Source organism: Salvelinus alpinus, chromosome 20 (assembly GCF_045679555.1).
Source record: "Salvelinus alpinus chromosome 20, SLU_Salpinus.1, whole genome shotgun sequence".
Lineage (NCBI taxonomy): Eukaryota > Metazoa > Chordata > Actinopteri > Salmoniformes > Salmonidae > Salvelinus > Salvelinus alpinus.
The window spans coordinates 23986470-24130648 of NC_092105.1; the positions used below are offsets into that span (position 1 = coordinate 23986470).

A 144179-nucleotide genomic window follows, 5' to 3' on the forward strand; every position below is an offset into this window, starting at 1 on the left:
ATTTCAACATTCTGAATGAGTGAAGATAATCTGGAGGCGATTCAAACTGCTGTACTGTCTGTTTAGACTCTGACTAGACTATGGTGACAGCTCTGCCCACTGACTGTCTCAATAACTCTGATGGGTAACACCTTGGGTAGAATAGAGTCTGTTTCTCCACCATGCAGTGATTATAGACTTATTTTGTTTATCCAGACCTTCTTTCAGTGTAGTTTCTCTATTGAGCATGTTTCTTTAGGCCATGAGTAGGCCTAGGGTTAATCTGCGTCTGGGAAACTGTAAGCCTCTGTCTGTCTGTATGGAGTTGAGTGGAGTGAGTCTACATGTGGGTGGGCCTATGTATGAACCCTGGCCTAGTCCCTGACCCCTCCACATTCTACACTCTCTCTATTACGGCACAGTTTGCAGGGCTGCCCCTGGCCTTGCTACTCGTGTGTGTGTGTGTGTGTGTGTGTGTGTGTGCGTGTGTGTGTGCGTGCGCAAATGTGTGAATATGTTTGGATGGCACTGGACGACGCATCAGCGGTGTCAGAGCAAGTGTCCGTATGCATCGCCTATGGATGTACAGCCTACTGCTAAATCTGACGGGACTTCAAACACCGACAGGGGAGCAGGCTATCCAGTAACACGTCTAGCGGGGCCGTAACTCAGGGCTGCGATAGTGATGAAACAAACCCTCTTTCCCTGACCCCTGCTGCCATTTCTGCAGACACATAGCAGACACCCACAGGACAGCTGGCTAACATACCACTACAGCCACCGGATAGAGCATAATATCAGATGGTGTATGTACTATGGGCGAACACCAGTAAAGTCAAAGAAAACATCTGTGAGAGGAGTTAATGGAGAGGAAAAGAGGGAGCAGACAATAGAGGCTCAGCAGGTGAAGGAGAACTAGAGGTAAAATAGAGAGAACAGGTGAAAGAGGGTTACAGATTAGAGGAAGAGAAGGGGATGATGAGAGAATAAAGAAGATAGGTATTGAGTGTTGGGTTTGCCAGAGATGAGTGGAGGGTGAGTAGGAAAAGAGAGGAAGGGAGGAGTGTGGAGGGGGGTTGATGGGGGAGTGGAGAAAGATGGGGGAGGGAGGTGAGGGGTTGATTGGGGAGGGGGGGGGGGTTGATGGGGAAGAGGGGGGTTAATGGGGGAGAGGGGAGGGGGGGTTGAAGGGGTGAGGGTGGATAGAGAGAGGGGTTGATGGGGAGAGGGGGTGGTGGGTTGATGGGGAGAGGTGGTTGATGGGGTGAGGAGGAGAGGGGGTTGAGGGGTTGTGGGGGTAAGGGGGGTAATGGAAGAGAGGGGGTTGATGGGAAAGAGGGGGCTGATGGGTTGATGGGGGTGAGGGGAGAGAGGAGGGGAGAGGGGGTGGGGGGTTGATGGGAAAGAAGGGGTGAGGGGTTGATGGGTAAGAGGGGGGTTGAGGGGTTGATGGGTAGGAGGGGGTGATGGGTGAGAAAGGGGCATGAGGAGGTTCATGAGGGTGAGTGGGACGACAGGTTGATGGAGAGAGGGGGGTTGATGGGAAGGAAGAAAGCCTAAATGAATCCAGGCCAGATGTCCAGCTGATAGTGTGGCCTGGCAGTCAAGAGTTAACACACATTCCAATGCCAGGATTCCCCACCCCACACACACTCAACATGCATACGCACTCGCGAATACATACACTATCGCATGTACGCACACACATGCATCAAAAACACAGGTGCATGTAGAGTGAGGTCCTGTTGGTCTTCCCTTCCATATGCATACCATGGTGGGGTAGAGTGGCCTGCAGTCTGGACATTCCACACATACCCCCTGCTGGTGTCCATCCAGACTGGACAGGCCGCTGACCACTCTCCCTGAGTCTGGCTGGCTGATCACCACACCCATAGTAAAGACAGAACAACATGCACATGGTATACATGGCAGTATATGCTGCTCTCATGCTTTCCCCCTGTACAAACATGGAGAATGTTTTAGCTGCAATAGCCTTCATCAAGTTGTACTGTTTTATAGTGTGCAGGCTTTTCTTGTTTTTAATGATCAGTCTTTTTAAGGCCCAGCACCGCTGGAGAAATTTGGGAAATGCATTTGATCACCCACACACTCTTTCTGGTGCACCAAACCTAGCACACTCAGGACAGGTGGCCAGGGGGCGGGGGAGGACCCTACTGTTTAAAACAGACTGCGACCCTTATGACCTCCAGCTACAGACCCCTGACCTCAGAGGCACCTGCACAAGCTGGCTGTGAAATGTGGTCAACCTGTTGCCATGGACTGCTGTCCGCTGACTTTTAGGTCACCACTCAGGCAGCTCTGGACACCAGAGCTCTCTGGGATGACCTCCAGAGGCCGTGTCACTGAGCCGTCCTTTACACCCTCAACACATACACAGTCAGTGCACCTGCAGTACTGGAGCAGTGCTTTCACATGGACTATGTGTAACAGTATAAGTCAAATTGAGGTAGAATTTGCCAAAGCAGCAGGTACTCTTCCTGGGGTCCAGCGAAATTAAGGTAGGACTTGTGCCTTGTGGCGGGCCGTGTGCCTTCAAGCTGACTTCAGGTGCCTTCAAGCTGACTTCGGTCGCCAGCTGGATGGTGTTTCCTCTGATACATTGGTGCGGCTGGCTTCCGGGTTAAGCGACCAGTGTGCCAAGAAGTAGTGCGGCTTGGTGGGGTCGTGTTTCGGAGGAAGCATTGCTCTCGACCTTCGCCTCTCCTGAGTCCGTACGGGAGTTGCAGCGATGGAACAAGACTGTAACTACCAATTGGATATCATGAAATTGGGGAGAAAAAGGGGGCTTAAACAACTATTTGAATTTGATGAGACATAAAACGGAATACTGCTGAAGAGTCAATATAAAAATGGTTAAAACCTTCAGTCTTTCTCTTTGTTTCAGCACCAGTCTAAAGCCATTCATTTCAATATCAGGTTCCACATATCAAATGAATAAATCCAAACAGAGAGAGGCCAATTCCATGCACCAAAAATGGGCCTTGAGTTTGGTAAGGCCAAGAGACTCCCCGCTGTCTTTCTCATCCTGACTCATTTGGATGTGTGACTGGGAACGAATCAAAGAGAATTACTTTTTACTCAACCAACAGGCATCTCAAAATACAAACACACACACGCACACGCACATTCACACCCACACGTAGGCACACACACACATGTATATGTGGTATATCACTAGCTAATTTCTAGGCTGTAAGTTGAGCCTACATTTCTCCAGCAGCATTCAGATCCCCTGCTGATAGACAGTGTGTTTACCTGGATGGCCTGCTGTCAGAGGTGGAGGTCAGACTCTCACGCTGAGCTGTAGAGAGCTACAGTTTCTAATTCACTTCTTCTCCTCATTCTTCCAACCAGTCCTCCCTCCATCTCTTTGATGTCGGGGGGAAGCCCATGCACAGCTACCATTGCTCACACTTTTACTAAATTGTCTGTAAATTGTCTGTACTCACATCTGTGGTATGTTACAGCTAGAGAGGCAGGCAGATGTGCTCATGCATACTCTCTCAGACTCTCTCATGAGGAAGAGGCGGCTTGTATGAAGTCAAATGAAGAAATATAGCAAACACGCAAAGATCAAATGTTTTGAAGACCATGCTCCTCAAAATGACTACCATTCCAGAACCTTGTGACTCAACTTCATATTTTCCCTAGCCATTAAAACTGTTACCCAACGTCACCCTCTCATCTCAGACCTTACCCAATGACTGACAGAGTGTAACCAGCCGTAGCAACTATGCAGCGTGCCTCTCGGACAGAGGGCGTGATTTTCCGCCCTTTTTCCTGAGATGGATTACAAACCATGCATTTTCTAGAGACTTTTGTCTCCCAAGTGTGTTCCTGCCGATGAAACAGCTCTGGTAGCTACGCCATAGGGTCCCACTTCCCTCCAATAGTGACTCAGGGAATTCTTAAATGCTCCCCCCGCATCTCCAGGTGTCACAGCCAAGTCCACATGCTCAGACAGGATACACGCTAGCTCTGAGGACACTGCCATGTGCTCATGCTTTCTTTTTGGTGTCATGCTGATGTCCCCCACTCAACACTAGGATGATCAGGCTCTCTCTCATTGCCAGACGTTACTGCTTTTTCCTGCTATTCCCAAACACTACTTCATGCAGCCACAAGCAGGGAACGGCAAAACGTCCTTGATGGAGATGAAGTCAATGTCCCGTATCAATAATATAGACGAGGTTTGAGGATCTTCAGTCAATGAGCCCAACTCACGCCCTGTTACAAGCTCATTACAGCCATGGCTGAGTGCTGTTGGCTAATTGAATGAATTGTCTACCAGTGGACAGTGGTCTGATCAGCTCAGCTCTGCGCTCCCCTGGATGTTGTAGTTCAACATTCAGCTTGTTATCTAGCCCTCAGTGGCAACATAACGATCTATATGTCTGACAGGTGTGTCCAGATTAGGGAAAGCTTTTCCCTCGTTCGTCCTGCATACCCCCCATCCCTCGTATCGTAAACACCCCCACCAGCCTGCCTGTGCCTGGCTATTCTCGGGAAAGAAAGAGAGCATGTTTGACATAATTAATTGTCTCTATAAAGCGAGTCAAGGAGATGAGAAGGGTTATCAGGCTGAAATAATGAACTTGGTCTGAATTCACTGACAGTTGGCTCCTCTCAGATAATTCACTTTTTTATTTTCTTAATTTATGCACTTCTAGAATGAATGGCATAGGCCCAATACTGGTGAAATGAGAGCAATTTAATCAAATATGGCTAAAAAGGAATTTCCTTAATTTGAACCTAAGGAGAAGATCTTCGCACTTATACATTTTCTTTTATAGATTATTGCCTTTCATTATGAGACTAATGTAGGATGGATTTTATTCCAATTAATTCCAAATGAAAGAGGAAATGAAGAATTTTAATAATAGTGTGGGTGGTTACACACATCTCCTCAATTACCATCCATATTATCCCCTACTGATATCTCCTCAATTACCATCCATATCAACCCCTACTGATATCTCCTCATCAGATGAATGAAAGTGTTGTAAAGGGCTATTATGCCAGTCAGTGAAAGACCTAGGTATCCCTGCACAGAGAGGGATGAGTCATTCAAAATGAGAATGAAAGGAGATAAGTCAGGTTGCTGATTTTAATCATTAGCTCCATTTTGTAATACACAGAATGATGTGTACAACTAAAGTTATTTTACCAAAATATACATTGAAAGACTTTCCAAGTATTTCTTTGTCCATCATCAGTTTGTTGAGTTCCATCAGTTTGTTGGGTGGACAATGGAGGTGTAATGGAAGCCATCAGTTTGTTGGGTGGACAATGGAGGTGTAATGGAAGCCATCAGTTTGTTGATGGACAATGGAGGGGTAATGGAAGCCATCAGTTTGTTGGGTGGACAATGGAGGTGTAATGGAAGCCATCAGTTTGTTGATGGATAATGGAGGGGTAATGGAAGCCATCAGTTTGTTGGGTGGACAATGGAGGTGTAATGGAAGCCATCAGTTTGTTGATGGACAATGGAGGGGTAATGGAAGCCATCAGTTTGTTGATGGATAATGGAGGTGTAATGGAAGCCATCAGTTTGTTGATGGATAATGGAGGGGTAATGGAATCCATCAGTTTGTTGATGGATAATGGAGGTGTAATGGAAGCCATCAGTTTGTTGATGGATAATGGAGGGGTAATGGAATCCATCCGTTTGTTGATGGACAATGGAGGGGTAATGGAATCCATCAGTTTGTTGATGGACAATGGAGGGGTAATGGAAGTCATCAGTTTGTTGATGGATAATGGAGGTGTAATGGAATCCATCAGTTTGTTGATGGACAATGGAGGGGTAATGGAAGCCATCAGTTTGTTGATGGATAATGGAGGGGTAATGGAATCCATCAGTTTGTTGATGGACAATGGAGGGGTAATGGAAGCCATCAGTTTGTTGATGGATAATGGAGGGGTAATGGAATCCATCAGTTTGTTGATGGATAATGGAGGGGTAATGGAAGCCATCAGCACATTCAATGCTTGAAGCCTCTAACACAACCAGGCTGTATGGTGCAGTAGTGAAAGGTTTTGGATTGGATTTGGATTCATTTATAAGTCTGAAATACACATAAATTATCTCACTAACAATGTCTGCATCATGAAAATAAACCTATTGATCTAAAGATTGTAATGAATAATCAATGAATGGTGTTGTATGCCTGATGCACTTGGTTTTTCCTTTGTTTATAAGTGGAAGACTGAGCAGGTCTCTTTTGTAGAGATTTAACCCCAGTATGTAACTGTGACTCCATGGTGAGACTCAGTACTCTCTAGGGGCCCTGGGGAGGCTCTGGACCAGTCAACCAGGACCCCATGGAGAAAACATCCCAACACCCCTTCACTCCCTGAGGACCACACCTAGAAGTTCTATTCAATGCTCACTAAAGAGTTCAGAGCTTGTTAAAGAGTGTCAATAATTAAGACGTATTGGCCATTACAGGTCAGCAGACAGGGCACCTAAAATAGTTGGTCCCTCAGTTTCTCTCATAGATAACTCCCCTAATGGTGACTCGGTCTACCATGACTCCCTATTGTCTTCTTGATGTGTCATTAACATTTATTAGACTGTGAAGATACAGGGTTGACATACACACTCACACACAATCAATCAATGGGTATGGACTATGAGCAGTGGGGTATGGTATGGTGGTCTCTGATACTGTATGTCTCTGTGATTTATTCATCCTGTGTGTTTTCCACAGACCAGCCCAGAGAACCCCAGGAGACCCCTGAGAGTGTGTGTGTTGGTGGTCTGCTGCTCTTCACAGTTCTAAATCACATTCTTTCTGCTTCCTCAACAAATTAGACGCAGAGCTTTGTCTTAGGATCTGCAGAGAGAGGGAGGGAGAGACAGAGAGAGAGAGCAAGAGAGAAAGAGAACAGAAAGAGAGAGATAAAGATAGAGATGAGGAGGAGGAGGAGGAGGAGAGGAGAGGAGGAGAGGAGGAGGAGGAGGAGGAGAGGGAGAGGGAGAGATATAAATGGAGAGAGAGAGATATAAATGGAGAGAGAGAGAGAGAGATATAAATGGAGAGAGAGAGAGATATATATATATAAATGGAGAGAGAGAGATATATATATAAATGGAGAGAGAGAGAGAGATATATATATATATAAATGGAGAGAGAGAGAGATATATAAATGGAGAGAGAGAGATATATATAAATGGAGAGATATATATAAATGGAGAGAGATATATATATATATATAAATGGAGAGAGAGAGAGAGATATATATATATATATATATATAAATGGAGAGAGAGAGAGAGCTGATGTTACAGTAGTAACAGAGGACTGATAGGCTGCTGAAGAGCACGTTCTAGTGGCGTAACAGAGGACTAACATGTTGGACCAGGGCCAATAGATCTCCAACAAATCTCCAATCCAATCTTTGTGTCTTCTCACATGGCTTGTCTCTTCAGAGGCATCAGTCACCTCAACAGGGTCATTCACAACTGTATAGCCCTATCACCCTAACTGCAATCCATCCAAGAACATTACTTTTATTGAGTAGAAGTACTGAGTAGAAGTCCTAAGAGCTTACAGTATATATTCCCTGTTCTGTTTACACTGGTCCATTCTGTATAAATAGGTTATTGGATGTGATGTCCTATTCCAAACCATGTAAGGAAAGTAACAACATAAATCCAGATTAATAATGCATTAGTCTGCGGCTCACAATGGAGCCAGTGACTATAGCTCTGTTCTCTAGAAGGGGTGACTGCTGAGAAAATATAAATTATCCATTGCTCTGTGCAAATGTGTATTATCATGGTGAGGGGCTGCATAGCGCGTCAGCTATGTCATCCTCGGACCCTGTGGTGTGAAATCTGAAGTTTGGAGCGCTAACATGGTTGCCAACATTGCTGCTAAATAATATGCCCGAAGCAGTGTTGGTGTAACCAATGTCCTGATGTCCACTGACTGGCTGGACATCAGGAGTTTTTACAACACAGAGAACCCATAGAACTCAAAATGAACAGTTCAAAACATACCTCTCTCATTTCTACACAGATACACTATTGTAAAGAATAAAATGCAACTAAATAAAATAAAAACAAGTAAATTAAGACTAAGATTATTCATTCACAAGAATGAATAATGAATTAAGCACAAAATAATTGTGGATTTAATTTACAAATTTAGAAAATAACTGTAATTCCAGCTCTAACGCAGAAATGTAGAAAGTCCCAGCTATACTTGTCCTTGCAAATCAAGACTTGTACTACTGTTCCACTGAGACAGGCATTTTCCTTGGGTTCAGTTGTCCCCAGGAGGAAGACCTCCCAACACAGAGGTAGAGATTTTCAGCTGCTGTGAGCGACGCTGTGCCAAGCCTATAAACAGTACACATCTGCTGATTACACAGAATGCTTCTGTTCACCAGCTCTCTGATTAATATATCACGCCATAAAAGTGCTTACAAGGAGCAACAAATCAATCAAGGGATACAAGTATTATTTTGACAGAGAAAACCATTTTTTTTAAGGAAAATGTATCAAATGTATTCTAGAAAATGATAAATCACTTTCTTCCTTTAAGGTTCTAATAATGTGCTTGTGTCCTATAGGTATGCAGAGAATACATTTAGAAATGAGACTAGAATGCATCAGTCATATACAGTAGCTACACTGTTTGTGTTACATGTCATATTAATGAAAGATGGATAGTTTGAGGGATTTTTAACCATGCATTGTGAAATTATAATTGAACTAAATTCATATGGTTGGAGAGCATTTCATTTTCACCAACAAACAGTCTCATCTTTCCATTTTTCTGCAATGGAAAAAGAAAAAGAAATGACTGACGTTTGTTTAAATCCTAATTTGTGGGTTTGTCACATTTGAATAGACAGACCGCAGATTGAAGGAAGACACATTGTTCATTAGGAAGAGAGAGAGATTTCTCAACATCTTTATGGGTTGTTTTGGTTGATGAATAACGCTAATTATCTGTCAGAAGCTCTTGTATGAGAGTTAGATATTGTCTCCATTACGTCAGTAAAGCCTTATTCATGTAGCACCATCAGGGAAAAATAATTCTCACTACACACAAAGATGAATTAAGCTTCATTTACTCAATAAAATACACATTAAAACATAGCTGTCTTAGAGCTGCTATTTGGTAGATTTCTCTTGTTTAGTAAATCTCTCCAATGCAAATAATGCAGCATGTCAGGTTCAGTAAAAATGTTTCCTGGAAATACTGAAAAGATGAAATGAAAGACGTAATTGAATAGTGAACGAGACTGAGAAGGTTTGAAATGGATACACTTCTGTGTTTCTATTTTGCTGTGTTTTATTTTCCTCTAGAATAGAACATGTGAAGTTTCAGGTACATCAGACAGAGGCTGGAGCACGTTCTACAGCAGAGGCAAGCTGTGTACAGAAAACGTTATACTTGTAGGGTTGGCGTCTGTCTGGTTCTAGATCGCCAATTAACCCTCCTTATAGCCACTCCTGTAGATCTGGGATAATTAAGTAGGTGGAAGCAACATTGTGACATTTCTACCAAGCCAAGCAGAAGATAAAACGAAGCTATTACCATAATGTTTATATCTATGCACCCCTTTCAGATCTAAAGTAGTGCCTATGGGAGAAAGGGCTTGGGGTCGGTTTGGAATTTAGCGCTAGGCATCTACGACATGGCAGTGTCTTTTCTTCATATTATTATAAAAATATGTGATTAGAGTAATTACATTGATGCACTAGCAGACTGACTGTCATACGTCTATGTATTATAAGTCAGTACATTTACAACACATCTTCAGATATGCTCCATCGTGTATGTATGGCACTCAGTTATGTACTCTTATTTCTAAACAAGGAAGCCCTGGAAATGAAGTAACACGGTTTGCCTGTCAGCCTGTACATTGTTCTTCCTAAAGTAGTCATGTAAACAACCTCCACCACTGGCCCTGTAACAAGAGAGCTGTGTTTCCACCTCACAGCACCGCACGCACGCACGCACGCACGCACGCACGCACGCACGCACGCACGCACGCACGCACGCACGCACGCACGCACGCACGCACGCACGCACGCACGCACGCACGCACGCACGCACACACGCACACACACACACACACACACACACACACACACACACACACACACACACACACACACACACACACTGTTCCAGTTAGAGATGCATTCTCTCCACGCAGGTTTGCCTTCTAATCGAGGTGTCAGAAAAAGTGAGAGCATCTCAAAGGAGACGCAGGGTTCTGTTCACGGCTTTAACTCTATATATGAGTGTCAAAGAGACGAGCTACCTGTCAGTCTGGAGGCTCTCGCCGGTGTAAGGCTTACATGGTAAGCTGGCTGTACTGGAGGACAGAAAGACAAAGTACTCTGAGATCATTTACACACTCCAGTGAGAGAGACTGGTACATCTGCAGCTGGAACAGATTGCTCTGTGTTTTCTGAAGGGAAGTAATGATTTGCTGTAGGAAAAAGCTATTACCCACGCAGTAGCAGTAGTCGTAGCAGTAGTAGCAGTAGCAGCAGCAGCAGTAGCAGCAGTAGTAGTAGCAGCAGTAGTAGTAATAGCAGTAGCAGTAGCTTTTTGAGGATCTGAGGGCAAATGCTAAATCTTTTCAGCCACCTGAGGGGGAAGAGGTGTTGTCGTGCCCTCTTCATGGCTGTGTTGGTGTGTTTGGACCATAATGGATCCTTAGTGATGTGGACACTGAAGAACTTGATGCTAACGACCCGCTCCGCTACAGCCCGTCGATGTGAATGAATTTTTGCTCAGCCCTCTGGTTCATGTAGTCCACGATCATCTCCTTTCCCGCACGTTAGTTTAGTAGAGGAGTGTGTTTCCTCCGTTAGTCAGTGATCAGGCCTACCACCATCATGATGTCGGCAAACTTAAGGATGGTGTTGGTGTCGTGCATGGCTACGCAGTCATGGGTGAACAAGGAGTACAGGAAGGGACCAAGCACTCACCCCCAAGGGGCCTGTGCGTTGAGGGTCTGCGTGGTGGATGTGTTGTTGCCTATCTTCACCACCTGGGGGCAGCCTGTCAGGAAGTCCAGGATCCAGTTGCAGTGGGAGGTGTTCAGTCCCAGGGACATTAGCTTAGTGATGAGATTCGAGCTGCAGTCAATGAACAGCATTCTCACGTAGATGTTCCTTTTGTCCAGGTGGGAGAGGGCAGTGTGGAGTGCAATAGAGATTGTCTCATCTGTGGATCTTTTTAAGAATTGGAGTGGATCCAAGGTATCTGGGATGATGTTGATGTGAGCCATTACTAGCCTTTAAAAGCTTTTCATGGCTACAGATGTGCGTGCTATGGGGCGATAGTCATTTAGACAGGTTACCTTGTTGTTTTTGGGCACAGGGACTATGGTGATCTTTTTAAAACATGTAGGTATTACAGACTGGGTCAGAGAGAGGTTGAAAATGTCAGTGAAGACACTTGCCAGCTGGTCAGCGCAAACTCTGAGTACGCATCCTGGTAATCCACCTTGTGAATGTTAACCTGTTTAAAGGTCTTACTCATCGGCTATGGACAGCGTGATCACACAGTCTTCTGGAACAGCTGGTGCTCTCACGCATGGTTCAGTGTCGCTTGCCTCGAAGCGAGCATAGAAGGCATTTAGATCACCTGGTAGGTTTGTGTCACTGGGCAGCTCGTGGCTAGGTTTCCCTTTGTAATCTGTGATAGTTTGCAAGCCCTGTCACATCCGACGAGCGTCAGAGCCGGTGTAGTAGAATTCGATCTTAGTCCTGTAAACTACATTATGTTGTTGTTCAAAACAACAAGCGCATCAAAGCTCTTGAGTCATCGGCCATATTGAACAAATAATCTGATCTCATGCCTAGTTATTGGCAACATCTGTTGAAGGGTGTATGTCTTAGGTATGATCAAGCACCAAGATTAGCTGATTTGTTTCAAAATTAGGCATTGCAATCATCTGTACATTCTGTGAGTCAAGGTACAGATCAAGCCTAGTTAGCAGACAGAGATCATCTTCGGGACAGGTCTGTCCGTCCATCCATCCATCCATCCATCCATCCATCCATCCATCCATCCATCCACACTTATCTGGAGAAAATGATTGACAGGTTGGGTCTTTATTTCCCTGGGGATTAGTACCCCCCTCCAAGCCCCCTCTTACCCCCCAATTCTTCTCTCCACTGTCTCATCCCACGTCTCCCTCTCATTACAACCTTATCTTTGAGCCCTGCTCAAAAGGTTTATCTTTTTAATTATGTCAACGCTAACCGGCTGAAGAGGCCTGCTTAGTGCCTATCAGCCTATCAATGGCCTGGTCTCTGGATGTTAGAGACCTCTCTGTCTGGTTGCACCCCCAGCCCCCTGGCGCTGCTGTCTTCACACATAAAGAGCAGCACCTTTGTGTTGGAGATCTATTGACTGCAGATGATAACCTGTCTCTGTCATAACCTCAATTATACTCTCTCTCCTATCTCAACAAACATTCTTAATTGTTCATTTCTCAGAGGGGTGTAGATAGCATTTCAACCAACGAGGTGCAGTCAAGGTGGAGCCAAAAATCACAAGAACATCAATAAAGATCGTCATGACTCCCTCCAGGGCTGTAAATTAAAAAATGTAATTGGTAGCACTGGTGCGCCCAAATTAAAAAAGTTAGGAGCACCACATGAAATTTCGGAGCACCAGAAAATACGATTTTTTAATTGATTGAGATACAACCTATATTGGGCCTATATGAATTCCAGTGCTTTTGAAGAACATGGTGTGCCCTAGAAACAAATATGTAATACTTTATGTGCCCCCAAATGTATACACGGGTAAAGTTACCAGGTAGTTAGTTAGCTAGCTAGCCAATGAGATAACATGACTGGTAGAGATACTCTTAATGATCGGCTATGAAAAGCCAACTGACATTTACTCCTGAGGTGCTGACTTGCTGCACCCTCGACAACTACTGTGATTATTATTATTTGAACATGCTGGTAATTTATGAACATTTGAACATCTTGGCCATGTTCTGTTATAATCTCCACCCGGCACAGCCAGAAGAGGACTGGCCACCCCTCATAGCCTGGTTCCTCTTTAGGTTTCTTCCTAGGTTTTGGCCTTTCTAGGGAGTTTTTCCTAGCCACCATGCTTCTACACCTGCATTGCTTGCTGTTTGGGGTTTTAGGCTGGGTTTCTGTACAGCACTTTGAGATATCAGCTGATGTAAGAAGGGCTATATAAATACATTTTATTTTATTTGACTGAACAAAGTGTAAACAAATGGTTAAGTACGCGTGAGTAGTTTTAGAACGGCCGATGCCATGGTTTATGAATGTAAAATGCGGTTTCGGCGATCCGCTATAGGAAGATAAAAATATTGCTCCCGTAATATGGGTCAGATTTATTTTACCTGGTTGGGTTAGAAGCAAGCCATTTTTGCTGTAGTAATAGTGCATCCGTGACGCTAACGAATCTGCACTCTCTTGTTTCTCCAGGACACTCGGAAACAACGGTATAGCGAAGCCTTATCATTACAACAATTATTATCTGGGAGATTTTTTTCATAGTAGCACAGTGCTCCCAAACTAAAACTAACAAATTGTTCACATTTTAGAGCCCTGACACCCGAGCTCACAATTAGAAGCTGTGGATTTTATTACACATTTTATTACACAACTGTGTGCTACTTGTGTTGGGGGTTTCACAGCCCACAGCTCATAGTTCAACGTCAGTCAATCTTTTCCCTTCAGATACCTCACATTTATGTGGACAAGTTGTGGCTGCGGTGGCACCTGGTTGGTGTGAGGAGGATCTAGAGCAGGCGCGGCAGCAGCACCAGAGGATTAGGAACGCTGACTCAGACTCGGCAAATGTGAGTCGCCCCACACCTCACACACATACAGAACATACGTTACCATAACAAACGCACCCACACAACAAGTAATTCCTGGAAAATGTGACCTATTTTGACCCTGTGATAATTTCACTCTCCACCTGATGATTTGTGGGACCTGCAAAAAGGTGTTCGGACGCCAAGTGAGAGTTAAGGCCAAACTGCTGGCCCATATGTTTAGATTCAAGGCCTTCTGCGCTAACAGTTTTATTGCCCTCTAAGTCTCAGCCTCCTTGAAATATTCCAGCACTGAAAACAGTGCGACATGACATCACTGTTGAACCGGTGCTCTCAGGGCAGCCAGGGTCAAGTGCCTTAGCTGCAAAAGGAACATCTAAACCCCTTGGGCCCCTGGGACAAGACCAGTGGATCTCCTGAGGGTACAGAGGCACCTATGGGGCTTAATGTTCTGAGAAACAATACTGGGACTGCATGGAGCTTGCAGGAGTACACAAATCACCACCTACTCTATAGCCCTATCTGTCAATGAGTTACTTAAATACTCTTTGGACAACATCAATAGATTATATACAAATAATAATGATAATGGATATAAACTCAGCAAAAAATGAAACGTCTTCTCACTGTCAACTGCGTTTATTTTCAGCAAACATGTGTAAATATTTGTATGAACATAACAACTGAGACATAAACTGAACAAGTTCCACAGACATGTGACTAACAGAAATTGAATAATGTGTCCCTGAACAACGGGGGGGGGGGGGTAAAAATAAAAAGTAACAGTCAGTATATGGTGTGGCCACCAGCTGCATTAAGTACTGCAGTGCATCTCCTCCTCGTGGACTGCACCAGATTTGCCAGTTCTTGTTGTGAGATGTTACCCCACTCTTCCACCAAGGCACCTGCAAGTTCCCGGACATTTCTGGGGGGAATGGCCCTAGCCCTCACCCTCCGATCCAACAGGTTCCAGATGTGCTCAATGGGATTGAGATCCGGGCTCTTCACTGGCCATGGCAGAACACTGACATTCCTGTCTTGCAGGAAATCACGCACAGATGAGCAGTATGGCTGGTGGCATTGTCATGCTGGAGGGTCATGTCAGGATGAGCCTGCAGGAATGGTACCACATGAGGGAGGAGGATGTCTTCCCTGTAACGCACAGCGTTGAGATTGCCTGACATGACAACAAGCTCAGTCCGATGATGCTGTGACACACCGCCCCAGACCATGATGGACCCTCCACCTCCAAATTGATCCCGCTCCAGAGTACAGGACTCGGTGTAACGCTCATTTCTTTGACGATAAATGCGAATCTGACCATTACTCCTGGTGAGACAAAACCGCGACTTGTCAGTGAAGAGCACTTTTTGCCAGTCCTGTCTGGTGGGTTTGTGCCCATAGGTGACGTTGTTGCCGGTGATGTCTGGTGAGGACCTGCCTTACAACAGGCCTACAAGCCCTCAGTCCAGCCTCTCTCAGCCTATTGCAGACAGTCTGAGCACTGATGGAGGGATTATTATGCATTCCTGGTGTAACTCGGGCAGTTGTTGTTGACATCCTGTACCTGTCCCGCAGGTGTGATGTTTGGATGTACCGATCCTGTGCAGGTGTTGTTACACATGGTCTGCCACTGCGAGGACGATCAGCTGTCCGTTCCGTCTCCCTGTAGCGCTGTCTTAAGCGTCTCACAGTACGGACATTGCAATTCATTGCCCTGGCCACATCTGCAGTCCTCATGCCTCCTTGCAGCATGCCTAAGGCACGTTCACGCAGATGAGCAGGGATCCTGGGCATCTTTCTTTTGGTGTTTTTCAGAGTCAGTAGAAAGGCCTCTTTAGTGTCCTAAGTTTTCATAACTGTGACCTTAATTGCCTACCGTCTGTAAGCTGTTAGTGTCTTAACGACCGTTCCACATGTGCACGACCGTTCCACATGTGCATGTTCATTAATTGTTTATGGTTCATTGAACAAGCATGGGAAACGGTGTTAAAACCCTTTACAATGAAGATCTGTGAAGTTATTTGGATTTTTACGAATTATCTTCGAAAGACAGGGTCCTGAAAAAGGGACATTTCTTTTTTTGCTGAGTTTATATACAGCATAGTGCACCATATGTGTAGTCGACAGCACAGTGCACCATATCTTTAGTCGACAGCACAGTGCACCATATCTTTAGTCGACAGCACAGTGCACCATATCTTTAGTCGACAGCACAGTGCACCATATCTTTAGTCGACAGCACAGTGCACCATATCTTTAGTCGACAGCACAGTGCACCATATCTTTAGTCGACAGCACAGTGCACCATATCTTTAGTCGACAGCACAGTGCACCATATCTTTAGTCGACAGCACAGTGCACCATATCTTTAGTCGACAGCACAGTGCACCATATCTTTAGTCGACAGCACAGTGCACCATATGTGTAGTCGACAGCACAGTGCACCATATCTTTAGTCGACAGCACAGTGCACCATATCTTAGTCGACGGCACAGTGCACCATATCTTTAGTCGACGGCACAGTGCACCATATCTTTAGTCGACGGCACAGTGCACCATATCTTAGTCGACGGCACAGTGCACCATATCTTAGTCGACGGCACAGTGCACCATATCTTAGTCGACGGCACAGTGCACCATATCTTAGTCGACGGCACAGTGCACCATATCTTTAGTCGACGGCACAGTGCACCATATCTTTAGTCGACGGCACAGTGCACCATATCTTTAGTCGACGGCACAGTGCACCATATCTTTAGTCGACGGCACAGTGCACCATATCTTTAGTCGACAGCACAGTGCACCATATCTTTAGTCGACAGCACAGTGCACCATATCTTTAGTCGACAGCACAGTGCACCATATGTGTAGTCGACAGCACAGTGCACCATATGTGTAGTCGACAGCACAGTGCACCATATGTGTAGTCGAAGGCACAGTGCACCATATCTTTAGTCGACAGCACAGTGCACCATATCTTAGTCGACGGCACAGTGCACCATATCTTAGTCGACGGCACAGTGCACCATATCTTTAGTCGACAGCACAGTGCACCATATCTTTAGTCGACAGCACAGTGCACCATATGTGTAGTCGACAGCACAGTGCACCATATCTTTAGTCGACAGCACAGTGCACCATATCTTAGTCGACGGCACAGTGCACCATATCTTAGTCGACGGCACAGTGCACCATATCTTTAGTCGACAGCACAGTGCACCATATCTTAGTCGACAGCACAGTGCACCATATCTTAGTCGACGGCACAGTGCACCATATCTTAGTCGACGGCACAGTGCACCATATCTTAGTCGACGGCACAGTGCACCATATCTTTAGTCGACGGCACAGTGCACCATATCTTAGTCGACGGCACAGTGCACCATATCTTAGTCGACGGCACAGTGCACCATATCTTAGTCGACGGCACAGTGCACCAAATCTTTAGTCGACGGCACAGTGCACCAAATCTTTAGTCGACGGCACAGTGCACCATATCTTTAGTCGACGGCACAGTGCACCATATCTTTAGTCGACGGCACAGTGCACCATATCTTAGTCGACGGCACAGTGCACCATATCTTAGTCGACGGCACAGTGCACCATATCTTAGTCGACGGCACAGTGCACCAAATCTTTAGTCGACGGCACAGTGCACCAAATCTTTAGTCGACGGCACAGTGCACCATATCTTAGTCGACGGCACAGTGCACCATATCTTAGTCGACGGCACAGTGCACCATATCTTTAGTCGACGGCACAGTGCACCAAATCTTAGTCGACGGCACAGTGCACCATATCTTAGTCGACGGCACAGTGCACCATATCTTAGTCGACGGCACAGTGCACCATATCTTAGTCGATGGCACAGTGCACCATATCTTAGTCGATGGCACAGTGCACCAAATCTTTAGTCGACGGCACAGTGCCACATATCTTTAGTCGACAGCACAGTGCACTATAGTTGCACCATAAAATCAGAGGTGAATGTGAAAAATTATTTATTTGACTTTGGCAGCGAGAGATACCCCAGAGGTTTGAAGCTGAACAGGAGGAGCAGCCATGGGATATGTAATAATTTGGTATCCATGACACCACAGACAAAAACCCCTCTTAATAACCCTAATCTCCATTATCAGAGGGACTGTGTGTGCGTGCCTGTGCGCGTGCACATGAATGCATGCACGTGTGTGTGGATACAGAAAGGCAAGGTAAAGCAGCTCTTTTATGGAAGCTAAATTGTTTTTTTCTGGAGGATTATGGGAGATTACTCCTTTAAATGCTCACGAATACCATGATACTCATGAATGCAGGACATACATGTACATATCCACACACAGATAAACATGTACATGCACACAGACACACGTTCACAGTTGTATTTGAGATACGTCTTGGGACGTATTTAAAACATCACTATAAATGGTGTAAAAAATGATGCTAGTTGTTGTGAGGGTGAGCCACACACTTTAGTAGCTCTTAATAATATAACTCCATCTGATTGGAATGTATGAATGGAATAAAGGGTAATTACTAGTTTATTAAAATGTAATAATAGAATGGTCTTGTATGGCTCAGTTGGTAGAGCATGGCACTTGCAATGCCAGGGTTGTGGGTTCGATTCCCACGGCCACCCGTACGTACAAATGTATACATGCATGACTAAGTTGCTTTTGATAAATGCTTCTGCTAAATGGCATATAATAACATGATCACAGTAAGTAATAAATAAGACTACTACTGCAATAGTAACATTGTCCATTGTTTTTCATTTAGAGCTTTTAGGAAAATATAACCATGAATTTCTTATCAGTGTTGCACTGTAAGTTGCAGGCCTCTGACCACAAAATCAGCAGACCTAAGCAAATGTACATGAGCTCAACTACTACTGTGGACCGACTGCTCCTCTCTGCTGTGGGTTAGCTCATCCCATGACCCATGGCCCACACCACCGCTCATGTATGGCTGCTTTAGTACCTCTGCTAGGCTGTGTTATGTGGGACCACACACACAGTCTCACACACAGTTAAGTGGATTACACACTGATGATTTGTGTTTGACCAAAAGCATTTAGTCACGGAGCGCACAGCAATTCAAACTCGTGATTAGGATTCTAGCATGTCATCCGTTTGGTCAGCAACCATGGCTAATGGTGGGGGTGATTTAGCATGTCATATGTGTCTGTCAGCATGTAAACTAACAGGGTGGATAGATAGAGACTGTGTACTGTCTACTGTATGAGAGAGAGACCAACTGGAGAAATATGAACTGAATCTGAAGGGAGGTTGAGTTAAAATGCTCTGGTCTGGTTTGGTCTTCAGTTCAACATTGGTATCGCTAACTGTCTTCGATATAGCCTACTATCAGTAGCCGGTATGAGTTTTGCATATTGACTCTGTCTACGAGCCACATCATTACATATGGTGTATATGTAATGATGTGGCTCGTAGACAGAGTCAATATGCAAAACTCATACCGGCTACTGATAGTAGGCTATATCGAAGACAGTTAGCGATACTGATTCATGATGAAAGCCTATACTTGAAGCCGATGCTAATTACGAACCGAAGAAAAGTCAAAGATAGAATGAAAGCAACAATATAGCGTCAAGATGAAGTTAGACATATTAAACTATTTACAGGATATATACTGTAAGTGTCTGGGCTGTAAAAAAAAGTATAATTTGAAATGGTGTTGTAATTCTAGTTTGTCATGTGTGGTTCGGTTCCAATATCCCTCCGCTCATCTCAACCTATTGGGTTTTAAGACTAAACTAGCCACTACCCCACATGCCTTTCCTACAATGGAGAGCTCCATTTTCCTTTTAAATGTCTTTTGGATCTTTCCTGAGGGGGATGCTGTATCACCAAGGGGACCATGACAGTGCTTTGAATCTTCAGACCCTTCTTCAGAAAATTCAATTTGACCCTGTGACAGAATCAATGTATAGTCAGTGTCAAAGCAGGAAATCACTGTATGATGACAACGCCATATGTGATTACACAAAAACTCACTGTCTCTGAGCCACAGAATACAGCCTTAGTCCTCAGACTGTAACATTATTTACTGTTATCATGGCTGGTATGTGTCTTTTATTAATACATTTAAATAATAGTAGAAATAATGATTTACATGTTCCTGGTTACAGAGTAAGTGTGAGTGTCTGGATTGTGAATTTCCCAAGGAGTACAACTGGTTTCCATTCTTCAATAAATTCTATTTAAAAAAAATCTGAGACTGTTAACCTTGGTCTTAATCTTAGTCGAAGTGTTGGCCTACAGTGACTGGGTTCCCGTGGAGATTCACATCCAGCACAATACACAGCCCCTCATGTGTGACTCCACCATTGCTCCTCTCACATAAAATGCTCACTTTGATGTGCGATCCTCTCTGCTCAGTGCCCCTCTCAAAACCAACTGGGCTCGCCATGCTACGCTGAGACCATGCTGAACTTAAGATAATTCAATCGATTTTAAAGGGCTGCTTCTCTGTGAAATGTTAGGGTGCATAAAAAAAACACACACCAAAAGAGCTACTCAACTTGGATCATCTATGTTGATTTGTGTTGGGCAAAAACATTAAATTAATTCAAAGGCCTCTGATTGGTTTCAGGTACAGGGGTGGGGTAGCTAGGGCCCCTTCCCCCCTACATCGTTCCAGATGCTACCCTGTTGCCATGACAACATGTTGGCACATACAGAAAACCTTTGATTGACATACATGCTCCCTGCCGACGGCTTAGAGGCCACAAAACAATACAGGGAGGAAGTCAGCCATTAGTCTGGTTACAAGTCTAACCTTGTCTTGATCCCTCTGGGGATGCAATGTTTAGGTCTAGCTGTGTGTGTGTGTGTGTGTGTGTGTGTGTGTGTGTGTGTGTGTGTGTGTGTGTGTCAAGAGCAAAACAGACTTTTTGGTAAGCTATATTATTTGACAGCAGCCCAAATACCAGAGTGGTAGTGTAATTCATTGATAATGATGATAACAGTGAGGGGAAGGAGTGAGAGGATGACTATATATTTCAATACACACACCATTGGAAATTGTTATTCATATACGTTCTCAATATATGTTTTGTTAAATAATATATTTTCCCGAAAAATATGTTAAAGGTGCAATAGGATAGTTGGTCGATCTAAGCTTTTTATTTTATTTTTTACCAAAATAGAAATTGTGTAGCGCTGAACAATTTTTAGTGCTATTTAAAAATAAATTACATTTAACATGTTTATACATATATGCTGTACCAGTCAAAAGTTTGGACACACCTACTCATTCAAGGGTTTTTCTTTATTTTTTACTATTTTCTACATTCTAGAATAATAGTGAATACATCAAAACTAAGAAATAACACGAATCATGTAGTAACCAAAAAAAGTGTTAAAACAAATATTTTATATTCTTCAAAGTAGCCACCCTTTGCCTTGATGACAGCTTTGCACACTCTTGGCATTCTCTCAACCAGCTTCACCTGGAATGCTTGTCCAACAGTCTTGAAGGAGTTCCCACATATGCTGAGCACTTGTTGGCTGCTTTTCATTCACTTTGTGGTCCAAACCATCTCAATGGGGTTGAGGTCGGGTGATTGTGGAGGCCAGGTCATCTGATGCAGCACTCAATCACTCTCCTTCTTGGTCAAATAGCCCTTACACAGCCTGGAGGTGTGTGGGGTCATTGTCCTGTTGAAAAACAAATGATAGTCCCAACAAGCGCAAACCAGATGGGATGGCGTATCGTTGCAGAATGCTGTGGTAGCCATGCTGATTAAGTGTGCCTTGAATTCTAAATTAATCACTGACAGTGTCACCAGCAAAGCACCCCCACACCATCACACCTCCTCCTCCATGCTTCACGGTGGGAACTACACATGCGGAGATCATCTGTTAGTCTGCGTCACAAAGACATGGCGTTTGGAACCAAAAACTCATCAGACCAAAGGACAGATTTCCACCGGTCTAATGTCCATTGCTCGTGTTTCTTGGCCCAAGCAAGTCTCTTCTTCTTATTGGTGTCCTTTAGTAGTGGTTTCTTTGCAGCAATTCGACCATGAAGGCCTGATTCACACAGTCTTCTCTGAACAGTTGATGTTGAGATGTGTCTGTTACTTGAACTCTGTGAAGTATTTATTTGGGCTGCAATTTCTGAGGCTGGTAACTCTAATGGACTAATCCATTAGTAACTCTGCGTCTTCCTTTCCTGTGGCGGTCCTCATGAGATCCAGTTTCATCATAGCACTTGATGGTTTTCGCAAATGCACTTGAAGAAACTAAAAGTTCTTGAAATTTTCCAGGTTGACTGACCTTCATGTCTTAAAGTAATGACGGACTGTCATTTTTCTTTGCTTATTTGAGCTGTTCTTGCCATAACGTGGACTTGGTCTTTTACCAAATAGGGCTTCTGTATACCACCCCTACCGTGTCACAACTTATTTGCTCAAACGCATTAAGAAAGAAATTCCACAAATTAACATGGCACATCTACTAATTGAAATGCATTCCAGGTAACTACCTCATGAAGCTGGTTGAGAGAATGCCAAGCGTGTTTAAAGCTGTCATCAAGGCAAAGGGTGGCTACTGAAGAATCTCAAATATAAAATATATTTTGATTTGTTTAACACTTTTTTGGTTACTACATGATTTCATATGTGTTATTTCATAGTTTATGTCTTCACTATTATTCTACAATGTAGAAAACAGTAAAAATAAAGAAACCATGGAATGAGTAGGTTGACTGGTACTGTACATCTATAATAAAAAAACGATATCTACAGGGAAACAATAATACATTTAGGAACTCCATTCACAGAGCAATTGAGTTTTACACAGATCAAGGTTGGTGTAACAGTCCTGTAGTTTTGTGCCCCCTTCTGGTCATCCAGGTCCCATTCACAACACATGGGTTCGTTTAGACAGGCAGCCCAATTCTGATCTTTTTTCCTATAATTGGTATTTTGTCCAATCACATCAGATCTTTTCACATCAGCTGTTTTACCAGAGCTGACCTGATTGGTCTAATGACCAATTAGTGAAAAAATACTAGAATTGGGCTGCCTGTCTGTTTAAACGCAGCCTTTGTGATAGCAAAATATATCACTATAGTACTAATGGAAGGCCCTAAAATATATCAAGCGATGTAGAATATTGTAAGAAAATCATCCTAACAATGTGTTAATTTGTCCATTCTGTGCTCAGATTATTTAGCAGTTGACTTGATGGCACCCTTGCATCTGCAGGGTAATGAAACCAAAATAATTAGCTGTATTCAGCACCAAACATCCACCTATAATGTCCCACTTGACACAAGGCCGGTTTTCATCATCTCATGATTCTCATGATTCTTTCACTGACTTTTCTGTTACCTTGTCAAAGAGATGCTGACTTGGCAAAGCCATTTTATTCCTTAGCTGTAAATATGATCCTGGAATGTGTTAGGCTACAAAACTCCATTATTACCTGTGCTGTTCATGCTACAGAGCTGGTAGGGAGGAGGAAAGAGCAGATCGAGACACTGGTGGAATAGGAGTGTGATTGTGATTGATGTGCTCCCATTAGCTAGTGTGTTATCGCTGTGGGTGGAGAGAACCATACAGCCACTGGGTTGTAACACAACACATTACCTGCTGCAGTCTCGAGCAGCCTCAGACGTTCAAATAAAATATAGACCCTCTCACTGAGATCCTCATTCCCTGCTCCAGACACTCCGACTAGCTGCTTTCACGTCAGCGCTGATTTGCTGAGCATTCCCACTCAATAAACACATCTTAGTATTCATATTATCTAGCTGGAGTTTGTTCTCTGCAGGAGCTCTCAGCCATGTACTGTAGCACTCTGCTCAACCCTCTGTCATGGATAATATCTGGTGATCCCTGTCAAAGTGATAGATTGTGATGGATGCATGGGTTGTCCTGCATTACCCCAATAAATGATCCTCAATGGGAGACCTTGGCCACAGAGAAATCAATATCTCACCATTAAAATCTATTAGAGTTAGATCACGCGCTGTCAGAGGCACCACTCTCAGGCGGCCACAGCATTAAACCTGACACTGGCCGTACATGAGTAATCAATATATAGTGGTCCACAGGTCATTTGTGGTCAACTTCTTAGCCCTGATGGATGTCTGTGCAGCCGGTGATTCATGTTGACACCGTTTAACAGGATTTTGCGCCGATTTAGATGGTCATTCCTCAGAGACTTACAGGAAACGTGGCAGTGGAGCATCCATTTCATTGTATGAAGACCCACCCCCATTTCAATTTCACTGAGACTTTATGGATTTTGTGCCCTGCCGTGTGTGAAAACACCTCAGTGGGCAAGGTCAAACTCCTACCATTGTTTTCATGTGATGAGCAAATGCAGTGACCAGACTTGCTTTGAGGTGTGTTGGACACAACTGTACGTTACCGTTCAGTGCAATAGGGTACTACTGGGTTCAATACCAGCTACCTGCTACACTGGTGTCAGAAGTGGGGATAGCTAACACCACTCAAGGTGAACGTTTCAAAGGAACGTGTTATCCACGACCATGCTAAGGAGCCTGTGGAATGGTTGGCTGGTTGGGAAAAGAACCCATCTCAGTTTTTCCTTGCAGTGTATCTGAGTGCTCTCAACCTTGCCTCTGGACCCTCAGTCTCTAAGAAGAGATAATTACTTGTCAGGAATAAATAGAGAGATTAATGAATTCATTAGCAGAAGGGAGTTTAGCTCTTCACAGCACCACTTTCTGCTATGACACATCACGCCTATTGTTTTAGCTAGTTAGTCTTGAACAATAACATTCACACAGTAAATTGCCTCATACAGGACTGTAAAACCAAAGAAAAAAAAGCATCCACATATCCTGGAATTTAGCAACCACGCAAACAAAGGAGTCAACTTCAGATTATTCATCTTAATTATGTGTCTATAGAAGCCTGTTATTGTGGGAGGCAGGTGAAGACAGGCGACATCAATCCACATTAGTAGAATACACCAGTTAGATAGGCCAAACCTGCCATAACAGGCACTGCACATTTGGACTGCAGCACTGGTATATTCATGCCAAAACACATTCATTTAACCATGTAGAGTAGCCTAAGCATCATGACAAAGTGGCTCTCTATATAACAAAATGTACAATGTCTAGAACAAAAAAAATGCTTTCCCAAACTTTCCCTAAAATCTTTCAGAGCCGTGTGCGTGATCAAGGAGAAACATAAACCTGTCGTCAACAAAAGGCATGTTCTTTATTTAACCAAAGAGATTGCACAAGTTCCAGATTTTCTGTTTGGTGAGAGGATGAAAATGTCCCAGTTCAACTAGTTAAATCCTCTACTTCCTGGAGATGGATGAAATAAAACTAGTTCATCTTATTTCTAGAAAAATTCACCATAGCTATAACGCTGACATGCTAGGATATCCAAGTTAGTCATTTTAATATTGATTGTTGGTTCTTAATTTTCTTTCCTCTGTAGTCATTGGCAGTTTGTTTGCCTTATCATGCACAGTGAAATTACAAACAATATTTTACAAAAACACTGTTGAGACACTAACACATTTTCAGCATCCTCTAATTCAATCAGTCATGTTAAATTTGTTAAGTTTTTCGAAAGAAAAAAAATAACATTTGAATAAAATTCCTTCACTTAGCAGTCTCGCAGCATTTTCTAGATAGAGACCAAGAAAAAGGGATGGCTTTCTATATTTCCAATAAGACCATCTTTACGATGAGAAGTGAGGTTCCTAAATCAAGTCTAACTGCATCCAGGAATGTAACACTGTATTATATCAAATTTTTCTATAAAAAAAAAATGCAGATCTGGCATTAGATGCCTGACCCAAGAACCCACTGATGATGTGGATACTTGCGTGCACCTGGAGGTTGGACAATGAAATGGGAAGCCTGGTCTCTGATTGGATCTCATCAGGGTTTGGTTTAATTCAGTTTTGAATTTAGGAAATTAACCAAAATTAAGTTAATGAGGTGAAATTTGCCCATAAACTTCTATGAGCGTTTTATTACAAAATGAAATGAATGAAAAGCAGGGTCTGGTAAGGCTGGATGAAATACCAAACTGGACCCAGGATGCTGGTTGCCTTGATATAACGCTGGGATGGCACAAATAAGTGCAATACTGAACACTTCACCCCTTCGTGACTGCCAGCAAACACAGACATTATCGGCATAAGAAAAATAACTATGTGTATATAATTGTACATTGTAAAAGCATGGAATAAATGTCTCTACATATATGGGCTATATACACTGCAGCTTCTACCAGTATATAAAGGATAGAAAGAATGGATGAAGAAAGAAAATAATTCAGATGATCCTGTTTGGCACGATGGAGCCAAAGGTTTCACACCACTGGTGCCGAAAGTGCCCTGAACAACAGCAGAGCTACACTAATATTGGTGCCCGTTGAGTTGCAATCACAGATTGCGTTGTAGATGGGGCCTACCTACCACACACACACACAACATCACATCGGCAGTCGTGTCTGCTAAATGACTTAAATGTAAATGTAATGTAAATGTTATTCCTCTCCTTAGACATCCATTGAATGCTTATAATAAAGCGAGCTGGTGTCTGTCCCCCTAGGCCCAGAAAGGGCACATAAGAACAAACCAAAACACTATTTTCCACAGTAAAGCACTCATCAGCAAAGCAGAAGCACATAATTTGTTGCCTGTGGATGACTGCTCCGCCTCCAAGGTTGACCAATCTCCATCAACGCTGCATACAGATGTCCTTTACCATCCCCTTTTGGCTTTTTGTTGCTACGAAAATTTAATTTTGTGCAAAAGTTTGATATAGCCAGAATTTCTCTCAGTCTTGATGAGTCTTTTCTGACATAAGTTTGCATTCATACTGGAAAAGAGAACCCGGGAGACAAGGGATAATGTAATGTGGCAGTTGAACATTCAGTAAAAAGCTCTGGTTGGAATGAATGAATACATGCATGTAGGACATTTATAAACCTATGACACTTTAATTCAGCATAATAAAGTTTCCTCACCAGGGCTAGCTGTCGTCCTATGTTCCCCATGGTTATCACACCAGCGAAGAAGATGCAAGGTAACCAGGAGCGAATGTACAGAAAATCTGGAGAGGTATACCTGAAACAAAACAATAGAACAGGTATTAAACGTAGGACGATCCCCAAATGAGCATGAAAATCCACAGAAATCCCTCCTGTATCTTGAAAAATATTATAAACTGGGTGTTTCGAGCTCTGAATGCTGATTGGGTCAAAGCGGTTGTATATTTAAGCAATAAGGCCCGAGGGGGTGTGGTATATGGCCAATATACCACGGCTACAGATGTTCTTAGGCATGACGTAATGTAATATGAGCAGTAAAAATAAAATGTTTTGTCATACCTGTGGTATACGGTCTGACATACCACAGCTGTCAGCCAATTAGCATTCAGGGCTCAAACCACCCAGTATACAATAGAACGTATACCACGGTTATGACAAAACATGTATCTTTACTGCTCTAATTAGGTTGTAACCAGTTTATAATAGCAATAAGGCATCTTGGGTGCTTGTGGTATATAGCCAATATACCACAGCTAAGGACTGTTTCCAGGTACTCCCCTTTGCCTCGTGCACAAGAACAGCCCGTAGCCATGGTATATTGGCCATATACCACACCCCCTCGCGCCTTATTGCTTAATTATTATACACGTATGTCCTGTAAACTGTATTGTATTAGTACTCACTGAAAGACTCCGTTGTAGACCAGGAGCTGAGTGGATAGAGTGGCCAGCAGGGCGATGACCACCCCCAGGCCAAAGCCGGAGCGGGACCGGTCAAATGTCCACCAGAGGCCGATGGACAGGGCCGCCAGCGTCAGGGACAGCTGCACGTTGTTCGCAAAGTCCACTTTCTGAGAGGGGTTAAGGACAGCTGATCATGTAGTAGGATAGTCCACACAGGAACCATGGGTTCTACTCAGTAAGGTTCTTTCTTGTAAACAGGCTCTTTTAATCACATTTAAAAGCCCATCGTTTTAGCTGGGCCTTTAGTCACTGATCTTATTGTTTTACACATTACATTTGAGTCTTTCAGCAGATGCTCTTATAAAGAGCAACTTAGAGGCAATTAGGGTAAAGTGCCTTGCCCATGGGCACATCGACAGATTAATTTTGTTTTACTGTAAAGTGTGTTGTGATTATAAATACAATTTAAATCAAGTTTGATTTGCAAGTAAAAATGTCAACAAGGAATGCTTTTGCCCCATGGTTTACAGGTTTTTACACATCTTTTTATTATTCACATCAAATTCAGTGAGTGTGAGACAGGCAGGTAGGAATAGAGTAGGATACTCAACTCTTACCCTACGTGGTGTGGAGCCTGCTGGGTTTCTGTTCTACCTGACAATTAATTGCATACACCTGGTGTCCCAGGTCTAAATCAGTCCCTGATTATAGAGGGGAATAATGAAAAAATGCAGTAGAACTGGCTTCCAGGTCCAGAGTTGAGTTTGAGGGGCATAGAGGATACAGCACTGGCATGGTTGATGCCCACGAACACGGCCACACAGCGCATCACACTGGACCACTCCCGCTTGAACTTGTGGGGCTCGCCGAGCCGACAGTCAATGCACGGATACAACAGACCGATTATTGCTGAGAGAGAGAGGTAGACGGGATAAAGGTAAGGGATTGAGGGTGCAGAAATAGGGAGAGGGGATCATAGATCAACAATCAGCTTTATTGCTGCAGTAGCACGGCCTGTGCCGTACATTCCTGTTAGTATGTTTGTGGAGAGAAATGCTGCCATGCCAGCCCACCACATAGCATCAACGCTATTCTGATGACACACCAAACATTTTTTTTTAACACTGTTGTTGAGGTTGGCCTCCTTTTAAAGCGATTGTTTAAATATTACACAATAACTATATAGATTGCTGTGCAAATTTAGGTAACTATGTACAGTAAACTGCTCTGGTCTTGACTAGTAAATAAAACCCGATAGCTACTGCATGATGCAAACAGCCCAGTGCGCAGTAACAGTGGAAACCAGCATCTCCCCCAGGCTGAGCAGTCGAGCACGGCAGTCTCAGTCTCAGGGGGATACAGGCCTGCGGCTGTTGTGCTTTTCTACTGGTCCACTAGGAATCAGCAGCTACATCTACTCTCTGTGCTGTAGACCCAGGGGACAACAATTCAATAATGATAGTAGTCAAGTCTGGCAGCAAAAACCTGTGTGTGTGTCCCTTTTAGCGCTGACTTTGCTGATAGCTACTTTGAGGAAAAGTGTACTTACTATGCCTGTGATGTGGTTGTCCCACCTAGCTATCTTAAGATGAATGCACTAAATGTAAGTTACACTGGATAAGAGCGTCTGCTAAATGACTAAAATGTAAATGTGTGTGTCCTACCTGAGGCGGTCCCACAGCAGGGCGGCACCCACCAGGCTGATGAGAAGATGCTACTAATGACATCAGGCGGGAACAGAGTGACGTTCCTCTGTACCTGCAGTGAGAGAAAACAAATATTAGCTACTTTAGTACTCTTAGTCATATCTTCCCCTTAAATGTTTCCCCATTCAAGAGATGTATCATTAAAATACAAACATAGCTCACCTGCAGCAGGTTGAGCACCAGAGCCAGGAAAACTCCTATAGAGAACAGCATGAACCCACGGATCACCAGGGTGGTGCTTCTGTTGGTGATCACTGCAATGTATGGTCCTCTGGAAGGAGCGGTCTGACCAGACCCAGACTGCTGCTGGTCGCTGACTACTGTGGAGTCGGCCATGGCTGGGGCAATCGTGGACACCAGGGGAAACGCTAACTCTATCCTCCAGTGATCGCGCTGTCCACTGACATCACCAATACCCTAAAACACAGGAACATGTTTAGGTATTCAGATGTGGCTACATGATCATCCAACAAAACAACCACAGCCCAGAGGTGTGAAGTCAGTGGACAAACATAGATGTGTGTCTAGTTCAGGGATGGGCAACTTCAGTCCTCTGGGGCCTGATTGGTGTCACACTTTTGCCCCAGCCCCAGCTAACACACCTGACTCAAACAATCAACTAATCATGATCTTCAGCTGTGTTTGCTAGGGATGGGCAAAAAGTGTGACACCACTCCAGACCCTGAGTCTAGTTAGTCAATGTTCATGTCTCAGCTTACAAACACAAGTGAAATAATTAAGAGTAGCTAGCTATGCCTAATGTGGATTTCTTTGTCTCAAGAAGAGACAATAACTCTTCAGTCATTTGATCAAACCAAGTTATGTTCAGCCTCAGCAAATGAATACATCACATTTGCCAGATGGCTCGCTACTTTTGACCTAGTTAGTTACCTACAGTGACGTTTCATCTACTTCGAGATTGGAAGCTGATATAACAGTAACCTGTGGCAGTATTGGCACTGCCTGAGCAACGTAACGTTATCTAACTAGCTAGCGAAGGTCATTGAAACCAGCTAAACTAGCTAACGTTAGAAGATAGCCAGCTAGCATAATATCTAGCTAGCATAATAGCTAACATTAATACTTTGAATACACTGTTGGATACAAACAATAAATACCAAACGTTAGCTAACTATATAGTGTAGTGTTAAATAAAACGAATTTGATAGTTTTTGTATATATGCTAGCAACAGTTGATTGCTGATAATCAGCAAACACATCTTGTTTATTAGCCTAGCTAACGTTAGCTAGCACACTTCGTCAGCTGATATTTACAGTCACACGCTATTTGCCTTGAATTAAATAATAAATATTACCTTCAATGTTTATAAAGTATTTTTTTTAAATGGTAAAAGACACATTTTGCTTCTTGTTTTAGGTAGTAGCAGGAGTTTGAGAACTAGCTTCGAGGGGGGGAAAAAACTCGCCTTCTCGCTAATTTCGGATGAACTGGTTTGGCACTGGCTACGTGGCCAACCAATCGGCTCCTAAAACCCTGACGTAATCTCATTGCACAAAGCCCACGTTTTGCCCAGGTAGAATAAATGCAAAGTTGTCTTAGATATAAAACTTTAGAAAATGCACAGAAGTGGTTCAAATTAAAATACATTAATTTATAAACATAATGATAAAATGGCTGAGTTGTTTGGCAATTGGTTGTCAACAGGTATAATTGGATGTGCATATCAAAGCAATGATGATTATAAAAAATATAAAAAATGTAACCTTTATTTAACTAGTCAAGTCAGTTAAGAACACATTCTTATTTACAATGACGGCCTAGGAACAATGGGTTAACTGCCTTGTTCAGTAGCAGAACAACAGATTTTTACTTTGTCAGCTCGGGGATTCAATCTAAAAACCTTTCGGTTACTAGTCCAACACTCTAACCACTAGGCTACCTGCCACCCCATTATATAAGAATGTCTTTAATGTGGATCACATCTGTCATTAGTGTAGGCCTATTGTAATTTTTGGTCTATCCATTGGATGAAATCCAGAGTTGCTGTAAACATAACAATAAATCCTAATAGGCTGAGAGAGTGTGAATGGTCTGTAAGACTGAGAAGGCAAAAGTCTGAATACTGAATACCAAATCAGGTGGAAATGGGAATGGGGATTATCTGTGATCTACTCCACACTGTGACTGCCTCACCTACATAGCATAAGCCTAGTAGACCACATGCTTGAGCAAAAGGAATGTCTTGACTGAACAGTGGTAAGAGACTTTAAGGGAAGCCATTCAGCCATCATGAATGAAAGATGACAGGAGAGAGAATGGGATTACATTTTTGTTTGAGTATACAGTGAGAAGCAGGACAGGGATATTGGGCAGCTGTACTTTTGAGGGACACAAAAGCCTTTTGAATTATTTGGCACAGAGATAGTTGAACTATTAAGGGATATTTCCATTTCTTCTGACATACAGTAGGATGAACTGTCACTAAACTACTTCCCAACACACCAGTGAAAACACCTTAGTATCCATTTACACTGGATGGCTAGGACGTAAAATCACATAGAAGAGGAGAAGAAGAATAGTGGTGGTGAATTCATTTAGAACTGTTATCACCTTGGGTTTTCTGGATTCAATTGGGACACTGCAAATCCCATCCACTACAGCAGTACCAACAATCCCTGGGGAGATGTCCTTAACCCTAATAATCAGAGTGATAGAGGGAGCCTGCTAGGTACAGGCAGGATACAGAAGGGGTTTCAATTAGTTGTCAAGGGCTATTTGGAGGCCCCCTGGCACTAAGAGAAAATGGTCAGGGACCCAATTCATCATCCTGACTGGCTCAATGTTAAGGGCCTTTTCATTACCAGCCCCGTGTGTCCCAGTCAGACACAACCCTGGTATAAATGTGACTGATGGGGAAGGTACAGGGTGAGGTGTGCTCTAGTTAAAGTCAACTCCTATTGGCCTGTTACAGGTCTCAGCTCACACATAATAGGTCCCCTGACCTTTCTGTTGTCTCTAATTAACCCCTAAACCCCTCCCCTCCCTGACTCGCCCACCAATCCCCAGACAGGGATAATAGATGCGTTTTGCAGTGCCACTGGAACTCTCAGCCTCTCAGAGGTGTTATTTAAAACTAAAAACCACTGAGGGCAACAAAGGAAAATGGCTGAGTATGTGTTTCACTGGGGCTGCCTGTACATCATGACCAATAAATACCTGTAACATTTTTTATGCCGTTGCGTGTCATTTCTGTTGCGGACAACAGTGGTAGTCTTCAATCACTTATAAAGCTGTTGTCTAAATGCCATATAGAATTAAGAATAGTTTTCTAACATAAACTCATAATATTAATGAAATGTCTTATTTGAAATTCCACTAACGCACATCTGTTTGCACGTTCTAGCGTGCCCCCTGGTCCGCAGGGCTCACATGGTGTATCAGCAGGGCTTGACATATTTATTGTCTCTCTCTGCCTGACTGACATGCTGTGAATCTGCATGAACATCTGTAATGTGTTGTGTTTACAGCAGCAGAGGATGGCCAATCAGAAGATAAGCCAATAATTAATAAAGAACCATGCAAGTACCTCCCTCAGAAAGTATATTGGCATTTAATGCAACAATAAAATACCAACCGTCATATTCATGGTATTGCTCAATGAGTAATAATGGAAAGTCAAATGGTCCATAATTGCATGATTAGACATTCCATGTGAAATTTAAGGAGCACAGCATTCAGGCACATAGGGACACATACTTATGTCTATAATTCAAAATAAATGAGAAAGAAACACAGTACGGAAAATAATATATATGCTGGAGCTTTAGAAACAGAGGGTAGTCTACTAGTTCATCATTGTCTATGAAAATTCTTAAGAGTATGAGGTAAAATGCTAATGTAATTTAGCTGGCCACACGGAAGCACCAATACCAGCATGTGTGTGATATGATGATAATGACAAAGCACGCCATATCCCTTGTGAGCAAGTCTGTGGAACGCTGATTACAGATTGGCCAGTGTGTCCTCACCCCCAAGAGGACCAGGATTCTAATGCTAATCACTGTTGGCTCCCATTGAAATGTATTTTCCCATGTAGCTCTAAAGCAGGGAAATAAAATGGAATACACCAGTTACACCATTGTACAGAGCGCTGCGTGTTTTGCCATTTTTAGCCCAACTGCATTTTATACCCCACTTGCTCACTGTCAATCTTAACCTATTGCACCATCTACTGGCACCATCATAGAACTGGCCTGGTCAGCCTATCAAGTCAAATGCACAAACTCAGATGTGCTTAACGGAACCCATTGTTTCTAATGGGAGGAAAGAGAAGACAATATATGAGGAGTGCTATATGAGGATGTTTATTCACCCCTACAGTATATTTATCAGTCATCATACAGGTATAATCAGTGCACTCTCAATTTGAAATGGTCTACATGGGATTCATCATCAATTACAAACCGAGAAACACTCATCAAAAAATATCAGTCAGCAGACACTTTATTTTCATTCAGGAAAGAGAAATACGTCAGAGCCGAGCCCAGTGAAGCTCAGTTACACATCCAATATAGGTGAATTGAAAGGAGGGAGATTCAGTGCATATGTTCTCATTGGCTGCTCCTCTGTAGCACAAACTGTTAGTGTTAATGAGCAGCCATCTCTTACTGCGGCCACGGCTATCAGTGAGGTGAGACCATTGCTATTCAGGACCAAACAGATGACAAATCATTTGTACATAATTAGTGCTCAGCAAGGTTACAACTGACACAAATTTCCATCTTAATTAGGAGGGAAATTTGTTCCATTAATTTAATTTGGTGCGCATGAGCAGGTTATCACCTAACTACGTTAATCTTACAACTGTCAGTGCGGAGAGGGCCTTGGATCACGGGCAAACAGGAAAGACTTCTATGAAACAGGCTTTATATCATATGTAGTACACCATTGTGAATGTCTTCTGTTTTCATTACAGTTAAGGTAATAGTATACCAAACTCAGCAAAATAAGAAACATACCTTTTCAGGACCCTGTCTTTCAAAGATCATTCGTAAAAATCCAAATAACTTCACAGATCTTCATTATAAAGGGTTTAAACTCTGTTTTCCATGCTTGTTCAATGACCCATAAAGAATGAATGAACATGTACCTGTGGAACGGTCGTTAAGACACTAACAGCTTACAGACAGTAGGCAATTAAGGTGACAGTTATGAAAACTTATAACACTAAAGAGGCTGTTCTACTGACTCTGAAAAACACCAAAAGAAAGATGCCCAGGGTCCCTGCTCATCTGCGTGAACGTGCCTTAGGCATGCTGCAAGGAGGCATGAGGACTGCAGACGTGGCCAGGGAAATAAATTACAATGTCCGTACTGTGAGACGCCTAAGACAGTGCTACAGGGAGACAGGACGGACATCTGATCGTCCTCGCAGTGGCAGACCCCGTGTAACAACACCTGCACAGGAACGGTACATTCGAACATCACACCTGCTGGACAGGTACAGGATGGCAACAACAACTGCCCGAGTTACACCAGGAACGCACAATCCCTCCATCAGTGCTCAGACTGTCCACGATAGGCTGAGAGAGGCTGGACTGAGGGCTTGTATGCCTGTTGTAAGGCAGGTCCTCACCAGACATCACCGGCAACAACGTCGCCTATGGGCACAAACACACCATCGCTAGACCAGACAGGACTGGCAAAAAGTGCTCTTCACTGACGAGTTGCGGTTTTGTCTCACTAGGGGTGATGGTCGGATTCGCATTCATCGTCGACTGAATGAGCGTTACACAGAGGCCTGCACTCTGGAGCAGGATCGATTTGGAGGTGGAGGGTCCGTCATGGTCTGGGGCATTGTGTCACAGCACAATCGGACTGAGCTTGTTGTTATTGCAGGCAATCTCAACGCTGTGCGTTACAGGGAAGACATCCTCCTCCCTCATGTGGTACCCTTCCTGCAGGCTCATCCTGACATGACCCTCCAGCATGACAATTCCACCAGCCATACTGCTCGTTCTGTGCGTGATTTCCTGCAAGACAGGAATGTCAGTGTTCTGCCATGGCCAGCGAAGAGCCCAGATCTCAATCCCATTGAGCACGTCTGGGACCTGTTGGATCGGAGGGTGAGGGCTAGGGCCAGGGCCATTCCCCCCAGAAATGTCTGGGAACTTGCATGTGCCTTGGTGGAAGAGTGGGGTAAAATCTCACAACAAGAACTGGCAAATCTGGTGCAGCCCATGAGGAGGAGATGCACTGCAGTACTTAATGCAGCTGGTGGCCACACCAGATACTGACTGTTACTTTTGATTTTGTCCCCCCGTTGTTCAGGGACACATTTCCATTTCTGTTAGTCACATGTCTGTGGAACTTGTTCAGTTTATGTCTCAGTTGTTGAATCTTGTTATGTTCGCTGAAAATAAACGCAGTTGACAGTGAGAGGACGTTTCTTTTTTTGCTGAGTTTATAAACATATACAGTTGAAGTCAGAAGTTTACATACACCTTAGCCAAATACATTTAAACTCAGTTTTTTACAATTCCTGACATTTAATCCTAGTAAACATTCCCTGTCTTAGGTCAGTTAGGATCACCACTTTATTTTAAGAATGTGAAATGTCAGAATAATAGTAGAGAGAATGATTTATTTCAGCTTTTATTTCATTCATTACAATCCCAGTGTGTCAGAAGTTTACATACACTCAATTAGTATTTGGTAGCATTGCCTTTAAATTGCTTAACTTAGGTCAAACGTTTCAGGTAGCCTTCCACAAGCTTCCCACAATAAGTTGGGTGAATTATGGCCCATTCCTCCTGACAGAGCTGGTGTAACTGAGTCAGGTTTGTAGGCCTCCTTGCTCGCACACGCTTTTTCAGTTCTGCCCACAAATTTTCTATAGGATTGAGGTCAGGGCTTTGTGATGGCCATTCCAATACCTTGACTTTGTTGTCCTTAAGCCATTTTGCCACAACTTTGGAAGTATGCTTGGGGTCATTGTCCATTTGGAAGACCCATTTGCGACCTAGCTTTAACTTCTTGACTGATGTCTTGAGATGTTGCTTCAATATATCCACATACTTTTCCTGCCTCATGATGCCATCTATTTTGTGAAGTGCACCAGTCCCTCCTGCAGCAAAGCACCCCCACAACATGATGCTGCACCCCCGTGCTTTACATTTGGGATGGTGTTCTTCGGCTTGCAAGCATCCCCTTTTTCCTCCAAACATACCGATGGTCATTATGGCCAAACAGTTCTATTTTTGTTTCATCAGACCAGAGGACATTTCTCCAAAAAGTTCATTCTTTGTCCCCATGTGCAGTTGCAAACCGTAGTCAGGCTTTTTTAATGGCGGTTTCGGAGCAGTGGCTTCTTCCTTTCCTTTCCTGAGCGACCTGTCAGGTTATGACGATATAGGACTAGTTTAACTGTGGATATAGATACATTTGTACCCGTTTCCTCCAGCATCTTCACAAGGTCCTTTGCTGTTGTTCTGGGATTGATTTGCACTTTTTGCACCAAAGTACATTCATCTCTAGGAGACAGAACGCGTCTCTTTCCTGAGCGGTATGACGGCTGCGTGGTCCCATGGTGTTTATACTTGCGTACTGTTGTTTGTACAGATGAACGTGGTACCTTCAAGCATTTGGAAATTGCTCCCAAGGATGAACCAGACTTGTGGAGGTCTACAATCTTTTTTCTGAGGTCTTGGCTGATTTCTTTTGATTTTCCCATGATGTCAAGCAAAGAGGCACTGAGTTTGAAGGTAGGCCTTGAAATACATCCACAGGTACACCTCCAATTGAATCAAATGATGTCAATTTGCCTATCAGAAGCTTCTAAAGCCATTACATAATTTTCTGGAATTTTCCAAACTGTTTAAAGGCACAGTCAACTTGGTGTATGTAAACTTCTGACCCACTGGAATTGTGATACAGTGAATTATAAGTGAAATAATCTGTCTGTAAGCAATTGTTGGAAAATGTACTTGTGTCATGCACAAAGTAGATGTCCTAACCGACTTGCCAAAACTATAGTTTGTTAACAAGAAATTTGTGGAGTGGTTGAAAAACAAGTTTTAAAACTTCTTAGGGCTAGGCGTCCTGCTAGCGGGACAACTTCCGGTGAAACTGGAGGGCGCACAATTCAAATAAATAATTATTATAATTATGGATATTAAACATTTAGGTAAATGTAAATGTCTTATATCGGTTGAAAGCTTAAATTCTTGTTCATCTAACTGCACTGTCCGATTTACAGTAGCTATTACAGCGAAAGCATGCTATTGTTTGATTGTTTGAGGACGGCACCCCACATCAAAATATTTTTCCACCAGCACAGGTTAGATAAATTCACAAATAGCGATTAAATATTCACTTACTTTTTGAAAATCTTCCTCTGATTTGTCATCCAAAGTGTCCCAGCTATAAAATGTAGTGTCGTTTTGTTAGATAAAATCCTTCTTTATATCCCAAAAAGTCTGTTTAGTTGGCGCCATCAATTTGAGTAATCCACTCTTACAACATGCAGGGAAAGGAATCCAAAAATCTACCCCTAAACTTTGTTTCATCAAGTCAAAATAAGTTTCTATTTACTCCTCAGATACCATAAAATGTAATAAAACTAGAATATTTCTTATGGAAAGAAGTATGTTCAATAGGAAACTGATTTTAGCAGGTGCGTTCCTTCTTCATGGCGCGCCAAACACGAATTTCCAAGACTGTGTCCCTGTACTAAAACTGATATTTCTTCTTCGTTTTTAAAGTTACAAGCCTGAAACCTTGAACATAGACTGCTGACACCCCGTGGAAGCCATAGGAATTGCATCCAGGGAGCTAATTTCCAGTATTTCCTTATACTTTCCTTTGTAAGAGCATGGTCTCTCTCAAAAAAAGAAGTCTGGTTGGTTTTTCTTTGGATTTTCTCCTACCATATCTATTGTGTTATATTCTCCTACATTATTTTAACATTTCTACAAACCTGCATATCCTGGCTTCATGGCCTGAACAACAGGCAGTTTACTTTGGGCACGTCATTCAGGCGGAAATTGAGAAAAAAGGGGCCTAGCCCCTGACTCCAACATTAGTGTATGTAAACTTCCAACTTAAACTGTATATATATATATGATACAATAGTGGTCACAGTAAGCTATAATATTGCAATAATAATATTGTAATCACCCTAAGAAAAACCTTTAGCCTATTCTGTTATAAATAACTTGCAATATGGCTTCAACATATAACAAAAACCTATAGCCCAAAACCCTGTTTTGACATGGCTTCAGTCTATACACCTGTTGTCAGGTGATGTTCTGTTGTAAGCCTCTTATGCTTGAGTGAGAGCCACTGTGTAATGGTTTCAGCTGGGTGGGCATTGATATGTCCAAGGACTAGGTCTCTTTTCATTGTTGAGGAGGCCGAGGAGTAGAGAGTTTATGAAGCTGTAGTAATTACCTGAAAGAGGCAGTTCAATACACACTCAGAGAGAGAGAGATAGGGGAGAGAGGGAGACAGAGAGAGAGAGAGTGAGAGAGAATTACTGATTTAGGAACTGTGAGTCTCTAATGGAATCCTCCACTGCCTCCTGGGTGCTCAACCTGACTACTTTTACCTGCACTGATGCATATTCCATTATGGGATCCTCCACTTTAATAGTGTCCATCAAATCAAATCAAATCAAATGTTATTGGTCACATACACATGGTTAGCAGATGTTAATGCGAGTGTAGTGAAATGCTTGTGCTTCTAGTTCCGACCGTGCAGTAATATCTAACAAGTAATCTAACAATTTCACAACAACTACATTATACACACAAGTGTAAAGGAATGAATAAGAATATGTACATATAAATATATGGATGAGTGATGGCCGTGCGGCATAGTCAAGATGCAGTAGATGGTATAGAGTACAGTATATACATATGAGATGAGTAATGTACGGTATGTAAACATTATATAAAGTGGCATTGTTTAAAGTGACTAGTGACACATTTATTACATCCAATTTTTTATTATTAAAGTGGCTAGAGATTTGAGTCAGTATGTTGGCAGCAGCCACTCAATGTTAGTGATGGCTGTTTAACAGTCTGATGGCCTTGAGATAGAAGCTGTTTTTCAGTCTCTCGGTCCCAGCTGTGATGCAAATGTACTGACCTCGCCTTCTGGATGATAGCGGGGTGAACAGGCAGTGGCTCTGGTGGTTGTTGTCCTTGATGATCTTTTTGGCCTTCTTGTGACATCGGGTGGTGTAGGTGTCCTGGAGGGCAGGTAGTTTGCCCCCGGTGATGCGTTGTACAGACCTCACTACCCTCTGAAGAGCCTTACGGTTGTGGGCGGGGTAGTTGCCGTACCAGGCGGTGATACAGCCCGACAGGATGCTCTCGACTGCGCTTCTGTAAAAGTTTGTGAGTGTTTTCGGTGACAAGCCACATTTCTTCAGCCTCCTGAGGTTGAAGAAGCGCTGTTGCGCCTTCTTCACCATGCTGTCTGTGTGGGTGGACCATTTCAGTTTGTCCGTGATGTGTACGCCGAGGAACTTAAAACTTTCCACCTTCTCCACTACTGTCTCGTCGATGTGGATAGGCGGGTGCTCCCTCTGCTGTTTCCTGAAGTCCACGGTCATCTCCTTTGTTTTGTTGACATTGAGTGTGAGGTTATTTTCTTGACACCACACTCCGTGGCCCTCACCTCCTCCCTGCAGGCCGTCTCGTTGTTGTTGGTAATCAAGCCTACCACTGTAGTGTCATCTGCAAACTTGATGATTGAGTTAGAGGCGTGCATGGCCACGCAGTCATGGGTGAACAGGGAGTACAGGAGAGGGCTGAGAACGCACCCTTGTGGGAACCCTTTGTTGATGATCAGTGAAGTGGAGAGGTTGTTACCTACCCTCACCACCTGGGGGCGGCCTGTCAGAAAGTCCAGGACCCAGTTGCACAGGGCGGGGTCGAGATCCAGGGTCTCGAGCTTAATGACGGGTTTGGAGGGTACTATGGTGTTAAATGCTGAGCTGTAGTCGATGAACAGCATTCTTACATAGGTATTCCTCTTGTCCAGATGGGTTAGGGCAGTGTGCAGTGTGCAGTGTGATTGCGATTGCGTCGTCTGTGGACCTATTGTGGCGGTAAGCAAATTGGAGTGGGTCTAGGGTGTCAGGTAGGGTGGAGGTGATATGATCCTTGACTAGTCTCTCAAAGCACTTCATGATGACGGAAGTGAGTGCTATGGGGCGATAGTCATTTAGCTCAGTTATCTTAGCTTTCTTCATGTGAAATACAGAGACATCAGGTGCCTGCCAAAGCACTCACACCTATGTGAAGGTCTAACCCGCTCTGTAATGGCTGTTCTTTTATACAATGGCGCAGTATTATTTATAAATATGGTAAATCTATTCTTTGTAACAAAAAGCATACTGAAGACAAAGGCAGAAGTAATTCAAAAACTCAAGTTGTTAAATGGGAGCGTTCTAGTGTCTCTCTCTCTTTCTCTCTCTCTCGCTTTCTCTCTCTCTCTCTCTCTCGCTTTCTCTCTCTCTCTCTCTCTCTCTCTCTCTCTCTCTCTCTCTCTCTCTCTCTCTCTCTCTCTCTCTCTCTCTCTCTCTCTCTCTCTCTCTCTCACTCTCTCTCTCTCTCTCTCTCTCACACACACACACACTCCTCTAGCATGCCATCAGGTAAATTATGATTTAAATCCAAAAAAATAATAATCCTAAATCCTAAATACATCTAGCTAGTTGTGCTAGACATTTTATGGATAAAAAGATACGTAGCATATTGTTTTTAAATATGTGCATGCTTTTCACCTCTGAGAAAATATATGTTTCAAAGGGTTTGTTGCGGATTTTAAGACTCTTCCATGTAGGATACACTGGAGCATCCTCTGCCAGAAGAAGGCAGTCGAGGAAAGGAGCAAACTACTCTCTGTTCACCTATCAACTAATTGATGCTCTCCTACATTTGGCAACCACTTATCGGTTTTCGGGGTCACGTTGGAAAGGAGGGCAGATGAGTCGAGGAGAGGACACACTTTTGCCCTATTGAGAATATCTCCCCATGACAGATGAACACTGGATCTGAGAGCAGCTTATGGTTGATGACACACACACACACACACACACACACACACACACACACACACACACACACACACACACACACACACACACACACACACACACACACACACACACACAGCAAATAGATTTTACGTTTTGTGTGACAAACTGATGGTTTGCATTATAGGCCTATGGCAGGATCATTGGACAGGATGTGTACTTGATGGTCCTGCTTCCTTACATGACTTCAACAACTGAGGATCATTAATCACAACGTGCATGATTTATTTGTCTCTAGGAATACTGACAACCCTGTTGAAATGAAAGATGCAATGATGTTGGAAAGGCTTCAGACCTAGAGAGCTTCATCATGTCAGCCTTTCCATATAATCTGTAGTGGCATTAGAGCTCTCTCCAGTGGACAAAAGTGGAATTGCAACGTTTAGAACCGCTGCAGCGATTCACATGCAACATTGTTCCCTTTTGTTTTTCTAAATGTTAACTCAATAATCACTTTATCGACTCCCATCACTCGACAGTGGCCGTGTTGCAGTCGACATCTAAGTGAGGTTAGCTTACTTTTTGTATAAAGATTACAGCTACATCCTGAACGCACAATTTTTCAAGAATTAAGACCAAAGTCATATGCTTTCGTCATGTAACTACACACCACAGTCCAACATGGCGGCCACGTCTGTTTTCCACAGAGCGAGAACAGGTTCGAAAATAGGAGCTCAATATGATCAAGAGGGCAATCTTATTCAGGTAACATCATTTTTAGTCTGTCATTTTTCCTAATATGGTGCGGTTTCTGTCATAATATAACAACACAACATTGCAATGTAAACATTTCTGGGTTTGCCACTTGGCTAGATACCTACTGGAGCTAAGTTAGCTAATTCGCAGTTTGCTAAATAAAGCAACTGATGTTAGCAACTGTGGCTTGCAGGTTGAAACAAGGGAGGACGAGGAGCAGAGTGTCAGGCTAGCAGAAATCCTGGAACTTCTGCTTGCTGCTGGATATTTCAGAGCCCGAATAAAAGGACTGGGACCTTTTGACAAGGTGAGAACCGACTTACATTACAAACCTCCTGAAGCTCTGCAGGCTTTTGATTCCTAGTTTACCATCTCTATTTGCTACCCTTTCTAATTCCTTTCCCTGAACCATGTATTTTTATATGTGGTTGGAGGGATGACATGGTGCATCACAACATGTAACTTTGACATTGATGTGGATCTGCTGTTCCAGGAGAATTCAACTATTGGACAGAAAATGTAAGTAGCTAACATATAGCATTATTTTGTTTACTGTTAGTGATGTTGCTGGACCAGTGTAACTGATGTTGGATGAACTTGTGTATCTCTTTGCAGAGCTCTCACAGAGAAGATTGTGTCTGTTCTGCCCAAAATGAAGTGCCCTCATCGCCTGGAGCCCCATCAGATCCAAGGGCTGGATTTCATCCATATATTTCCAGTGATACAGGTGTGTATTCCTAGACATTAGAGTTTTGTAATAGAGTATCACACTTGGTTTGTGACCTCATGTCTGATTCATTGCCTGTGTTGTATGGTATTCAGTGGCTGGTGAAGAGGGCCATAGAGACGAGGGAGGAGATGGGAGACTATGTGAGGGCCTACTCTGTCTCTCAGTTCCAGAAGACACACAGCTTTCCTGAGGTGAGTGCTGTTATTGTAGGGTGGCTCCATGGCAGGGATATTCAACTCCAGCTCTACTCATTACATTTGTGCTGCAATGTTCTGAACTTTTCATTGAATAAACCCCTGTCTTATGCACCCTGTATTGTCCCTCCATCCTAGGATGAAGACTTCCTCCAGAGGAAGGAAAAGGTTGTGAAAGCAGTCCTAGATGTATTGGTGAGTGACTCCCTGACATGAAGCTGACATGCCATGTCTGGGTCAAATTATTCCATGAGCCTTTACAATATAGATGGCATAAAGATGGTGCTGCAGTGGATAGCAGTCGTTTTACAGGCTTCTGACCAATTCTGCTTATATATACATATCTACCGCAATTACCTCATCGATTCGACTCGATACGGTTTGTCTCCAGGTCTGTATCACAACCGGCCGTGATTGGGAGTCCCATAGGACGGGGCACAATTGGTCCAGCGTCGTCCGGGTTTGGCCGGTGTAGGCCGTCATTGTAAATAAAAATTTGTTCTTAACTGACTTGCCTAGTTAAATAAAGGTTAAATAAAAATAGTCTACACCTGTTGTTTACGTAGCATGTGACAAATGAAATTTGATTTGATTTAAAGGCCGCCCTTGTAATAGTATAGAAACTTTAAAACCACACAGCATGTTGTTTTTCTCCTCTGGTATTGACAGGAAGTGTATAAACCTCATAGGAAATACAAGAGACAGGTTGAAGCAGGAGCGCTGCTGGACGAGGAGTCCAGGGTTCACTCCACTCTATTGGAGTACGGAAGGTAGGCCGCCTGTCTCTCTCCATCTCTCCATATCCAACTTTCTCCACAGTCCATGTTACATGTTCACATTTTTTTTAAAATATGTTTTTACCTTTATTTAACTAGGTGGGTCAGTTAAGAATAAATTCTTATTTACAATGACGGCCTAGGAACAGTGGGTTAATTGCCTTGTTCAGGGGCAGAACGATAGATCTTTACCTTGTCATTGAGAATCAGAACCAATGTGATCTCATCCCATTTGACAATTGTGTTCCTTTCATTTTCCTATTCTTTTCCTGTGTCTCATCCATCCTTATATTAGAATGTCAGATTACCTTCTGTAAGTATGTAAATGGTCTCATTCACTGCAAGGAGTGTTTCACATGAATGCTTGTGTGTGTGTGTTTCAATACAGAAGAGGGTACAAAACTTCAAAAAAGCATGGAGTGGGTTAGTGTGTGCATACATGTGTTATGTGTTCCTTTCATGTACCAGTATCCTTACAGCTGTTGAGGGGAGGACGGCTCATAATAATGGCTGAAACGGAGCAAATGGAATGGCATCAAACACATGGAAACCATGTGTTTGATGTTGTTGATACCTTTCCACTATAACGCTCTAGCCATTTTCACGTGCCCGTCTTCCCCAATTAAGGTGCCACCAACCTCCTGTGCCTAACAGTGATTTAAGTACTTATTACGCCTGTGTTTTAGACGGTATGGATTCAGCAAGCAGACAAAACAGGACCAGGTGAGATTTATTGAAATTACTGTCATATTTGTCAAGTTAATTGTAGCATTATATGAATTCAAAGCCTATAACTACAGAATGATGAAGACAGGGACAGGAGGTCGATCATTACAACCAATATTACAGGGTGGATCATAGGTGTTCTGTGAACTGTAGCTATAGTAGAAAGTGAAACCACGATGAAAGATGGTATCCCCCTGTTCCCTACAGGCAGAGGAACGGAAAGCCTTGTTGATGCCAGGCTCTCAGGCCACACCCCCAGGGATTACAGAGGGGTCGCAGGAGGAGGAGGACCTGCAGGCAGCGGAGGAGGTGAGGTCACATCACTAAACCTAACCGTAGCCCCATGTCCAATACTACAGAAATGCATCCCTCTTTGTGATGATGTCCCTGACTCTCTGTGATATATCCTCTCAGCTGTGCATCAAAACACTGATGACCAGCATGGCTGCCATGGCGACTGAGGAGGTAGGCATGGCTTTAGTTCTTCTCTTTGCCAGTGCCTTTACTGTGTGGTTGATTACTGTGTAAAGTTATTTGATTTAATATGTAACATCAATACAGGGGAGGCTAACGGCTAGCACAGTGGGACAGATAGTTGGGCTGCAGTCTGAGGAGATTAAACAGATAGCATCTGAGTATGCTGGGAAGGTGAGCAACTCCCACAGCAGGGTTAAATGGTTAACTGCAATCATAAAATATTTGTCATATTTTAAAGAATAAATCAATGCCACAGTGTGTAGTTAAATGTGTTTCCACATACACATTTCCATCAGTTGGAGAGGTCTGCAGAGGACCGTCCAGAGCGGTACGGGCCAGTCCAGCAGCACCGTAGGATAGTGACCTCTCTTAACAAACAGATCCAACAGAAGACCAAGCAGTTGGAGGAGGTGACGACTGGACTTTATGAATTTCATAGAACATTGTGTAAAATAGCCATGCATTTCTTAAATGGAAGGATATGATGCACTTTATCTTCCTGTCAGAAGTAATTAAAAGTATGTGTATTTGGTGTGTTTTCAGCTACAAGCCAAACACTTGGAGGTAAAATCAGCGTGTGTGGAAGCTAAGAGCAAACTGATGGAGGCCACAGAGCAGACAGAGAGACTGGAGAAAGAGCTGAGTGCCCTGGAAGAGGCTGAGGGCCAGGCTGATACTGGGTGAGTGCTGCACATACAGACCAAATCATTAGGGCATTCTTTCTTTCTGAAATTATACAGGTGTTTTGGACTTTTCTCATCCTCCCTGTGTGTGCCACAGACTGTTGGAGAAGCTGAGGGCTCTGGTAGGCATGAATGAGAACCTGAAGCACCAAGAGCAGGAGTTCCGGACACATTGTAGAGTGAGTCTGCATACTTTCAAATCAAATGTTATTTGTCACATGCACCGAATACAACAGGTGTAGACCTTACAGTGAAACGCTTAGTTACAAGCCCTTAAACTTCTTGAAGCATTGTTGGTTAAGAAAAATAAGTGTTAAGTAAAAAAAAAAAAAGTTGAAAATAAAAGTAACAAATAATGAAACAGCAGCAGTAAAATAACAATAGCGAGGCTATATACAGGGGGTACCGGTACATAGTCAAGGTGCAAGGGCACCGGTTAGTCAAGTTAATTGAGGTAATATGTACATGTAGGTAGAGTTAAAGTGACTATGCATAGATAACCAGAGAGTAGCAGCAGCGTAAAAGAGGGGTCTCAGTAGCCCTTTGATTAGCTGTTCAGGAGTCTTATGGCTTGGGGTAGAAGGTGTTAAGAAGCCTTTTGGACCTAGACTTGGCGCTCTGGTACCGTGCGGTAGCAGAGAGAACAGTCTATGATTAGGGTGGCTGGAGTCTTTGACAATTTTTAGGGCCTTCCTCTGATACCACCGGGTATAGAGGTCCTAGATGGCAGGAACCTTGGCCCCGGTGATGTACTCGGCCGTACGCACTACCCCCTGTAGTGCCTTGTGGTCAGTTGCCGAGCAGTTGCCCTACCAGGCAGTGATGCAACCAGTCAGGATGCTCTCGATGGTGTAGCTGTATAACCTTTTGAGGATCTGAGGACCCATGACAAATCTTTTCAGTCTCCTGAGTATAGGTTTTGTCGTGCCCTCTTCACAACTGTCTTAGTGTGTTTGGACCATGATAGTTTGTTTAGTGATGTGGACACCAAGGAACTTGGAACTCTAAACCTGCTCCACTACAGCCCTGGCGATGAGAATGGGGGCGTGCTCGGTCCTCCTTTTCCTGTAGTTCACAATCATCTCTTTTGTCTTGATCACGTTGAGGGAGAGGTTGTTGTCCTGGCACCAGACGGCCAGGTCTCTGATGACCACTCCATAGGCTGTGTCATTGTTGTCAGTGATCAGGCCTACTGCTGTTGTGTCATCAGCAAACTTGATGATGGTGTTGGAGTTGTGCCTGGCCATGCAGTCATGGGTGAACAGGGAGTACAGGAGGTGACTGAGCATGCACCCCTGAGGGGCCCCCGTGTTGAGGATCAGTGTGGTGGATGTGTTGTTACCTACTCTTACCACCTGGGGGTGGCCCGTCAGGAAGTCCAGGATCCAGTTGCAGACGGAGGTGTTTAGTCCCAGGGTCCTTAGCTTGGTGATGAGTGCAATAGAGATTTCATTATCTTGTGGATCCGTTGGGGTGGTATGCAAATTGGAGTGGGGCTAGGGTTTCTGGGATAATGGTGTTGATGTGAGCCATGACCAGCCTTTCAAAGCACTTCATGGCTACAGACGTGAGTGCTACAGGTCGGTAGTCATTTAGGCAGGTTACCTTAGTGTTCTTGGGCACATTGACTATGGTGGTCTGCTTGAAACATGTTGGTATTACAGACTCACTCAGGGACAGGTTGAAAATGTCAGTGAAGACACTTGCCATTTGGTCAGCGCATTACGTCCTGGTAATGCGTCTGGCCCTGCGGCCTTGACCTGTTTTAAAGGTCTTACTCACATCAGCTACGGAGAGCATGATCACACAGTCGTCCGGAACAGCTGATGCTCTCATGCATGTTTCAGTGTTACTTGCCTCGAAGCGAGCATAGAAGTAATTTAGCTCGTCTGTCATAGTCCGTCCATATATGACTTGTTAGATTTAAGTTTGAAATGGACCTACTTCACAGGTGTATTTGTGATGTAATTCCCTTATTTCCTGGTAAGAGAAAAACAACTAACATGTAGTGCAATTTTTTCCCAGGAGGAGATGGTTCGCCTGCAGCAGAACATTGAGGACCTGAAGATGGAGTCAGGAGATGATACGGAGGACGAGAAGGTAATACACTCCCAAGACCAGCTAACTCTTTTTTGTCTATGTTTAATAAATGTTACACTGTGACTGACTTTCTTTCCCCCTCTTTCTCACTCTCTCCCTAAGGAGAGGAGTCAGCTAATCGACAAGCAGTACAACACAGACAGAGATAAGCTACAGAAGATCAGACTGCTGATGGTAAAAGCACCAATGCACACTGCTGTAGCAGGATTCATTCCTGCTTAATCAATTTGAATTCACTTAGGTATTCTGTTTGGAGCATGCAAATAGTGGTCCTCTTATCAAGTCCTTTATTTGCTCATGACCTGAGGGCTACTCTCTGATAGGCTCGGAGGAACCGTGAGATCGCCATCCTGCAGAGGAAGATGGACGAGGTGCCGAGCAGGGAAGAACTGAACCAGTATCAGAAGAGGTTCATTGAGCTCTATGGCCAAGGTAGGTATCTTAGCCTCAACCACTTATTGATTTGTTAACAAATTCTTACATCAAAGAAACATTACTTTTGTGTGTGTCCCCTAGTTTCAGCAACACATAAAGAGACCAAGCAGTTCTTCACCTTGTATAACACATTAGATGACAAGAAGGTATACCTGGAGAAGGAGGTAAGAGGAGAGGGCATCAATTTCATAGAGCCATTGCAGCTGAAATCAGCTTGTTTACTCATGGTAATCATCTTCTGTGTTTTTTTTATTTAACTAGGCAAGTCAGTTAAGAACAAATTCTTATTTACAATGATGGTCTAGGAACAGTGGGTTAACTGCCTTGTTCAGGGGCAGAACGACAGATTTTTACCTTGTCAGCTTGGGGATTCGATCTAGCAACCTTTCGGTTACTGGCCCATTGCTCTAACCACTAGGCTACCTGCCACCCCGTGTTGATCTGTTTCTGTAGGTGAACTTGCTGAATTCCATCCATGACAACTTCCAACAGTGAGTATTTTCACAATTTACCTTTTATAAACCTATCCTGCTTTTTGTATTATGGGTAATGGAGTCCAGCAGGTTTACCTCCTGTCTAAGCCGTGGTCTTCTGTCTTGCTCAGGGCGATGGCGTCTTTGGGGGCCAAGGAGCAGTTCTTGAGACAGATGGAGCAGATAGTGGTGGGAATCAAACAAAGCCGCATTAAGGTGAGTACAGTAACTAACCATCTCTCTTATCTTCACCGTCCGCTACCTAATGACAGCTTGAGCTGAAGATGCCAGGTGCTTTCCTCCTGGCCCTAGTGAAAAACACTTAAATATGACAGTGCTGTGTGATGCATATTGGTGATGCCTTCTCCTGGTCTACAGATGGAGAAGAAGAAGCAGGAGAATAAGATGAGGAGAGACCAGCTGAATGATGAGTACCTGGAGCTGCTGGACAAACAGAGGCTCTACTTCAAAACTGTCAAGGACTTCAAAGAGGTGAGGCCTGAGAGAGAACCGCATTCTGGTTATGTATGGTAAAACATGACGGAACTAGTTAACTGTTTTATGAATGTGTTCTACCATAGTCTCCCAGAGCTGATTTAAAAAAAAACATTTTTATATATATTTTTTAATTATTTTTGCATTTTCCCTTCTAAACTGATAAAGTGAAACACTGACGTTGCTTTATTAATCCAATACTCTTTCTTACAGGAGTGTCGTAAGAATGAAATGCTGCTATCCAAGCTGAGAGCCAAAGGTGCTTCGTAACCCAAATCACTGCCTCCAAAATAATTTCTCAGTTATATAAAAACTAATCTCGTCAATCAACGACTGTATGTCTTTCTGTCTGAATCATGTATTCTCCTCTATTTGGGATCACTTGCATTGTATTGTCTTATTCTGCCTATTGTATTGTGCTTTGACATTCCACGTGCTTTGTAGTATGTGGATAGTGATGCCACTCCTGGCAGGGCAGAGATTCTTGAGAGGGACATCAACTGCCCTTTGCACGGTGACATGAGGAATGTTCTCTCTACATACCATTTATATTTATGTGCAGGAACTCTATACTTTTGAGCTAATATTCTAGGAGATGCAGGAACTCCAGCAGAAGAACATTTGAGGTGCTGGTACTCAGTTCGTGAGCTCCTGCCCAAGTCAAGCAAGCACTGGCTTTACCCATGTGTATTGATCTCTGTTGTCTACCCATTCCAGCAGTTTATCATCACTTTGGCACTTAATAAAATAAACCATGCACAGTCCGTAAGATTTCATGCTGTTTAATGCCTGGTCATAAAAATTTTAAAAAGCATTACGAGCAACTGCCTTGCTTTCTCATAACCCTTCATATTGATGTAGTTTTTATCCAATCTAGATCCAGGATATTAGTTGTTGTAGTATGTCAACCTATCCGCTAGTAGGCCCTTTATGTGCAAGGTAAACGAGACAGTATGGCGGAGGGGGAAAGTGATTTGGAAACAGACAGGCTAGAATTGGAACTGGAGACTTTGTACATATACTCTAACGACAATTCTTCGGTACAAAGCAAAGAATATTGCTCCGAGTTTTGTAAGGTAAGCTAAATCACGCCAATTCCTGGTTTTAGTTGGGAGAGAGGCGAGTTCTTACGCCAAGCTTGCTAGCTACTAAGTAAGTTAGCCAGTTGCTTGCAGTACGAAGCAAGGCAGTTCAGCTACTGTAGATAGCAAATACATTACTTTACTAGCCAACGTTACGTGGCATCGCAAATTTAGTCAACCCATACTGGTCTAGCTAGCTATAACGTTACCCCACAGAGCTTTTATTTCTCTTTGAGTTGGCTACCACTATGTGACGTTACACGCTAACTATGGGTGCGTTCGTAAATTCACTCTAGTTATCTACTCCGAATTCAAAGCACTCTCGAAGAATGAGGAATTTACGAACGCGCAACATCCGTTGAATATGACCGGTGTCAGTACTGTAAACGTCAGCAATTAAATTGTTGCTAGCAGCACAGTCACCACCGCTCTAAATAACAGCTTAACCAGTTCTGCTGGGGTGATTAAAATGGCCAGAATGAGGTGTTCTCTCATTTGTGTCTGGAAGTAGCATGTTAGCAAGCTCATTTAGCTTGGGTGCTTGACTGTTGTTGTTGTTGTGAGGCCAGAACGCTCTGATCAACCCTACTCCTTGGCCACAGCATCCAGTGTACGCTCCGGAGAGCGTAACCAAATCTTGACCTGTCGTTTGCAATGGGAGCAAATAAATCCTAGTGGGCAGAACAAGCAAGGAGATGGGCAGAGCCAAGAACGAGCTAGCGGGATCCAATTGGCGCGTTCTAGCATTTATTTGCATATTTCCGTTAGGGAACGATTCGCCCTTGCACTCCTAAATAACACCATTTACAATGTTAGATATATATTGCAAATAGTAAAGTCTACAACACGCAGTCCACTGTTTGTTACAGATTACATTTCTGAACTGTATGGATATCAAATGTTTCATCGATGAGAAAATGTACAGAATGTCGCCCAAAATCCATCTTCTCCCACTGATTGCTACTGGGTTTCGTCTCGGCAGGATATTTGGTAGTGTGTGGAAACACCAACCAAATGCTTCACATTTATACACCCGGTAAAATATCTGTCTCATTGTTCAATCTGTGGCGAAACGTTCTGAATTTATGAACGGACAATCTGACAACGCTCTGAATTTACGAACACAACCTAGGATTGCTAGCTAGCATGCAAAACTGTCTACCTATCACTGTGGAGAAGACTAACGTTACTGATTGTGTCCACAAGTTTAGCTAAAATGACAAACTGGCATGTAGCTAGCTGTGCTGTAATACGTTTTTCTTCGCTAATATGTTAATACCGTGTTTACATTTAGCCAGTTGGCTAATGATAAGCTAGCTAAAGCTGTCACATAGCTATGTCTGTTGGCAAAAAGCTAGGGTAACCACATTTAAAATAGGATGAACAACAGGATGAATGTGGGACATTGTAGCCTACATCAATAAAATAAAAAAACGGCAGCGCCCTCTATTTTTAATACCCCCAAACACCAAGTAAGGCATACCTAGTTTCAAAATGGGCCATCACTGTTAATCATGAATGACAATTCTTCACGTGAAACGTCCAAATTGCATCTGCATGTCAATCATTTGATCTCAAATTAGTTTCATGGGAATATGCATTTAGATCTTCATAAAAAAAAAAAAAGATGGTGGTGATTAAGCAATAAGGCCCGAGGGGGTGTGGTATATGGCCAATATACCACATGTTCTTAAGCGTACTGCAACACGGAGTGCCTGGATACAACCCTTAGCCGTGGTATATTGGCCATATACCACCAACAAACCCCAGAGGTGCCTTATTTCATTATAAACTGGTTATCAATGTAATTAGAGCAGTACAAATACATGTTTTGTCATTGATTCAGCAGCTTTGATCTGACTTTAAATGAGCACCATTGTGAGAAGCGCTCCACTACAGCCTTGCTCCCGCGGCACCGAACGAGCTAATAGCAACACACGTAGCCTACTTTTTTGCCTCACGCACAATTTGGTGATGCAGAAACGAGAGCCCACGTGTGTGGCTGTTTTATAAAAATCTGGGAATATTTGGCCAAGAAATCATTTCTGGTTGGTCTCAGGGAATGTAAAACAGATAAGAAGGGAGTCTTTTAAAACGGGACTGATTGAAGTAGCAGCAAATATGTTGAATGAGCAACTAGTGAGCATGGAGAGCCTCAAGTTTTATGAAATGACCTTAAATGTTAAGGTACCTTACTTCGTCAGAAGCACGCATTTTGTAAGTAGTTAGGCCACCCCCCCGGGCACATCTTCATGCTTGTGACACTTTTGAATGTGAGAAATAAAAGTATTATCTGAGGTTTTTTAATCCCCTGCCTCCCGAAGTCCTCCTTGCTAGTTAGCGGGATCGACACTGGTAGACAGTGTCCTTTTCTTCTGCGGAACAGAAATGCTGGAAAACAGTGCCTAACAGGCAGTGGCGAAGGACAGTCTACCGGTTGCTCCCGCTAGAACATCAGGTTGGAGCGATAGCATGTGTTAGCTTGCTAGTTAGCGACACCGTGTTCTAGGTGGCCCTCATCGTATTTAACAGAACTATGGGGAAATAGTGCCTGATAGGCGGGGACGAAGGACACTGTCTACCGGTAGCACCCGCCTCCCACTAGAATAGCAGGCTGGGGCGATACCGTGTGCTAGCTAACTAGGTAGCTAGTTAGCGACACCATGTGTTAGTTAGCTAGCGCACATAGCTAGTTAGCACACGGTGTAGTGTTGATAAAACGTTTACTGGAGACAGGAGATCAAGTGGAGACATAGGACGAGGTGGATAATTTTATAATAAGGCCGTTTTATTCAAGTGTAAAGATATCAGGTAAAAACGTGCACGGCCCCTTTCTGTCAGATTCTTATGAAATCGTCGGAGAAGCGACCGCTCTAAACAGTACATTCAAATTATATAGGCAACTAGCAAAGTAGGTGGTCTTGTCGTCTGGCCTTCCTCTTGGTCAATCTTGGTCGTGAGTGGTCCTGTTCGGACCAGGTGTCGACGTTCCATTGGCTCTTGACATAGTTCTTTGTCTTGAGTCACACCCTTGGAAAGAATGTGTATGTCTAAATGATGTTTCAGGGGCCTGTCCTGAGTGGGGTGTGTGTGTGTCTGAGGTTAGTATCTAATGAGATCGGCATGTGCCTAAGGACAAAGAGAGGGTGGGTTCATTTTGTACAAAGGATAGCCTATGTTGGAATGTTGTTATACTAGTCTCCAGTATCTATTTCAATTTCTTACAAATCCCCCTCTTCACGTCTTCTAGACGTGAATAAACTAGATAAAATTTGTCAGAAGACAAATTTTTGATTCCCCCTCTACACGTCTCACAAGAGACGTGACATAAAAATATCTTAGTCCTCAAATAGATAGACAGGTCCAGCTTCCCCATCATCAAGCAATGGGAACATTTGGGCCCTTTCCTGATTAGGGTCTATGGCGGCAGTGATAACACGACTAGCAAGCGTGCGCGCACATGGAATGCAACAGCATCCACAAAGTACAAGAATGCCTGCAAACACGGAAATAGATACTAGGATGGAGGAAACCAGCGTCTTATATTTCCCAAAAGCATCCATCCATGAGTCCCACATAGACGTGTCCACTCCAGAATGCTGTTTCATCTTACCATTAAGGGTACGGAGTCCCTCCAATACCTCAGTCAGACTCCCATCCGTAGCTGTATTGTTGGGAATGAAAGTACAGCACTGCTCACCAAACATAGTACAGACCCCCCCCCGTTCTGCCAATAACATATCCACCGCGATTCTATTTTGAAATGCCATCAGGGATGTGGCTGCCAATTGTCCATGGACCGCCTCGAAGCCTTGTTGAGTCCAATTGCCCAGTTTCTGGACATTAAAATGAATGTAGTTAATTCTGTCCACATTTTTATTAACTGTACACCACCAACAGACAGAAGATTCAAACCCAGCTGTCACTTAGTCCACCAGTTTATATTCATCTGGCACCCCCTAGGGACACCAATAGCATCAATGTAAGTTGAGTCGTAAATGAGCAAGGACCAAAAAGGAGACCACTCCAATAACTACACCTGGAGTGGCCAACCACACATTAGTAAACCAAAAAACGAGAATATGTTAAACCCTCAGGTCCATCCCTCTATACAACCTGTACCAGGTGGGCTCGTCGCCACCCGGGAACTTCAAACCTTCACAACAGGGAGGACAAACATCACTTTTTATTCATTCGACAACATCAACTACAGCAAACCAAGGGTCCTCCTCTGTCAAGCCCACTTTCCTGCGGAAGCTTGTTTTCGTATCAGCCTCTCCAACTGGAGCATCAAGCAGCGGCATCATACCATAGGCCCTTTCCACATCTGTAACAGACTTCAAACAAGGTATGATACAGGCAACACAAAAATGAAAAACAACAACTAGTGTCAGAAATCCAGTAATCATCATTGTAGTGTACTTACCAAACCAACCACCCAGCCAGAGAACAGTCCACTCTCCTCCACACCTGCAAGACCCTTCATCTCCACTGAACCTTGCCAACCCACTCAGAGCTTTTGAAATGCTCCCATCCGGACTAGTATTGTTTAGGGACAAACGTGCAACACTGTTCTCCAATCATTTTACATACACCTCCCTGGTTGGCCAGAATCATGTCCAGTTCTAGTCTATTTTGTCTACTGGTTTGAGAGGTAGCCTCCAATCGTTCAGCCATCCCCGTAAGTACTGTGTGGGTGTAGTTTAACAAATCATTGTTGATTATAGTAGATATAATTGATCCAAGCATTCTGCTTAACATCAACAATAGCTGGGCCAAACTGGGCAATAGATGCCACCGGCCATCATTCCTGTTTGATGTCTGGTATTCGTGGGGGACCCCTATTGGGACCCCAACAGGTTGGTGTGCATGTTATCTGTACCCTCGGACCAAGGAGCGTCACGGTTCTGCCGTCTCCTGGGTTGGTACCGAGTCTCTGTGTCATGTGCAGCTCCCAGAAGTTGATTAGCTGTAACCTCAATAATAGGCAATGGTGTTATCAGACTGGCCAAAACACATGTGCAACGACAATTTCCTTTCAAAATGGGGGTCAACTGCCTGGCAGGTCCACACATCCACCATACATCAGCAACACCTCTAGTTAATAGTGACATTAGTGATGCAGGCAGCAGTAGGGAACCTCCCATAGTCTCTACCTCTACCTGTACCAGTGTTACAGCTGTAATATCCTCCATATGCCTTAACTCCCCACGGTACCTTCTGGGGAGGTACTTCTGGGAACACAAAACTCAAGAGTTTTACACAAGGTTGAATTTGGCTTAAACTTTCCAATATACACATCCAACCTTCCACATTACTTAGGGCAAATGGGTGAGCAGCCAGAATAGGTCTGGCATGTCCACATACGACACAGTCCTTTCTATTAAGTATTCTGTAGGCCAACCACATATTCTCCCTTTCCTCATAACCAGTTTCAGTCCCCAATTGTTCACTATCTTAGATGTCTTTTATATTTATTACCTGTACCAGATTGGAGAGCTTAGGTGATGGTGTGGGACTTGGTCTTGAAGTGGTGGAGGAGGCCGGCTGAACCCTGGTCCGTTAGAACTGGTGGTGGTTCTGGCAACACTGTGATGGTAACATCCCCATCGTATCCTAATCAGACAGCTCAGGACTGCAAGCAGTCCTGTAAAACCCCACCCTCTCCCAAAGAACACATCATCAGCCAGAGGTCAAACAACACTTTCACTTCTATGAACGTACACAGTGAGGAAAGGTCGGGGTCAGGGAATTCTTCATTAAGGAGTTGACCCCCGAGCTTTATTAGCAACAGTTCTTCTCCTTAACTCTGTGATCATTCGGCAGTGTCAGTGTGTCTCACCCTCCAAGTGCGATATGCCCCCAGGTCGAGTGAATCACCTTCTCCTTTAATTCACCTGCAACGCATAGAATCCTGGACATACAGGTTTGGTTAACCACCAGTTTCTCATTTGTTTTATCTGATTATATATTTAACTTCTATGCCTATCTGTTAGCTAGAAATTTTGAATTTTAAATTAGTTTATTTTCCAATAGGCCCCATCCTATTCTAGACCACAATGTACCCCTCCCCCGTTTGATACCTGGCTCTGGCCAGGTATCAACCTTACCTACTCTAAATAATGACTTAGTACATTATAATATAGAAACGTCCCATTCATTCGCCGCATATCCAATTCTCCCTTGGGCGTACATTCATATCTATTTTTTTCCAATTCTCTGTCAAGTGACTTATCTACTTTAAAATGTATCTGTGCTGCTTATATATGTTAAACCCTTTCTCTCCTTTCTTATTTCACAGCCTACCTTGCTCATTTCCTGGTCCACCCTCCCCACTCTGCTCTCAAACCTTCAAGGTCTCAACAGTGCGGGGTAGACCCATCTGTCTGCCTTTTTCTAATAATAGTCAATAACAACTATGTGTTCCTTTACAATATTAACTAAGTGTCTCACTGTTTTGACTTTATCTGCATGGATTTAAAAATAACAACAGGTCTTATAGTGTCAATCTCTAAAGTCCTAACATAACCTTAATTAACCTATCTCTATCTTCTAATGGCCAATACAAATGCTTACCTTATGGTCAAGAGTTATAAACTCTATTATAATCAATTTACCTCAAAACTAGTATCCCCAATGACACAACTTCATTATTCTCACTACATTTTCCCCGTGAGTGATCAAGTCACCGGAAAAATGCAACGAAAACAGAAAATAGGCCAAAAGGTTACACCTACATTCGTGTTCCATATCTAGACATACCAAAAGAACCCTTTATCTTCTCAAAGTCCCTTGCCTAAATAAAACTCAGAAAGTAAAACTCCTATTCCAATATGAGTGTATTCTTTTAAGATATCTTATCTCTGGGAACACGGAAACCCTTAACCTTAATGTTTACTCCAAAAAACAAAATCATGTCACCAGCATTCAACCAGGCCCCCCATCGACTGGGAGACCATTGGGTACTGCAATACTGCCATCTTCTGTCCATTCTCTGCACAGCTCTCCACCCACTCTTATTCAACCTTCTCAATTTGAGCCATATTAGTTTCTTATTTTAACTATTGTTTTCTAAATTTTTAATTTAATGTAATTTTTTTAAAATCTATTATTACCTAGTTAGACTAGAGTGTCCGTGACATACATCCATGGGGATCCGGTTATAGTTATTCTATTAACCATGTGAAAGTGCCCAGGGACACCCCAAATATCAGTAGGAATATCACAAATAAGGGGCCAGATATCCCTAGCCTTGCCCAGGGAGGGAGAAATATCCCTCTAACTGGGCGAGGTTCCTTTATCAGGGGAGGCGGAGTTTGATTCCGCATCACCTGAGTCAGGAATGTCTTCATTTGGAATCGAATTTAAGCTGTTTAAATCAGCTCTGACTTCTGTCAGTGTTCTAGAAGGGATTGGGGCTGGAGTGCAATGTGTGAGGTGGTGCCAAGGTGCGCCTGATTTACCTTTGACCTGGACTGAGTGTGAAGTAACTTCCCTCACTTCGTACAGTCCAGTCCACCTGGGTTCTAGCCACTTTCTCTTGCGGACTTTTAACCCCACCCAGTCACCAATTTTTTACCTTCAGTGATGGCGGATCTTCTGTCAGCTTCCCCATTTGGACCTTGTGAATCTGTGTGGAGAGAGCTGCAGAAAGTTCCGTCAATTATCAGACATTACAATTTGTTATACATCAAGGGCGGGCATATGACCTCCCTCCCTTGGTGAACCCAGCATGACTCCTCCAGCCATTGTCTCATGAGGAGAGAGATGGGTGCCTGCACCTGGAGAGGCTATCATGGCCAGCAACGCCAGGGGCAGGACTTTAACCCAAATCAACTTCAAACCTGCACATACATTTGATTGGCGCGTTCCACGAGACTTATGAGATTGTGGCCTGTTCACTAACCCCATCATTAAACAACATCCATTAATCAGTTGACATTTACACATCCGACCCTATTGGTACATGGAGCGTTTGTCATTAAACAATACACATGAGTTCGGTTTGCAGCCACTTCCTTTCAGCGCTGAACGTGAATTCTTTGCTCATCAGATATGCTGCAACCCCATGGTGGGTGTGGATTTCCAATGGATGGCACATTATCATGTGGGCTGTTTTTCCAATAGCTTTTGCCACTGCAGCCACATACCTGGAGCATGTGGTTTGCCCTTCTTCAATGTGGTCCAGTTTGGAGGAGTGATACCTCAACACTCTACTCTCCCCCTCTAGGTTCTGGAAAAGGATGGATGATATAAATCCTTCCTTTTCAGAAACATCCAGATGGAACTTGTTTTTTTTAGTCAGGTGCTGTTAGGGCTACTGCCACTTAGAGATCTGTTTTCAAGAGTGCAAAAGCCTTTGATGCTTCAGTAGTCCAGGACAATGATGAGTGTAGGTTAGTGGTGAGCAGCTTCAGGGCCATGGGGCATATTCGTCAGCCATGCCCTGAAAAGGGGGAGGTGATTGCTGATTCGGGTCTGGATTGGGGTGTTTGTATGCGGGTTGAAGGGCCGCACGTGGTTGATACATCATTGGCCTGACTCCCCCTTGGTCTAGGGGCGTATCCTCGTCCCCTTTTGGCCAGAAACTGGCTTTGGGCCGGGGTTATTGGGTGCGGACACTGTCGCACCATGTGCCCAGCTTGTTTACAATTATGACAGCTTCCATAAGATCCAGAGTACCTCTGGGGCTGTCCCCATGTGGGTGAATAGTTTGATTGTGGTAGTGGGTAGTAGGGTTGTAGTGGTGGTTCCGACGAAGGGTATGGCTGAAGCGGGTAGGCATACGGCAGTTGGAATGGCTGCTCCTGGGGTGGGTGTATAGTTGGTCCCTGCTGGGTGAAGCTGGGTAGTTGTTGTTGCTGTATCATTCGGGAAACAGTTTTTTCAATAATTTGTGAGATTTCTTGTTGGTCTTCAGCCACCATCTGTTTCTTGGGTTTCTCTCCTTTCTGGGCCTCTTTCAATTGTAGTTTCAAAAGTTGTACCTGTAGGGACTGGATTTGTGGTTCAGCCCCTCCCTTATCCTTATTGTATTGGGTGATGTGGTGATGCACATGGGAGTTGAACTGAGCCTGGGGAATTGCCATTAACCCCACAGTGCCCCTGAGATGGATTGGGGCCGATGGGGCTGCTGTGGTGGTAGGTGGGGCATCATTATTGTTGGGCCTGCCCTCTTTGGTGTCAGTTGGTGCTCCAGTGCCCACCCCCATCGTATCAGGTTTCCTGTAAGGGAGTGCTCTTCTAATTTCTTCAATTGCCCAAATTCCTATTTTCAGCTCAGCCTCTGCTCTTTCCCTTTGCTTTGTTCCTTCCTTTTTAAATAAGTGACTCTTATTCTTTTCAGCTTCACTTTCTATCTTTTCCTTCACTGCTTCCCCTAATTCTTTCTCCATAGTGAGGAGCTGCCCTTTTGATGGGGAGACTCCACTAAGGAAACCGGCTTGCGTCCATTTCAGCCTCACTTCTTCCCAAATTCTTTTAACGGGTTTGTAATGTAATCTCCCGCCTGCTCTGTCTTTCATTCTCTGATCTAAATATTCGTTGAATTTGTGTTTGGGGACGATAGTCGTGGTCATTTTGTCGTTAAGCTATGTCTGGGTCTATTATTATCTTTGTATACTTTAGCCCGTCACTGATCGAAACCAGCGATGTATTTTTCTCTAACCCCCTTTAGTCTCGTGTCCGACCCGCGTGGACAAAGAATTTTATTGCCGTGTATTCGATGAATTATTTTCGTTTTCCAACAATATTTCAGCTATATCTTTTTGAAACAATATATGAATATATTCACGCGCTCCTGTTACAATTGGAATGACAGTTTTAGGTACTTATAATAAAAAATATTATTGCTTTTCGCTAATTTAATTAATTAAATACTTTGGCAAAATATTTCAGAAGTTTCCTTTGGGGACAATATACTAGTAATTCAGGCGCTCCTGATATAATTGGAATGGCAATTATAAGATATATAATTCGAAAGATATTATTTCTATTAACTTTTCCGATTAATTTGAACTTTTTCCGATTAATTAAATACTTTGCCAAAACATTTCAGAAATTTCCTTTGGGGACAATATACTAGTAATTCACGCGCTTCTATAATAATTTTCAAATTGATTCTAACCCTTAGGGATTTATCAACAGTAGGAGAGGGAAAAATCCGGTCAACTTATCAGCAGAAAATAGTTGCTTCACAGCAATATATACACATCGACACGGCGGTCACTTTAGCACAGCCTCAACTTAGCATATGGCTAGTTAGTAGCAATTGGTCTCGTGGAACGTTCAATCCCCCACATTGCGACAACACAACTTACACATACAATTACAGCACAACTTATCACATTAGATTCCTCACGTAACACCTAGCTAAGTATAGCTACTGCACGACTATTTGAATCGTATTATATTAATTATGGATTCTTCACGGTACCCCTATCTGATCGACTGTCAAATATGGCCCGACTATGTGAATCGTTATATATTTTTATTTTTATTTTTTATGGGTCTTCACGGTAACACTTAGCTGATTTGCCAAATCTAACTACTGCCCGGCTATATGGATCCCATCTTTTAATTGTGGATTCTTCACGGTAACCCCTATCTGATCGACTGTCAAATATGGCCCGACTATGTGAATCGTTATAAAGCTTATCCTTCACTGTACACCTACTCGATCAGCATACCGCGTAGTGCCAGACTATGTGAATAAGTCTTTGACCTATTAATACTTAGATATCTGTACACAATGCCTTAAATTCTAAACAATTCCACATAAATTTAGCAACAATTCACACTCACCACAGTACTCCTGATCATTGAATTTAGATATTGGCTATAATACAATATGCAGATTTTGATTAAACCGGCTCTGCTTACCTTAATATTTTCGAGCTCTTTGATCAGTTTCCTGGGTGGGTTGAATCGCCGACGTCTCCCTCGAGCGGGTCACCTCTCCTTCTTGAATCTTTCTCCCACTCGCCTCCTGTCTGATCAACTTTCTATGGACCGAAATCAAAGGTGTCTAATTACCATCCTCTGCTTACCAAGTTTCTGTTGATAAAACGTTTACTGGAGACAGGAGATCAAGTGGAGACATAGGACGAGGTGGATAATTTTATAATAAGGCCGTTTTATTCAAGTGTAAAGATATCAGGTAAAAACGTGCACGGCCCCTTTCTGTCAGATTCTTATGAAATCGTCGGAGAAGCGACCGCTCTAAACAGTACATTCAAATTATATAGGCAACTAGCAAAGTAGGTGGTCTTGTCGTCTGGCCTTCCTCTTGGTCAATCTTGGTCGTGAGTGGTCCTGTTCGGACCAGGTGTCGACGTTCCATTGGCTCTTGACATAGTTCTTTGTCTTGAGTCACACCCTTGGAAAGAATGTGTATGTCTAAATGATGTTTCAGGGGCCTGTCCTGAGTGGGGTGTGTGTGTGTCTGAGGTTAGTATCTAATGAGATCGGCATGTGCCTAAGGACAAAGAGAGGGTGGGTTCATTTTGTACAAAGGATAGCCTATGTTGGAATGTTGTTATACTAGTCTCCAGTATCTATTTCAATTTCTTACAGTAGCCACAGGTAGCCCCCGCCTGCTGTGTACCGGACTAGCTGGATAAACTAGCAGTGTCCTTCGCTCCAGCCTGCCGATCACCTGCTGTCGTTTACAGAACTGCTGGAAAACAGTGCCCGACAGGCGGGATGAAGGACACTGTCTACTAGTGTATGGCTAGCTAGCTAGCTACTGTTGTCGGCCCCGCTCCTTTTTCTCTGCGGCTGATATCCAACATTGTGCATGAACACCACGTACTGCACTGGGGCGCTCCCGCCTGTCTTAGCTTAATAAACATGTACCAATATAAGTTTAGAGGGGTTCCTGCAGATGCAGGATCGCTCTGAACTTGCACCCTTCTCCCAAGTTTTGCTGGAATTTAGCCCCAAAGTATTTGAGAAATGTGGTTGATTGATGATATGCCGGTCTCAACCCCTCCAAAAAAAAGAAAATAATGCATTAAGGTGAGAAGTTGTGGGTGGGGGGAATTGCTCATAAATATTCGTTTAGGGGTGGGTAATTGTACCTGATCCCAACACTTTCTCAGTAAAGCATACTTACCATAAGTCCACTGGCACACTCATAATAAAATAGTGGCCATCTTTTACAAATGTGGTTCTGGACAGTTACCTCACAGTGGTAAGGAGCTGAGTTCCTGAAATCTATTGCCACGTGCTGCGTAACAAGCTGACCACAACGCCTGCAAAATAAATGTACACATGCATGTTATTCAATAATTTCATCCAAAGTGCTCGCGTGTGTCAACAAGCATTTGCGTAACCAGGCGCTAAAATAGAACTTGGTTCTATTTTAGATGCTTGTTGCGCTGCAAGTCCCGCCTCTCCCATCTCATTTGTTTTTAGGAGGATATACCCACGTGGGTGATTGACAGATGAATGCGGTCCACACTCCAGTCCAGTCGGTTGATGCGCCTTGAAGTTGCTTGCCAAATGCCATATAAAATCTAAAGAAGAAGACTGAACTAGGAGAGATTACTAGAAACTAACTAGAACTGTGTTCGAATACTCATACTAACCCGCACTGATTATATAGTATGCTTATTGGTCATAGTATGGATGTAGTGAGTATGCCAAAAGTTCCTGTGTACTAAATTCGCCAAATTATGAAGTATACACACATTCTTCAGGAAATGGGCGTGGCTTCACATCGTTTTCAGTTTTGAAGAAAATGGCGGAAAATATACAGCCAAAGTTTAACGACAACTGACTAATGACAAATGTTAAGAAAATGTAATGACTTTTCAAACAAGTTACATTACACGCTATGTTGGCTGACAATTTGTTAGCTACGAATAGCATTACAGCAGTATGTAAGCAATTTTTATTTTTAAACCAGACAAGTCAGTTAATAACCTCTCTAGGGGGTGTGGGACTGTAGCGACCCACCTGGCCAACATCCAGTGAAATTGCAGAGCGCCAAATTCAAAAACAGAAATACTCATGATAAAAATTCATAAAACATACAAGTGTTATACATCAGTTTAAAGATTAACTTCTTGTTAATCCAACCACGGTGTCAGATTTCAAAAAGGCTTTATGGCAAAAGCATACCATGCGATTATCTGAGAGCAGCGCCCAGCAGACAAACCATTACAAACAGTTACCAGCCAAGTAGAGGAGTTACACAAGTCAGAAATAGCGATAAAATTAATCACTTACCTTTGATGATCTTCATATGGTTGCACTCACAAGACTCCCATTTACTCAATAAATGTTTGTTTTGTTCGATAAAGTCCCTCTTTATATCCAAAAACCTCTGTTTTTTTTGCGCGTTTTGTTTAGTAATCCACAGGCTCAAAGGCAGTCACAACAGGCAGATGAAAAATCCGAAAAGTATCAGTAAAGTTCGTAGAAACATGTCAAACAATGTTTATAATCAATCCTCAGGTTGTTTTTAGTCATAATAATCAATAATATTTCAACCGGACAAAAGCTTCGTTAAAATAAATGTTAAACAAGAAAGACGCACTCTCGGTCGCGCGCATGAAAAACCTCTGGGACACTGCAGTGTCCACTCATTCAGAGTGGTCTTACTCCCTCATTTTTCAGAATACAAGCCTGAAACAATTTCTAAAGATGGTTGACATCTAGTGGAAGCCATAGGAAGTGCAATTTCAGTTCTAAGTCAATGGATCTGAACAGGCAGTCAATGGAAAACTACAAACATAAAAAAATCCCACTTCCTGGATGGATTTTTCTCAGGTTTTTGCCAGACATTTCAGTTCTGTTATACTCACAGACATTATTTTAGCAGTTTTAGAAACTTTGGAGTGTTTTCTATCCAAATCTATTAATTATATGCGTATCCTAGCTTCTGGGCCTGAGTAGCAGGCAGTTTACTTTGGGCACGCTTTTCATCCAGAGGTGAAAATAGTGCCCCCTACCCTATTGATTAAGAACAATTTCTTATATGCATGTACTGGCTCTAACCACTAGGCTACCTGCCGCCCTAGTTACCTATTTGGATAATAATACATTGAACTTGCCATGCAGTATATTAAATAACTAACCAATGTTTATTGACTTGATTATTCACATCATTCTTGGCTAAGTGGGATAGTCATTGTGCGTTTCAATGGACATAGCAAGAATTGTCAATCTACTCCAATTTCAGAGCACTCGCGCACCATTGAATATGGCGGGTGTCAGTAAACGTCTGCAAAAAAGCGTAATAAATTGTTGCCAGCAGCACAGTTCCAGTCACCAACGCTCTGGATAACATGAAAACAGCAACGGACTGCGCCACCAATTAGTTATAACGGGTGGCAAAAACATAGATATTGTTGACATAATGACCACGAGTGTAATCAATGTCTTTTTACGATGGATGTAGTTACGAATTAAACGTATCATCTTCATAGTAAAACCACACAGATGTGTATGAAACGGTAAGCAAAAACGTTGAATTTATTCATATGAGGAAATGTGCCTTACTGCCTTTTGAATTTTATGTAACGTCAGTAGTCTAGTCAAAGAGAGGATTATGCAAAAAATATATTGGCTCACTCCACTTGTCAAAAACATTGACAAATAAGGCGCGCTGTCACTTGATTTTATAGTAAGTCTTGAGGTGGTACTACCCAGCACATCTAACAAGCAATGAAACCCAATTTGAGCTAGCTACTGTAAAACATTTCAGATGAGCAGCACTCTTCCCTGAAGCATTCCCTTGCCACATGGTCTAAAATCTAGATTGCTAGCCAGCTACACAAGTCTCGACTGCACAGATGCTGAGATCTCTACAATACCTCACCTGAAAAAAGGTTTTAATATTTCAGAATTCAGGAACCACAACAACTAATGACATACGGATCCAATAATCTGCACTGGCCTGTGTATCTCAATCACAGCCCCTGTATCTCTGTCTGACTGTCTCTCTGTAAAGCTGGTAGAGGTGCACACAGGGAGATGGCAGGTGCCGCTGCCCCAGCTGAAGGTGCTGCGGACGGCTCTGACCTGCTTCACCAGAGCCACTGTTGCCTACCCCGATGACTGTCAGCACGTCTGTTATGCTCTCAGCAGCTTGGCTTTGTAAGTACTTGTTTGGTTTTCATCATGTAATGCTGACCCACACTGTACAAAGCTGACTTGAATATTCTCTTTCTACAATGTGCTATCCAGCACAACTGTTCTCTGAAAGTATATATATATATATGTGTGTGTATATATACACAGTGTGTTTACAGACATATTATTTCACTTATAATTCACTGTATCACAATTCCAGTGGGTCAGAAGTTTACATTCACTAAGTTGACTGTGCATTTAAACAGCTTGGAAAATTCCAGAAAATTATGTCATGGCTTTAGAAGCTTCTGATAGGCTTATTGACATCATTTGAGTCAATTGGAGGTGTACCTGTGGATGTATTTCAAGGCCTACCTTCAAACTCAGTGCCTCTTTGATCGACATCATGGGAAAATCAAAAGAAATCAGCCAAGACCTCAGAAATTGTTTTGCATACCTCCACAAGTCTGGTTCATCCTTGGGAGCAATTTCCAAACACCTGAAGGTACCACGTTCATCTGTACAAACAATAGTAAGCAAGTATAAACACCATGGGACCACGCAGCCGTCATACCGCTCAGGAAGGAGATGCGTTCTGTCTCCTAGAGATGAACGCACTTTGGTGCAAAAAGTGCAAATCAATCCCAGAACAACAACAAAGAACCCTGTGAGGATGCTAGAGGAAACAGGTACAAAAGTATCTATATCCACAGTAAAACGAGTCCTATATCGACATAACCTGAAAGGCCGCTCAGCAAGGAAGAAGTCACTGCTCCAAAACCAACATAAAAAAGCCTGACTACGGTTTGCAACTGCACATGGGGACAAAGATCGCACTTTTTGGAGAAATGTCCTCTGGTCTGATGAAACAAAAATAGAACTGTTTGGCCATAATGACCATCGTTATGTTTGGAGGAAAAAGGGGGAGGCTTGCAAGCCGAAGAACACCATCCCAAACGTGAAGCACGGGGGTGGCAGCATCATGTTGTAGGGGTGCTTTGCTTCAGGAGGGACTAGTGCACTTCACAAAATAGATGGCATCATGAGGTAGGACAATTATGTAGATATATTGAAGCAACATCTCAAGACATCAGTCAGGAAGTTAAAGCTTAAAGATCCTTACACGGAACCCAAACCGGCTGCGCGCATACATTTATTTTGTCCCCCCACACCAAACGCGATCACCACACGCAGGTTAAAATATCAAAACAAACTCTGAACCAATTACATTAATTTGGAGACAAGTCGAAAAGCATTAAACCTTTATGGCAATTTAGCTAGCTAGCTTGCACTTGCTAGCTAAGTTATCCTATTTAGCTGTTGCTAGCTAATTTGTCCTGGGATATAAACATTGAGTTGTTATTTTACCTGAAATGCACAAGGTCTTCTACTCCGGCAATTAATCCACACATAAACAGTCAACCGAATCGTCTCTAGTCATCTCTCTTCCTTCCAGGCTTTTTCTTCTCTTGACTTTATATTGCGATTGGCAACTTTCATAAATTAGGTGCATTACCGCCACTGACCTTGTTTGTCTTTCAGTCACCCACGTGGGTATAACCAATGAGGAGATGGCACATGGGTACCTGCTTCTATAAACCAATGAGGAGATGGGAGAGGCAGGACTTGCAGCGCAATCTGCGTCAGAAATGGAACTGATTTCTACTTTAGCCCTTGGCAACGCAGACGCTCGTTGGCGCGCGCAATAATTGAATAACATAGATTTCTTAATTTATTTTGCAACGCTTGCGTACGCGACGCGAGCGGTGTGGTCAGCCTTTAACTGACCTAAGACAGGGAATTTTTACTAGGATTAAATGTCAGGAATTGTGAACAACTGAGTTTAAAAGTATTTGGCTAAGGTGCAAAGGGTCTGAATACTTATGTAAATAAGGTATCTGTTTTCAAATGTAATTCATTTGCAAAAATGTCTAAAAACCTGTTTTCGCTTTGTCATTATGGGGTATTGTGTGTAGATTGAGTAAAAAAATGTATTTAATCAATTTTAGAATAAGGCTGTAACGTAACAAAATGTGGAAAAAGGGAATGGGTCTGAATACTTTCCAAATGCACTGTGTGTGTGTGTGTGTGTGTGTGTGTGTGTAAATGTCATTTTCAGGAGCTTCTTTGAGCTGATGTTGTTCTTCGGGAAAGAGGAGTTCCTAGAGGCCCCCCTGAGGGACATATTAGCCTCTTTTCAGGTGAGGCAAAAAAGTGTCATGTTTTTATTCTCACTGAGTGCAATCATCATGATGATCCATGTACACTGTGTTAACGTGAGTCCCATTTCATCCTCTTTGACCCTGAAGAAGGCACAGTGATGCCGAAACGTTGGTGATTTACCCAATAAATTACTGGGAGTTTATATATAGAGTGTGACTATCTTTATTTTTTCATTACTCCTCTGTAGGCCTGCCATCGCCGCCTGCTGAGACACAGGAACGTGTACCTGCTGCAGGTGAGGCAGATCATCAAAGATGGCGGTCCCTGGGAGAGACCTGCTCTGCAAGCCATCCTGAAAGACACAGCCCTCACACAGACAGAAGGTACATACACATTCTCTGTTTGTTTTTTTGTTTGTGAGGTTCCTATGCATTTCTTATTGTCTTTTATCTCCTCTCCCCCTCTTCCTTTTTCCTCTCTTCCTTCTCCCACTCTCTCTCCCTGTTAAAGTGGAGAAGTATTTGAGCTCAGAGAAGCCAGTGTTCTTTGAGCTGCGTGTGCGGTACCTGCAGTCCTGTGAGCGCGTGCAGGAGGCCATGGCCCTGGCTAAGTGCTGCCTGGAGCACCCAGAGGTGTGGAGGCACCTGTTCTTCCACCAGGCCTACCTCACCTGCCTGTACAAGGCCTCACTACACCAACACCTGCACGAGGAGGTACAGCAACCATCTATAACTACCTTTCACTCTATATTCAGACAGTCTCTCTAATCAGAGTAGGTTGATGGACAATGAGCATCATCAGCATGGACTCATGGTTTTGTTTCCTCCCTCAGATGGCTGAGATAGATGGCAGAGACGCAGTAGAGATAATCTGTAATGCAGAGAGCCAGGAGAAAGATGAGCTGCTGCTGTCTCTGTGCAAAGCCTTCCTCAGCCAACAGCTACACAACGGAGACATGTACTACATCTGGTCAGTAACACTTTGATATATATACTTCATGACTACATCTGGTCAGTAACACTGTGATATATATACTTCATGTACTACATCTGGTCAGTAACACTGTGATATATATACTTCATGTACTACATCTGGTCAGTAACACTGTGATATATATACTTCATGACTACATCTGGTCAGTAACACTGTGATATATATACTTCATGTACTACATCTGGTCAGTAACACTGTGATATATATACTTTATGTACTACATCTGGTCAGTAACACTGTGATATATATACTTCATGTACTACATCTGGTCAGTAACACTGTGATATATATACTTCATGTACTACATCTGGTCAGTAACACTGTGATATACACTGCTCAAAAAAATAAAGGGAACACTTAAACAACACAATGTAACTCCAAGTCAATCACACTTCTGTGAAATCAAACTGTCCACTTAGGAAGCAACACTGATTGACAATACATTTCACATGCTGTTGTGCAAATGGAATAGACAAAAGGTGGAAATTATAGGCAATTAGCAAGACACCCCCAATAAAGGAGTGCACCACAGACCACTTCTCAGTTCCTATGCTTCCTGGCTGATGTTTTGGTCACTTTTGAATGCTGGCGGTGCTTTCACTCTAGTGGTAGCATGAGACGGAGTCTACAACCCACACAAGTGGCTCAGGTAGTGCAGCTCATCCAGGATGGCACATCAATGCGAGCTGTGGCAAGAAGGTTTGCTGTGTCTGTCAGCGTAGTGTCCAGAGCATGGAGGCGCTACCAGGAGACAGGCCAGTACATCAGGAGACGTGGAGGAGGCCGTAGGAGGGCAACAACCCAGCAGCAGGACCGCTATCTCCGCCTTTGTGCAAGGAGGATTAGGAGGAGCACTGCCAGAGCCCTGCAAAATGACCTCCAGCAGGCCACAAATGTGCATGTGTCTGCTCAAACGGTCAGAAACAGACTCCATGAGGGTGGTATGAGGGCCCGACGTCCACAGGTGGGGGTTGTGCTTACAGCCCAACACCGTGCAGGACGTTTGGCATTTGCCAGAGAACACCAAGATTGGCAAATTCGCCACTGGCGCCCTGTGCTTTTCACAGATGAAAGCAGGTTCACACTGAGCACATGTGACAGACGTGACAGAGTCTGGAGACGCCGTGGAGAACGTTCTGCTGCCTGCAATATCCTCCAGCATGACCGGTTTGGCGGTGAGTCAGTCATGGTGTGGGGTGGCATTTCTTTGTGGGGACGCACAGCCCTTCATGTGCTCGCCAGAGGTAGCCTGACTGCCATTAGGTACCGAGATGAGATCCTCAGACCCCTTGTGAGACCATATGCTGACACATGCACATTTGTGGCCTGCTGGAGGTCATTTTGCAGGGCTCTGGCAGTGCTCCTCCTTGCACAAAGGCGGAGGTAGCGGTCCTGCTGCTGGGTTGTTGCCCTCCTACGGCCTCCTCCACGTCTCCTGATGTACTGGCCTGTCTCCTGGTAGCGCCTCCATGCTCTGGACACTACGCTGACAGACACAGCAAACCTTCTTGCCACAGCTCGCATTGATGTGCCATCCTGGATGAGCTGCACTACCTGAGCCACTTGTGTGGGTTGTAGACTCCGTCTCATGCTACCACTAGAGTGAAAGCACCGCCAGCATTCAAAAGTGACCAAAACATCAGCCAGGAAGCATAGGAACTGAGAAGTGGTCTGTGGTCACCACCTGCAGAACCACTCCTTTATTGGGGGTGTCTTGCTAATTGCCTATAATTTCCACCTTTTGTCTATTCCATTTGCACAACAGCATGTGACATTTATTGTCAATCAGTGTTGCTTCCTAAGTGGACAGTTTGATTTCACAGAAGTGTGATTGACTTGGAGTTACATTGTGTTGTTTAAGTGTTCCCTTTATTTTTTTGAGCAGTGTATATACTTCATGACTACATCTGGTCAGTAACACTGTGATATATATTCTTCATGTACTACATCTGGTCAGTAACACTGTGATATATATACTTCATGTACTACATCTGGTCAGTAACACTGTGATATATATACTTCATGTACTAAATCTGCTCAGTAACACTGATGTATACCTCATGTACAGTCATGGCCAAAAGTTTTGAGAATGACACAAATATTAATTTCCACAAAATTTGCTGCTTCAGTGTCTTTAGATATTTTTGTCAGATGTTACTATGGAATACTGAAGTATAATTACAAGCATTTCATAAGTGTCAAAAGGCTTTTTAATTGACAATTACATGAAGTTGATGCAAAGAGTCATTATTTGCAGTGTTGACCCTTCTTTTTCAAGACCTGCAAGCCGCCCTGGCATGCTGTCAATTAACTTCTGGGCCACATCCTGACTGATGGCAGCCCATTCTTGCATAATCAATGCTTGGAGTTTGTCAGAATTTGTGGGTTTTTGTTTGTCCACCCGCCTCTTGAGGATTGACCACAAGTTCTCAATGGGATTAAGATCTGGGGAGTTTCCTGGCCATGGACCCAAAATATTGATGTTTTGTTCCCCGAGCCACTTAGTTATCACTTTTGCCTTATGGCAAGGTGCTCCATCATGCTGGAAAAGGCATTGTTCGTCACCAAACTGTTCCTGGATGGTTGGGAGAAGTTGCTCTCGGAGGATGTGTTGGTACCATTCTTTATTCATGGCTGTGTTTTTAGGCAAAATTGTGAGTGAGCCCACTCCCTTGGCTGAGAAGCAACCCCACACATGAATGGTCTCAGGATGCTTTACTGTTGACATGACACAGGACTGATGGTAGCGCTCACCTTGTCTTCTCCGGACAAGCTTTTTTCCAGATGCCCCAAACAATCGGAAAGGGGATTCATCAGAGAAAATTACTTCACCCCAGTCCTCAGCAGTCCAATCCCTGTACCTTTTGCAGAATATCAGTCTGTCCCTGATGTTTTTTTTGGAGAGAAGTGGCTTCTTTGCTGCCCTTCTTGACACCAGGCCATCCTCCAAAAGTCTTCGCCTCACTGTGTGTGCAGATGCACTCACACCTGCCTGCTGCCATTCCTGAGCAAGCTCTGTACTGGTGGTGCCCCGATCCCGCAGCTGAATCAACTTTAGGAGATGGTCCTGGCGCTTGCTGGACTTTCTTGGGCGTCCTGAAGCCTTCTTCATAACAATTGAACCGCTGTCCTTGAAGTTCTTGATGATCTGATAAATGGTTGATTTAGGTGCAATCTTACTGGCAGCAATATCCTTGCCCGTGAAGCCCTTTTTGTGCAAAGCACTGATGACGGCACGTGTTTCCTTGCAGGTAACCATGGTTGACAGAGGAAGAACAATGATTCCAAGCACCACCCTCCTTTTGAAGCTTCCAGTCTGTTATTCGAACTCAATCAGCATGACAGAGTGATCTCCAGCCATGTCCTCGTCAACACTCACACCTGTGTTAACGAGAGAATCACTGACATGATGTCAGCTGGTCCTTTTGTGGCAGGGCTGAAATGCAGTGGAAATGTTTTTTTGGGATTCAGTTCATTTGCATGGCAAAGAGGGACTTTGCAATTAATTGCAATTCATCTGATCACTCTTCATAACATTCTGGGGTATATGCAAATTGCCATCATACAAACAGAGGCAACAGACTTTGTGAAAATTAATATTTGTTTCATTCTCAAAACTTTTGGCCACGACTGTACTAAATCTGGTCAGTAATAATACAGTACTTTAACATAATAGAATGTTGTGTTCATACAGGGATCTGGTGTTCTTGTGGAGCAGACTGTACCTCAGGGCCCATCCCTCTAAGCAGGGATTTCTGTCTGAGTGTCGCCAGCTGATGGTCTTCGCCATCAACGCCAGCGCCATCTTCCCCTTCATCAAAGTCATCACAGCAGAGGTGAGTGTACAGCCAACCACCAACACATCTGACTCTCTTGTTTGCTTATAGTCCTAGTTTACCCTGACTTAGAAATTAACTTTGTTGTTCTGCTATTTACATAATTAAATGTAACACAGTGTTCTTATTTCTTTGCCAGATGGGTAGTGAGGGAGTGCCGTTGTGTGTGGAGCTTTGTGCTACAGCGTTACAGACAGACCTCCAGTCTGACCCTGTAACACGCTGTCTGCTGTGTAAGACCATCGCCTTCCTGCTCCCCAGGGACCTGGAGGTATGTCGCCTCTGTGCCCTGCTGGTGTTCTGCCTGGAACGTAGCATGGAGGCCTACAAGACCATGTATCTGCTCTACACATACCCCGATGAGGAGCCACACCCCCAGCACACCCATGTCAGAACCAACATCCGCTTCTATATCCTACAGGTCAGAGAGGGGCACCGGGGAGTACGTTTGTCAAAAGTGTATTTCATTGTACAGTATGGCATTTCAAAGCCCATTGGGCTATGTATTTTTTTTCTATGTAAGAAAATGTTGGATATCCTCATTGAGGATACATGTTGTAATAACAATGTAATACTTAGAGTTGAAAACTCTGTCCTGGTCCAGGTGCTGAAGGAAGGTCTGTTCTTTGACCCAGAGTTCTGGAATCTGCTGACCCTGAGAACCCACTGTCTGGAGCTGATGACTGACAAGGCCATGAGGGATGCTCTCAATGAGCTGAAGGAAGAAGAGGAGTTGGAGCAGGTGGAGGAGGAGTGGATACCAAGCTACTGGATGGAGGAGGAGACATGCAGGATACACACAGACGCCTCCCACCTCCAACCACACACTAACACAGCACTGGAGAGCTCTGACACTGTAGGTCAGGAACCTGAAGAGGGATTGAATGGGGATGCTCCTGAGTCACAGACAGAGGACTTCCCTGTGAGGAGGAGGAGGAGGAGGAGGAGGAAGAGGAGGTGGAGGAGGAGAAGAAACTGTAGGTCAGATATTGAGTATGCTGACGACCCAGACATTAAGTACTCCCTCATTCACAATCTCAGTTCTGAAAGCTCCACCAAGCTACCGGCCAATCGGCAGAGAGAATACCTGGCCAGACATGTGAAGAACAAGATCCTGAAGAGACGCAGCAGGAAACCAAGATGGCTGCTCCTGGAGATGACCAGACAGACGGAGAACATGTCCCCAGGGGGAATGAGGGAGAAGCGACGGGAGGGAATGAGAGGAGAGGGTAAGAGACAGGGAGAGGAGGGGAAAGAGAGGGGGCATGAAAAGGAGGATAAGAGAGAGATGAGGCAGGGAAGGGAGAGTAAGAGACCTTACCGTCGGACTATATCTGGCATGGAGCTGTCCTTCCCTGAAAATGAAGTGCCTGTTGACCAGGAAGTGGTAGAGAGTCATCTAGAACCCAGTGTTCGTATTAAACAACAGCACAGTGAGTCTGAGAAATATGTTAACATGGGACAGCCTAATGGTGTATATGGTGAGAGACCGTTTAAGTATAAACCAGAGTCAGACGTAGAGACTTCGGTGGTGGAGCCTTCGGCAGGGGGGCCTTCGGCGGTGGAGCCTTTAGAAGTAGAGCCTTTAGAAGTAGAGCCTTTAGACGTGGAGCCTTTAGAAGTAGAGCCTTTAGACATGGAGCCTTTAGAAGTAGAGCCTTTAGACGTGGAGCCTTTAGACGTGGAGCCTTTAGAAGTAGAGCCTTTAGAATTAGAGCCTTTAGAAGTAGAGCCTTTAGAAGTAGAGCCTTTAGACGTGGAGCCTTTAGAAGTAGAGCCTTTAGAAGTAGAGCCTTTAGAAGTAGAGCCTTTAGAAGTAGAGCCTTTAGAAGTAGAGCCTTCAGGTGTGAAGGTTTTAGAAGGTCCCAGTGAGCAGACTGACCCAGAGTTGGATGGTCCAGCCTTGGAGATGGAGGAGTGTCCACTGAAACTGTTCCACATCTACGCCAAACTTTCCAAAGGGACAGCTGCTAAGGAACTACTTTCTAGAGAAAGTGAATTCACAGTGACAGAGGCGGGATCAGACTCAAACACTCAGGTTAGTGTTATCTGGAGAAAAAAAAATCTAGTGATTCATTCATCTATAATGTATTCTTAACCTTCCTCCAGAGCTCTTTAGTGTTTATCTAGTACACCCGGTTCTGTGAATATTACCTCTCCACTTTGACAGCATAACAGCTTGTTTCTGCACCTACAGGGTGAAGAGACTGAGCCAGGCAAGGCTCCAGTACGCTCCAAACACCTGCGCTTCCACTGCAGCCACTGCCAGAAACTCTTCAAGGGAGGCAACGTGGTGAGACACACCCTGGCCCACCTGAAGCTGAGAAAGACCAGGCTCAGCTGTGTCTTCTGCGGTAAACACTTCCAAAGGTACAACCGTGCCAAGGAACACGTTCTAGAGCACATAGAGGAACTGAGAACTTCCACAGCCAACATTAAGGCCAAACCCGCTGTCAATGGGGAGACATATTCCTCAAAGAATATTAATCAAGCCTCAGAGAACGAAGCGAAACCCGTTGAGAACTTGACCGAGCCCTCGACTCCGACGGACCAGCCTCCTAAACCCAAACGTGTTAAAGCCAAGCCGGTGGTGAGTAAGCAGAGTAGAATCATCCAGAACCTGAGAAACCTGATCAGAAAGACCCAGAAGTGTAAAATGGACACGGACAACCTGAAGTCTGTGGAAGTGACTGATGAACAGGTGACTGTGAAAGACAAAGTGGTGATCGTGAGAGAGGTGGTGCCTGGGAAGGAGAGCGAGGGAGGAGAGGAGGAGGGGAAGCAGAAGCAGTACCACCTGTGTCCTTCAGAGGGCTGTGACAGCATCTTTATGAAGATCGGCCCATCGCTGCTGAGACACGCTGTCACCTACCACAGGGAGGACGCAGCCGTCCTGGACAAGACCTTCCAGTGGGGGAAGGGGAAGTGCCAGATCTGCCAGAGGTAAGAAGGGTCTTTCCCCACAGATTATTTCCCAGGTCAGATGCAAAGGCACAGAAAAATATGTATGCTCCAACTAGACCAGAATGTATCTAGGTGGGGCGGGGGTTCCAACTTTACTATGGTGTCACTTATGTCTCCATCTTTTTCTTGTTGTGCCCCAGGCTCTTGTTGGTGATTGAGCACTACAGAGACCACATGAAGCTTCACGATGCTCCTCTAAAACATGCGTGTCTCCACACGAACTGTGGCCAACGCTTCAAGACTGCCCAGGAGCTCAAAGACCACATAGACACCCACCGCCCTCTCCAGGCCCCCTGTGGGTACTCCGGCTGTAGGGAGATCTTCTTTACCCTCCCCTCTCTCCACGACCACGAGTGGAGGCACTATACCCAGCCCCAGTCTAAAGACGAGCTGGAGCAGGGCGCTACCACAGAGCTGAGCCCTGAGGGCGAGGCCCCCTGGAAACAGAGGGCGAAGGGCCAAGATGTGACAGTGCACGGGTGGAGGGGGCAGAGGGAAACGCCTACTCCCAAAAGCAGGCGCTCTAATCCTCATGAGAAGTGCCTTCACTGTAACAGGTGAAAAGAGGGAGACTCCACACACTGCTGTCAAATTATTTCTATCAAAACAACATTTCAACCTTGAGGTGTTCTTCAGGCCAGGCCTGAGACACGACTTGCAGAAGCCAGTGAGAACACCAAATCTACTGCTCTCCATGATTAGGCTGGGGAACCAGCCCATAGATGGTTGAGCCGGTAAATTAAGGCCTGTTGAAAATGGTGTTGCTTATGTCTCTATTCTTTTCTGTTCCAGGTACCTGTGGAACCACCAGCACTTCCTAGAACACATGAAGATCCATGATGCTCCTCTGAAACAGGTGTGTCTCCACCTGAACTGTGGCCAGCGCTTCTCCAGAACCCACTTACTCTGGGAGCACATGGATACGCACCTGCCTTTCCAGGCCCCCTGTGGGTACTCCGGCTGTGGGCTGATCTTCTCCCGCCTCCCCTCTCTCCATGACCACGAGTGGAGGCATTACATCCAGGGCCAGCCTAATGACGAGCCGACAGAGGAGCAGAGCGCTACCAAAGAGGAGGGGCAGACTCCGGAGTCAGACACCAACGGTAACGACTATGACGGCCCAGTGGAGACTCCAGGCACTGTTCATGGTGCTGTCACCACACCTCCTAATCATTGCACACTGAAACTCATCAATGGCCATGATGAAAAGGATAAGAAAGACAAAGCCCCCAAGACAGCCGTCCCTGCCACCACTACCACCTCTCCCACACCCCCATCCCAAACCACCACATCCACACACCCCCATCCCAGAATCTTCCAAAACATCACTGAGCCAATGACTATGAGGGACGTGGACAATATCGTCAGTTTGGCTCAGGTGGTGCCTGGCGGAGAGGAACCAGTAATCGCGGAACACAAGACCTTCAAACTAGAGGATCCTTCCTTCCTACCACTGGCCAAAGCTCCCCTCATCCGCCCGCCCCCCTCTACATACCTGACCGAGGCAGCCCTCAGCATGCGCAAGCGCAGGAAGCCCAGCGAGGTCACTTCCTGCGGGCCTGGCAAAAAGAGTAAGGCTGCGGTAAAGAGGAGTGTGGTGGGGAAGAAGGAGATGGTGGCTGAGGAGGAGGCCCCTCAAAGACAGCGCTGCTCCAAGTGTTTCTCCTCCTTCACTAGCACCGAGGAACTGGAGAAACACCTTTCCCAAAATACCTGCTCCTTCCTCTTCAGCTTCGACTCCGATGACGACAGTGAGTAGCGTACGTGGGAGTTTCTGTTCACTGAATTTGTCAAACGGGGAGCTAGGGCTGTGACCATTATTACATTTGGGGTAACGATTAATTGTCATGCAAATATCCACTTATCATAATTGTAATTTGTTGAAACATGTTTTGAGCTTGTAATGTACCATAATGCATCTTTGAAAATGAGCTACGGTACACCTAATGAATAGAGCACAGCTTTATATCAAAAGGGAGAGAATGTTTTGAAACATGAACTTGGTCAACAATTTTTCTACCATATACAAAAAGCATAGTAATGTGACAACTCTGTTTTGTAAAGCAAATATACATTTTGTTCTATTCCTTCCCAGGTTAGTGGTGAAGGGGAGTGAAATGCTCTTCATGTTCGAGCACTACAGAAACCATATGAAGCTCCACAATGCTCCTATCAGACATGTGTCTCCACTTCTGTGTTTTATCTGTACTCTGAACTGGGCCTAATACAGGCACTACTAGCAGACAGTCGGCTCTGAGAGCTGTAGGGCCAGACTCGTGGCAGACTAATACTTGCAGCCTGAAGTTTGCCGGGCACTAAAAATACAATCCTCACAATCCTCTGGAATCAGTGTTACTGCTACACTTCACTGTACATACATGTGGACCGAACAGTACTGCCTTTCAGTCATTACACTTCTTTGTTCAATTCTTATTTGCTTTAAAATCAGTATGAAGAATCACACTGTAGGTATGGTGCTTCAAAAGTACTTCTAATTGTATTTTTAGCCATAAGTTTTAGTTGGCACATAAAATCTATATTTTAGTTCAGTATTTTAACTGATTTTGTTCTGACAAATTAAACTGTTTTACAATGTATTAGAAATTGATCTATGCATTTATTTTGTAAAAGAGTCCAAATGCATTTGAAAATAAAAATCACTGTTGAAGAGCCCATAATGGGATGAATATAGTGATGTGCACTTACCTGCATTGGTTGATTATATGTACAAATGTTATAAGTTTGTACTCAATGTAAATATCCTCAATCAATTCAACTCTATTTTTCTTAAAGAAAAGTCACTTTTGTTTTCAATAAACAATTTACAGTATGAACCAAAGTAGTGCTTTACTGCAATGGGTCAAGAAGGGAGAGCACAACCAGTGAACTATAAGATATTTATTTCAGATGACAAATTGCATCATTTCCATCATAAAAAATATTGCTTCAGAGTTAGGTCATAGTTAGATCCAGGTAAAAGCCACGACAGTGTTGTTCTCTACAGGTTTGCATCACATTTTTTCCCCCTGACAAATACAAAGAGATGAGGTAAGTTTAGGGAAGTACAGTGGTCGTCAGAGCAGACTGAGCTCTCCAACTTTTAGGGTATCATTCAGAGTACAAGCTCTTACTGTTGCAGATGCATGAAACCTTACTAAAGCAGTGTTCTTCATTACCGGTCCTGGAGCTAATCAAGGTCTGAAACAGGTATGTTAGTGCAGGGCTGGAACAAAAAAGCTTGCACATACTGTGGCTATCCAGGACCAGGAGTAAAGAACACTGCCCAACTGGAATTTCCCAGCAACATGTCTACCAGTGTAGTACTTATAACTCTGTTAGTATGGAGTACTGGTGCCTGTTGTTGGCAGTAGGGGTTAGGAGTAGTTGTTATAGGAGTACTAGCTATAGATGTGGCCAGGGTCTGAGGTACTCTCTCTCTCATGCAGGGTTAGAAGGCACTGGCTAGAGAACAGGGTCATATATTCTAACTACAGGCTTCAGGATGAGAGGATTCAGCATCCCAAGCATACAGTAGTACATGCATCAAACAAACGAACGCATTCCAGTCATTGTAACATGCATTTCAGTGAGTGAACGAGACAGTAAAAATAGTAATACTTCTAAACAGTATCTAAGGTCGGCTTTGCCTTCAGAGCAGGAGAGTTATTCCTCTCACTGGAGAATCTGCTTCACTAGAGGTACAGCAAGTCTCTCACAGAAACCCAACAAACAAAGACAAACATCGGAGTGGGAGACAGAGCAAATGGTTAATACATCAGGATTTGACAGAAATAGCAGTATACTGCAGGTATATGAATGATACAGTTATTACATGTTAGTGATATGACAACAGTTTTCCAGATTTTGCTCATACAAGAAGTCCTACCATTGCATCATGGGGCAGCTGACCTGAGATAAACACACCAGTGATTGTTGGGTAAAGAGGGAGACATACCCCTCCGTTGTCATACCGTGGGAGAGTTCTAAAAACAAATGGGCTAGAACAGACTCAGTGTGCTACACAGTACAAAGCTCTTTCTGGAGAACAATTTACTGGTACCTGGCTATACAGAGACCAGCACAATGTGGTGTGCATAAAACAGGAGATGAACAAACCATTTGGGATAAAAGTTTTACTAAACAGTTTTAGATCCTTTTTTAAAAATAAATAGTTAACTTTTTATTTTGTTAGAAAAAGTACAAATGTGTCCTTTAAGTGTTGAATTGGATCATAAACATGCATGGAATTAATCAAGCCTTCCTAACATATACAGTATCAATAAATATATTTATAATCAATGATAAAACTAATTTATAATAAGTAGGTGCGTGCTAAAATGCAGCATTAGCACTTCCAAGGCTGGAAATGGAAGACCCAGTAAGAAGAGGAAGTAAAACCAGGTTAAACTATAGGTTCACATGCTGTGGGAGAGTAGGGAAGCAGATCGAAAGAAAGGGTTAGACACGCAGACCTCTTTACTGAGGATAGACATGTCTGCAGGCTGAGCTGTGTGTTTCTCTGTGTTGTGGACAGAACAGTGTGTTCCTATGGCTTGTTACTCTGCCTCAGAGCTGTTGGTGCTCCAGTCGTAGGGCAGGTAGCTGACTTTGATCTTCCCAGAGGAGAGGACACTCTGCAGGCTGGACCTCTTGGGAGACTCCCCCATGTGCTCCAGGATCCAGTTCAACAGCTGAAGGAGAGACCGGGCAAGGCTGTGTTAGGACAGGAGACCGTACTCTTCAGTTAAAGGTGAAAGGTCAGTGTTGAGGTACCTTCTCATCTGTGCCTCCGAAGTCTGCCTTGTACCACTTAAATATTTGGCTGAGACGGACCTCCCCCTTCTCAGAATCCACCACACAGCCATCATCGTTCTCCAGGAAGGACTCGGCCGCCGTGCGCAGCTGACTATCGATGTCCTGATTGGTCAGAGAGGACAAATCATGTGACTTTACTCAACTCCAGATTCAGAAAATACTGTGTACTATTTTCAGTGTAAAAACCCAGTGTGTTACCTGTGGAGTGTATGTTTTGATGGGTGGACAGCCCATGGCTCCACAGTTCAGAGCAAAATGGATGAGAGGCTCAGCGTCTGGGAGAGCCACCTGGTGGACAAACAGAACATCCACTATCACCACTACAACCACTGCCACAGATTGCGCAACATTTCAGATAAAAACATACATTTGCATCAGTAAATCAGAGATGTGAATAAAAAAATTATAATAAGTTGAATAGTTTTCCCGGTCCAGCGGAGTAGTGCACCTGTAGACGAGGGTCAGTCTTAGAGAAGGGCCTCAGAAGCTGTGCGACACCCTTTCTGTTCCCTCTCAGAACTCCGTTCTCTATGTCCTGCAGAGTGAACACCTCTCCTCCAATCAGGTAGCTCACGTAGTTAAAGAACTGCAAACAACACACAGGAACAAAGTAATATCACTGCTAAACAGACTATTACTTGTTGTCTTTCCAGAATCCTAGATGGTGCTCTTACCTTGTATCTCTGCCACATGTTGGTTGGGGCTCCCATCCGGACGTTTCCGTGGATGACCAGAGCATTGTAGGTGTTGATGAAGAAGGCTAGTTTCTCCTCTCTGGTCAGCGACAGCAGCTCCACTCTTTGTAGCTGAACAGCCAGCTCACAGTAGCGCTCAAACACTGGGCTCAGGGACATGGCCTTGTAGTCCACACACTGTAAGGAAACACACATTTTGTAGTACAACTGTCATGTCATAATATATCTACTGTAGTGGAGGGTTCAGTTAGTTCAGTGTGACTGTTACCTTTCCATCAGAAGAGAGGTACTCAGAGAACAACTTCAGGATCATATCCCTTAGAATGGCAGACAACTCAGCAGCTGAGAGAGGAAGAAAGACAGAGGGAAAGGGAGAAAGAGAGAGAATATAGACACATACAATGAATAAACTATTTTTAACAGATAATGAGCAGATGTCCTTACTAGGAAAGACATTCTGATTAAGGTTACTTCTTATGCAAGACAACAAGAGGCATGCAGAAAGACTAAACTTATGCAATGACAGAGACTCACACACACACGTTTGCACGAACACAGACAGATCAGCTGCTTTTAAGGACACCTACTGCAATCCCAGTTAATCGTATAATGGAATTAATGTAATAGCCCACACCAGGTGTGGATTGCCTCTTACACTTGTGTGTTTAACTAGTAGAAAGAGAAGCTCCATGCAGGAAAGCCCCCACCTACACAGTGGGATTTATCTGAAAGTGCCTAAACCACCCAAAGAGCAAGCAGAGGCGACAGTGGCAAGGAAAAGCTCACTAGCATGAAGAAACTTTGAGAAGAACCAGACTCGGAAAAGAGAGTCCTCCCTACCTACCCTGTAAAGGGGAGCATGCAGCAGTCTGTCCTGCGTTCAGGGCCGAGTGAGGGTTGCGTTCCATCAGCCTGTACAGCCTGTCACTCACTCCAAACCCCACCCCCTTCCCTGCCCCAGCCACGCCCACCATGTACTTCCTGTCCAGTAACATCTGCCCAGTCTCACATGCCTTAGTCATCTCTGCCAGAATCCGAGAATTAGAATCAGTTAGAATCATAGAATAGAACAATAGAATTAGAATGTAGAATTTAGGAATATCTGTTTACTCATTCTCATTCCTTACCCATGCCCCTCTCTTTCTGCAGCCAGCCAACCAGCTGTGCTCCTGTGAAGCTGTTTCTGCACATGCTCAGTCCCCTCCACTGAAATCCAATCACACCGCTCCGCTTGAGTTCCTCTACCACGTCCGCTAACGCATCCCTCTCACACTTAAACTCTGCAGAGAATGCACACAAGGCTTGGCAATCATCTAATATGTGAATGGATGCCACTCACCAGACATCAACACTATAGGAATGTGTAAGAGAAAATGGTTGGAGCAATTGACAATATTTATTTCTTACTGTAGTCCATATGAATGTATTTTATGGACCTGAGTGGTAGCAGAGGAGACTAGAACTCAGAGACACATATTGTGGCTGGGCAGAGAGGCCAGGTGCTGGCTGGTCTGGGGCTATCAGGTAACACTGATCCATTGTCTCTGCGTCTGCTGTGGTGACAGGAGATGGGCGCACACACACACACTCACACAGAGAGCTGTGGCTGCTGAAACAAAACCACAAAACCAGCCTCTCTCTCATGCAGCAGACGCCAACATTCCACACTGACAAGACAGACACTTCTTCCCCAGGTCTTATGACACTGATATTACAGCTGGTATTCAAACAGTAGCATGTCCAGTAATATCAGTATCATATCCAAATAACCCTGTCGAATCAGAGCTCATGTTTATAACTAGAGGAAGACTAGATTAGTCTCGCCACAGGAGGTCTGTCTTTTAACTGCAATAGGCAAAAATGGTTAATAACTTAAAAATGAGAGCCGCACACTCTAGGAGCTCAGATGCAAAAATGTAATTACCAACGTTGACAGCCAAGCTGTCTTCATCAGGGTATAATCACAAACACTGCGGGATGACTCGTTTATATAGTGTCAAAAGACACACAGGTGTCTGTAATCATGGCCAAGAGTGGCCTAATATCATTGGTTAATTCTCAAATATTAAAATGGCATACAAAGAGCAGCATACAAAAAACAAATGGATAGCATACGATCATAGATTCATTTTAGACTACACGCGGGGCAGAAATCTCAGAGACCAATTGGTACACTCTGATTTACCACCCCAAGATATTCCTTTGCGCCCCTACTGGATGGAAATTACAAGTGTAATGGCTGTGCTCAATGCAATGGCACTTATAAATGCAGATCCTTCAAACACCCACAAACAGGGAAATTGATTCCAATCAAAGGTGTTATTACGTGCTCCACTAAGGCAGTTATTTATCTTATAACTTTTCCTTGTGGTAAAAATGATGTGGGTAAAACAAAGCGGAAATTAAAAGTACGTATCTCAGAGCATCGTAGCACCATTAGGTGCAAAAACTTGACTTACCCAGTTGCGGCCCACTTTTTGGAGGCAGGCCACTCGATTTCGTCTCTGCGGTATATTGGCATCGAACATGTCACCCTCCCTAAGAGAGGGGGTGACCTTGATAATTTATTGTTAAAACGAGAGGCTGCCTGGATCTTTAACTTAAAGACCCTTGCTCCCTTCGGTCTCAACGTAGACTTTGATCTGAAGCCATTCTTGTGACTTTGCCATTGTAATTGTTTGTAAACTTGTATAGTCTAAAATGAATCTATGATCGTATGCTATCCATTTGTTTTTTGTATGCTGCTCTTTGTATGCCATTTTAATATTTGAGAATTAACCAATGACATTAGGCCACTCTTGGCCATGATTACAGACACCTGTGTGTCTTTTGACACTATATAAACGAGTCATCCCGCAGTGTTTGTGATTATACCCTGATGAAGACAGCTTGGCTGTCGAAACGTTGGTAATTACATTTTTGCATCTGAGCTCCTAGAGTGTGCGGCTCTCCTTTATTTTTAAGTTTTCTACTCCGCTAGCCAGCACCTCGCCTAAATAGGTGTGCGTTTCTTTTTCTTCTAAAAATGGTTAATAAACACATTTGACTGAATGTGTCTTTGCAGCCATTCCAGTCTACCCATTCCAGTTCTAAGGTGCAAACATTTCTATAGAGTAGGGCCCAACTCTAAATCAACCGTAATCTAATCAGGCACAGGGCTTCTTGTGTGTCCACTGACCTCCATCAGCCTCCTCAGCTGTGTCTGAGCCATCTGATTGGTTCTCCTTGGGCAGGGGTAGGGCTTCTGACAAGACAGGCTCCTCCCTCACCAAACGCACTAGACGCTCCAACTCCTCTGGAAGCTTCAGAGAGTAGTGTTTATTTAACCTTTATTTAGCCAGGCAAGGCATTCAGAAGCAAGCCTCTACTTACTACAATAGCAAACCCACCTTTTGTAAAAAAATTGGTAAAGTACCTAAAGTTCACTTAACTGAATGACTGAATATAGAGCAGTCAAAGAGACAATGTATCCATCCATCTGAGAGACAGTGTTCTCACCAGTTCCTGCAGGTCATCATTCCCCCCGATGTGGACACTGTTGAAGAAGATCTGAGGAACTGTGCTCCGTCCGGTCAGCTCCTTCACACTGACCCGGAGCTCTGGGTGCTTTCCCATGTCTACATCACACACAGGCAGACCCAGACGGCCAAGGCTCGTCTTAGCCTGCACACAGTGGGGACAGCCCAGTACAGAGTACACCGTCACCCTGCCCAGCACCCTGCCCTCAGTCTCCCCCATCTAAACAGCCACCGGAGAGGATAAACAGAGAAGAGACAGAGGTTTAGTAAGCAGCTATTGTTGGGTGGTAGTGGTGAAATTAAGTGTTTTGACAACACTTCCTTGAGGTGTAGCAATAATTATGTACCAAGTTCCTTGTGGGGAAATTACAGTGATTTGCAATATAGGTTCATTGGGTTGATGAAATCATGGTACACTCAACTTCCTCCTCAAAAGAAGTTTACCTGCAGAGTTCATCAATACTGGAAAAAGTCAATTTTTACCTCCATGATGACATTTAACACACTGTTTAAGGACTCTGTGGTTTAAACATTGCCTACAACTTCCTGTTAATAAATCTGACAAGATAGAGCAATCGTGAGAAATAAAAAAAACTTGGCTACTGATGACATCCACTTTGTCCAATCTTCTGCAAAGAGGTTCATCCTCTCTGGTAATAGGGTTCGTTTAGGGTTGGGGTTGTTTGGGTTACTAGGGCTATTAACGTACCGTTAGCTAGGAACACCCTTAGCTAATGAACGTCATCATACTGTACTAGCAAGTCCCATATAGCTAGCTACTGAATCGCTAAATGATTGCGAAGCCCAGCAGTACAGTAATGTACTATCAACTGGCCACTGGCCAACATTAAGCTATCATATAAAATGCAGATGCTTGACATAGCTAGTTAATGATACTCACCATGGCATAGTCTAGGTAACCTTAGCTAGCTAGTTATCATCGTTGCCTACCTTGTTTTGGGACGGCGTCGGACACCCTAACGTTACTTGCAATACGCCACAATCGTTATCGCCAAATCTCAGATCTGCACGGAATAAATGATGTTCTTCTGTCGCGATAATAATGCCTTAGTATGCATTATTAAGACAAAAAATGAGTACCTAGTACATGCTGAAAATGATTAGTTAACTCACTATAGATGGCACTGTCACTTCTGCTTCTGTCTACAGGCAGCGTGCAAACACTTGCGGAACCTTTGAGGGATGCGGTGTTTCCTCCCGGACGTTCCCTTTGGTACCCTCGAGTGGTGGATGACGGAAGTACAACCACAGCCGTTGCAGGTGTTTACTGGGTTAAAAGTTGTACGCTATTCTTTTAAATATGCCTGTATTGTCCGATACGGAGCGTAAGGGCTGTAAAAATATGTTGGGTATCATGTCAAGGGGCGACATACTTTCGCTTAGCGATACAGTCACCAACAAAATGATTGCAGTGGAAAACATTACAGGTGAGAACTTAGCGGCTAATGTTAACTAGGCTAGCCCAATAATAATGGACTAAAGGAGCCGAACGTTGCTGCATTTTAGTCCAATGACCACATGTTCTGTTTAAATGCGAATTGGCTCTGGATGCAGAAACAGACAAATACTCAATCTAAACGTGAATCGATTGTCAATGGCGGTTAGGCTGTAGAATCCTAAATCCCTTTACTTTCATATCACAATTTGTATTTTTTAAATAAATGTAACCTTTATTTAACTAGGCAAGTCAGTTAAGAACAAAATCGTATTTACAATGACGGCCTACCGGGGAACAGTGGGTTAGCTGCTTTGTTCAGGGGCAGAACGAAAGATGTTTACCTTGTCAGCTCGGGGATTCGATCCAGCAACCTTTCGGTTACTGGCCCAACGCTCGAACCGCTAGGCTACCTGCCGCCCCCCACTTCGAAAAAATGTCTGTACTGTACATTGTTTTAATACAGTCGCAGCCCGCAGTATTGTTCAGTGTCAACATGTTTTTGGCGTCCGTCTTCCGTATGGTTACATACAGGTAGGTGTTCGGAGACGCAGATAGCTAATTAGCACATGTAACTAGTCCAACCACTGTCTAACGTATTTTTTCCGCAAACAAGCGCTGTAACATGGACATATGTGTGGGAACCCAAACCCTATAAATATGTGTGTCAATGTAACCTCTTATGATTTATCCCAGATATGAAAGATAAGGACCTTTCATGCATCCAAAACCATACCCCAAGCCATGCTGTTAATGTTCAGACCGAAAGTCGGGACTCTTAACAAAACACCCCCATACAGAAGACGCCTTCATCCAATGACTCTTATGTGTAATAAGAGTCATGATCAAGGGGTAGCTAACCCACTCATAACTACCTCTAGCGCCTATTGATGATAGTGTGTTCTGGCCAGGGTATTTTGTTAAGAGCCCCGATGCTTGTTATGAACGTTAAAACGCATCGCTTGTGGTACGGTTTTAGAAACATAACGTTAAAACGCATCGCTTGTGGAACGGTTTTAGAAACATAACGTTAAAACGCATCGCTTGTGGTACGGTTTTAGAAACATAACGTTAAAACGCATCGCTTGTGGTACGGTTTTAGAAACATAACGTTAAAACGCATCGCTTGTGGTACGGTTTTAGAAACATAACGTTAAAACGCATCGCTTGTGGAACGGTTTTAGAAACATAAGGATTGTACATCTTTCATATAATCGAGAAATATTTTTCAAAAAACTAAAGGTTCAATTATTACACACCTTTGTTAAGGTTCCCACAAGGCAATATTTCCAAGTTACAGCACTGTTGGCTGCAACTGTGTTAAAACAGTGTACAGTAAGTGTATATTTTTCATTTGTGAAATTATTTTGTGATATGATAGTAAAGGGCTTTTTGTTTTTAGGACCATACCTCAATTGAGAATCGATTCACATTTAGATGGAGTATTTGGTAGACAGCCAATTCGCCTTTAAACAGAACATGTACGGTCCTTGGACTATAAGGAGTAACATTAGGCTCCTTTAGTCCATTATTGGGCTAACTAGCTAGCTGCCAACCATTGCAAGTTTTGATCTGTAAATGGTATACCATAGTAAAATCTTGGGGTCGTCTCTGTCTGTTACAGAAGCAGTTGAGGCCATTCTTTCATACACCAAGGATACGGCGGAGCTGCTAAAACGAAAAAAGGTCCACCGTGACGTTATATTCAAGTACCTGGCAAAGGAGGGGGTGGTGATGCCCCCCAACAGTGAGAAACACCAGCTAGTGAAGCGGACTCTAGAGTTTTGGTCTACTGGGAAGGTATAGACACATTCGTGTTTCTGTGTTTCATAGAGGCTGAATTTGGCAAGAACATTTTAACATGCTTTTGTCACTTAATGTCTGTGGTCTTGTTTGTAGGCATTGGACTATCAAACCCCAGCAGTTGAGACCAGCCTAAGTCTGAGACCAGCTGAGAGTGTCTCTGTTTCCTCTGAGTTAGGGTACAGTCCTGGTTTTGACCACCTGGCCTTGGCCAGACAGTTCTGTCAGTGGTTCTTCCAGCTTCTCAACAGTCAGAACCCCTCCCTGGGCCAGCCTCCTAAGGACTGGGGACCACAACACTTCTGGGAGGACGTCCGTCTGCGCCTCTTCTCCAGGTAAAAATCTGGACACAAATTATATAGTTTTTAGTCTCTTAGGGACTAAGTATTGATTTTGACTAACTTACCATTTTATTTTGTATTGAACATACAGTATTAAATACCATATTAATTCATAGGACCTCTCTCTCTCACTCTGTCTCAGTGCTGATGGCCAACAAATGGAAGAGTTCCATGGCTCTGAGCTGACCAGCCTGCGTCTCCTGGCCCTGGCGAGGGACGAGAGGCTCCTGTTGAGCCCCAACCTTGACCCTCCTGGCCTGAAGGTCCTGTCCTCCCCCCACGGCCTGGTGCTGGTGGCTGTGGCAGGGACCATTCACAGAGATGATGTCTGCCTAGGAGTCTATGAACAGGTGTTTGGCCTCATCCGCTCACCGCTGGAACAGAACAGCTGGAAGATCAAGTTTGTCAACCTGAAGATCAGGGGGCAGGATGCCCTGGGAGGAGCAGAGGAGCTGGCCTCGCCTGCACTGACCTGCAGCTCCTCTGAACTACAGCTGCTCTGCAGATGAGGGAACTGAGGTGCATCCCAATAGTCTAAAGGGGCTTCCTCTCCTTGCTTCCTTTCCTTTATCTGCACTCGTGAAAAACATGGACAGGTGAAAGTAAATTGCCAATGTCACATCCACCATATTGTTTTCACCAATCTTGGGTTCTCAGGTCAGTGCAGATAAAGGAGAGAAGAAGAGAGAGAGAGAGAGAGACACTTCAGATCATTGAAATTCACACTTGGTGTCACTAAGAGAAGAGGTCTGCTCTGTAGACCATAAGGGAGCAGTGGTTAGAGATATGCCTGTGAGAATGAAAGACAAAGTGCACTCAATACATTATGCAAGTAATTTAATTGTCATGATGAGGTAAACATACATTTCATGGTCTGTTTTCCTCAATACTATATAGTAAGCTATTATGTACTGCTGTATCAAGACAAAATGTTTTTGCTATTAATACTATATTCCAGGATATGTTTAGGTTTACTCTCCATGTAATGGGAAAAGTTCTTGGTTGGTGTAGGAATGTGTGGTTTTCACGATTCTTCTCTTCTCTCATTTGAGGCGTTTTCCCTTAAATGACCTGTGATCTGTGCCTTATGTAGAATAGTCTATAAGCAGAAGCATGCCTCTATCATCGGTAACGGTATATGGCTAAAACTTGAAGTATATTATATTGTAAATATGTATCATACCAGTACTAAAAATAATTTAAACCTTTGCCTGTGTACTGTTTGCTTCGCTCTGTGTCATCCTGTTTGGCTGATATTATATTAACTGTATTGATATTGATCAGGTATGTGACTTACAGTGCATTTGGAAAGTATTCAGACCCTTTGACTTTTTCCACATTGTTATGTTAGCCTTATTCTAAAATATATATATATTAAAAAAAATACAATTCTCAATCTACACACAATACCTGATAATGACAAATCCAAAACAGGTTAAGAAGTGTTTGCACATTTATTAAAAATCAACTTAAATATTACATTTACATAAGACCCTTTACTCAGCACTTTGTTGAAGCACCTTTGGCAGCGATTACAGCCTCGAGTCTTCTTGGGTATGACGCTACAAGCTTTCCACCTGTATTTGGGGAGTTTCTCCCATTCTCTGCAGATCCTCTCAAGCTCTGTCAGTTTGGATGTGTAATGTCACTGCACAGCTATTTTCAGGTCTCCAGAGATGTTCGATTGGGTTCAAGTCCGGGCTCTGGCTGGGCCACTCAACGACATTCAGAGACTTGTCCTGAAGCCACTCCTGCGTTGTCTTGGCTGTGTGCTTTTGTCGTTGTACTGTTGGAAGGTGAACCTTCGGCCCTGTCTGAGGTATTGAGCAGGTTTTCATCAAGAATCTCTGTACTTTGCTCTGTTCATCTCTCCCTCAATCCTGACTGGTCTCCCAGTCCCTGCCACTGAAAACATCCCCACAGCATGACGCTGCCACCACCATGCTTCACCGTGAAGCTTGGTATTCAGGCCAAAGAGTTCAATCTTGGTTTCATCAGACTAGAGAATCTTGTGTCTTGGTCGGAGAGTCCTTTAGATGACAGTCCTTTAGTTTCTCCCATCTCCACAGAAGGTCCCCAACATGTTCTTGGGGACCTTCAATGTTGCATAAAGTTTTTGGTACCCTTCCCCAGATCTGTGCCAAGACACAATCCTGTCTCGGAGCTCTATGGACAATTCCTTCGATCTCGTGGCTTTGTTTTTGCTCTGACAAGCACTTCCAACTGCGGGACCTTATATAGACAGGTGTGTGCCTTTCCAAATCATGTCCAATCAATTGAATTTACAGCAGTCCAGTCAACTTCTAAATACATCTCAAGGATGATCAGTGGAAACAGGATGCACCTGAGCTCAATTTCGAGTCTCATAAAAATTTCTAAAAACCTGTTTTCGCTTTGTCATTATGGGGTATTGTGTGTAGATTGATGAGGGAAAAAGTCATTTAATCAATTTTAGAAAAAGGCTGTAACATATCAAATTGTGGAAAAGTCAGGGGGTCTGAAAACTTTCTGAATGCACTGCATTTACCTAGTCCTACAGTATATGTTCTCTTTCGACCTGTGCCTTATGCAGTCTTATAATTCACTGAATTTGCATTACTTTTCAATGTTTTGCACAATCATTTTGCAATAGACCATCAATACATTGGTTAATGAACCAAATGTTTAGCACTTAATTCAATTTTTTATTGAGTTTACAAAGGTTTCTATTACAAAGGTTTCTATTTTCTATTTTGTTTAATTGAAATCAAAAGCTCCCAGATATGCTCTGCTGAAATGGAACTGGTTAAATTGGCATATATTGCTGGCATGATCTGACATCAAGTTACTATGAAAAGTTTCAGCACAAGTTTCTGATTTTAAATGAGCTCTTTGTAGTTTTAAATGTCAGGATTTAATTACAAGGAGCTTTATGGTTGCAGAGAGTTGTTGGATAAGATGTCAAAGGATGACATCCTCACTTCGATTTACTGTCACTAACAAAAAGACAGATCTTTTCAAATCAAATACACATTTTTCGTTACATGCTTCTTAAACGTGTGTGGACTAACAGTGAAATGCTTACTTACGGGCCCTTCCCAACAATGCAGAGAGAAAGAAAATAGAGAAATAATAGAAAATTAAGACATGTAATAATAAATACACAATGAGTCATGATAACTTGGCTATATACACAGGCTACCAGTACTGAGTCGATGTGCACGGACGGGTACAAGGTCGTTGAGGTAGATACTATATGTACATGTAAGAATAAAGTGAAGATAATAAATAGTAGCAGCAGTGATGAGTCAAAGTTAGCGCAAAAAGTGTCAATGCAGATAGTCCAGGTAGCTACAGTGCCTTCAGGAAGTATTCACACATTGTGTTGTGTTACAGCTTGAATTTCAAATGGATTGAATTGAGATTGTTTTGTCATAGACACAGTACCTCATAATGTCAAAGTGGGATTATGATTTTCAACATTTAATAATTCATCAAAAACAAAAGGTGACATTTCTTAAGTCAATAAGCATTCAATCCCTTTGTTATGGCAAGCCTAAATAAGTTCAGGAGTAAAAATGTATTTAACAAGTCACATAAATTACACTCTGTGTGCAATAATAGTCTTTAACGTGATTTTTTGAATGACTACCTCACCTCTGTACCCCACACATACAATTATCTGTAAGATCCCTCAGTCAAGCAATGAATTTCTAACAAAGACCTGGCAGGTTTTCCATTGCCTCACAAAGAAGGGCACCTGTTGGTAGAAAATAAGCAGGCAATGAATATTCCTTAGTGAAGTTATTACTTATACTTTGGATGGTAAAATCCCTGGGGAAGCCAATGCTCAACCCCCCCTGAAGTAATTCCATAAGTGGAAAACAGGAGCTGCCTCCACCATTTCAACTTCAACATTTCAACATTATCAAATCACTTCTGCTTGGTCTAATACAGTGACATCTAAAAGACAGGAGTGATGGCCAAATCCAAGCTGCCTTCCCTTGACACTTTTCATTGGTGTGACAGGACCATTCATACTTGAGCCCGCTAAGTTTAGCACAACGCTGATTGGCAAATTATACTATTTTTGTCAAGGAAGGCCAGATGCTCGCTGGCTTCCCTTGCCTTCAATGCCAAGGGTGGCAACAGTATACTCGTTTTGACAAGACAGACTAGACAGCAACTAGACAGACACAGGGGCGCTGTTTTGCTCGCTCGGATGCTTTCTCCTGTGAGATATATTCAGCTTCTTGCGAATTGTAGTAAAATTATGAAACACAGAGATATCCATGAATACACGCCACTGTGGATCAACAACACTGTTTTTACTCCACAATACTAACCTTAATTACATAACGAAAAGAAGGAAGCGTGTACAGCTTACAAACATTCCAAAACATGCATCCTGTTTACAATAAGGCACTAAATAATACTGCAAAAACAAGACTCTCACAGCCTCACGTCAGAATTAGATGTTTCCATGTTTCTCAAACGTCAAATTTCAAAGTTTTTGGTTACTTCTCTTTATCGTTCCAAGGTTAAGTTTAGGCATTAACTCCAAATTCTTAAGGTTTGGCATTAACTCCGAATGGTTAATGTTAAGGTTTGGGATAGGTTTAAAACCAAAATATCAAAAACAACTTTCTATCACTGGATTCATACATGCACCCAGAGGCAGACGCTTACACCCATCCACCACCACTTTCCACAACACCTTAACAAAACCAAAACCTACTTGAAGGTAACAGCGCTCACTGTTGCCCCTAGTGGCTGGTTTCCACGTCATCTCCCGACATCCTCAGACATGAATGGAAGTCGAATACTGACTTGTATCACAGGTGACCTGTCTGGAAAATTTTGAATGTTCCTGAGTGGCCTAGTTACAGTTTTGACAAAAACTTGAAAATGGCTGCCTAGCAATGATCAACAACCAATTTGACAGAACTTGCAGAATTTGAAAAAAAATTGTGCAGATATTGTACAATCCCGGATTGCAAAGCTCTTACTTTCAGTTGAATGCATTCAGTTATACAACTGACTAGTTATCCCCCTTTCTTAGAGACTTACCCAGAAAGACTCACAGCTGTCATCGCTGCCAATGGTGTTTCTAACATGTATTGACTTGGGGCACTTATCTAATAAAGATATATTAGTTTTATTTTATATTCATAAAAATATAATACAAATATTCAACTTTGACATGGCAGAGTATTTTGTGTAGATGACAATTAAATATATTTTAATCCCAATGTGTAACACAACAAAATGTGGAAAAAGTCAAGAGGTGTGAATACTTTCTGAAGGCACTGTATGTACTTTCACAAAGACAATTTCATGACAGAAATGATATGTGTCCACTCCCTTTTTCATTGGTTTTCTCTCACCCTCAATCTCTCTCTCTGTCACTCTCTCCTCTCTCACTCTGTTTGAATGTAGCCTATAGGCCTGGCTCTGTGTGGTGGGGTAGAGAATGCAGCAGTGACTCTGTGGTTTTGGTGGGAAATGTTACATGTGGGAAATTATTCTTGGCATTCGCTTCAAAGGAACTGAGCTAGTTAATATCTGTCTCTGTAGGCTGGGGCTCTGTACTTTACTAGGCCATAGTTGTGGCAGAGGAAACCACCACGGCCATTGATCTCTGGCTGTTCACCTCACAGAAAGAATAATAACAAGTTGCCCGCCTCCTGCCTTTATGGCACTTGGCTTTCCTCTGTTTAATAAGTGGTTTGGCCCATGGCACGGCTCTGACGCACAGCTTCAAAAATACGACTCACTGGCGTCTGAGTGTGTGTGTGTATGTTTGGCGTCTCCTGATCCCTGTGACTGGAGTTTTTCTTTAATGAAGAAGTGTGTTTCTCATAAAGGAAATGTTAAACTCTAAACTCTGGATCCCTGGAGCTTTGAAATAGCTTTCGGGTGGTGAACCATGGAAACAGCTTTAATTGCCAAGTAGATTTGTTTTTGCACTTCAGTTTGATTTGACGGTTCTAATTACGTTACACAGTTGCTTTTGTATAGAGATGAATGAGCATATTAATGAGAGAAGATTTTGGTGAAAGTCTGTATGGTGGAACCATCATCCCTTCTCAGACACTCTCTGCCAAAAATGATGGGTTTACTGGTGCATTGTAAACCCAGATTTTTCCCTTAGATGGAGTTAAACGTATCCTGTCTGTTTTTGAACTGGGTTACTGTTTCATGATGGTATAATATATGAAATAATAAAACGTTATATACCGGATAATTATGCACTATTTTTAAAAATAATCTCATACTGAAAGAATGATACTGATCTTTTTTCCCCATTTCAAGTTTTGTTGACTTTCAAAGTGACATTGTCCCATTATTCCACAAGGGGGCAGGCATGCTACATCAGGGAGCAGTGATATTTTGATCCTTGGCCAAATATAAAGCTTTTAAAGCAATTATGTGAGGAAAGTTGTCAATTCCTAAGCACAGCCTGGGCTACTTTATGTAAGCTGGCAGTTTCTTGTAGCCTAGGTCATGAACAAAACAGTAAATTTTTTAGTTTACTGTGAATTGTCTGCCATTAAATTAATAGGGTTCTAAAAGAGTGGCACGTTAAACTATTCCCTTTCAAAGGTATGAAAACACATATTTCACTAGTTATGGAAGTGGCAGTAATTTATGAATGCACATGAAGGCGACAGAGACAGCATTGGCTGCTGCAGAAGAAAGACAATAAAAACGGGATTTATGTTTGGCAGCTATAATCAATCAATAGGCAATAATATTTCTCCTCAAAATTGACTGACAAATCACATTAAGAGGTAAATTCAATCAATGTGATTGGAATCTCAGAAGTGCTATTCAGTCAGAGCATTTCTAATACATACAAGCTTTTACAAACTTTTGTTGAGTAGACTTATCTAAAAAAATATATAAAAAACTTGTGTAAGAAAAGTGAGGGTGATGGTAAACTAGATTCTGGGCACGGTCTCTATCGATTGACAAATGATGTCACCTTCTCTCTTCCTTCCTTCCCTTTACGTCAGCTAAATGCATCTATTTACAGCTGACATCATTGTTCCATTTCAGGCTAAATTGATGTGGACTGGAGAGGCAGGCTTCAGAGGTTCTGACAGTGCTCTGTGCTCCGGCCTGGTGTAGTTTTACACTCACATAATTACCTCACATAAACATTAGAAACGTTATACCACAGGGGAATACCCAGGATCCCAGGAAACAAACAGGCAGAGCGTGAGAGGATCCTGTGGCTGTGACAGTCTAGTTTAACATCAATTAACCCAAACAACAACCAGAACACTTTCTGTATTTATACAAGGGGAAAACACAGGGATAAGAACACCTAAATACATGAAGCCAACTAGGATGTTTCAATCAGAAGAGCTTAAAATAAACCAGGAAACAATCACTGCTCTCCATCATCCTATACAGTGGTTGACATGGGGTGGAAGGGGCTGGTACACTGACCCAGTAACTCAGATTTTCTATTGCTTGAATGCCAGCTCAAAACTGGTTCATCCACAATACATATCATGGGAGTATTAAAGATAGTGTGCAACTTTATTTTTCAAACATACATAAACACACAGCCCTTTAGCACGTCTGTAGAGTTCTATAAACACACAGCCCTTGTTACGTTCGTCGTTGGAAGGAGTAGACCAAGGTGCAGCGTGGTAGGCGTACATCTTACTTTTATTGATGACACCAAAAAAACAACAAATACAAAACTAAATGCACAGTTCTGTAGGGCTGGAAAGCAACAGTACAAAAACAAGATCCCACTAACTAAGGTGGAGGCTCCGGGCCATGGATCATCACTGGAGGCTTCGGGCCATGGATCATCACTGGAGGCTTCGGGCCATTGATCATCACTGGAGGCTTCGGGCCATGGATCATCACTGGAGGCTTCGGGCCATGGATCATCATTGGAGGCTTCGTGCCATGGATCATCACTGGAGGCTCCGAGCCATGGATCATCACTGGAGGCTTCGTGCGTGGAGCAGGCACAGGACGTACCAGGCTGGAGACACGCACTGGAGGCCGGGTGCATGGAACTGGCACAGGATATACTGGACCGTGGAGGCGCACTGGAGGTCTGGAGCGTAGAGCTGGCACAACGCGTCCTGGACAAAGGACCACCTTCGCATGGTAAGTGCGGGGAGCTGGCACAGGACGCACTGGGCTGTGGAGGTGCACTGGAGACACGGTGCGTAGAACCGGCACACATTGTACCGGAATGGTGACACACACCTCAGGGCGAGTGCATGGAGGAGACACAGGACGCACCGGACTGGGGTGGCGCACTGGAGGCCAGATGCGTGAAACTGGTGCTTATGACACCGGACTGGTGTCACGCTCCTCAGCACGCCCGCTCTGCAGCGCTCTCAACACCAACACCTCTCTCCGGAATCTTTCGTCGAGTTCCTCACTCGACTCCCTGACTGGCTCTGGTTCACCGCTCGGCTCCGCCGACCACTCCGTGTGCCCCCCCCCCCCCCCAATTTTTTTGGGGGGCTGCCTCTCGGGCTTCCGTCGTGGTTGCGAACCCCGGAGTCGTCGTTGATCCTCCTTCGCTGCCTCCACCTGCTTCCATGGCAGGGTCTTGTCCCCTGCCATAACCTCCTCCCATGTCCATGATGTCCTCCACTCCCTTCTCTCTCGGGCTCAGGATCCCTGCTCCTCCTGGCCACGCTGCTTGGACCTTTGGTGGTGGGATCTTGTTTTACGTTCGTCGTTGGAAGGAGTAGACCAAGGTGCAGCGTGGTAGGCGTACATCTTACTTTTATTGATGACACCGAAAAAACAACAAATACAAAACTAAACGCACAGTTCTGTAGGGCTGGAAAGCAACAGTACATAAACAAGATCCCACTAACTAAGGTGGAAAAAAGGCTGCCTAAGTATGATCCTCAATCAGAGACAACGATAGGCAGCTGCCTCTGATTGGGAACCATACCAGGCCAAACAAAGAAATAGGAAAACTAGATTGCCCACCCTAGTCACACCCTGACCTAACCAAATAGAGAATAAAAAGGCTCTCTATGGTCAGGGCGTGACAGCCCTTTAGAACATCTGTAGAGTTCTATAAACACACAGCCCTTTAAAACATCCGCAGAGTTCTATAAACACACAGCCAATGTTCCCTGTAATGTTTTTCGGCACTGAGCAAATTTCAGGTCTGCTGAGCGCAAACTTGAACTTTGTGAAAATTCTGTGCAACTTCCAGTGCAACTTCTTACTTTGAACACTGAGACTGTACCATTTTTAACTTACAGTTTTAACAGTGGCCATGTAGGCTACTGTGGCTATTTGATCATAATGTGCCGTACATGCGGAAAGTATTCAGACCCCACATTTTGTTACGTTACAGCCTTGTTCTAAATTTAAAAAAAGAAAATCCCCCTTATCAATCTACCCACAATACCCCATAATGGCAAAGTGAAAACAGGTTTTTAGAATGTTTTACTAATTTATAGAAATAAAAGAAAGAGCAATACCTTATTTACATAAGTATTCAGACCCTTTGCTATGAGACTCGAAATTGAGCTCAGGTGCATCCTAGGTCCATTGATCATCCTTGAGTGTTTCTACAACTTGATTGGAGTCTACCTGTGGTAAATTCAATTGATTGGACATCATTTGGAAATGTACACACCTGTCTATATAAGGTCCCACAGTTGACTGTGCATGTCAGAACAAAAACCAAGCCATGAGGTCGAAGGAATTGTCGGTAGAGACAGGATTGTGTCGATCTGGGAAGGGTACCAAAATATTTCTGCAGGTCCCTAAGAACACAGTGGCCCCCATAATTCTTAAATGGAAGAAGTTTAGAACCACCAACCACCACCTCTTCCTAGAGCTGGTCACCCAGCCAAACTGAGCAATCGGGGAGATGGGCCTTGGTCAGCGAGGTGACCAAGAACCCGATGGTCACTCTGTCAGAGCTCCAGAGTTCTTCTGTGGAGATGGGAGAACCTTCCAGAAGGACAACTATTTCTGCAGCACTCCACCAACCAGGCCTTTATGGTAGAGTGGCCAGACAGAAGCCACTCCTCAATAAAAGGCACATGACAGCCCACTTGGAGTTTGCCAAAAGGCACCTAACAGACTCTCAGACCATGAGAATCAAGATTCTCTGGTCTGATGAAACCAAGACTGAACTCTTTGGCCTGACTGCCAAGTGTCACATCTGGAGTAAACCTGGCACCATCCCTACGGTGAAGCATGGTGGTGGCAGCATCATGCTGTGGGGATGTTTTTCAGCCACAGGGACTGGGAGACTAGTAAGGATCGAGTGAACAATGAAAGGAGCAAAGTACATATATCCTTGATAAAAACCTGCTCAAGAGTGCTCAGGACCTCAGACTAGGGCGAAGGTTCACCTTCCAACAGGGCAAAGACCCTAAGCACTCAGCCTGTCACACCCTGATCTGTTTCAACTGTCTTTGTGATTTTCTCACCCCCTCCAGGTGTCGCCCATCTTCCCCATTATCCCCTGTGTATTTATACCTATGTTCTCTGTTTGTCTTTTGCCAGTTCGTCTTGTTTGTTCGAGTCAACCAGCGTTTTGTGTCTCAGCTCCTGCTTTTTCCAGTCTCTCTTTTCTCGCCCTCCTGGTTTTGACCCTTGCCTGTCCTGACACCGAGCCCGCCTGCCTGACCACTCTGCCTGCCCCTGACCCTGAGCCTGCCTGTCGACCTGTACCTTTTCCCCCCTCTGGATTACCGAGCTCTACCTTGACCTGTCTATCGCCTGCCCCTGTTGAAAATTTTAACTATTGTTTATTCGACGTGGTCTACATCTGGGTCTTACCTTCATACCTGATAGTACGAACTGGCCATGACTGACCCAGCAGACCTGGACCAGCTGCGCAACACCATCTCCTCCCAAGGAGCCTCAATTGGTAGGCACAAGGAATTGCTTCGTGGGCTGATGGAGGGGACAAAACGTTGGCTGAGCGCCATGACCGGGCATTGGACATGCTGCTGGAGCAATTCTGCGAGTCGTCTGGGGGGGAGCCTGCCTCGATGGTAACCCCACCGGCCACTCCACCTTCCCGGGAGCCCCGGGTTACCTCCTCCAAAACGCTTTAATGGAGAGCTGAGCACCTGTCGGGCGTTTTTAACTCAGTGTGCCCTCAATTTTGAGCTTCAACCATCCTCCTTCCCCTCGGATCCCTCCAAAATTGCCTGCCTAATCACACTGATGTCTGGTAGGGCTCTCACCTGGGCTACAGCCGTATGGGAACAGCAGCCGGCCATATGCGCGAGCCTGGAGGGGTTCGTGAGAGAGGTGAGGAAGGTTTTTGATGCCCTGTTCTCCGGGAGAGAAGCTGCCCGGAAGCTAATCTAGCTCCGGCAGGATGTCCGCACTGTGGCGGACTATGCGGTGGATTTCTGTACGTTGGCAGCGGAGAGTGCGTGGAACCCGGAAGCACTGTTCGACATGTTCCTGCATAGCATCTCAGAGGAGGTTAAGGACGAGCTTGCGGCTTGGAAGTTACCGACAGATTTTGACTCCCTCATCGCTATGACCATCCACATCGATGGGTGATTGTAGGAATGACAGATGGAGAGGATTTCAATTCGATTTCACTCGCATGTCCAGGGATTCCACCTCGCCTCCGAGTCACCCCGGAAGTCCCCGACGGTCCCGTGGCCGAGAGCACCCGAGATTTCCCGACCTTCTTCGAGAGTCACCGACGAGGGCCGAGGTACTGTTTCCCGAGCCCATGCAACTAGGCAGGGCTGGGCTGTTGCCAGCGGAGCAGCAAAACCGTATCAGCACAAGGAGCTGCCTGTATTGCGGGTCTTTTGGTTATTTTGTGTCCTCGTGCCCGGTAAAAGACCAGGCTCACCGGTAGGAGCGAGTACTCTGATGGGCCAAATGGGGAACTTTTCTGCTTCCCTTACTCACATCCCTTTTCATGTCATTCTGCTGTGCAGAGACCAGTCCAAATCTCTCAGTGTCCTCATTGACTCTGGGGCTGATGAGAGCTTTTTGGACACCACACTGGCTTCCGAGCTGAACATCCCCACTCAGCCCCTCTCCATTCCCGTGGATGTTAGAGCGTAGGACAGGCGCTCTATAGGTCAGATCACCCATAACACCACTCCCATCAACCTACGTGTGTCAGGGAATCACAGCGAGACCATTCAGTTCCTGCTCATCAAGCCGCCACAGATTCCTGTGGTTTTGGGATTCTCCTGGCTCCAGCGACACAACCCACTCATCAACTGGTCTACGGATGCCATCATGGGCTGGAGTCCGTTCTGCCACGCCCATTGTCTGAAGTTGGCGCAACCTGCCCCGGGACGTCTTCCTGTGTCCTCGGATGTGGTTTTGGATCTCTCTGCCATTCCCACGGAGTACCAGGATCTCCGGGAGATGTTCAGCAAGTCCCAGGCCACTTCCCTTCTGCCGCACCTCCCCTATGACTGCGGGATTGAACTTCTCTCTAGCACCACGCCGCCCCGGGGACATCTGTACTCACTGTCGGGAACTGAAACCAAGGCTATGGAGGACTACATTGGGGACTCCCTAACTACTGGATTTATCCGTCCCTCTTCCTTTCCTGCTGGCACAAGGACAAGACCCTGTGCCCGTGCATTGACTACCGGGGACTTAATGACATCACTGTAAAGAAACATTATCTGCTACCACTCATTTCCTCGGCCTTCCAGCCGCTCCAGGGGGCCACTGTGTTCTTCAAGCTGGATCTACGAAACACCTACCACCTGGTGCGGATACGAGAGGGGGACGAGCGGAAGACCGCCTTCAACAAGGCAAGTGGCCACTACGAATATCTGGTAATGCCCTTTGGCCTCACCAACGCCCCTGACGTATTCCAGGCTCTGGTAAATGACGTTCTCCGCGTCATGCTGAATCGGTTCATGGTCCAGCACATGTTCAGGATCCATGGACTGCCCGTGGACATTGTCTCCGACCGTGGTCCTCAGTTCTCGTCCCGGTTCTGGAAGGCGTTCTGTACCCTCATTGGGTTATTGGCCAGCCTGTGCTCCGGGTTCCACCCCCAGTCCAATGGCCAGTCAGAGCAAGCCAACCAAGACCTCGAGACCACCCTGCACTGCCTGGTCTCCGCCAACCCCACCACCTGGAGCCAGTAGCTGGTGTGGGGGAATATGCCTGCAACATCCTTCCCTGCTCTGCCACGGGCCTATCACTGCTTGAGTGTTCCCTGGGGTATCAGCCCCCGCTCTTCCCTGAGCAGGAAGAGGAGGTCGACATACCTTCTGCCCAGATGTTTGTCCACCGCTGTCGTCGTACCTGAAGGACAGCCCTGTCGGCCCTCCTCAAGACCACCTACAGGAAACGACAACAAGCGGATCGCCATCGGACCCCAGCTCCCCGGTATCTTCTCGGGCAGAAGGTATGGCTATCCACCCGGTATCTGCCCCTCCTGGTGGAATTCCGCAAACTCTCTCCTCAGTTTATCGGCCCGTTCCCCATGTCCAAGATCATTAGCCCCTCTGCTGTTCATCTTCTGTTGCCCCGTACCCTTCATATGCATCCCATCTTTCATGTGTCCAGAGTCAAACCCATGTCTCACAGCCCTTTGTCTCCTGTTTCCTGACCCTGAGCCTGCTTGCCGACCTGTACCTTTGCCCCCCTCTGGATTACCAACCTCTGCCTTACCCTGACCCTGATCTGCCTGCCATCCGGTACCGTTGCCCCACCTCTGGTTTATTGACCCCTGCCTGCCTTGACCTGTCTATCGCCTGCCCCTGTTGAATTATACATTTTTTATTCGACGTGGACTGCATCTGGGTCTTACTTTCATAACTTATACAGCCAAGACAATGCAGGAGTGGCTTCAGGACAAGTCTCTGAATGTCGTTGAGTGGCCCAGTCACAGCACAAACTTGAACCCGATCGAACATCTCTGGAGAGACCTGAAAATAGCTGTGCAGCGACCTCCCCATCTAACCTGACAGAGTTTGAGAGGATCTGCAGAGAAGAATGGGAGAAACTTCCCAAATACAGGTTTGCCAAGCTTGTAGCGTAATACCCTAGAAGACACAAGGATGTAATCACTGCCAAAGGTGCTTCAACAAAGTACTGAGTCAAGAGCCTGAATAATTATGTAAATGTCATATTTTCGTTTTTTTTCAAATTTAAAAACCTGTTTTTGCTTTGTCATGGGATATTGTGTGTAGATTGATGAGGGGAAAAAACAATTTAATACATTTTAGAATAAAGCTGTAACATAACAAAATGTGGAAAAAGTAAAGGGTTCTGAATACTTTCTGAGTGCACTGTAGGCCTACCAGAGTGGCCTACCATTAAAAACAACGGAGAAATTGCATCCCATAACATTTTAACATGGAAGTAGCTGTTCTATCATTCAGCCTACAGTTGCAGCTAATGTGTGGTATTCAATGTGGGCCTAAAATCCATGAGACTTTAGGAAAAAACAAAACATGCAGGGCTTAACATTAACCTGTTTATCCACTTATCCACTTGTGGTGTTTGATGCAAGAAACCACTTTACAAAATAAAATGCATTATTATTCCCATACCATTATTACAGAGAATCAGACAAATTATGCTACCCTCTGCCTATTGGCTGCTTAGCTTATTCAAGCCCGTCTCAAAATACAACACTGCCCCTTTAAGACCAAAAAAAGCTCTTTACCTGACTCGCTTTTCAAAGATGTTTAGAGATATATACGTTTTGTGCTCTTGTAGGAAGCATTCACTCCCCTATTGCTGACTACAAATGATCGATAGCTGGTTAATAACTCACTAACTAGCAAAGGAAATGAACAAAATGTGTATACGTGGCTACATGTAGCTCTCGCTATGATCTCAAACCAGCGCATCTTTTCATCACGACTGCTCATGCTGTAAACACAGTCCAGTTCAAAGTAAATGGCACAGATCCATATATGGCAATGGTCTATTTGCATATAGGCCTACTGCAGCTCTGATTGTTTATGCCTCACCGGTCTGTGTGGAGTATGGGCTGAGTAGTGGTATCAATGCAATAGAATCCTACTCCGATGCATTATGCCTACAACAAAATCTCTTGCATAGTTTGTTTTGTTTCTGTCACTCCCTGACCTTAGAGATCCTTTTTATGTCTCTATTTTGTTTTGGTCAGGGTGTGATTTGGGTGGGCATTCTATGTTCTGTAATTCTATATTGCTTTGAAAGTGGCTAATATTGCGTTGATTCGATCACAATTGCCCCAGTAAAGGGAAACGTTAATAGTGTTAACAGGGAAAACTCTAGAACAGTGGTCTGAGTCAAGATCATATGTAAGCCGATATCTACCACTCATATTTTTTTAACATGACGTAAAAAACATAATCCAATGCAACATTAATCAATTAAAAACAGTACTGTAGCAATGAGATTGTTGGAGTAAACTGTAGGCCCAATAGATTATCACCGCATATTGGCACCGCATAAATGCCATGCATTAAAAAAGCTGTATGATCACCCCGGTAATAGATCCATTGTTGTATTACTTATAAAGCACAGCTGAGTGAGCATACATTTAAATAAATGTGCTTTTTATTTTTATTTTACTGGGCTGATGGTGCCTGCATCTGATGGTCAGTCTCAGCGGAGGGAGAGAGGAACAGACTGAGGGTCCGCCTCTTAAAATCCCTCCACTCTCCCTTTCCTCCGCTGACACTGACCAAAAAGGGACACCGTCTTCCAGATGATGGCGAAACTCGAGTCGCACCGCATTATTTCTGCCACATGCTCAAATTCATGTTGATACTCCTATGAACAGAGAAAGTGAAATATTCCTCGATATTAAAAAAGACCCAAGCCGCTAATAATAACACCTCAAGTTTATAGATACACTTTCCAACTCTTTCATTACTGATGCAGTGTGCCTTTTAGCGCGGAGGGAAAATAGGAAGAACACACATTTTATGGCTTATAAAAGTGTTGAATACAGTGCTGAGGAAGAACTTAAACATGAACTCACTCGTTTTTTGCTGTATTCATTGAGTCTCTCTCTAGTCATGGTTTTAAACATTTTGAAATCTCACAGTATCAACTTTCTTTTAGGCCTGCTACATTACTACAGACACAGTCATCTGAGACATCCAATTGGCCAGTGGTATTTTTATTTTATCCGGGTAAGTTGACTGAGAACACATTCTCATTTACAACAACAACCTGGGGAATAGTTACAGGGGAGAGGAGGGGGATGAATGAGCCAATTGTAAGCTGGGGATGATTAGGTGACCGTGATGGTATGTGGGTTAGAATGGGAATTTAGCCAGGACACCAGGGTTAACACCCCTACTCTTACAATAAGTGCCATGGGATCTTTAATGACCTCAGAGAGTCAGGACACCCGTTTAACTACCCATCATAAATACAGCACCCTACACAAGGCAATGTCCCCAATCACTGCCCTGGGGCATTAGGATATTTAGACCAGCAGGACCTGGTCTCCCATCCAGGACCAACCCTGCTTAGCTTCAGAAGCAAGCCAGCAGTGGGATGCAGGGTGGTATGCTGCTGGCAAAGTGGTAGGCCTATAGTGCACTTGATTTGCTCTCTGGGCCTGCTGGGAAGGCAGAGTTTGTACCTTCAGACACATGAAATGGTTAAAAATGCAACAGTTCGCCTACACGGCGTGCAGGGCAGCTGAATCTGGTGCACCTACTAACAACAGCTGAGACAACATTTTTTTATTGGAACATAAGGCCTTATCGTTGGGTTTTTTACAGAAATGTTTGACGATCGTCTAGGAATGCCATGGATCGACCGGTTGGTGACCACTACTCGAGAAAGTTGAGTGAAGTTCAATCTCGTGCTTCTCCCTGTGGGCTGATGTTTCTGCGCAGCAGAGTTCTATAAACAACAGCACAGTTCTATAAACACACAGCCCTTTAAAACAACAGCAGAGTTCTATAAACACACAGCCCTTTAAAACAACAGCACAGTTCTATAAACACACAGCCCTTTAAAACAACAGTAGAGTTCTATAAACACACAGCCCTTTAAAACAACAGTAGAGTTCTATAAACACACAGCCCTTTAGAACAACAGTAGAGTTCTATAAACACACAGCCCTTTAAAACAACAGCAGAGTTCTATAAACACACAGCCCTTTAAAACAACAGCACAGTTCTATAAACACACAGCCCTTTAAAACAACAGTAGAGTTCTATAAACACACAGCCCTTTAAAACAACAGTAGAGTTCTATAAACACACAGCCCTTTAGAACAACAGTAGAGTTCTATAAACACACAGCCCTTTAAAACAACAGCAGAGTTCTATAAACACACAGCTCTTTAAAACAACAGCAGAGTTCTATAAACACACAGCCCTTTAAAACAACAGCACAGTTCTGTAAACATACACACTGTATAGCCTCCATACTGCAGTGTTACTCTGATATAGCCAGGCCTTCACCAAGCAGCCCAGGGCCCTGACAACTCTCTCAGCTTGGCTCTAAATAGAGATCATCACGTTATCAGAACGTTGCCAGGAGGTTGTCAGCTCGCGTTGGGCCTGCTGGCTGCCCCGACCAGAGCGTCCGGTTGGCGGATGTGTGTTGGTGCCAGCCTCCCAGCACCCGTCCTCCTGGACATCTGCTGCTGAGAGCTGCCTGCCTGTCCACGCTGCATCTTAATCCCCATCTCTCTCCAGCCTCCAGCCCTCAGCCCACTGGCCGCCTGTTTGTATTAATTGCCCTTGCTTTGCTCGCTGTTTGCTTCTGATTACACTCATTAATTTCAATTCCCAGGGAACGCAGCCGCTGCCACTTCACGCGCACACACACACACACACACACACACACACACACACACACACACACACACACACACACACACACACACACACACACACACACACACACACACACACACACACACACACACACACACACACACACACACACACACACACACACACACACACACACACACACACACACACACACACACACACACACACACACACACACACACACACACACACACACAAAATGACATCAGTGCCTGGACATTTGGATGCTATTAATAGCTCTTAATAGCAGCAATGTCCACTCCCCACCTCTATCCATCTGTCTGGAAGTGGACTGCCAGTTTGAAGGGTAAAGATGTGGGTACTGACCCTATGACCTTATGTCCCTTTGCCTATAGCTCAGCCTCTAGATACCCAGCAGGTGGATGAGATCTGGTCCCATGTTTCATCTAGATTACATTGAGAGATATTCACTGTAAAGCCATCAGAAGTGTTATAGCTTTCTCTCTTCCTCACCCTCCAGCTCTCTTTCTCTCTTTCAGAGCCCTATGAAGAGACTAAACCCAGAAAGCATCAGCTCTCTCCTGCTGAGTAGAGGAGAGATTAAGACAAGGGGAAAACTTTGAAGGTTTTAACAAATAACTTAGCTGAAAGTTATAAAAGTTATGATACATTGACGTGTTCGATACCGTTCCATTTATTCTGTTCCAGGCATTACTATGAGCCTGTCCTCCCCAATTAAGGTGCCACCAGTTGCCTCAGGTGTGGGGGTAGGTGCTGTTCTTCTACAGTTGACTTGCCTTGCTACCTCTACTACTGTACCGTCAACTGCTGAACTGTTCAACTACTGGCCCCGGCCCTGTTCTGCTAAGCCTGAACCTCACTTACTGTATTTTGCCTACCAGAGGGGCAGTGGAAGACTCAACTCCCACCCACCCACCCAGCTGCTGCTCCTCTCCCTCTCACTCAGTCCTCTTACAGCCTAGGGGATTCTGGGAAAATGAGTCTGCAGGAGTGATTCATTGTGCAGCTGTACCCTAACAGGCCTCCAGGGGGCGACACCTCAGGGGTCAGTGCTTTCTGCTCAAACCCCTGCATTCTGACTGACTTCCTCACACAACACAACCCACGCACAGTAAGCCAATTAGAGAACAGAGCTTGGATGGAAAAATGAGAATGTTCCGCTCTAGATTTCCCAAGAGAACCATATTAGTTTATTAAATAATTTTCCTCTGTGATTTTCAAGGGTTGTTTCGGCATGTCACCATGTAGTGACTCAACAAACCTTAGTGAGTGGATGTGGGGGTGACATCCTAGACTGGGACCGTGTTCGAGAGCATCAAAATGATTGCAGGCGACTGCTGACTGACCTACAAATCACCTTGCATCATAAATAACGACTCATTATAATTTGAAGATCAGCCAGTCACAATTTACTAAGGATTCATTGCGGTTTCTATCCTCTCGAACACAGCCGGGGTCTCTTGTGTACCACAAGACTGTTTTAGTGGGAGACAAGGCATCTCTTCAGGTCTCAGGCAAGGTTAATCACCATTGAAACACCTCTATTACACTTCAATGATCGATTCAAGGGTCTTCCTACTGTATCTATCACCCTCCAGTACCTCTCTAAAAGACAAAAGATCATGAGCTCAGATTGTCTCAGCATTGTGGGTAGTACAATACTGCATTACCCTGGGGGCCTTAGGGCCTTAGGGCCTTCTGGGGGATACTGGGAGATGGAGCCAGTTAGAAGGAAGGATCTGTGTTCTGTGTTGTAGAAAAAGGTCATATTGATTTATAGTTGACCCCTTGGCTAGGCTGGGAGTTGTGAGTTGTGTTCCCTCTGGTCTTGTGCTGTGTGTTTGTGTTGGAGACCAGACTGCTGCCCACCGGGCCTAGTAATCGCTGGTAACACCAGTTAGAGAGAGGAGAGGAAATCAATGGCTGCCCTGCTCACTCGGAACCCAGGAGTGCATATCAATAGTCTAATAGTCTACATTTGCCCACTCCTCTGCTCTCCTCTCCTCTCTTCTGGCTATACATCAACATGCTGCTGCTGCTGACATCCAGGAATGTTCTCATTCATCCTCATCTCCTCCACCAGACCCCTGGGCTCCCCTCTTTATTTCCCCAGACGACCCCCACAGACCTCTCCAACCCAGCAAGCAGTGAGGGAGCCGTGTGCCTTCATGGAACCTCTGTCAATATGTCATCATATAAGCCAGTTGGCACCGCAAGCAGAAAGAAGCAGAGAAGAACAGAGAGGAATAGAGAGGAGCAGAGAGGAGCAGAGAGGAGCAGAGAGGAACAAAGAGGAGCAGAGAGGAACAGAGATGAGCAGAGGAACAGAGAGGAGCAGAGAGGAACAGAGAGGAGCAGAGAGGAACAGAGAGGAGCAGAGAGGAACAGAGAGGAGCAGAGAGGAGCAGAGAGGAGCAGAGAGGAACAGAGAGGAATAGAGAGGAGCAGAGAGGAGCAGAGAGGAACAGAGAGGAGCAGAGAGGAACAGAGAGGAGCAGAGAGGAGCAGAGAGGAGCAGAGAGGAACAGAGAGGAGCAGAGAGGAGCAGAGAGGAGCAGAGAGGAACAGAGAGGAACAAAGAGGAGCAGAGAGGAGCAGAGAGGAGCAGAGAGGAGCAGAGGAACAGAGAGGAGCAGAGAGGAACAGAGAGGAGCAGAGGAACAGAGAGGAGCAGGAGGAACAGAGAGGAGCAGGAGGAACAGAGAGGAGCAGAGAGGAACAGAGAGGAGCAGAGGAACAGAGAGGAGCAGGAGGAACAGAGAGGAGCAGAGAGGAGCAGAAAGAAGCAGAGAAGAACAGAGAGGAATAGAGAGGAGCAGAGAGGAGCAGAGGAACAGAGAGGAGCAGAGAGGAACAGAGAGGAGGAGAGAGGAGCAGAGAGGAGCAGAGGAACAGAGAGGAGCAGAGAGGAACAGAGAGGAGCAGAGAGGAACAGAGAGGAGCAGAGAGGAACAGAGAGGAGCAGAGGAACAGAGGAACAGAGAGGAACAGAGAGGAGCAGAGAGGAGCAGAGAGGAGCAGAGAGGAGCAGAGAGGAGCAGAGGAGCAGAGAGGAGCAGAGGAACAGAGAGGAGCAGAGAGGAACAGAGAGGAGCAGAGGAACAAAGCTGTAAGCAGCAGAGATGTGCCAGCAGATCTATTCATCTCTCTCTCTCGGTCATCTAGTTTAGGCCAGAAGTGCTTACTACTGCTGTATACACTGTGTCTTACTGCTTCCACACACAAACACAAACATGCGAGCACACACACACACACACACACACACACACACACACACACACACACACACACACACACACACACACACACACACACACACACACACACACACACACACACACACACACACACACACACACACACACACACACACACACACACAGCCCTCTCTCTCTGTGTTCTCTAAGAGAGAAACATACAATTAAGCCGTGTCCTGGTGGAGTTGGACTCATGATGAGGTTGTCTCTGTTCAGTAACTTTGTCCCTGTAATTGAGAGGTATTTGTGATGAACAGACATGTGGCCATCATGAGGCACAGAGAGCTGTGTGTGTGTGTGCGTGCGTGCGTGCGTGCGTGCGTGCGTGCCTGCGTGCGTGCGCGTGTGTGTGTGTGTGTGTGTGTGTGTGTGTGGAAGCAGTAAGACACAGTGTGGGTGTATACAGCAGTAGTAAGCACTTCTGGCCTAAACTAGGTGTGCTGACAACAGTGTTTCAGCTAGCAGAGGAGCGCCAGCGGATTCCTCAGATGATACCTCCTCAATACAAATGTAGGATATCAATAATTCACCTGTGTGCCTTTGTGGTGCAGCAGCTTGCTATGAGGGAAGAGGCTGGGTTTGGCTCTGTTAGCCTCTTTAAACTGATATTTTATCTTTATTCACAACATCGCTCATACCCTTTGGATGCGGAAAGGAAAATACACGCACCAGGGCCTGTAGGAGCATCCAGTACAAGCCCCAAACATTTAAACAGAGACAAATGTTGGTTGTGAGTTTGAACTCTGCTCTGAAGGTGCTGCGATGGCTCTTTTAGAATAATTCTCAGCCAGAACTCAGCTTGGCTAGTACTGTTTTTCAGCAACACGTTCTGTAAGTGTTATGGTGTGTGCATGTAAACAATAATCATCCATTCATTGAAACCAGATGTCATGTACTATACTGTCAATTGAGTCTGTTGCAGTATAGCAGGGCTGCATATGAGCTATAAACTACTGTATGCCATATGAGCTGAAAGGAATCTCTAGGTCTTTATTTGAGTCAGTGACAAACAGAATCAGAATCAATCTCACAGTTTGTCATCTGAGTCCAATGTGTCAGGGTTAGGAGAGAGAAATGCCAATTTGTATACAGTTCAGAAGAGAAGAGAGAGAGGGAGGAGGAGAGGGAAGAGAGGGATAAGGAGAGGAAAGGGGAACAGAGGGAAGGGAAGCTTAGAGAATTCTCCCTCCTCCCTGCAGAATACCCAGCAGCTACCCCCTTCTTGCTAAATTACAGGAAATTGCAACTTTGCTGCTGTTCTCCTGAATTAATTCTGTGTATTCAGGAGATCGGAGCGAGAGCAGCACACATGTTGGCGCAGCCTCTGTAGACTATAGATGATAATGCACATTTAATGGGGAGGAAAATTATAGTCGATTTCATTGGAGGAAAACACAGCGGTAATGACAGAGATGATGACTGTGATAATATCAGTAACAATTGGATTGAATATACTTAGTTTGCTTCCTCTTAGCTGAGTTTGCTCACTTAATCCCACTGTTGTTGTTTTTCAAACATTGTGGTTGTAATGGAAGCCATGTTACTTACAGTAGTGGGTAGACAGCAATACAGTCATGTAGGGTCCCATCCAGGTTGAGATGCGCATTTCCCACAAATCTCCCATTGACATCAATGCATATTAGTGAAATGGATTCTAATAAAGTTATGGATATGTCATTGGCTCACAATGCTTTCTAGATCTATGATACAACTTGGATTGATTGGCTTTTCCCAAAGGGAGGCTCAGGCATCTTAATTTTCTCACTGTCCATTACTTTACACCATAACAGTCTCTCTCTCTCTCTCTCTCTCTTTTGTAAGAAAGAGATCTAGGCCTCAGTCTTTAAAGAATGGCACTGGCAAGTAGATGTCTGTGTGTGTGTATATGTATGTGTGTGTGTGTGTGTGTGTGTGTGTGTGTGTGTGTGTGTGTGTGTGTGTGTGTGTGTGTGTGTGTGTGTGTGTGTGTGTGTGTGTGTGTGTGTGTGTGTGTGTGTGTGTGTGTGTGTGTGTGTGTGTGTGTGTGTGTGTGTGTGTGTGTGTGTGTGTGTGTGTGTGTGTGTGTGTGTGTGTGTGTGTGTTTGTGAAGTGGAGTGGAAGGAGAGAGTCATGGCACCAGGAATTCAAGTTTATCTTTGTTGTTCTTAGGCTCCAAAGAACAAAAAGCAAAAGTCCTGCAGGAAAAATATGAAAATGAATAAAGTAGCTGCACAAAACCAATGTTTTAAAAAGCCCTGCCCATACCTGGAAGATACTAAAGGCAGGTAAGTTAGTCACATGATTAGGCTACATTCTTTAAACATGAATATTTTCACAGCATAGAATGCATTTAAAAATATCTTTACGTTTTAAATATACATTTTAGATTACTTATTCAATAGTTTTTATGACTGGCAAAAAATATATAAAATGTAAAATACCACCCCCTCTCCAAGGAGAGATTAATTTAGTGACTGTGCAGTGAAAACGAGCTTGATCAGGCGTGCGTTCGTCTTGGAATGCAGCCCAGTGCCTGCAGTTTGCTACTAAGCAAGAATCTCAAACAACAACGGCAAGATGCATGTTAATGGTGGGCCTAATGTAAACAGTTGTATTTTTAAACAGTCAATAGTTGATCAGGCTCTGTGAATTTGATTTACTGATAGCCTACAGTGTTTGTAACTTTTGACCAAACAAACAGTACAAGGCTGTATGGCGCTAACTTGCCTAATAAATCAGACTGTAACCCCTGATATCTGGGATCCAGTCCGAATTAAAGCATTGGAAAAACGTGGAAAGTTTCCTTACGAGCCAGAATGTTCAATAAAATTACACTTGAACTTACTCTTCCAGGTTTTCTGTGCGGTTGCTTCTGATTCAGGTCGAAATCTGAGAAAAAAATATCCACATAAAAGTATTATTTACCAGACATTTTAGAGAGCTGGTACTGCCGTTGAAATTTCGATCACCTGGCACATGCGCAAAACCATGTAAACACATGCAAGACTTTGTTCAGTATGCATGTGCCGCGTACACTACCGTTCAAAAGTTTAGACAAAATTTTGTTGTCCATTAAAATAACATCAAATTTATCAGAAATACAGTGTAGACATTGTTAATGTTGTAAATGACTATTGTTGCTGGAAACGGCAGATTTTTTATGTAATATCTACATAGGCGTACAGAGGCCCATTATCAGCAACCATCACACCTGTGTTCCAATGGCACGTTGTGTTAGCTAATCCAAGTTTGTCATTTTAAAAGGCTAATTGATCATTAGAAAACCCTTTTGCAATTATGTTAGTGTAACAGTATTGCTTTTGTCCCTCTCCTCGCCCCTACCTGGGCTCAAACCAGGGACCCTCTGCATACATAGACAACAGCCACCCTCAAAGCATCGTTACCCATCGCGCCACAAAAGCCACGGCCCTTGCAGAGCAAGGGGAACAACTACTTCAAGGTCTCAGAGCAAGTGACGTCACCGATTGAAACGCTATTAGGGCGCACCCCGCTAACTAGCTAGCCATTTCACTGATTAAATAAGCAAAAAAACTGGCCTTCTTTAGAATAGTTGAGTATCTGGAGCATCAGCATTTGTGGGTTCGATTACAGGCTCAAAATGGCCAGAAAAAAATACCTTTCTTCTGAAACTCGTTAGTCTATTATTTTTTCTGAGAAATGAAGCCTATTCCATGCAAGAAATTGCCAAGAAACTAAAGATTTCGTACAACGCCGTGTACTACTCCCTTCACAGAACAGCGCAAACTGGCTTTAACCAGAATAGAAAGAGGAGTGGGAGGCCCCGGTGCATAACTGAGCAAGAGGACAAGTACATTAGAGTGTCTGGTTTGAGAAACAGACGCCTCACAAGTCCTCAACTGGCAGCTTCATTAAATAGTACCCGCAAAACACCAGTCTCAACATCAACAGTGAAGAGGCAACTCCGGGATGCTGGCCTTCTAGGCATAGTTCCTCTGTCCAGTGTCTGTTCTTTTGCCCATGTTAATCTTTTCTTTTTATTGGACAGTCTGAGATACGGCTTTTTCTTTGCAACTCTACTTAGAAGGCCAGCATCCCGGAGTCGCACACAGTATTATTTGTAGTGTCTTTAAATCAGACCCTGATATATAGTCAACTGTCCTCGGAGGCGCTGTAAATCACAGGACATTAACAAAGTGAGGGGTAATCAAAATGGCCATCCACATCAAGTCCTCAAGGACAGTGATTGACATTTTATACAGCGGCTGCAATTTAGAGGTATTGATGGCATTTCATTTAGCAGTAGATTAATTTAATAAAGGCGCTGTCATGTGCCTGATGTTTTCTGAGTGCTGGTTAAGAGCGTGCAGAACGGGAGGGCAGAGAGAGGGCCAAAGAGGGAGGGATAAAGGAACGGTCAGAAAGCAGTAATGCCCCCAATCAGGATGTCTACTCTTGTTAAAAACATCCATTCTGAATATAAAAGACAGACTAGACACAGTCCAGCAAACATCCCCATTGGCCCCATATGGGTATTTGGTGGGCAAGATGGGCAGGGGCTAGCCCACAACAAGCTTAACACAAGGTAGCCTACACCAACTTCACATCAGCCCAACGCAGGCTAGCCCACACTAAGACCAGCTACTTCATAATGTAGTGGCGGGGGCTCATTTGAATATTTGGGGGAGAGGTTTGCAAATACCCCAATTCATGTTGTTAAGTTAAAAAAGAATACAAGATACAATTATTGACATCATTCAAACAAATGAGGGTTCGGAACTTTAAAGCCAATTATGTTGTAATCATATTTCTTCAGGTCTCAAGTTGTATTTGTGCAACTGTTACTGAGTGTCGTTCCAGTTTAAGTGTTCTATTGTGTCGTGTAAAAACAAAATTATGTTGTACACTGCCAATGATGAAGTCTGTAAAAATACTTATATGATATTCTACATGCACTTATTTATTTATGTGAGTGTGTATAATCCTGGATGCTGATTGGTTAAAGCCGCATTCCAGCTGGTGTCTATTCCATAAAATACCACCGGCTAAACCCACTGGCGGCATACACTGGTTGACTCAACGTTGAATTAATGGTTGAATCAATGAAATGACGTTTAACCAACGTGGAATAGACGTCTGTTCCCTGTGGGAGGCTATGACGTTGAAATGCCTATTTACTGTTCCATCTCACTGCGCAATGCACTGTCTCCTCAGCCCAACCAGGCAGCAATGCACTGTCTCCTCATCCCAACCAGGCAGCAATCCACTGTCTCCTCAGCCCAACCAGGCAGCAATCCACTGTCTCCTCAGCCCAACCAGGCAGCAATGCACTGTCTCATCAGCCCAACCAGGCAGCAATGCACTGTCTCATCAGCCCAACCAGGCAGCAATGCACTGTCTCATCAGCCCAACCAGGCAGCAATCCACTGTCTCATCAGCCCAACCAGGCAGCAATCCACTGTCTCCTCAGCCCAACCAGGCAGCAATCCACTGTCTCATCAGCCCAACCAGGCAGCAATCCACTGTCTCATCAGCCCAACCAGGCAGCAATGCACTGTCTCATCAGCCCAACCAGGCAGCAATGCACTGTCTCCTCAGCCCAACCAGGCAGCAATGCACTGTCTCATCAGCCCAACCAGGCAGCAATCCACTGTCTCCTCAGCCCAACCAGGCAGCAATCCACTGTCTCATCAGCCCAACCAGGCAGCAATCCACTGTCTCATCAGCCCAACCAGGCAGCAATCCACTGTCTCATCAGCCCAACCAGGCAGCAATCCACTGTCTCCTCAGCCCAACCAGGCAGCAATCCACTGTCTCATCAGCCCAACCAGGCAGCAATGCACTGTCTCATCAGCCCAACCAGGCAGCAATCCACTGTCTCATCAGCCCAACCAGGCAGCAATCCACTGTCTCATCAGCCCAACCAGGCAGCAATCCACTGTCTCATCAGCCCAACCAGGCAGCAATCCACTGTCTCCTCAGCCCAACCAGGCAGCAATCCACTGTCTCATCAGCCCAACCAGGCAGCAATCCACTGTCTCCTCAGCCCAACCAGGCAGCAATCCACTGTCTCCTCAGCCCAACCAGGCAGCAATGCACTGTCTCCTCAGCCCAACCAGGCAGCAATCCACTGTCTCCTCAGCCCAACCAGGCAGCAATGCACTGTCTCCTCAGCCCAACCAGGCAGCAATCCACTGTCTCATCATCCCAACCAGGCAGCAATCCACTGTCTCATCAGCCCAACCAGGCAGCAATGCACTGTCTCCTCAGCCCAACCAGGCAGCAATCCACTGTCTCATCATCCCAACCAGGCAGCAATGCACTGTCTCATCAGCCCAACCAGGCAGCAATGCACTGTCTCATCAGCCCAACCAGGCAGCAATCCACTGTCTCCTCAGCCCAACCAGGCAGCAATCCACTGTCTCCTCAGCCCAACCAGGCAGCAATCCACTGTCTCATCAGCCCAACCAGGCAGCAATCCACTGTCTCATCAGCCCAACCAGGCAGCAATGCACTGTCTCATCAGCCCAACCAGGCAGCAATGCACTGTCTCCTCAGCCCAACCAGGCAGCAATGCACTGTCTCATCAGCCCAACCAGGCAGCAATCCACTGTCTCCTCAGCCCAACCAGGCAGCAATCCACTGTCTCATCAGCCCAACCAGGCAGCAATCCACTGTCTCATCAGCCCAACCAGGCAGCAATCCACTGTCTCATCAGCCCAACCAGGCAGCAATCCACTGTCTCCTCAGCCCAACCAGGCAGCAATCCACTGTCTCATCAGCCCAACCAGGCAGCAATGCACTGTCTCATCAGCCCAACCAGGCAGCAATCCACTGTCTCATCAGCCCAACCAGGCAGCAATCCACTGTCTCCTCAGCCCAACCAGGCAGCAATCCACTGTCTCATCAGCCCAACCAGGCAGCAATCCACTGTCTCATCAGCCCAACCAGGCAGCAATCCACTGTCTCCTCAGCCCAACCAGGCAGCAATCCACTGTCTCATCAGCCCAACCAGGCAGCAATCCACTGTCTCCTCAGCCCAACCAGGCAGCAATCCACTGTCTCCTCAGCCCAACCAGGCAGCAATGCACTGTCTCCTCAGCCCAACCAGGCAGCAATCCACTGTCTCATCATCCCAACCAGGCAGCAATCCACTGTCTCATCAGCCCAACCAGGCAGCAATGCACTGTCTCCTCAGCCCAACCAGGCAGCAATCCACTGTCTCATCATCCCAACCAGGCAGCAATGCACTGTCTCATCAGCCCAACCAGGCAGCAATGCACTGTCTCATCAGCCCAACCAGGCAGCAATCCACTGTCTCCTCAGCCCAACCAGGCAGCAATCCACTGTCTCATCAGCCCAACCAGGCAGCAACCCACTGTCTCCTCAGCCCAACCAGGCAGCAATCCACTGTCTCCTCAGCCCAACCAGGCAGCAATCCACTGTCTCCTCAGCACCAACCAGGCAGCAATCCACTGTCTCCTCAGCCCAACCAGGCAGCAATCCACTGTCTCCTCAGCCCAACCAGGCAGCAATCCACTGTCTCCTCAGCCCAACCAGGCAGCAATCCACTGTCTCATCAGCCCAACCAGGCAGCAACCCACTGTCTCCTCAGCCCAACCAGGCAGCAATGCACTGTCTCATCAGCCCAACCAGGCAGCAATGCACTGTCTCATCAGCCCAACCAGGCAGCAATGCACTGTCTCATCAGCCCAACCAGGCAGCAATGCACTGTCTCATCAGCCCAACCAGGCAGCAATCCACTGTCTCATCAGCCCAACCAGGCAGCAATCCACTGTCTCCTCAGCCCAACCAGGCAGCAATCCACTGTCTCATCAGCCCAACCAGGCAGCAATCCACTGTCTCATCAGCCCAACCAGGCAGCAATGCACTGTCTCATCAGCCCAACCAGGCAGCAATGCACTGTCTCCTCAGCCCAACCAGGCAGCAATGCACTGTCTCATCAGCCCAACCAGGCAGCAATCCACTGTCTCCTCAGCCCAACCAGGCAGCAATCCACTGTCTCATCAGCCCAACCAGGCAGCAATCCACTGTCTCATCAGCCCAACCAGGCAGCAATCCACTGTCTCATCAGCCCAACCAGGCAGCAATCCACTTTCTCCTCAGCCCAACCAGGCAGCAATCCACTGTCTCATCAGCCCAACCAGGCAGCAATGCACTGTCTCATCAGCCCAACCAGGCAGCAATCCACTGTCTCATCAGCCCAACCAGGCAGCAATCCACTGTCTCCTCAGCCCAACCAGGCAGCAATCCACTGTCTCATCAGCCCAACCAGGCAGCAATCCACTGTCTCATCAGCCCAACCAGGCAGCAATCCACTGTCTCCTCAGCCCAACCAGGCAGCAATCCACTGTCTCATCAGCCCAACCAGGCAGCAATCCACTGTCTCCTCAGCCCAACCAGGCAGCAATCCACTGTCTCCTCAGCCCAACCAGGCAGCAATGCACTGTCTCCTCAGCCCAACCAGGCAGCAATCCACTGTCTCATCATCCCAACCAGGCAGCAATCCACTGTCTCATCAGCCCAACCAGGCAGCAATGCACTGTCTCCTCAGCCCAACCAGGCAGCAATCCACTGTCTCATCATCCCAACCAGGCAGCAATGCACTGTCTCATCAGCCCAACCAGGCAGCAATGCACTGTCTCATCAGCCCAACCAGGCAGCAATCCACTGTCTCCTCAGCCCAACCAGGCAGCAATCCACTGTCTCATCAGCCCAACCAGGCAGCAACCCACTGTCTCCTCAGCCCAACCAGGCAGCAATCCACTGTCTCCTCAGCCCAACCAGGCAGCAATCCACTGTCTCCTCAGCACCAACCAGGCAGCAATCCACTGTCTCCTCAGCCCAACCAGGCAGCAATCCACTGTCTCATCAGCCCAACCAGGCAGCAATCCACTGTCTCCTCAGCCCAACCAGGCAGCAATCCACTGTCTCCTCAGCCCAACCAGGCAGCAACCCACTGTCTCCTCAGCCCAACCAGGCAGCAATCCACTGTCTCCTCAGCCCAACCAGGCAGCAATCCACTGTCTCCTCAGCCCAACCATGCAGCAATCCACTGTCTCATCAGCCCAACCAGGCAGCAATGCACTGTCTCATCAGCCCAACCAGGCAGCAAACCACTGTCTCCTCAGCCCAACCAGGCAGCAACCCACTGTCTCCTCAGCCCAACCAGGCAGGGCAGTCGAGACCCAGTCGAGAAGTCTTTTTGTTCTACACTGAACAAAAATATTAACGCAACTTGTAAAGTGTTGGTCCCATGTTTCAGAAATCACAGAAATGTTCCATAAACACAAAAAGCTTTTTTATCTCAAATGTTGTGCACAAATTTGGTTACATCCCTGTTAGTGAGTATTTCTCATTTGCTAAGAGAATTCCTCCACCTGACAGGTGTGGCATATTAAGAAGCTGATTAAACAGCATGATCAGTACACAGCTGCACCTTGTGCTGGGGGCAATAAAAGGCCACTTTAAAATGTGTAGTTTTGTCACAAGACACAGAAGTTTTGAGGGAGAGTGCAATTGGAATGCTGACTGCAGGACTGTCAACCAGAGCTGTTGCCAGAGAATTTAATGTTCAGTTCTACAACATAAACTGCCTCCAACGTCATTTTAGAGAATTTGTCAGTACGTCCAACTGGCCTCACAACCACAGACCACGTACTATAACCACGCCAGCCCAGGACCTCCACATCCGGTTTCTTCACCTGCTGGATCATCTGAGACCAGCCACCCGGACAGCTGATGAAACTGAGAAGTATTTATGTCTGTAATAAAGCCCTTTTTTGGGGAAAAACTCATTCTGTTTGGCTGGGCCTTGCTCACAAATGGGTGGGCCTATGCCCACGCTCAGTCGTGTGAAATCCATAGATTAGGGCCTAATACATTTATTTCAATTGACTGATTTCCTTATATGAACTGTAAAATCATAAAAATTGTTGCATGTTGCATTTATATTTTTGTTCATTATATATACAGTTGAAGTTGGAAGTTTGCATACACTTAGGTTGGAGTCATTATAACTCGTTTCTCAACCACTCCACAAATTTCTTGTTAACAAACTATAGTTTTGGCAAGTCGGTTAGGACATCTACTTTGTGCATGATACAAGTAATTTTTCCAACAATTGTTTACAGAGATTATTTCACTTATAATTCACTGTATCACAATTCCAGTATGTCAGAGTTTACATACATTAAGTTGACTGTGCCTTTAAACAGCTTGGAAAATTACAGAAAATTATGTCATCAAATTGACATCATTTGAGTCAATTGGAGGTGTACCTGTGGATGTATTTCAAGGCCTACCTCTTTGCTTGACATCATGGGAAAATCAAAAGAAATCAGCCAAGATCTCAGTAAAAAAAATGTAGACTTCCACAAGTCTGGTTCATCCTTGGGAGCAATTTCCAATTGACTGAAGGTACCACGTTAATCTGTACAAACAGGAGTATGCAAGTATAAACATCATGGGACCACACAGCCGTCATACCGCTCAGGCAGGAGACGCATTCTTTGGTGCAAAAAGTGCAAATCAATCCCAGAATAAGAGCAAAGGACCTTGTGAAGATGCTGGAGGAAACAGGTACAAAAGTACCTATATCCACAGCAAATCGAGTCCTATATCGACACAACCTGAAAGGCCGCTCAGCAAGGAAGAGGCCACTGCTCCAAAACGCCATAAAAAAGCCAGACTACGGCTTGCAACTGCACATGGGGACAAAGATTTAACTTTTTGGAGAAATGTCCTCTGGTCTGATGAAACAAAAATAGAACTGTTTGGCCATAATGACCATCGTTATGATTGGAGGAAAAAGGGGGAGGATTACAAGTCAAAGATCACCATCCCAACTGTGAAGCACGGGGCTGGCAGCATCATGTTGTGGGGGTGCTTTGCTGCAGGAGGGACTGGTGCACTTCACAAAATAGATGGCATCATGAGGGAGGAAATTTATGTGGATATATTGAAGCAACATCTCAAGACATCAGTCAGGAAGTTACAGCTTGGTTGCAAATGGGTCTTCCAAATGAACAATGACCCCAAGCATACTTCCAAAGATATGGCAAAATGGCTTAAGGACAACAAAGTCAAGGTATTGGAGTGGCAGAACTGAAAAAGCATGTGCAAGCAAGGAGGCCTACAAACCTGACTCAGTTACACTAGCTCTGTCAGGAGGAATGGGCCATAATTCACTCAACTTATTGTGGGAAGCTTGTGGAAGGTTACCCGAAATGTTTGACCCAAGTTAAACAATTTAATGGCAATGCTACCAAATACTAATTGAGTGTATGGAACCTTCTGACCCACTGGGAATGTGATGAAAGAAATAAAAACTGAAATAAATCATTCTCTCTACTATTATTCTGACATTTCACATTCTTAAAATAAAGTGGTGATCCTAACTGACCTAAGACAGGGGATTTTTATAAGGATTAAATGTCAGGAATTGTGAAAACTGAGTTTAAATCTATTTGGCTAAGGTGTATGTAAACTTCCGACTTCAACTGTATATATATATATGATAGCAACAACTTTGTTGTCTTTCTGATACAATGGAACTGGAAGCCAATCCAAAAGGGTGGGCTTATTTCAGGTGAAGTGAGGGCTACCCTTGGGGCCCCTTGCCTTGGGGCCAATATGAAGCTGATGCACAAAGGCGCATCGGCCCAATGTGGGTAGCCTTCATGGGTCCAATATTTTAGCCCGCATTGGGCCCACATTGTGCCAATGTGGACATGTTTGCTGGGAGCCCACTGAAGCCATGAGTATAGCCTTGTCTCCATGGTTATGTTTGAACCGGTCTGTGGCTTGGGTGGCAGACAGCGAACTTCTCCATTAAGGGCACATGGGACTCTGGTCAGATGTAGTGCACTATATAGGGAATAGGGTTCCATTTCAGACACAGCCTCCCCAAAACTAGGCCAGTTACGGACCTCTCCACTCCGCCTGTGGATTGTATTAATGTATTTTGTGCTTGCTACAAAGGCAAAGATATTGGGTTCCTCCAAGCAATTTGAACTGGGCAGTGGGTACACATTGTGTAACACTGAGAATATGCTCATATGAATATTAGACAGTGTAGTAAGTGCTGCGCAATGCTAGAAATATGACAATGCCCTTCCATTTCCCAGTTTTTATAATGAGCATATATGTGTGGTATGAGCTTGGCAGGGTTTCTTAGAACCACATTCAACGGCTTCTCCAATTCTTCTCCCTGCACTGGGAGACTTTCACTTACTTAAGTCATTTTCTTTTAAGGTATCTCTACTTTTACTTTTTACCCCTTCTATACAGTGGTGGAAAAAGTACCCAATTGTCATACTTGAGTAAAAGTAGAGATACCTTAAGAAAATATCTTAAGTGAAAGTCACCCAGTAAAATACTACTTGAGTAAAAGTCTAAAGTATTTGGTTTTAAATATACTTAAGTATGAAAAGTAAATGTAATTACTAAAATATACTTAAGTATTAAAAGTAAAATTATTAATAATTTCACATTCCTTATATTAAGCAAATCAGACGGCACAAATGAAGCATTTGTGTTTAGTGAGTCCGCCAGATCCGAGTCAGTAGGGATGACCAGGGATGTTCTCTTGATAAGTGTGTGAATTGGAACATTTTCCTGTCCTGCTAAGCATTCGAAATGTAATGAGTCATTTTGGTTGTCAGGAAAAATGTAAAAAGTACATTATTTTCTTTAGGAATGTAGTGAAGTAAAAGTAAAAGTTGTCAAAAATATAAATAAGTAAGTACAGATACCCCCAAAAATTACTTTGGTAGTACTTTCAAGTATTTTTTATTTAAGTACTTTACACCACTGTAAATGCCACCATCAGGCCATACTTTTGTCTAGACGCTCGACCACACAGGGCGAAATTGGTACCGTTCAGGGGGCCTGCCATCTGTGTGCGTGTGTGTGGTGTGTGTATGTGTGTGCTGTAAAGCACCCTAATGAGGAGAAAAAGAGACTCATGTGTCACACGTGTGAACCGTGTATCAGAGAGAGAGAGAGAGAGGCAGTGAGAGAGAGTCAGGCCTCTGTCAGGATCTGTCCTGAAGCTGGCAGACAGTCATGTCACAGACAGACAGAGCCTGGCTACTGCTTTAATTAACTCACTAATGATACACTCTCTAACATCAAATCAAATCAAATTTTATTGGACACACGTGTTAGGCAGATGTTATTGCGGGTGTGTCTAACAAGTAATATCTAACAATTTCACAACAATACACACAATACACACACATCTAAAGTAAAGGAATGGAAGTAAGAGGAAAGAATATTGAAGATTTCCACCTTCCCCACTGTGGTCCCGTCGATGTGGATAGGTGCGTGCTCCCACTGCTGTTTCCTGAAGACCACGATCAGCTCCTTTGTTTTATTGATGTTGGGTGAGAGGTTATTTTCCTGGCACCACACTCGCAGGGCCCTCACCTTCTCCCTGTAGGCTATCTCGTCATTGTTGCTAATCAGGCCTACTACTGTTGTGTCATCTGCAAACTTGATGATTGAGTTGGAGGCATGCACGGCCACACAGTCATGGGTGAACAGGGAGTACAAGAGGGGGCAGAGCACGCACCCTTGTGGGAACCCAGTGTTGATGATCAGTGAAGTGGAGATGTTGTTTCCTACCTTCACCACCTGGGGGTGGCTCGTCAGGAAGTCTAGGACACAGTTGCACAGGGTGGGGGTCAGACCCAGGGCCCCGAGCTTAATGATGAGCTTGGAGGGTACTATGGTGTTGAATGCTGAGCTATAGTCAATGAACAGCATTCTTACATAGGTATTTATTTTATTTTATTTTATTTCACCTTTATTTAACCAGGTAAGCTAGTTGATAACAAGTTCTCATTTACAACTGCGACCTGGCCAAGATAAAGAAAAGCAGTGCGACAGAAACAACAACACAGAGTTACACATGGAATAAACAAGCGTACAGTCAATAACACAATAGAAAAATGTTTAAGTCTATATACAGTGTGTGCAAATGGCATGAGGAAGAAAGGCAATAAATAGGCCATAGTAGCGAAGTAATTACAATTTAGCAGATTAACACTGGTGTAACGCTTGTCGTGGTTGGAAGAAGAGGAGGACCAATGCGCAGCGTGGTAAGTGTCCATATTGATATATTTAATAAATCAAACAGAACACTGAACGAAATAACAAAAGTACAAACAACCCAAAACAGTCCCGTATGGTGAAAACACTAACACAGGATACAACCACCCACAAAACACAAATGAAAACAGGCTACCTAAATATGGCTCCCAATCAGAGACAACGACTGACACCTGCCTCTGATTGAGAACCATACTGGGCCAAACACATAGAAAATCACCTACAGAACAAAACATAGAAAAACAACATAGAATGCCCACCCCAACTCACGCCCTGAACAAACTAAAAATAAAGACATAAAAAAGGAACTAGGTCAGAACGTGACAACTGGAGTGATAGATGAGCAGATGATGATGAGCAGATGATGGTGTGTAAGTAGTGATACTGGTGTGCAAAAGAGCAGCAAAGTAAATAAAAACAATATGGGGATGAGTTAGGTAGATTGGGTGGGCTATTTACAGATGGACTATGTACAGCTGCAGCGATCGGTTAGCTGCTCAGATAGCTGATGTTTAAAGTTAGTGAGGGAAATGTAAGTCTCCAGTATTCCTCTTGTCCAGATGGAATAGGGCAGTGTGCAGTGCGATGGCGATTGCATCGTCTGTGGATCTATTGGGGCGGTAAGCAAACTGATCCTTGACTAGTCTCTCAAAGCACTTCATGATGACAGAAGTGAGTGCTACGTGGGCGATAGTCATTTAGTTCAGAGAGGCAACTTATCATCCCACTTAATCACTGAGAGTCTAGTTTAGTTAACACGGCCTGGATTGTAACCATCTGGTCCTTAAAAACTTATTCTCATCATTCCTCCCATATTACTAGTAGTGTAGAATACGGTCGTATTTTAAGAAAGCCCCCACCGGATGCTGTTGATTATACTAGACATCAATGGGACATCTGCAGCTACAGTGGGGAGAACAAGTCTTTGATACACTGCCGATTTTGCAGGTTTTCCTACTTAGAAAGCATGTAGAGGTCTGTAATTTTTTATCATAGGTACACTTCAACTGTGAGAGACGGAATCTAAAACAAAAATTCAGAAAATCACATTGTATGATTTCTAAGTAATTCATTTGCATTTTATTGCATGACATAAGTATTTGATACATCAAAAAAGCAGAACTTAATATTTGGTACAGAAACCGTTGTTTGCAATTACAGAGATCATATGTTTCCTGTAGTTCTTGACCAGGTTTGCACACACTGCAGCAGGGATTTTGGCCCACTCCTCCATACAGACCTTCTCCAGATCCTTCAGGTTTCGGGGCTGTCGCTGGGCAATACGGACTTTCAGCTCCCTCCAAAGATTTTCTATTGGGTTCAGGTATGGAGACTGGCTAGGCCACTCCAGGACCTTGAGATGCTTCTTACGGAGCCACTCCTTAGTTGCCCTGGCTGTGTGTTTCGGGTCGTTGTCATGCTGGAAGACCCAGCCACGACCCATCTTCAATGCTCTTACTGAGGGAAGGAGGTTGTTGGCCAAGATCTCGCGATACATGGCCCCATCCATCCTCCCCTCAATACGGTGCAGTCGTCCTGTGCCCTTTGCAGAAAAGCATCCCCAAAGAATGATGTTTCCACCTCCATACTTCACGGTTGGGATGGTGTTCTTGGGGTTGTGCTCATCCTTCTTCTTCCTCCAAACACGGCGAGTGGAGTTTAGACCAAAAAGCTCTATTTTTGTCTCATCAGACCACATGACCTTCTCCCATTCCTCCTCTGGATCATCCAGATGGTCATTGGCAAACTTCAGACGGGCCTGGACATGTGCTGGTTTGAGCAGGGGGACCTTGCGTGCGCTGCAGGATTTTAATCCATGACGGCGTAGTGTGTTACTAATGGTTTTCTTTGAGACTGTGGTCCCAGCTCTCTTCAGGTCATTGACCAGGTCCTGCCGTGTAGTTCTGGGCTGATCCCTCACCTTCCTCATGATCATTGATGCCCCACGAGGTGAGATCTTGCATGGAGCCCCAGACCGAGGGTGATTGACCGTCATCTTGAACTTCTTCCATTTTCTAATAATTGCGCCAACAGTTGTTGCCTTCTCACCAAGCTGCTTGCCTATTGTCCTGTAGCCCATCCCAGCCTTGTGCAGGTCTACAATTTTATCCCTGATGTCCTTACACAGCTCTCTGGTCTTGGCCATTGTGGAGAGGTTGGAGTCTGTTTGATTGAGTGTGTGGACAGGTGTCTTTTATACAGTTAACGAGTTCAAACAGGTGCAGTTAACACAGGTAATGAGTGGAGAACAGGAGGGCTTCTTAAAGAAAAACTAACAGGTCTGTGAGAGCCGGAATTCTTACTGGTTGGTAGGTGATCAAATACTTATGTCATGCAATAAAATGCAAATTAATTACTTAAAAATCATACAATGTGATTTTCTGGATTTTTGTTTTAGATTCCGTCTCTCACAGTTGAAGTGTACCTATGATAAAAATTACAGACCTCTACATGCTTTGTAAGTTGGAAAACCTGCAAAATCGGCAGTGTCTCAAATACTTGTTCTCCCCACTGTAGGTATTGTGACCCGTAGCTGAGAAGTGCAGCTGAGAACTTTAGAGCAGCCAACTCTTTACCAGGTCAATTCAGGCTCTTGACTATGCATTATTTCATTGTTAGAATAACAAAAAACACTGCTGCCTCTGGTGAGATTTTAGCTGAGTCACGTTGGATTCAGTCAGAGGTTACTCTGTGCTGCCAGGCTCTCTGAGCCTACAGACTGGTATAAAGCTGAAGCTGTAGCTCCTTGCTTTGACGACTACTGTTATTCTACTGGAGAGGTTGAGGAACACTCATAATGATTGGTATTAGTACTGCTGCAGCAGCATGGGGTATAGACCACAGTGATGACAGGTGACTGGTTCTGTAACACCCCAATCTGTTTTGGTCTCTGATTAAAGGCAAAGAGAGAGAGCGAGGAGGGAAGGAAAGAGACACAGAGAGAGTGAGAGGTAAAGAGGGAAAGAGACAGAGGTAGAGAGAGAAGATGCGGAACGGATGGAAGGCGAGGGGAGACTGAGATAGATGAGTATTAAAGCCATAAGACAGCAATGTGTTTCTCCCGCTGTGGCTGACCTGCCTGACTGGTAATCTGCTGCTGCTGCCGACGAGAAGCTGGGGCTGTGTGTGTGTGTGTGTGTGTGTGTGTGTGTGTGTGTGTGTGTGTGTGTGTGTGTGTGTGTGTGTGTGTGTGTGTGTGTGTGTGTGTGTGTGTGTGTGTGTGTGTGTGTGTGTGTGTGTGTGTGTGTGTGTGTGTGTAACCGATGTGAAATGGCTATCTAGTTAGCGGTAGTGCACGCTAATAGCGTTTCAATCGGTGACGTCACTCGCTTTGAGACCTTGAAGTAGTGGTTCCCCTTGCTCTGCAAGGGCCGCGGCTTTTGTGGAGCGATGGGTAACGATGCTTCGTGGGTGACTGTTGTTGATGTGTGCAGAGGGTCCCTGGTTCGCGCCCGGGGCGAGGGGACGGACTAAAGTAATACTGTTACATTGGTGCCGTGACCCGGATCACTGGTTGCTGTGGAAAAGGAGGCGGTCGAAAGGGGGGTGAGCGTAACCGATGTGAAATGGTTAGCTAGTTAGCGGTGGTGCGCGCTAATAGCGTTTCAATCGGTGATGTCACTCGCTTTGAGACCTTGAAGTAGTGGTTCCCCTTGCTCTGCAAGGGCCGTGGCTTTTGTGGAGCGATGGGTAACGATGCTTCGTGGGTGACTGTTGTTGATGTGTGCAGAGGGTCCCTGGTTCTCGCACGGGTCGGGGCTAGGGGACGGACTAAAGTAATACTGTTACATGTGTGTGTGTGTACATGCGTGCACACGTGTGCACACATGTGTGGTGCAATGATGGAGAGCATTCAGTAGACAAGCATCACACACACACTCACGGACACACACGCACACCACCCCACCTCCATCCCCAGTCCTGACAGCAGTTAGCCTGACAGCAGTTAGCCTGACAGCAGTTAGCCTGACAGCAGTTAGCCTGGCAGCAGCCTGGCAGCAGCCTCTCAGCCTGGTTAATTGAGGTGATAGACACTCTTGACATTTATCTAAGTGCTGCTGAGAAGATTAACACATCGTTTTTTCCCCTCCTGCATCCCTCATATTAGAGGAGGTCACTATCCCAGGTCTTTATTAATACGCCTATGCAATTGATAAGGCCTTAATTCTGACCCATATATCCGCTTGATTGAAGTTCCCTTTTAAGAGCCTGATATATCCCCCTCTCCCTCCCTCTGCTGTTTTGCTACACTTTCTCCTCTCTTCTTTTTCTTACCCAGTTGAATGTGAACACTGGCTGACATCAGTAGTAAGGTTAATGTCTCTCCAGTGTTTTACAAATCCTCCTCTATGGATGGTTAATCACCATGGCAACACCTACCGGATATCTCTAATCATCTACCTCTGTATTGGGGGGGTCCATGGCAATGATCAATTAATGAATGGTCTTACACACAATACGTTTCAATTAGGCCTGCTTTCACTGGTGGCCCTCTAAGCAGGTCAGTGTTTAGAGGGTGTGCCAGTTACCAGTTACCCCCTAGTCGTAGTGCCAGTTACCCCCTAGTCGTAGTGCCAGTTACCCCCTAGTCGTAGGGGTAACTGGCACCCTTTCCCTGGAGGCTCTGCCACTGCCTCTTAGTCTGCATTTACACAGGCAGCGCAATACAGATCTTTATTCTATTAATTGGTCTTTTGACCAATCACATCAGATATTTTCATATCAGATCCTTTTCCGAGCTGATCAGAATTGGGCCTGTCTAAATGTAGCCTCTTACTGGTATACTATCTCCTCTGGCCTCTCATTGTGTTCAGTTGTATAGGCCTACCCACAGAGATCCTATCTTTCTTTGTTTCTACATTCCTCTGCAGCACCACAACACTGTCCCAACTGGCTCCTATTATGCCTCGTAATAACCAATTGACTATGTGGTCACAGATGGTCTGATCTCCCTTTCCTCCTCTTTAACTGGGCTGTTAGTGATGGGATCCAGAGATGAGAGGAGCAGACTTTGCAGTACTGTAAACAGTAAACAGTAAATGTTAAACAGTAGCGGTTCAGCTGAGTTGAGTTGTGCCCTGAAGAGAAGGAACTGCAGTGTTATCAGATGGAGATCAGAGCAGAGGGATAATTCACTTATCACATCTGCTGTGATTAGGAAGCAGGAACCAGCCGGCTGATTGGCTGATAGACTGATAAGGATCTGAGAGCTGCTGGGATCCGGAGTTCTCTGGGTTTACTAACGGCCACCACGTCGTAGAAACTGATTCTCCTCTCTTCTCCCTGAAGTCATTCCCTCCCCCTTAAGAATTTTAAAGCATTGGATTGGTCTAGAGACTGTAGATGGAGTACATGAATCAAGTGCTTTTAAATCCTTGAGGGGAAGTGAATGAGCGTAGCAGCAGAGTTGGGCTTCACCCTCAGTCAATGACACTCTGAAGAGTAAACAAAGCAGCTGTCAAAGACCAGCCATGTCCCGTTTCTGTCCCGTTTTCATACCACTCAATTGTTCAGTATTCTTCTCAGTGAATTTCTAACTCCTTCAAACATATAAAAATGTAAAAAGTTCCCATCAAGTGAAGGAATTCTGAAAGATACTGAACATTTATCCAAACCATCCTCAGTGATTTTAAGTGAGTTTATATAATTTAGAGACCTAAATTAAAAATGTAACATAATGCAATCAGAGTAGATATCTACCGATGCCTTAATTCTATAGAAAATGACAGCATGCTCTCTGCCCACCATGTCCTAACAGTCTAATTATCATCACCATCAAAACCACCAGTCCACGTACAGCCTACCATAATCAGAGAGAAGAGTGACGTTGACAACACCATTGTTGTGTGTGTGTGCGTGTGTGTGCGCGTGTGTGTGTGATACCATTGCTAGTGCCCTCTAGTTCTAAATGTTTCATTCCTCAGATTGTCCTCTCAGAAAAGGTGTAATTATCTTCACTCCCACCTGCTGTCCTGATGAACCTCTTGTTCTCTCTATCCTCCCCTCCTCCCCTGCTTTCCTCCCCTGCTCTCATCTGTCTCCCTCCCTCCCGTCCTTCCCTTCATCTCTCTCTCCCCCCTCTCTTTCTCCCCCCCTCTCCAACCAGTGGCGGTTCTAGACCATTTTAACTGGGGGGGCCAAGCTGGGGCCAGTTGTACTGTTAGAGGGGCCAGTTACATTAGACGTAATTGTTGTCATATAGTTTTTTTCACTGCATTGCAGGCATTAGCAGGCAAAAGACCATGTTCATGATCATCATCGTTGCCACTGTCTGATAACGCATGTAAAAAAAGAACGATAGCAAAAATTAGTTATGTAACAATTATTTCATACTCCAGATTTAGGGGGGCCACAAGGGGGTCCAAAATTGTTGTCACAGGGGCCCCGCCCCCCCCCCCCCCCCCCCCCCCCCGCCCAGAACCGCCACTGTCTCCAACCCCCTCTCCGTCTCCCTGCCCTTTCTCTCTCTCCCTCTCTTCCTTTCCTCTCTTTCTCCCTTATTCAATTCAATTCAAGGGGCTTTATTGGCATGGGAAACACATGTTAACATTGCCAAAGCAATTGAAGTAGATCTATCTCTCTCTTCTCCCTGTGATCACCTATCCTGGTCTCCTGCAGCTGCATCATGTTCTATTGTCTTGGCCACCTGGGGGATGAACTAAAATGTGCCCTAAAATCCTCATTACAGTCATTAACTCACACTGAACACACATACACTCAGCACACACACGCAGCACACACACATCACACAGACACACACACATCACACAGACACAGACACAGACACAGACACACACACACACACACACACACACACACACACACACACACACACACACACACACACACACACACACACACACACACACACACACACACACACACACACACACACACACACACACACACATACAGTACAGTCAGATTCAGAGCTATTAGCACTGTTTCTAAAGCAAAGTGAGATAGATAATGACATCATCAACAACAATAGTAGTAATAGTAATAGTGATTAGAGAGAGGAAGCAAATACACTAAAACATTTGTAATAATGTGATAATCAAAAAATAAAAATGTCTGTTTGCGTTTGTGTTTTTCTTTGTGTGTATGTCTTCGTGTGTGCATGCATGTGTGCGTGCGTGTGTCGCTTCCTCTGGCTACATTGACTTCAATACAAAACCTAGGAGGCTCGTAGGCCTCACCCCCTTCCATAGACATACATGGTAATTATGACCACTTCCGGAGGACATCCTCCAACCAATCAAAGCTTTTGCAGTATGAACTGACATGTTGTCCATTCAATCATAGAATTAGGATCCGAGAATGAACACAGTGATTTGTATTGTTATCGTTTACTATGTGTTGAGAGGCTTGGTGACATTGTTGGATAGAGGTTATGAGTGAAGAGTGATAGTTGAGCATTTTTGGGATATTATTCAATTCAAATTCGTTTTTTCAAATTACAGGAGACAGTGGAGGTATTATATAAATAGTTTTCTTGGTTTTAGAACTTTAATTTTAAGTCCGTTTAGTCCAATTTATTAAAGTAGCCAGCTAGCTTCCAACATGAGTGTGCAGTTTTCTCCGCCAGAATGGTAGAATGGCCAACGCTGCCGAAAATGTTATGGACTTTTTGTTGAAGAACCCCTTTCAATCTCTGGGGTACACGGAAAAGGTGTGAATTAAAAGCGACAGTCGACCTCTGCCTGAGTTTCATGAAGAAGGATGAAAAGGGGAGGGCGTTCAATACCACCTGGTATCAAAAGTATAGCTGGTTAACAGGGAGCCTTTCATCAATACCACCTGGTATCAAATGTATAGCTGGTTAACAGGGAGCCTTTCATCAATACCACCTGGTATCAAAAGTATAGCTGGTTAACAGGGAGCCTTTCATCAATACCACCTGGTATCAAAAGTATAGCTGGTTAACAGGGAGCCTTTCATCAATACCACCTGGTATCAAAAGTATAGCTGGTTAACAGGGAGCATTTCATCAATACCACCTGGTATCAAAAGTATAGCTGGTTAACAGGGAGCCTTTCATCAATACCACCTGGTATCACAAGTATAGCTGGTTAACAGGGAGCCTTTCATCAGGCCGCCTGTATTTCTGGCCTTGCCTGCTTTTTGGAAAGTCTGAGCCTTGGTCGAAAGGTGGGTACAGTGACCTGAATAACATTGATCGTTCAGCTAAACGAAAAAACAAAAGCAGGGCATGCAAGAATTTGATTTTAGAGGACACAACGAGAGGGAAAGTTCCGTTAACAAGGCCAACTACAAGGAGCTTGCAGAGGTAATTACACGTTACAATGCTTTACTTGCTGAACATATTTTTTTTATTTTTTTTATTTTTTTTATTTCACCTTTATTTAACCAGGTAGGCTAGTTGAGAACAAGTTCTCATTTGCAACTGCGACCTGGCCAAGATAAAGCATAGCAGTGTGAACAGACAACACAGAGTTACACATGGAGTAAACAATAAACAAGTCAATAACATGGTAGAAAAAAAGAGAATCTATATACAATGTGTGCAAAAGGCATGAGGTAGGCAATAAATCGAATAATTACAATTTAGCAGATTAACACTGGAGTGATAAATCATCAGATGATCATGTGCAAGAAGAGATACTGGTGTGCAAAAGAGCAGAAAAGTAAATAAATAAAAGCAGTATGGGGGGTGAGGTAGGTAAATTGGGTGGGTAGTTTACAGATGGACTATGTACAGCTGCAGCGATCGGTTAGCTGCTCGGATAGCAGATTTTTAAAGTTGTTGAGGGAGATAAAAGTCTCCAACTTCAGAGATTTTTGCAATTCGTTCCAGTCGCAGGCAGCAGAGAACTGGAAGGAAAGGCGTCCAAATGAGGTTTTGGCTTTAGGGATGATCAGTGAGATACACCTGCTGGAGCGCGTGCTGCGGGTGGGTGTAGCCATCGTGACCAGTGAACTGAGATAAGGCGGCACTTTACCTAGCATAGCCTTGTAGATGACCTGGAGCCAGTGGGTCTGACGACGAACATGTAGCGAGGGCCAGCCGACTAGGGCATACAGGTCGCAGTGGTGGGTCGTATAAGGTGCTTTAGTAACAAAACGAATGGCACTGTGATAAACTGCATCCAGTTTGCTGAGTAGAGTATTGGAAGCTATTTTGTAGATGACATCGCCGAAGTCGAGGATCGGTAGGATAGTCAGTTTTACTAGGGTAAGTTTGGCGGCGTGAGTGAAGGAGGCTTTGTTGCGGAATAGAAAGCCGATTCTTGATTTGATTTTGGATTGGAGATGTTTGATATGAGTCTGGAAGGAGAGTTTGCAGTCTAGCCAGACACCTAGGTACTTATAGATGTCCACATATTCTAGGTCGGAACCGTCCAGGGTGGTGATGCTAGTCGGGCGTGCGGGTGCAGGCAGCGAACGGTTGAAAAGCATGCATTTGGTTTTACTAGCGTTTAAGAGCAGTTGGAGGCCACGGAAGGAGTGTTGTATGGCATTGAAGCTCGTTTGGAGGTTAGATAGCACAGTGTCCAAGGAAGGGCCGGAAGTATATAGAATGGTGTCGTCTGCGTAGAGGTGGATCAGGGAATCGCCCGCAGCAAGAGCAACATCATTGATGTATACAGAGAAAAGAGTCGGCCCGAGAATTGAACCCTGTGGTACCCCCATAGAGACTGCCAGAGGACCGGACAACATGCCCTCCGATTTGACACACTGAACTCTGTCTGCAAAGTAGTTGGTGAACCAGGCAAGGCAGTCATTAGAAAAACCGAGGCTACTGAGTCTGCCGATAAGAATATGGTGATTGACAGAGTCGAAAGCCTTGGCCAGGTCGATGAAGACGGCTGCACAGTAATGTCTTTTATCGATGGCGGTTATGATATCGTTTAGTACCTTGAGCGTGGCTGAGGTGCACCCGTGACCGGCTCGGAAACCGGATTGCACAGCGGAGAAGGTACGGTGGGATTCGAGATGGTCAGTGATCTGTTTGTTGACTTGGCTTTCGAAGACCTTAGATAGGCAGGGCAGGATGGATATAGGTCTGTAACAGTTTGGGTCCAGGGTGTCTCCCCCTTTGAAGAGGGGGATGACCGCGGCAGCTTTCCAATCCTTGGGGATCTCAGATGATACGAAGGAGAGGTTGAACAGGCTGGTAATAGGGGGTGCGACAATGGCGGCGGACAGTTTCAGAAATAGGGGGTCCAGATTGTCAAGCCCAGCTGATTTGTATGGGTCCAGGTTTTCCAGCTCTTTCAGAACATCTGCTATCTGGATATGGGTAAAGGAGAAGCTGGGGAGGCTTGGGCGAGTAGCAGCGGGGGGGGCGGGGCTGTTGGCCAAGGTTGGAGTCGCCAGGAGGAAGGCATGGCCAGCCATTGAGAAATGTTTGTTGAAGTTTTCGATTATCACGGACTTATCAGTGGTGACCGTGTTACCTAGCCTCAGTGCAGTGGGCAGCTGGGAGGAGGTGCTCTTGTTTTCCATGGACTTTACAGTATCCCAGAACTTTTTGGAGTTAGAGCTACAGGATGCAAATTTCTGCTTGAAAAAGCTGGCCTTTGCTTTCCTGACTGACTGCGTGTATTGGTTCCTGACTTCCCTGAACAGTTGCATATCGCGGGGGCTCTTCGATGCTATTGCAGTTCGCCACAGGATGTTTTTGTGCTGGTCGAGGGCAGTCAGGTCTGGAGTGAACCAAGGGCTATATCTGTTCTTGGTTCTGCATTTTTTGAACGGAGCATGCTTGTCTAATATGGTGAGGAAGTAACTTTTAAAGAATGACCAGGCATCCTCAACTGACGGGATGAGGTCAATATCCTTCCAGGGTACCCGGGCCAGGTCGATTAGAAAGGCCTGCTCGCAGAAGTGTTTTAGGGAGCGTTTGACAGTGATGAGGGGTGGTCGTTTGACCGCGGACCCGTGGCGGATACAGGCAATGAGGCAGTGATCGCTGAGATCTTGATTGAAGACAGCAGAGGTGTATTTGGAGGGCAGGTTGGTCAGGATAATGTCTATTAGGGTGCCCATGTTTACGGATTTAGGGTTGTACCTGGTGGGTTCCTTGATTGATTTGTGTGAGATTGAGGGCATCAAGCTTGGATTGTAGGACTGCCGGGGTGTTAAGCATATCCCAGTTTAGGTCACCTAACAGAACAAACTCTGAAGCTAGATGGGGAGCGATCAATTCACAGATGGTGTCCAGGGCACAGCTGGGTGCTGAGGGGGGTCGGTAGCAGGCGGCAACAGTGAGAGACTTATTTCTGGAGAGATTAATTTTTAAAATTAGAAGTTCGAACTGTTTGGGCATAGACCTGGAAAGTATGACAGAACTTTGCAGGCTATCTCTGCAGTATATTGCAACTCCTCCCCCTTTGGCAGTTCTATCTTGACGGAAAGTGTTATAGTTGGGTATGGAAATCCCAGAATTTTTGGTGGCCTTCCTAAGCTTCGACTGGTGGCCTATCAAACTTCGACTGTCTTTTCTGGGATGTCGAAAACAATTCCGAATGATTTAATAGCTTCTATCGCATCATCCTTTAAAAGTTAGATTAAAGAAAGGTTGACGCGTGCGCTCAGGTAGGCTTTCCACTTTCCTCCGGTATTTATTTAGCAAAGATGATAGCACATAATCACTCTGGACAGACACAAGCAAAAACTCATGGCATAAATGTTTCAGCTACACATAAACATTCGAAATCTGACATGCTGTATCGGATGAAAACTAGACGATTTTTCAGTCTGGTCATCTGTTAAAAATTGCCCCACCACTCTGTAACCTATGGAGCCAACAGTCTGACCGCTCTGGGACCTATGGAGCCAACAGTCTGACCGCTCTGGGACCTATGGAGCCAACAGTCTGACCGCTCTGGGACCTATGGAGCCAACAGTCTGACCGCTCTGGGACCTATGGAGCCAACAGTCTGACCACTCTGGGACCTATGGAGCCAACAGTCTGCTCACAATTACAAGTTATGGTCAGGTATGTGGATGATCAGGGCTTTATTCAGGAATGTTTCTTGGGATACTTTGATGTGTCAAGTCCCCACCCAGATGCGCAGTCTGTGTTTGACTTTATGGATTTTGAGATGTCTGAGTTTAACTTCATAGAGAAACTCGTTGTCCAAACCTACGATGGCGCAGCTGTAATGGAATGTGTCTGCGATTTGTATTTACAGCCAAGTCCCATCCTTTTCCATAATTAAGAGGTGATGACTACTCCACTCCACTACCATTGTCAACTTTCTCCTGACATGAACTGAAGCCACGATGTCTCATGTGCCCGCTGGCACATTGAATGTTTCCCCTCCAAGCACTGTGAGTACCCCGAGCAATTTTCTCTCATTACTGTATGTAGAGTCAATCACATACAAACACAATCACATTATTACACATCAATGAATTTACTCCTTGCTTGGACTAACTCATTCTTAGCTATTTTGTCTAACTGTGTAGTGTGTTGTCATGTAGTTTTTTTCTTCCCTGTCAAATACTGTCCTACACTGGTCAAGCCTCTGAACACCTCAACTCATGCCTCATACCCTCATTCAATCACTGCTGTGGTCCCTTTCCAACACTGTGTAAGTAGCCCTCTCATTCCCATTCCCCATAATAGTGTACTATAAATGTCTTTATTAAATGCTTTAGGTTAAAATAATTAGTCTTTGACAATTTTTTAAACACACTTTGTCGTCTCCGTTTATTCCGCGCCTATACCGTGGGTCTCCCATCCTCCTCAATTTTTGAAGTCACCCGCCTCCACTGCAACACACCTCTCACTCAATAAATATATTATTAATTAACATTTTCTGATAGGCTGATTTGCACTTCAACAATGTCGGAGAGTTCTGGTTTTGTCCCTGAGCCAGCAGCACGTCTCCTCCTGACCCAAATGTAAACACAGAACAGACTAATCACCACTGGAGCTGAAAGGGAGAGTAGGCTGACTGTCTCTGTCTGGATCAGGCTCCCAGCTGACATCCAGCTTGTTGTCCAGACTGAGGTGGGAGACAGTGCAGGTGTAGTTGTGTCTCTCTCTCTCAGTTCCTCTGTAATGACCTCCAGACTCTTCCTCAGCTAGTACACCCAGTCTCCATTGGGTGGCAGCTGCCCACCTGTCATCTCCTGTTCTGCTTTTAGCTGGCCGTCTCTCAGCAGGGTCAGGTTGGTGTGTCGTGGGCTGAAACCAAACACCAGACAGCTCATCTGGAGCCCTACAGACATTACTCTCTGAATAAGACTCGAAGACGCTCTTTACGGATCACAATGTTCTTCACTGTCTGCAGGGATGTCTTCTAACAATGAATGTAAACGATTACAAATTCCAACTGAAAGCTTTTTTGAAAACAATTTGAAAATAATCTGTTCAGGTTCAGGATCACATTCTTTGTTTGCTCTGCTCTGAAAAGATGTACTAAAAGTGTTTACTAAACAACTATAGTTCCTACTCTTGTATTAGGTTTTATGTACTTCAATGAAAACATGCTGCAAACACTGCTACATTACTCCATAACATTATCAGATTGCATAGGTAATAGTGTAATATGTTCTTATTGTAAATATGTACACTTACCTGCATTTTCAGTAGTGTAAAATGAAAGAACAAACAAGACAAGCAGTCTGCCCATGTTTGTGAGTGTTCATCACTTTTCCAGTAACGTTTTTAAGCTCTCAAATACGCCTGCTAGACTTTCACTTGCTCTTACCCCAAAAATGTACTTGCATATTGTTGAAAAGGTTAAAACTTATTGTGAATAGGGGGCGCTGTTTTCACTTTGGGAAAAAATCGTGCCCAATTTAAACGGCCTCGTACTCTATTCTAGATCGTACAATATGCATATTATTATTACTATTGGATAGAAAACACTCTCAAGTTTCTAAAACTGTTTGAATTATATCTGTGAGTAAAACAGAACTCATTTGGCAGCAAACTTCCAGACAGGAAGTGAAAAATCTGAAAACGATGCTCTGTTCCAGGGCCTGCCTATTCAATTGCTTAATATTTATGGATTTGCATGCACTGCATACGCCTTCCACTAGATGTCAACAGGCAGTGGAAGGTAGAATGGGGTGTCTAGTTTGATCTGAGGTCGAACAAGAGCTCTTGGAATGACGTGACCACAATTTCCTTTCTCTACCTAGGCGCGGGAAGGACATCAGCATTGGCTTCTGAAAAGCGTTCGTTATAGACGGTGGATGTCTCCGGCTCTGATTTTATTTGATAGATGTGATAAAAACATCATAAAGTAGTTTTTTTCAACCGAGTTGTATCAGTTTATTCAACATTTATTGCGACTTTTGGCATTTTCCTTTCTTTGCGTCAGGAGCAGATGGGCATGTTCGCGCCACATGGCTAGCTAAGGTTGCTAATTCGACAGGAGAAGAGGACATTCTAAAACCAAACAACGATTTATTCTGGACCTAGGACTCCTTGTACAAGATTCGGATGGAAGCTCAGCAAAAGTAAGAACCATTTATGATGTTATTTCGTATTTCTGTGGAAAATGTAGAGTCCTATTTTCCGCCCTTTTTGCGGGCGCTGTCTCGCTATAACGTAAGCTGTTTGTTATGGTAAAGTTATTTTTAAAAATCTAACACGGCGGTTCCATTAAGAACTAGTGTATCTTTCATTTGCTGTCCAACATGTATTTTTTAGTAAAGTTTATGATGAGTTCTTTGGTCAGATTAGGTGAGTGTCCAAAATATCTCCGGAGATTCTGGTGAATCGATGCTACATATTCACAATGTATAACCACGGTTTGCAGCTCAAAATATGCACATTTTCGAACAAAACATAAGTGTATTGTATAACCTGATGTTATAGGACTGTCATCTGATGAAGTTGGTCAAGGTTAGTGATTAATTTTATATATTTTGCTGTTTTTTTGCGATCGCTACCTTTTGCTGCTGATAAATGCATTTGTGTGTTTGGCTATTGTGGTAAGCTAATATAATGCTATATTGTGTTTTCGCTGTAAAACACTTAAAAAATCGGAAATATTGGCTGGATTCACAAGATGTTTATCTTTCATTTGCTGTACACCATGTATTTTTCATAAATGTTTTATGATGAGTATTTAGGTATTTCACGTTGCTCTCTGTAATTATTCTGGCTGCTTTGGTGATATTTTTGATGGTAGCTGCAATGTAAAACTATGATTTATACCTCAAATATGCACATTTTCGAACAAAACATAAATTTATTGTATAACATGTTATAAGACTGTCATCTGATGAAGTTGTTTCTTGGTTAGTGACTAATTATATCTCTATTTGGTCGGTTTTGTGATAGCTACCTATGCGGTAGAAAAATTGTGAAAATATGCGGTTGAGTCTTTTGCTATTGTGGTTAGCTAATAGAAATACATATTGTGTTTTCGCTGTAAAACATTTTACAAATCGGAAATGGTGGCTGGATTCACAAGATGTTTATCTTTCATTTGCTGTATTGGACTTGTGATTTCATGAAAATTATATTATATGATATCCCTGTCGCGTTAGGCTAGGCTATGCTAGTCAGCTTTTTTGATGAGGAGGATCCCGGATCCGGGAGAGAGAAGCGGTAGAGGTTTTAATGAACAATGTCATGTGCCAAGTATCTAGTGGAGATAGGGACTCAAACGTATGAACATTGAGGGCTGGTGATGAGGAAGAGAAAGACTGTGCATGTACACACTTCTCCCTCCAACTGTCTGTTTACAGGCACAGATAGGACACACTCTGAATGATAAAATGAGTCAAAAATTCACAGGTTTCAGAATTTTCCACATTTGTTCAGGTTTTCGTTCTCAAAGTCACACTTTTTGCAACATAAAAACAACAACATTGTATGTTCTAAGTCCATAACAACGCTTAAACCACAGCAGGAGACCACTTTTGAGGTCTGAGAAAAATCAATGATTTTTTAAATTTTTAGATTAGTTACCCTTTAATTCAAGTGTGCAGGCACCTAGCACTACTGTTTGATTAGCGGTATTTCTGTAGTACAGGTACCTAGCACTACTGTTTGATTAGCGGTGTTTCTGTAGTACAGGCACCAAGCACTACTGTTTGATTATCGGTGTTTCTGTAGTACAGGCACCTAGCACTACTGTTTGATTAGCGGTGTTTCTGTAGTACAGGCACCAAGCACTACTGTTTGATTAGCGGTGTTTCTGTAGTACAGGTACCAAGCACTACTGTTTGATTAGCGGTGTTTCTGTAGTACAGGTACCAAGCACTACTGTTTGATTAGCGGTGTTTCTGTAGTACAGGTACCAAGCACTACTGTTTGATTAGCGGTGTTTCTGTAGTACAGGCACCAAGCACTACTGTTTGATTATCGGTGTTTCTGTAGTACAGGTACCAAGCACTACTGTTTGATTAGCGGTGTTTCTGTAGTACAGACACTTAGCACTACTGTTTGATTAGTGGTGTTTCTGTAGTACAGGCACCTAGCACTACTGTTTGATTAGCGGTATTTCTGTAGTACAGGCACCAAGCACTACTGTTTGATTAGCGGTATTTCTGTAGTACAGGCACCTAGCACTACTGTTTGATTAGTGGTGTTTCTGTAGTACAGGCACCTAGCACTACTGTTTGATTAGCGGTGTTTCTGTAGTACAGGCACCTAGCACTACTGTTTGATTAGTGGTGTTTCTGTAGTACAGGCACCTAGCACTACTGTTTGATTAGCGGTATTTCTGTAGTACAGGCACCTAGCACTACTGTTTGATTAGTGGTATTTCTGTAGTACAGGCCCCTAGCACTACTGTTTGATTAGTGGTATTTCTGTAGTACAGGCACCTAGCACTACTGTTTGATTAGCGGTATTTCTGTAGTACAGGCACCTAGCACTACTGTTTGATTATCTGTGTTTCTGTAGTACAGGCACCTAGCACTACTGTTTGATTAGCGGTGTTTCTGTAGCACATGAGATGGAGTTTGTAAAATAAATGACCACTGGGTTGATGCAAATCATCATAATATAATTATGACCGGTACAGTTGAAGTCGGAAGTTTACATACACCTTAGCCAAATAGATTTAAACCCAGTTTTTCACAATTCCGGAGATTTAATTCTAGTAAAAATTCCCTGTCTTAGGTCAGTTAGGATTACCACTTTATTTTAAGAATGTGAAATGTCAGATTAATAGTAGAGAGAATGATTTATTTAAGTTTTTCTTTGTTTCATCACATTCCCAGTGGGTCAGAAGTTTACATACACTCAATTAGTATTTGGTAGTATTGCCTTTAAATTGTTTAGCTTGGGACAAACATTTCAGGTAGCCTTCCACAAGCTTTAAGTTGGGTGAACTTTGGCCCATTCCTCCTGACAGAGCTGGTGTAACTGAGTCAGGTTTGTAGGCTTCCTTGCTTGCACACGCTTTTTCAGTTCTGCCCACAAATTTTCTATAGGATTGAGGTCAGGGTTTTGTGATGGCCACTCCAATACCTTGACTTTGTTGTCCTTAAGCCATTTTGCCATATCTTTGGAAGTATGCTTGGGGTCATTGTTCATTTGGAAGACCCATTTGTGACCAAGCTTTAACTTCCTGACTGATGTCTTGAGATGCTGCTTCAATATATCCACATAATTTTCCTGCCTCATGATGCCATCTAATTTGTGAAGTGCACCAGTCCCTCCTGCAGCAAAGCGCCCCCACAACATGATGCTGCCACCCCCGTGCTTCACGGTTGGGATGGTGTTCTTAGGCTTGCAAGCCTCCCCCTTTTTCCTCCAAACATAACGATGGTCATTATGGCCAAACAGTTCTATTTTTGTTTCATCAGACCAGAGGACATTTCTCCAAAAAGTTTCTCCCCATGTGGAGTTGCAAACCGTAGTCAGGCTTTTTTATGACGGTTTTGGAGCAGTGGCTTCTTCCTTGCTGAGCAGCCTTTCAGGTTATGTCGATATAGGACTCGTTTTACTGTGGATATGGATACTTTTGTACCTGTTTCCTCCAGTATCTTCACAAGGTCCTTTGCTATTGCTCCGGGGTTGATTTGCGCGTTTCGCACCAAAGTGCATTCATCTCTAGGAGACAGAACGCGTCTCCTTCCTGAGCGGTATGACGGCTGCGTGGTCCCATGTTGTTTATACTTGCATACTATTGTTTGTGGAGATGAACGTGGTGCCTTCAGGTGTTTGGAAATTGCTCCCAAGGATGAACCAGACTTGTGGAGGTCTGCAATTTTTTTTCTGATTTTTTTTCTGATTTCTTTTGATTTTCCCATGATGTCAAGCAAAGAGGCACTGAGTTTGGACGTATCAAATCAAATTGATTTAAATAGCCCTTCTTACATCAGCTGATATCTCAAAGTGCTGCACAGAAACCCAGCCTAAAACCCTAAACAGCAAGCAATGCAGGTGTATAAGCACCTGCATTGCTTGTATGCCTTGAAATACATCCACAGGTACACCTCCAATTGACTCAAATGATGTCAATTAGCCTATCAGAAGCTTCTAAAGCCATAACATAATTTTCTGGATTTTTCCAAGCTATTTAAAGGCACAGTCAACTTAGTGTATGTAAACTTCTGACACACCGGAATTGTGATACAGTGAATTATAAGTGAAATAATCTGTCTGTAAACAATTGTTGGAAAAATGACTTGTATCATGCACAAAGTAGATGTCCTAACCGACTTGCCAAAACTATAGTTTGTTAACAAGAAATTTGTGGAGTGGTTGAAAAACAAGTTTTAATGACTCCAGCCTAAGTGTATGTACAGTAGTGGCCAAAAGTTTTGAGAATGACACAAATATTAATTTCCACAAAGTTTGCTGCTTCAGTGTCTTTAGATATTTTTGTCAGATGTTACTATGGAATACTGAAGTATAATTATAAGCATTTCATTACTGTCAAAGGCTTGTATTGACAATTACGTGAAGTTAATGCAAAGAGTCAATATTTGCAGTGTTGACCCTTCTTTTTCAAGACCTCTGCAATCTGCCCTGGCATGCTGTCAATTAACTTCTGGGCCACATCCTGACTGATGGCAGCCCATTCTTGCATAATCAATGCTTGGAGTTTGTCAGAATTTGTGGGGTTTTGTTTGTCCACCCGCCTCTTGAGGATTGACCACAAGTTCTCAATGGGATTAAGGTCTGGGGAGTTTCCTGGCCATGGACCCAAAATATCGATGTTTTGTTCCCCGAGCCACTTAGTGGCAAGGTGCTCCATCATGCTGGAAAAGGCATTGTTCATCACCAAACTGTTCCTGGATGGTTGGGAGAAGTTGCTCTCGGAGGATGTGTTGGTTCCATTCTTTATTCATGGCTGTGTTCTTAGGCACAATTGTGAGTGAGCCCACTCCCTTGGCTGAGAAGCAACCCCACACATGAATGGTCTCAGGATGCTTTACTGTTGGCATGACACAGGACTGATGGTAGCGCTCACCTTGTCTTCTCTGGACAAGCTTTTTTCCGGATGCCCCAAACAATCGGAAAGGGGATTCATCAGAGAAAATTACTTTACCCCAGTCCTCAGCAGTCCAATCCCTATACCTTTTGCAGAATATCAGTCTGTCCCTGATGTTTTACCTGGAGAGAAGTGGCTTCTTTGCTGCCCTTCTTGACACCAGGCCATCCTCCAAAAGTCTTTCACTCACTGTGTGTGCAGATGCACTCACACCTGCCTGCTGCCATTCCTGAGCAAGCTCTGTACTGGTGGTTTCCCGATCCTGCAGCTGAATCAACTTTAGGAGACAGTCCTGGCGCTTGCTGGACTTTCTTGGGCGCCCTGAAGCCTTCTTCACAACAATTGAACCGCTCTCCTTGAAGTTCTTGATGATCCGATAAATGGTTGATTTAGGTGCAATCTTACTGGCAGCAATATCCTTGCCTGTGAAGCCCTTTTTGTGCAAAGCAATGATGACGGCACGTGTTTCCTTTCAGGTTATCATTGTTGACAGAGGAAGAACAATGATTCCAAGAACCACCCTCGTTTTGAAGCTTCCAGTCTGTTATTCAAACTCAATCAGCATGACAGAGTGATCTCCAGCCTTGTCCTCGTCAACACTCACACCTGTGTTAACGAGAGAATCACTGACATGATGTCAGCTGGTCCTTTTGTGGCAGGACTGAAATGCAGTGGAAATGTTTTTGGGGGGATTCAGTTCATTTGCATGGCAAAGAGGGACTTTGCAATTAATTGCAATTAATCTGATCACTCTTCATAACATTCTGGAGTATATGCAAATTGCCATCATACAAACTGAGGCAGCAGACTGTGAAAATTTATATTTGTGTCATTCTCAAAACTTTTGGCCACGACTGTAAACTTCTGACTTCAACTGTACATATATGCTACTTTGTAGCTAGTTAACATTTAATCAGAAGGTTTTGGTGAAAGCCTTTCCATCTACCAGAAGACAGTTAGGTCTATCATTACCATCACTATGTTTTTCCTGTTCCTTAATTAATTGAAACCTGGACATTTTACTTCACATTATGAGGCATATCTTACCTTGCTTCAAAGTAGACTATAACCAAAATCCCAACATTGAAACGTGCAGTCAATTATTTATATAAAGACTTACTCATGTGCGTTCTCCTGTCCTATTGTATTTCTTTAATTTTTTTTGCTGCGCCTAAAATGTAAAGAAATAAAATACATTCAACATTTTAAGCTAAACATTCCAGTCTGTTCCATCAGCCCTATTAATTGATATGGCGTATACCTCTACAACACTACCTTGATACATATCATTGGGGATTAAGACGTGAGTATACGCAATGCCCACTGAATAATAAATGGGTATACGGTGTATACCTGCGCATACCCTCCACTACACCACTGAACCAATGGTTGTGTGCCAAATCATCGACTGTGCAGTCAGGCACCATATTGCTTTTAAGTTCCAAAGCAGCTGTTTTTATCTAAATATCAAATCATTGTTTTCAATCAAAATGTTTAAAAAGAAACATATTGCTTCTTAGCAAAGAACACATTTTACAGCAAGAATTTTGCTAGGACTGTCTCTGAGTGGTCTGAGCGGGGAGGGAAATACTGAAAACTAGCTGTTATTTGCAGAGGTTTGGTCTATTAACTTATTAACCGCCTGTTTGATGTCACCAGCTGGTCAAAACTCCAGCTGAAATTTCAGGCAGTCTTTTCAAACAGCTCTTACACTAAAAGGGCATCATCATTTTCACAATTTGACAGTATTATTCCAACCTCATAGTGTGGCAATACACTCTGAGTGAACAAAACATTAAGAGTTCCTGCTCTTTCCATGACATAGACTGACCAGGTGAATCCAGGTGAAAGCTATGATCCCTTATGGA

At 44.2% G+C, this 144179-nt stretch overlaps 5 protein-coding genes across 15 annotated transcripts; 3 read left to right on the forward strand and 2 right to left on the reverse strand.

Annotated features, from left to right (window-relative positions):
• Positions 1-25026: 25026 nt before the first annotated feature.
• On the reverse strand, positions 25027-30746 carry insig2 (insulin induced gene 2). Its single transcript, XM_071355025.1, has 7 exons — positions 30548-30746; positions 29394-29648; positions 29190-29283; positions 28310-28434; positions 27526-27692; positions 26819-26918; positions 25027-26670 (listed from the first exon to the last, which is right to left on the reverse strand). Exons 2-7 carry the CDS (start codon positions 29565-29567, stop codon positions 26629-26631), a joined length of 702 nt encoding a protein of 233 aa, XP_071211126.1. The 5' UTR covers positions 29568-29648; positions 30548-30746; the 3' UTR covers positions 25027-26628.
• A 10938-nt stretch (positions 30747-41684) lies between these two features.
• LOC139546547 (coiled-coil domain-containing protein 93-like) lies at positions 41685-49848 on the forward strand. Of its 3 annotated transcripts, none has more exons than XM_071355050.1 (22): positions 41685-42004; positions 42189-42302; positions 42430-42514; positions 42611-42722; positions 42818-42916; positions 43058-43114; positions 43589-43689; positions 44382-44418; positions 44629-44730; positions 44836-44886; positions 44983-45069; positions 45195-45308; positions 45442-45578; positions 45679-45760; positions 47607-47681; positions 47784-47855; positions 48005-48113; positions 48198-48280; positions 48570-48607; positions 48721-48805; positions 48968-49081; positions 49298-49848. In XM_071355050.1, exons 3-22 carry the CDS (start codon positions 42432-42434, stop codon positions 49352-49354), a joined length of 1695 nt encoding a protein of 564 aa, XP_071211151.1. In that variant the 5' UTR covers positions 41685-42004; positions 42189-42302; positions 42430-42431; the 3' UTR covers positions 49355-49848. The 3 variants fall into 3 exon arrangements, with proteins under 3 accessions (XP_071211151.1, XP_071211146.1, XP_071211150.1); XM_071355045.1 differs by having other exon boundaries at positions 42489-42514; XM_071355049.1 differs by lacking the exon at positions 44983-45069 and having other exon boundaries at positions 42489-42514.
• A 70-nt stretch (positions 49849-49918) lies between these two features.
• Positions 49919-78042, forward strand: LOC139546546 (zinc finger protein 654-like). Of its 4 annotated transcripts, none has more exons than XM_071355042.1 (13): positions 49919-50160; positions 65126-65271; positions 67367-67448; positions 67658-67793; positions 67921-68123; positions 68243-68379; positions 72098-72239; positions 72379-72660; positions 72844-74277; positions 74437-75182; positions 75344-75760; positions 75996-76963; positions 77299-78042. In XM_071355042.1, exons 1-12 carry the CDS (start codon positions 50038-50040, stop codon positions 76960-76962), a joined length of 4815 nt encoding a protein of 1604 aa, XP_071211143.1. In that variant the 5' UTR covers positions 49919-50037; the 3' UTR covers position 76963; positions 77299-78042. The 4 variants fall into 4 exon arrangements, with proteins under 4 accessions (XP_071211143.1, XP_071211144.1, XP_071211142.1 ...); XM_071355043.1 differs by having other exon boundaries at positions 75996-76954; XM_071355041.1 differs by having other exon boundaries at positions 75996-78042.
• A 44-nt stretch (positions 78043-78086) lies between these two features.
• LOC139546552 (uncharacterized) lies at positions 78087-85489 on the reverse strand. 5 transcript variants are annotated; one of them, XM_071355058.1, is made up of 12 exons: positions 85366-85489; positions 84212-84451; positions 83892-84015; positions 82150-82266; positions 81841-81993; positions 81558-81737; positions 80982-81055; positions 80693-80890; positions 80467-80604; positions 80217-80306; positions 79977-80120; positions 78087-79894 (listed from the first exon to the last, which is right to left on the reverse strand). In XM_071355058.1, the coding sequence occupies exons 2-12, from the start codon at positions 84449-84451 to the stop codon at positions 79760-79762; spliced, it is 1593 nt and encodes a 530-aa protein (XP_071211159.1). In that variant the 5' UTR covers positions 85366-85489; the 3' UTR covers positions 78087-79759. The 5 variants fall into 5 exon arrangements, with proteins under 5 accessions (XP_071211159.1, XP_071211158.1, XP_071211161.1 ...); XM_071355057.1 differs by having other exon boundaries at positions 85183-85422; XM_071355060.1 differs by lacking the exon at positions 82150-82266.
• On the forward strand, positions 85349-89039 carry c20h3orf38 (chromosome 20 C3orf38 homolog). 2 transcript variants are annotated; one of them, XM_071355062.1, is made up of 4 exons: positions 85349-85512; positions 87312-87487; positions 87587-87825; positions 87974-89039. In XM_071355062.1, the coding sequence occupies exons 1-4, from the start codon at positions 85371-85373 to the stop codon at positions 88338-88340; spliced, it is 924 nt and encodes a 307-aa protein (XP_071211163.1). In that variant the 5' UTR covers positions 85349-85370; the 3' UTR covers positions 88341-89039. The 2 variants fall into 2 exon arrangements, with proteins under 2 accessions (XP_071211163.1, XP_071211164.1); XM_071355063.1 differs by lacking the exon at positions 85349-85512 and adding an exon at positions 85545-85679.
• Positions 89040-144179: the final 55140 nt, after the last annotated feature.

Bases quoted from the DNA above. Each gene is read 5' to 3' on its own strand.
- insig2 (XM_071355025.1), bottom strand. From the start codon at position 29,567: ATGGCCGACTCCACAGTAGTCAGCGACCAGCAGCAGTCTGGGTCTGGT. The intron at 28,435-29,189 runs GTAGGACACACA...TCTCTCTCTCAG, and splicing joins CTGCTGTGGGACCGCCTCAG to CAATAATCGGTCTGTTGTAT. The intron at 26,919-27,525 runs GTGAGTACTAAT...GTTTTGTTTCAG, and splicing joins GTCTACAACGGAGTCTTTCA to GTATACCTCTCCAGATTTTC.
- LOC139546547 (XM_071355045.1), top strand. From the start codon at position 41,885: ATGCTTTCGTCATGTAACTACACACCACAGTCCAACATGGCGGCCACG. The intron at 42,303-42,488 runs GTGAGAACCGAC...CTGCTGTTCCAG, and splicing joins GACTGGGACCTTTTGACAAG to GAGAATTCAACTATTGGACA. The intron at 44,419-44,628 runs GTGAGATTTATT...TGTTCCCTACAG, and splicing joins AGCAGACAAAACAGGACCAG to GCAGAGGAACGGAAAGCCTT.
- LOC139546546 (XM_071355041.1), top strand. From the start codon at position 50,038: ATGGCGGAGGGGGAAAGTGATTTGGAAACAGACAGGCTAGAATTGGAA. The intron at 68,124-68,242 runs GTACAGCAACCA...TTCCTCCCTCAG, and splicing joins ACCAACACCTGCACGAGGAG to ATGGCTGAGATAGATGGCAG. The intron at 72,661-72,843 runs GTCAGAGAGGGG...GTCCTGGTCCAG, and splicing joins TCCGCTTCTATATCCTACAG to GTGCTGAAGGAAGGTCTGTT.
- LOC139546552 (XM_071355058.1), bottom strand. From the start codon at position 84,451: ATGGGGGAGACTGAGGGCAGGGTGCTGGGCAGGGTGACGGTGTACTCT. The intron at 84,016-84,211 runs GTGAGAACACTG...TACTCTCTGAAG, and splicing joins ATGATGACCTGCAGGAACTG to CTTCCAGAGGAGTTGGAGCG. The intron at 80,605-80,692 runs GTAAGAGCACCA...TGTTGTTTGCAG, and splicing joins ACATGTGGCAGAGATACAAG to TTCTTTAACTACGTGAGCTA.
- c20h3orf38 (XM_071355062.1), top strand. From the start codon at position 85,371: ATGGCACTGTCACTTCTGCTTCTGTCTACAGGCAGCGTGCAAACACTT. The intron at 85,513-87,311 runs GTGTTTACTGGG...TGTCTGTTACAG, and splicing joins TACAACCACAGCCGTTGCAG to AAGCAGTTGAGGCCATTCTT. The intron at 87,826-87,973 runs GTAAAAATCTGG...ACTCTGTCTCAG, and splicing joins CGTCTGCGCCTCTTCTCCAG to TGCTGATGGCCAACAAATGG.